Here is a 124,880-nt window from a genome sequence, read left to right as displayed (position 1 = left end):
ACGTGCTTATTTCAACAATCCAGTTTTCCAGTTTAAGTGACGCTAAATGCAGTCCGGCGACTCAGTTGGCAGCGTTTGGCAGACACACATGTCAAGATTGGGCAGCCCCTTTTTAGATGCAACAGAGTCCTCTGTAGATAATGCCACAGTGCCCTCTGTGGATAATGCCACAGTGCCCTCTGTAGGTATTGCCACAATGCCCTCTATAGATACTGCCACAGTGCCCTCTGTAGATAATGCCATAGTGCTCTCTGTAGATAATGCCACTGTGCCCTCTGTAGATAATGCCACATTGCCATTTGTAGATACTGCCACAGTGCCCTCTGTAGATAATGCAACACACCCATAGATAATGCCACAGTGTCCTCTGTAGATACTGCCACACACCCACTTGTAGATAATGCCACAGTGCCCTCCGTAGATGCTGCCACAGTGCCCTCCGTAGATGCTGCCACAGTGCCCTCCGTAGATGCTGCCACAGTGAACTCCGTAGATGCTGCCACAATGCCCCTCATAGATGCTGCCACAGTGCCCTCCGCAGATGCTGCCACAGTGTCCTCCGCAGATGCTGCCACAGTGCCCTCCGCAGACGCTGCCACAGTGCCCTCCGCAGACGCCGCCACTGCCCTCTGCAGATGCTGCTACAGTGCCCTCTGCAGACGCTGCAACAGTGCCCTCCGCAGACGCTGCCACTGCCCTCTGCAGACGCTGCTACAGTGCCCTCTGCAGACACTGCCACAGTGCCCTCTGCAGACGCTGCCACAGTGCCCTCTGCAGACGCTGCCACAGTGCCCTCTGCAGATGTTGCCACAGTGCCCTCTGCAGATAATGCCACACACACACCCCAAGTAGATAGCTCCATTGGGGCTCCCTCTAGGAGTGGAATCCCCAGAGTGTTGCCGACGCTTTGGCTGGGGATTCCTCTGCTGGACCGGAATGTGATATCAGGGGCAACCCCAGAGCCGGTGTCCCGGAGCAGAGCACTAGTATAGGCTCTGCGCCGGAACTCTAGGGAAGCCACTGACATCAGTGTCCATATATGGACAGTGATGTCAGGGGCTTGCACAGACCTGGAGTCCCGGAGCAAAGCCGCTTCTAGCACTCTACCTGAGATTCCAGCTCTGCTCCTGACATCACTGTCCATATATGGACATGGATGTCAGGGGAAACCCCAGAGCTGGAGTCCCAGGCAGAGCGCTAGTAGGCTCTTCCTGGGACTCCAGCTGTGCTCCTGACATTACTGGGACTCCTGCTCTGGGGAAGCCCCTGGCATCACTGTCGTATGGACAGCGATGTCAGATGCTTCCCCAGAGTCCCGGAGCAGAGCCTATACTAGCACTCTGCCGGGGACTCCAGCTCTGGGGAAGCCCCAGACATCGCTGTCCATACGTGTACAGCGATGACAGAAGATTCCACAGAGTTCCGGAGCAGAGCCTATACTAGCAGTCTGCCCAGGACTCTGCTCTGGGGAAGACACTGACAACACTGTCCATATGTGGATAGCGATGTCAGGGGATTCCACAGAGTTCCGGAGCAGAGCCTATACTAGCACTCTGCCCAGGACACCGCTCTGGGGAAGACCCTGACAACACTGTCCACATATGGATAGCGATGTCAAGAAATTCCACAGAGTCCCGGAGCAGAGCCGATACTAGCGCTCTGCCCGGGACTCCGCTCTGGGGAAGACCCTGACAACACTGTCCATATATGGACAGTGATGTCAGGGAATTCCACAGAGTTCCAGAGAAGAGCCTATACTAGCACTCTGCATGGGACTCCGGCTCTGGTGAAGCCCTAGACATCGCTGTCCATAAGTGGACAGCGATGTCAGAAGATTCTGCAGAGTCCCGGAGCAGAGCCTGCACTAGCAGCTCTGTGTCCTGTGGCCCGCAGATGACAGCCACAGTGGCCGCATGTGGGCCGCGTGCTTGAGATCCCTGATCTAGACATATTGTGTAAGGTTTTTCATCCTATTATATGCTGATAAGAGGATTTGAAAGGCATTTCCCTTGTCACGATTCAAAAAAGATCTCAAACAATATTTTCCTTGTGAGAAGTCCTACAGTCTACTTGCAACGACCCACCCTAGGCGACGGGGTACAACTGGGCGACAGTCCCTACTCTCAATAAGTGCACGACAGACAAACAGACAAGGGTACACAGAAGCAAGGGAAAAGGGGCAGTTGCCCACGGCAACACCGAGAGCAACAAGAGTAGTGAACGAGCCGAGTCAAACCAGGAGTGTACGAGGTACCAAACGCAGAGCAGGAGAGTAGTGAACAAGCCTAGTCAAACCAGGAGTGTACGAGGTACCAAACGCAGAGCAGGAGAGTAGTGAACAAGGCGAGTCAAACCAGGAGTGTACGAGGTACCAAACGCAGAGCAGGAGAGTAGTCAGTAAGCCAGGGTCAATATGAAGCAGGGCCAAATAGATCAAGAAGCTGCAGCAGGGCCAGGAAACCAAACGAGAAGAATCACAAGCAAAGGAGGAACAGGAAAGGCAGGTATAAATAGACAGAGGGCGGGAGCTAGCTCCGTCTGGCCAGGCTGTGATAGGCTCTCCCACTCCTAAGCCTGCCACCCTGAGTGGTGGAAGATGGAGTCAGTCTCACAGACATAGAAGCAGGTGCAGACTGATTATCTATGGGTGTTAACCCCGAAGCTGTGCCTGGCAGATCCTTTACATAACAGTTATCTAACTAATATTACAGCACTAATTGAATTACTACTACAATTATTATTAATTTAATTTAAAAAATTTAATCCTTTTGTTACTGATATTATTAGACAATAACTATTCTACCATTTCAACTATTATTAATACCACTATCATAATACTATTTTTACTATTATACAATTTTATGATGTCCCTATGCCTATACTGTTGATCCAGAAGAAGGTGAAAAACCCTGGACACTTTCAGCCAATTTGTGTCCCAGGGGGGAAATTCCTTCTTGACCCCGAGAAAAGGCGATCAGTCCTACGACCCTGGCTCAAACACCCTACTTTTATTAACATCTATCTAATTAATTATTATTCATATAATCATATTTATCTAATTACTGCTAGTATCTCATTAATATTATAATTTTATTACTAGATTGTTATCCTTTTTATGACTAATATTACTATTACACTATATCATATATACTATTGCAACTAATTATTCATATTATACTATTTCCTACTTTTATACTTTTAATATTATTTTAGCGGCAGAGAGGTTTCAGCTGGATCGTCCACATGATGTTCCTCTTTCCTCTCATATGCTGGTCCACGTACTGGCGGATGGTATTCTGCCTTATCCTGCTTCTTCTTGTGAAGTTCTTGATTTTGATGGTCTTCACTCTCTGTATCTTCTCTCTTCTTGTCTTGTTGTTTTCTTCAGTGCTTTCCTTTTCTTCTTCCAGGTATTTGCACAGTTCTCTCATCATCATTGATCTTTCTTGACGTTCTGTTTTCTCCATTGATGGTCTAGGCTGTTCTTCCTCTTGTATTAAAAATAGTTTCTGGGCTTCTAGGTTGGTCGGCATGAGACGCTAATAAAACAATAGATTAAGTTACTTGTGTATTCAGACATTCTCAGAAACCCTTCTATACGGATGTAACTTGAACAAATCTTTCATAAAGGCAGCACAATAGCCAATATTCTCACTAACTTCCATCTTGTAGAGGGGTGAAGGCAGAAGCTTGATACAATAGGCCAGTCTTCTTAGATTTTCCTCTGGTGTGACGTTCATATAAGCTGAAAAGAATACAACCAGATAATGGGATCAATCAAAAATGGACAGAAACCGTCACAAAACCAGTGTTATAAATTCACAGAGATCAATAGATGAAGGAAACAGAAGCAATTCCAGAACTTCAGACAAGTTTTTTTTCATTTAACATTTACTTTATTAAAACTTTATTTGATTATTTTGGACCACTTGGGGAGTTTTACTTTGGATTATTCCTTTTTATTATAAATCACAGCAGCCTCTGACGTTGTGCCTGTATCCTCACAGGAATTGTTAAAGAAAGTTTATTGGAAACTTGTATAACTTTTCATTATACAAGAATGACCTTTATTTCCTTAATCCATAATCGCCCCTTAATATGGATCTGAGCTTGGGGTCATCTGTTACCAGCAAAGCAGTAGAGACCAATCTGACAACATACAGTACAGAGAATGGTCAGTCATCCCAGTGTAAAGAATTATACCTGATCCAATGCTGGCTGAATGGCCGGTCCACATGGTCTCCGGTGCAGTCGTCACTCCAACTAAATGTCCTTCAAATCCTATAAAACAGTCAACATATAAGAAACCATTAAATGAAAAGGTAACCTTTATGCTGCACACTTTACTGAGTACAATGTGCTACCCAAGCCGCCAATGTTCTTCAGCTCCAAAGTGGCCCAATGAGTCAGCGCCTGGGCCCCAGTGCAAAATCTGTAACGGCCCCTGCCATGTGCCATTTATAATACTGGTGTCTCCATATGAGGCCCTAGGTGAGGTAGAAAAAGGGAACACGGCGCCGCAAATCAGATTCTGATAAATGGTAATGGAATTGGGTAAATGAAACAATTCCGCTTACCTCGGGTGATGGACACCAGACCGGTGTCGACAAAACTTAGGAAGCTGCAGCCAGGTCCACAACACAGCTAACCGAGGTTTGCTGTCGGTTTGTAGTAGTTGAGAGGTAGGAAAACGGGACCAACGGCGCTGCTTGGATCTTTGGTTGATACAAATACACAACCAACGGGATGGGTTAGGTGTATAGAGTTGTTTATTGTTGATAGCCTATCAACAATAAACAACTCTATACACCTAACCCATCCCGTTGGTTGTGTATTTGTATCAACCAAAGATCCAAGCAGCGCCGTTGGTCCCGTTTTCCTACCTCTCAACTACTACATATGAGGCCCTCAGAGGGAACATTGGACGTCCTCCGGCCCAGGGTGTGACTGCCCCCTCCACACCCGCCATAGCTAGACCCCTGATTCTCACCCAGTGGTGGAGGTGAGGTGGAGAACGGCAGCACTACTGCAACTACATAAAACTTCTAACACAACATCCATCCAAATACAAGATGTTGCAAGTGGAGAAGTCATTGAATAATAGCCGCAGCTTCACCCACAAACATTTTATCTTATCATGTCAGGTTTTAGGTAAATAATGAATATTTTGGAGAATCTGTTATTATGAAATGTTAATAACATGTATGAATATGTGTGATGAGATGAATCAGCCCTTTATATTATATTCCGGGATCTTACCTGAGTCATCCGTCTTCACTCTCAACTAAGATATAACAGACTGAAGACAACAAAATTTTTTTCTGTTTCAAATTCAAATCCAGCAATCCTATTGGCTTTTGTTTAGTGCAGTTACCATGGTGACAGAAACAGCAACATATTTAAAGGGACATGAATCTCTTTTACTGTATGTTTCTTATAATACTATATGAGACATGAAGCTGTAGAGATAATGTGTGGTGCCATGCTTATATATCTCTTTACATTTCTACGTAGAGTAATTTATGCAGGATACCTAACTAATGTGTTAGTAACGTGTCAGCTTTGTTATTTCATTCTAAATATTATTCAAACATTAGTGTCTACTATAAATTCTTTTATTTCCAAAATATTTTTTTCTGTTAATCAACTTTTTCTTGGTTACAGTCACATTATAGATTATTTGTTTTACTTTTTTATATATAGCGAGTCTTTCCCTTCTCAGTTCTTCAGCTTTACTATTTACAATATACTATCTTCTCTCTCCTTAGTATCCTACAAACATTTAGAAAAGATATTTAGAAGCATAACATTGCTTTTTTAACTGTATACTACGGCCACCTTCCAGGTCAGTACAGCCTGGGCCTGTTTATTTTACTACTAGAGAATGAACGGTAATGGTTAGCAAAAAGTAACCTGGGATTTGCTCCCCCCTCCCCCCCCCCATCCAGACCGCAATAAGTGCTTTTTTTTTCTTATATTTTTAATATATTTGATTTGTATCCTGTCGAGCGGCTACTTAAATAGGAGTGAATTTGACACGTCATGCATGCTACGGAAGAAGCCGTAAAGGACGAAACCCTGGGTCTGCTACTTCTTTTTAGACACACTTGTTTTATATTTTTTCAACTTGTGAGTATGATTAAAATCTTTCTAATTTAAAACAACTATTCTGCAGTGTTGCTTTATATACAATTGATCTCTCATAAGGTCCTATTACAGCTCTTTGGGAGTGGAGATGACAACGGCTGTTAGAGCGGTGGAGTACACGTTATAGTTGTTGCTTTATAGGTACTTTGGACTACATCTGTCTTTACCTGCTCCAGCCTGAGGTGTGTATGCTCATTATTCTTTTTTAGAATACTGCATTTTTCTATATCCAACAGCGTGCCATGCAGCAGGATACATTTTTATATATTTTTGCGGGTTTTTTTGGCAGCATGCATATGTCGCTGCATATGTCCTCACCAATACATGTACTATAGTGGCTAAGTTTTTCCATATTTTAGAAGTATTCCAGGCTTTTTAAAAATATTCATATCAGCTTGAGTAAAATTTTTAAAAAAAACTACTAAGCCAAATTCAGTAGTTTATTATGTGTGTTTAACACTTTTTATATCTACCTTGAAAAGTGTCAAGACAAGGAGAAATAGACAAGAGTACAGCGGCCAGGAGGTAGCGTAAGGAAGAGAAAAGTTTCTGACAGGCCTTTGTGCAATATTTATTACGTGAACCCTTTTGACAAATTTGCACTATTTCATTGCCTTCTAAATTAATTCATCTTACGACACTATTGATACACCTGTACCATTTTGCCCACAATTTAAATATTCATATTTTTATGTATCCCTCAAAAATTACTCTCCTCTCCTCTAAAAAGATCATGCAGCTACACATAAAAAAGTTTTTTTTTTAGTAAACATCGTATAACAGTCTATAATCCATACTTATTTTTAGTTTTAAGGGGGTTAAAGATGACTATATTTCTATATATAAAAGCAGTTTGCATTTTTTTTAATGTTCTCAATGGTTGCCATGTGGCTCTTATGGGGCCCTGGAGAGAGGGGGCCAAGCTTGTTTGGTCCCATCCCTTTTGTTACTTGTGGAGAGAACATGTACGGGGCTCGTCTCTGAAGAACTGCATTGTTAGCAAACAAGGGGGAAAATATGGAGGTGTAAACAAACACAAGCACCTTCTGCCCTGGGTGGCAATACCTGACACCATAATGGGGACCCATTTTGATCAATGGCGCCTTCTTTCCTATGTACGCCACTGGTTCTACTGAGTTGGGAGGTCATAGTATTGGTACAACTTGTGCAGCCACGCAGGGGCCCAGTAAGTAGTCTGGCCTATTGCCACCTTAGTAGGAAGCTGCTGCTTATGTCTATAGCTCACAATTACTGGTGGATTGTTAGAGACAATAATGGGGTGCTCTATGGGGCCCTCTGCTGTCTGTGTCCACCCAAAACAAAAACATTAAGGTCACTGTGTGATAAATGCCTAAAATATTTTCTGACATTTACACAAAACTGTATAAATTGTAGACAGTAACTAAATGCAGTAACTGGGGGACTTGTTTATATGTTGCATGAGTGTGATAAATTTGTGACATTGTTAGTAAATGTCTACAATTCCTGCAGAACCTTCCACATATCATGCGATTGTTATTTATGCAATTATTTCCAGCAAGTAAAGTCTATATTGGGTGGGGCAGCGTAACCCATCAAACCCCTCTCACCCAGCTCTGCCGTTACCAATACTAAAATTATTTTTCTGGTAGGGCAGGAACAGGTGCACGGTGACTATTAATGCGACAGAACATAATCGCTATGTGACAGGGATGGGATTTTACACAATGCCCCCTGTAGATAGTTCCCCACATAGAACCCACTGTAGATAATGCCACTCACACTGCCCATTAGAAAAAATAAACATTACTTACTAACTGTCCCCTTTCCCATGCTCTCCTCTAGCGATGCAGGCCTGGTGTCCTCTGACCAGTAATAACATCATAGGTAAATCGCTGAACGGCTGGGCAGGAAAATAATAGCTCCCTTACCTCGCCAGCGGTAAGAAAACTGCTAAATTGTATCCCCGTCCTAAGGAAGTGGATACAATTGAGTGCAGGGGGACTGGGTCTGGCTCCCGTTACTCCCCGATTCCACGAACAACCGGTTTGGGTGAACTGGGGACAACCAGCCGGATCCCATAACTGGCAACAGGAACACATTGCTACGGGAGACTAGATGAGGATGGTATTTTTTTTTATCCCCATTTTCCCGATTCATGCGCTGCAAACCCTAAAAGTTTCGGATTTTGCAGAATCCAAAACTTTTGGGAGAGTTTCTTTTAATGTGATACATTTTTATTCGATTTTAGTAATTTAACATGAAAAATGGATACAAATAATACTGTTATGTAGCCCTATGTAGGGCAGAAAGTGTTTCTCAGACTTGCTTGTTGTTACATAATCACCTGCTCACATTTCAGCTCCATATGTGTACCCTGGATAGCGGACAGTGCATGTGGAGACGGCATGGCTGCCTGGCCAATTAGAAGACTAAGTTTGAAATTTGAAACTGTAAAACAGAGGGTTCAGTGCAGGTTTTTCGGTTAATTCCATAGCCAGGCTTGTGTGTTCCAGGGTATTACTATTTGTATTTGACTTCCTGTTTGACCCCACATGTTTGACTCCTCTTCTGCTTTGTCCCCACTGTACCGCTCTGCTATATCTCATTTTCTCAATGTTTGCTTGTCTGACTACTCTCCTGAACTACCCACTTCTGTATTGCGTAGTATGTACAAAATAGTTCACATCTGGTACTGCATCTCTCTATACGTCTGACTTCAGTGAACTACTTCTGAACTACTTGACCATGCCAGAATTCTTATCTGCTGTACATCCTACCTGGTACATCTAAACGTAATTCCAAGTGTCTCCTTAGTGCCTGATTCCATCCTGTTATCCAGACATTCAACCACTGAACCAGCTAGAGGCATCTAAGTCCTTAGCTAGTACCTTTACCCTAACCGAAGTTGTGGTAAAGGGGAGCACTACAGCTGAAATTGTGACATCCAGTTGGTTCCTTCTCTGGGTATCACCGTAAATGTATGTACAGAGGCCATTGAGCTAGTCATCAGTATGCTGTTTGGGCAAGGAGGGGGGATTAGCTGCCTTGTGCTGTTTCTAGTGTAGGTTGTGGTTCCACTCATTTGTGGTGAGCATGTGGAGAATCAGCGTGTACAATAAGTAGTTTGCGGAGGTCATGATTAACACAAACATTACTTTTACACTTCCTTCATGTACATAGGATACCGGGGGCAAGAAATAAAGCACAATGGCAGCACATATTTTTGTAGGCCCCAATAGAGGCATCCACAGAAATCAGCTTGTGCAGAAATTCTTGACCCTCGGTGTACAGAGCTCCCAAAAGATACATGGTAAATCAGTATGCCGTGTCACTACTCTCCCCCACTCTAAAGGTTTATAGAAATATGAAAGACTGTGTGGAGAGGGAGAGACTAATATGGGAGGAAAAATTAGACTGGTTTTCTAAAACTCAACATATACTAGAAGACAGATATATTGGAAGAGAGAAAACTCTAGATGATCCCTTATGTGTGTGTAGTACAGGGGTCTCAAACTCGGCCGGGTAAGTGGGCCACATATAGAAAAAATGGGAAGTTGACGGGCCGTATTACTTTCAAATTTGATACAATACAAAACTATTGTTAATCAATTAGTTATTTTAACTACTATAACACTATATTACTATAATAATAATAATAATAATAATAATACTACATTACTATAATAATACCGCTAGGTTTAAAATTTGAGAAAATTCTCCACGTGCTTATTTCAACAATCCAGTTTTTCAGTTTAAGCGTCGCTAAATGCAGTCCGGCAGCTCAGTTGGCAGCGTTTGGTAGATGCACATGTCAAGATTGGGCAGCCCCTTTTTAGTCCTCTGTAGCTAATGTCACAGTGCCCTCTGTAGATAATGCCACAGTGCCCTCTGTAGATAATACCACAGTGCCCTCTGTAGATAATGCCATAATGCTGTCACGAAGGGTTTGTGGACCCACTGGGCCGCACCGCCTTGGCGGTAAGGCAGCTGGCCAACAGGGCGCAGGTGAATGTCTATAGTTCGTATAGGTACCTGTGGCAGCTCAGACAGCAGCGAGGCAGGCTCGGCTAGGACTAGGCAGCAGGTAGACGTCAGGCGAGGTGAAGCAGGTCAGATGTGGATACAGCACGACACGACTTTGGCACAGCACAGTGCTCGACCAGGGTGGTATGGAATGCTAGGGACAGGAACAGGTACAGGAACAGGTAACACACTAGGAGGCTGTCACATAGACAAACTAGGGAACAACAACAACGCTCAGGCATCAAAGCAAGGGGCTGGACCCCTCTTATAGTCCAGGGTACTCACGGGTCAAAGTTCGTCACAAGGTCCAGTGCGCGCGCTGCCCCTTTAAGAGCGGGCACGAGCTTGCGTCTCCTGAGTAGGAGGCTGGGGCCAGCGCTTGCCGACTCGAGGCTGCGGCTGTCAAGAGGGAACCGGAGCTGACAGCCCGCAGCCACGGACATTACAAATGCCCTCTATAGATACTGCCACAGTGCCCTCTGTAGATAATGCCACAGTGCCCTCTGTAGATAATGCCACAGTGCCCTATGTAGATAATGCCACAGTGCTCTCTGTAGATAATGCCACAGTGCTCTCTGTAGATAATGCCACAGTGCCCTCCGTAGATGCTGCCACAGTGCCCTCCGCAGATGCTGCCACATTGCCCTCCGCAGTTCTGTCACAGTGCCCTCCGCAGACGCTGCCACAGGGCCGTCCGTAGACGCTGCCATATATGGACAGTGATGTAAGGGAATTCCACAGAGTCCCGGAGCAGAGCCGATACTAGCGCTCTGCTCGGAACTCCGCTCTGGGGAGACCCTGATAACATTGTCCATATATGGACCGTGATGTCAGGGAATTCCACAGAGTCCCGGAGCAGAGCCGTTACTTGGACTAGGCAGCAGGTAGACGTCAGGCGAGGTGAAGCAGGTCAGATGTGCGATACAGCACGGCACAACTTTGGCACAGCACAGTGCTCGACCAGTATAGTATGGAATGCTGGGAAAAGGAACACACTAGGAGGCCATCACATAGACAAACTTAGGAAACATCAACAACGCTCAGGCATAGAAGCAGGGGGCTGGACCCATCTTATAGTCCAGGGTACTCACGGGTTCAAAGTTCATCAAAGGTCCGGCTGAGGTGAGTGGAAGCGAGCGATGGCGTCGCCTGAGGAGGAGGCTGGGGCCAGCGCTTGCCGACTCGTGGCTGCGGCTGTCAGGGGGGATTGGAGCTGACGGCCCGCAGCCATGTACATTACAATAACCAAGATCAGTACATATATACAGTGGCAGAACCAAGCTGAGTACATATATACTGCACCAGAACAAAGCTTAATACATATATACAACACCAGAACCAAACTCAGTACATATATACAGCACCAGAACCAAACTCAGTACATAAATACAACACCAGCACAAATACAGCTCAATTTAGTGCAACCCCTGCCGTATAGGTTTGCACTAAATTGTATACAGCTCCCAGCATAGCCCAAACAATAGTAAGGATATGCTAGGAGATGATGTTTCACACAAAAAAAAAAATCCCACCGCCCATCATCTCACTGAAGATCATACAGTGACTACACTACTGATTAGAGGCAGAATAAACATTTACATTAAGTGACTCACAGGTGACGTCATATTCTAGTTGTTCTTTTTCTCTTTTCTTCTCCATCCGGTCCAGACCTCTATGACGTCTTCTCCCGGCCACAGCCCATTTCTGCAGTTTGCAACTCAGATGTCTTCAGCTTCTCACTTTTCAAACATTTCTGCACCTCTAATCAAAGATAAAGTTCTTATGGTGCCAGACAGTGTGCTCCTAAATATAATAGCGCCATACACTGCACCTCTAATTATAATAGCACCATACACTGTGTCAAACACACACACCGTGCCCCCTGTAGATAGTGCCCCCATAGAGACCCCTGTAGATAGTGACTCGCATAGAGCCCCTGTAGTTAGTGCCCCACATACAGCCCCCTGTAGATAGTGTCCCACATATAGCCACCCCTGTAGATAGTGCCTACATATAACCACCCCTGTAGATAGTGCCCTACATAAATCCCCCCTGTATATGCCCCACATATGGCCCCCTCTGAAAATAGTGCCCCACATGTAGCCCCCCTGTAGATAGTTCCCCACATATAGCCCCCTGTAGATAGTGCTCCACATATAGCCCACCCCTGTATATAGTGTCCAACATATAGGCCACCCCTGTAGATAGTGGTGGGTTATGTGTCTCCCACTATAAATAGTGCTCCACATATAGCCCACCCCTGTATATAGTGCCTCACATATAGCTCCCCCATAGTGCTCCATATATAGCCCACCCCTGTATATAGCCCCCACTATAGATACAGCACACCCCTGTATATAATGTCCAACATATAGCCCACCCATGTAAATAGTGTCCTGCATATATCTCCCCCTATAAATAGTGCTCCACATATAGCCCACCCCTGTATATAGTGCCTCACATATAGCTCCCCCTATAGTGCTCCCCATATAGCCCGTACGTTGGCAATGCAGACCTGCTCTCTTCTGAGCAGTTCTGCTGGGGTTGAACGACGCAGTGTAGTTGAAAGGCGCCGATTGACAGGTCAAGTCTTTCTGCCCTGCCAAACAGCGCCTTTCATAGTCGCAAGCGGCGCTATTACGTCTTCGCGGCAGAGAGGCAGCAGGCCACCATTATGGACGGTGCGACCCTGGCGCCCACCCACCTTCCCTCTTAGTTTCGCCCGGGGTACATGCTCCGTCTGCCTCCCCCTAGCTACGCTCCTGAACATTGTATAGTATTGTATAGTATGTAAAGACTGCAAATATTGTATAGTATGTAAGACTGAAAACATTGTATAGTATAGAAGAATATAGTGCAGCCCCTCGCTGTCCATATACACCGCGTTCCAAATTATTACGCAAATGTTATTTTTTGCTGATTTTCCTAAATAGTCGATGCAAATGACAGTCAGTATAATCTTCAAGCCATCAACCGTTGGAGTATAATGCGAATTTTATTGAACAAATCTCCTAATGATAACAGATTTTTTTTTAGAAGTAAAAAACTCAAAATGTACTGTTTCAAATTATTATGCACAAGAGAGATCAAAACATTTTAAAGGTTGTAAATAGAAATAAAATGGTAATTTGTTGAATTTGCAGCATCAGGAGGTCATATTTACAGGAATCAAAAGATCTTTCAATCAAAAAAAACTTAACAGGCCAAGTTACATGTTAACATAGTAGATGCACATGTCAAGATTGGGCAGCCCCTTACATGTTAACATAGGACCCCTTCTTTGATATCACCTTCACAATTCTTGCATCCATTGAATTTGTGAGTATTTGGACAGTTTCTGCTTGAATATCTTTGCAGGATGTCAGAATAGCCTCCCAGAGCTTCTGTTTTGATGTGAACTGCCTAACACCCTCATAGATATTTTGCTTGAGAATGCTCCAAAGGTTCTCAATAGGGTTGAGGTCAGGGGAACATGGGGGCCACACCATGAGTTTTTCTCCTTTTATGCCCATAGCAGCCAATGACACAGAGGTATTCCTTGCAGCATGAGATGGTGCATTGTCATGCATGCAGATCATTTTGCTACGGAAGGCACGGTTCTTCTTTTTGTACCACGGAAGAAAGTGGTCAGTTATAAACTCTACGTACTTTGCAGAGGTAATTTTCACACTGTCAGAGACCCTAAAGGGGCCTACCAGCTCTCTCCCCATGATTCCAGCCCAAAACATGACTCCGCCACCTCCTTGCTGACGTCGCAGCCTTGTTGGGACATGGTGGCCATTCACCAACCATCCACAACTCCATCCATCTGGACCATCCAGGGTTGCACGGCACTCATCAGTAAACAACATGGTTTGAAATCTAGTCTTCATGTATTTCTGAGCCCACTGCAACCGTTTCTGCTTGTGAGCATTGTTTAGGGGTGGCCGAATAATAGCTTTATACACACTTGCAAACCTCTGGAGGATCCTACACCTTGAGGTTCGCGGGACTCCAGAGGCACCAGCGGCTTCAAATATCTGTTTGCTGCTTTGCAATGGCATTTTAGCAGCTGCTCTCCTAATCCTATTAATTTGTCTGGCAGAAACCTTCCTCATTATGCCTTTATCTGAACGAACCCGTCTGTGCTTCTTAATCAGCCACAAATCTTTTCACAGTACGATGATCACGCTTAAGTTTTCTTGAAATATCCAATGTTTTCATACCTTGACCAAGGTATTGCACTATTTCACGCTTTTCGGCAGCAGAGAGATCCTTTTTCTTTCCCATATTGCTTGAAACCTGTGGCCTGCTTAATAATGTGGAACGTCCTTCTTAAGTAGTTTTCCTTTGATTGGGCACACCTGGCAAACTAATTATCACAGGTGTCTGAGATTGATTACAATGATGCAAAGAGCCCTGAGACACAATACCATCCATGAGTGTAATTGAAAAACTAATAATTAAATGTTTATGACACTTAAATCCAATGTGCATAATAATTTAGAACACGGTGTACTTATGGTTTCTCAGCTTATTTAGGAGAATATAGAGAGTATGATTATCACAGTGTCCCCCAGCATGCAGAGATGGTATGGTCTTTAGCTTGTCATGTGATGCTGTGCTGAAGCATCATGGGGGTGATAGAAAAGCAGAGTGGAAGGGAAAGCTGGGAAAATCTAAGAATCAAGATGGACGCTTTTTTTAAGCAAAGACAAGGCAGCAGTCCGAAAAGTAAGTTCAGAATACATAAAAGAAGTGTAGAGTGTGGTATACAGTCAGGTGAGGAATGCAGACATGGAAAATTGTGTTTCCACTGGAGGGCTTCTTTAATGCAGCCGTATGACGGCCGTTATAAAAATGTCGGTCACGCGGCCAATTATCTCATTCGTTACTCAAAAAGAACTTATGCAGCAGTTACTGTAAATTAATAAGGGGGTTGTCCAACACCATGAAATTATTTAAAAACAGCTTATAATGGTGTAAAATAACAAAAGTAGTAATACCATATCAACCCCCTGTCGCTCGTGTGGCACTGCTTTCCCGATCCCCTGCCTGTTTCTGTTTTTCCTGCTCCAGTGATCAGTTTTACTACTTTTGTTATTTTCCACAATTATAAACAGTTTTTAAGAAATGAACTGCGGTTGGGCAACCGTTTCTCGATATTAGAAGCCTGAAAATACATTGCTCGCATCACTTTTATTTCCACACCACTCTATATCAAGCCATCATGTAATGTATAAGGCCATGCTCTCATGGTGACTTGGCACAATACTCTTGCTCCGTGAGAAAGACCCCACGCACACGGCCGTAGAATTTGTCCGTAATTGCGGGCCGTAATTACGGTCCGCAATTACGGCCCCATTCAATCTATTGACCACGGACACCTTCCCGTATATTTACGGGATGGTGTCCGGGCCGCAGAAAGCTGCTGCAAAAGATAGGACATGTCCTATCTTTTGCTTTTTACGGAACGTGCTCCCATACTTTGGATCTATTGGATCTATTACTACTACCCCTCTCTGACTTCTCTGCTAATTTACAGAGATAGAGAAGGAATACTAATTAAAGGGGTTTTCACATGCTCAGTCACCGCTCCCTTCACACAGGACTCAGGGACCCACAATCTTGTGATCGGTGGGGATCCCAGCAGTCACACTCCCAGCAATCAGACATATATCACCTCTCCTATGGGGGGGTTTTGACATGAATAAAATGCTAGGATATATATTAAAATAGAAGGAATGATATATAATAAATGTATTTAATATTATATTTAATCTTATATTTAAAATAAAAGGGATGATATATACTAGATTAATTGAATAATGAGTGAACCATAATATATAAAATGACATTATTTTAGCAGTGTATATGTATGATTAAAATGTAGTATATACATATAATAAATAAATGGTGAAAAATGAATGAAATAGATTAAATAGAACAAAACTCTCACATGCAGTAGAGGTTGGAGTATACCTCAGAGTGATGTCTCTATATACTCATTGAGACCATGTGGCTGTAAGCATGACAAATAATAGATCCAAAAGTTTTCCCGTTGCCTAAGCTTGGCAAATCTATTATGGGTGGAAACGGCAATTTGTTCAATGGGCGTAACATTGATGCATTTAAAGTCATTATTGTGAACAGCCTCACAATGTCAGGACACGCTGGGCTTTAAAACACCACTGTTAACATTGGCTCTGTGCTTATTAATCCTACTCCTTCCTCAGATGTTGGATAGTCCGCCCAACATATTGGAGGTTGCAGGGACATTGTAAAAGATATACTACAAAGTCTGACTCACAATTTAAAAACGATCTAATTGGAAAAACCTCCTGAGTGACCAGTGATTGGAATTTTTGTTCTACGAGTGAGATTGAGACAACATAGACACGGGGGTTTACTGCATTTATACGAGCCCACGATGTTGGGAAATAATTTAATTGGTCTTGTTATAGCCTGCCTATATCTGCTCGGGGCTAGTAAGTTTCTGAGGGTAGTTGACCTCCTAAATATCATCTTCGCTTTGTCAGGTAGAATGCTTTTGAGGTGTGGGTCATTAACCCCTTCCCGTCGTAGACAACTTTCAGATTTAAATTAGCATTTTTTCCTCCCCACCTTCCAAAAGCCATAACTATTATATTTTTCCGTTGATATAGTCCTATTAGGGCCAGATTTTTGCGGGATGAGTTGTAGTTTTTTGTAACGCCATTTATTGTGCCATAGAATGTAGTAGGAAATAGAAAAAAATATTTGTGGGTTAGAAAATGAAAAAAACAGCAATTCCTACATTGTTTTTTGCGCTTGGTTTTTAGGGAATTCACTGTGCAATTAAAACAACATGTTAACTTTATTCTGTGGGTCAATCTGATTATGGCAATACTAAATATATACAGTTTTTTCTATATTTTAATACTTTTACAAGTAAAAAACTAAGTGTAAAAAATTAAATTTATTTTGTGTCGCCAAATTCTGAGAGCCATTACTCTTTCATTTTTCAGTCGATTAAGTGGTATGAGGGCTTATTTTTTGTTTTTGCAGGATAAGCTGTTGTTTTTAATTATACAATTTTAGGTTGCAATCTCTAACGTTTTGATCACTTTTTATTCCATTTTTTGTGGGAGATGAGGTGACCAAAATATAGCGATTCAGGCGTTTACAATTTGTTTTTACAGCGTACACCGTGCGGGTTAAATAAAGATATATTGCAATAGTTCAGACTTCTACGGATGCGGCAACATCAATTATGTTTATTTATTTCTTTTTTTACTATTCCCTAGGGGGAAAATGGGAAAAGGTTTTTTTTACTTTTAATTTTAATTTTTTACATAAATTTTTTTTTATTTGACTAATTTGTACTTTTTTTGTTAGTCCCCCAAGGGGACTTCAACCAGCGATCCAACTTTCATTAGGCCCCCAGGCAGCCATAGCAACCATTGTAACCCCGCGATTGCATTGCGGGAGGCGCAATGAGCTGCTAGAGGAGGTCGCCCGCCTCTTTCTAACTATTAAAATGCCGCTGTCGCTATTGACCGTGGCATTTAACGAGTTAAACGAGCGGGATCCCGCTCGAGCTCGATCCCGCTCGTTACTGTGAAGTGTCAGCTGTAACATACAGCCGACACTCGCATTGTATGGAGCGGGTTCCCTCCGTGAGCCCGTTCCATACTTCCCCTACCCGGCTATGACGTAGGGATACATCAAATGTCGGGAAGGGGTTAAGTAAAATATACCAATGTTTACGTAAAATTCCCTGAATTGATTTGTGTCCAGAATTAAAAGTGGTGATAAAATTGTGTTTCGCCTTAACCCCTTAATGACCAGCCTATTTTAGACCTTAATGACCAAGCTATTTTTTACGTTTTTGAATCGTCGCATTCCAAGAGCTATAACGTTTTTATTTTAGCATCGACATAGCTGTATAAGGTCTTGTTTTTTGTGGGACAAGTTGTATTTTTTAATAGCACCATTTTGGGGGACATATTATTTATTGATTAACTTTTATTAACTTTTTTTTGGGGGGGAATAGAAAAAAATCTGAAATTTCACCACTCTTTTTTGCGTCCTAAATCTACGCCATTTACCGTGTATTATAAATAACACAATAAGTTTATTTAGCGGGTTGTTACGATTGCAACGATACCAAATTTGTATAGTTTTTGTATGTTTTACTACTTTTACACAGTAAAAACGCTTTTTTTTCAAAATTATTTGTTTTTGTGCCTCCATATTTGAAGAGCCGTAACGTTTTTATTTTTTCGCCGATGCAGTTGTATGAGGGCTTTTTTTTTGCGGGAAGACTTGTAGTTTTTATTGGTACCATTTTGGAGTAGATGCGACTTTTTGATCACTTTTTAATCAAATTTTTTTAAAGTCAGGATTCACAGAAAACAGCAATTTTTCCGTCATTTTTTATTTATTTTTTTACGACGTTCACCGTGCGGGTTAAGTAATGTAATAGATTTATAGTCGGGGTCGTTACGGACGCAGCGATACCAAATATGTGTAACTTTTTAACTGTATTTTGGTTTTTTAATAGTAAAGCAGTTTGTAAGGGGAAAATGTGGGTTTTTCATTTTTTTTTCACATTTTTTTTTAATTAACTTTATGAAACTTTTTTTTTACTTTTTTACTAGTCCCACTAGGGGACTTCACTATGCGATCCTCCGATCGCTATTATAATACACTGCAATACTTTTGTATTGCAGTGTATTATGCCTGTCCATTTAAAACGGACAGGCATCTGCTAGGTCATGCCTGCGGCATGATCTAGCAGGCATTCATTACTGGCAGACCTGGGGGCCTTTATTAGGCCCCCGGCTGCCATGGGAGACACAGACACTCGGCGATCGTATCGCCGGGTGTCGGTGGGAGAGAGAGGGAGCTCCCTCCCTCTCTCCAAAACCACTCAGATGCGGTGCTTGCTATTGAGCACCGCATCTGAGGGGTTAAACGGGTGAGATCGATACTAATATCGATCTCACCCGGCAGAGCAGGGACGCTCCCAGCCCTCAGCTGCCTCTGGCAGCTGAGAGCAGGGAGATTTGACAGCTCCCTGCTCTGTTTACTTATTCCGATGCCGCAACGTAAAAAGTCTATGGCATCGGAATAAGGCCCGTGAAATTCAGAAGGGGTGTAGTCTTGAGGTTAACCAATCAGAGACAATGTGACAATATTTGTTATTCAGTAAAAAGCATACAATAAAATACATCCCAGATACATCATTATAATTCTTCACACATCAGGTTTGCAGGTGGCCTTATTTCTTTTGGACAGAATGTTCTCGTGGAGATGGGGGGGGGAGACCTTCCTTCACGCATACTTGCCACCCTCCCTTCTCACTCCCTACAAACTTTGCATGGGAACCAAGGTCAAAGATAAAACATACGAAATCAACATTACTTGTATTAATGGAACAATGACTTTTCTATTCACTACAAAAGAACCAAGTTGGGAACTCCAGACAAGATGGCTGCTGCACGAAACTAAATAATTGAAACATTATTATAATCACTTTCACGTAATACATATCTTAGTAATTCGGCATCCTGCTTGATAATTCACAATGTAATTTCATACAGAGAATATAAGCAAATAAACCGTCCTTCACACACGCTTAGCAAAAAACGCCTGAAAATACAGAGCTGTTTTCAAGCAAAAGCAGCTCCTGATTTTCAGACGTTTTTGTAACAACTCGCGTTTTTCGCGGCGTATTTTACGGTTGTTATTGCAGCTGTTTTTCAACGGAGTCAATGAAAAACGCCTCCAAAAACATCCCAAGAAGTGACATGGACTTCTTTTTCGTGGGCGTCTTTTTACGCGCCGTATTTTGACAGTGACGCGTAAAATGAAGCCTCGTGGGAACAGAACACCGTAAATCCCATTGCAAGCAATGAGCAGCTGTTTGGAGGTGTAAGGGTGCCATTTTTTCAGGAATAGTTTGAGGCGTAAACGGCCCAAATTACGTCTGAAACCACTGTGTGTGAACATACCCTTAGGGTATGTGCACACGATAACTGCATTTATGTCTGAAATTACGGAGCTCTTTTCAGGAGAAAACAGCTCCTGAATTTCAAACGTAATTGCTCGTACTTGCGTTTTGCGGGGCGTCCATTATGGACGTAATATGGAGCTGTTCTTCATTGGATTAAATGAAAAACTGCTCCAATTATGTCCCAAGAAGTGAACTGCACTTCTTTGACGAGGCTGTTATTTTACGCGCCGCCTTTTGACAGCGACGCGTAAAATGACAGGTCGTTGGCACAGTACATCGGCAAACCCCTTTTGAAATGAATGGGCAGATGTTTGCCGACGTATTGGAGCCGTGTTTTCAGGCGTAATTCGAGGTGTAAAACTAGGAAACCGCATATGTTTTTACCACGATTTAATGTTTTCTTCGATGCGGTTGCGGTTTTTTTTTTTACCACAAACACGTCGCATCAAATTGTGGTAGAAATGCATGCAATTTTTCGGTGTGGCTCTTTGTTGAGGTTTAACCACACCGTAACAGCAATGTCTGAATACACCAGGGGTCAGCAACCACTCCAGCTGTTGGGAAACTACAACTCCCAGCATGCACTGACATCCAAAGGCTATATTATTCAAGCCAAAGGCTGTAAGGGCATGATGGGTATTGTAGTTTTACAACAGCTGGAGTGCCCAAGGTTACTGTCCCCTGGAATACACCTTTAGGCCAAGATCACACACACACAGTTTTGATGCAGTTTTTAGCTCAGTTTTTTTGAGCCAAACACTGGAGTGGACTCAAAAGAAGTGTTATTTAGACGAACGTGTAATACGTCCGTGCAACGCGCGTGATTTTCACGCGTCTCGCACAGACCTATATTAGTCAATGGGGCCGTTCAGACAGTCTGTGATTTTCACGCATATGTCCGCTGCGTGAAACGCAAGACATGTCCTATATTTGTGCCTTGTTCGTGCATTTCGACCCATTGAAGTCAATGGGTGCGTGAAAATCACGCGCAGCACACGGAAGCACTTCCGTGTGACGCGCGTGATTCGCGCAACAACAGTAAAAAGTATGATTGAAAACAGAAAAGCACCACGTGCTTTTCTGTTTACAAACATACAAACAGAGTGTCATAATGATGGCGGCTGCGTGAAAATCACAAAGCCACGCATCATACGCTGCTGACACATGGAGCTGTTAAGTAACTTTTGCGCGCAACACGCCGCATTTTTTCGCGCGTGCAAAACGCACATGCTCGTGTAAATCCAGCCGAAAGGAGATACATTAGTCTTTTCTTTATACCTTTCGTTCGTGTTTGATCCACTTCTGGCTTTGGCTAAAAAGCAACAACCAAAAACTGCACCAAAAACTGCATAAAAACTGTGTGTGTGATCCTGGCCTTATACTTTTCCCTTCTGTTGGATCCACTCCTGGCCTTGGCTCAAAAAACGGCGTTAAATACTGCAGAAAATACAGCATAAAAAACTGTATTTTTGATTCCAGCCTTAGACCAAGATCACACAAACAGTTTTGATGCCGTTTTAGTGTAGTTTTTTGCTCCATTTTTTAGCCAAATACAGGAGTGGACGCAAAATTAGTTCTGTATAGCTTTTTTTCACTTTGGATCCACTTCTGGCTTTGGCTAAAAAAAATTGAGCCAAAAACTGTGTGTGTGATCCTGGCTTTAGGCTTCACACATAGTGCATAAATTTCTCAACAAAGTAAAATGTGTGTAAATGTAAACAATGCATGGCGAATTCTAGGTGTGTCAGCGATTTTCAAGTCCGATTGCCCTATCTGTTGACTGGCGCTCAAGTCCATACATGATTCCCTTCACACTTGTATATTGCACATAGAGGCTTTCCCCGCTGTGTGACATACACACACACACACACCCCCTGAGGAAGCACTCACAGCGAAACGCGCGTTGGGGTCTCTGTGGTAGAGCGAACATTGGTTCATACAACTTATTTTGCTGCTATGGGTAAGGCTGTCTTTTGAGTGATATTTGCATGCACTGACACTTTCTCTTATTCCCCCTTCGACTAGCCGTAAATGTTTACAGGGTATTAGAGGTAATCAGTATAGAACCCCTTTGGGTCTGAAATAGATTTTGCAGTTATTCAGTATAGCCTTTCTATTTTTACATGTTATCCAGCAATTTCCATGTTTCGCTCCATAATTTTTTTGCTAGAGTCTTGTCTTTATATGTTTTTTAATACAGTGTTTGTCGTATTTGTGTAATAAAATGTTAATATTCTTATATACTTTTGGCTACATGCTCTAGTTCTTTCTTGTATGGTTTACATATGAAACTGCTGCAGCAGAAAAAGCCTCTTTGTGCAATTTATGGGTGACACGTGCATTGTACAGACAATTAAATGATCTTGCAGATCGCTGATTGGAGAACACTGCATTTTTTTTAAGCCAATACCAGGAACAGGACCGAAACAGAAGAAATATATAAAGGAAGGCCTTAAAGTGGATCCAATTCTGGGTTTAGCTTTAAAAATGCATGCAAAATCTGCATCAAATCTATACTCTGTGAACAAGGCTTTCGCTCAGTTGCACATGACCGAGTGCCACTTGGGCCGATTTTCACGGTGACCGAGTGCCACTCGGGCCGTTTTTTTCATGGCATCCGAGTGGCACCCGATAGTTTTCACGTACCTATTCACTTTAGCGGGTGAATCATTGACCTGACTCTCCAATCCGTGGAAAGATAGAACATATCCTATCAAAAAAGAATTGCAGAAAAGTCCTGCGGAAAGTGTTCTGCGGTGCGGCTTTCAAATCAGCAGCATGTCAATCTATGCTGCGTATTCTAAGCGGAGATGCTGCATGTTTGGGCTATAGACTTGAATGGAGAGCATACATTTAGCACTAAAATATGCAATTTGAGTTCTGTTGTGGTTAATACATTGTTTACAAAGCGGAAACGCTGTAAAAACTGCTGGAAGTCCGCAGCTGCACATAAGGTTTGCTACAATCAATGCTTCCCACTAAATCACAATATCTGTTTTCAAACTGTTTTTATTGGTTATAGTGAACAGAAAAGAAATAAGAGGAATACAATGTGCATAGTAATAAATCTCAGGAATAAAATATACACCTGTACATTGTAAGCAGAGTAAAGAATAATCTTACATTAAGGGAAGAAACATATCAAAATATGCATCTCATTAATAAGTAATGTTAAAATGAGGAAAAAAGGAGAAAGGTTGAGAGGAAGAAGGGAAAGTTAAGAATAAAGGTAAATAGTGGAAAAGTGGAAAAATAGTAGAAGGAGAGGGAAGGAGTGGGGGGGGGGGGGGGGTTAATGTCTCGTGTCTACTAAACCTGTGTCATTGCAATGGGTACATCACGGATACAAGCAATACATCAATACAAGTGAAATTTGAAGTGAAGTCAGAGCATGCTGTAAATAGACATAAGCATAAAACAGATTATGGCCAAGACAGATATCCCATGTTAAGAAGAAGAAGAACGTGATCTGTTAATATAAACTTGCCAAGGAGACCATATACAAGGAAATGTATCCCTGGTTCTACGTTCCCAATGGATAAGCTCCTCTAGTCTAAACATTTCTTGCACTTGGAGAACCCACTGTTCGATTGTAGAAGGGAAAGTACTCTTACAATTTAAAGGAATAAGAAGCTTCGCTGCTGCAATCAGAAAAGTGGGAAGGTCATTTCGTCTGGGTGTGTGGGAGTCATTAGGCAACCACAAAAGAATCGTTTGAGGTGAGTATGGAACAGAAGACGAACAAATAGCATTGACCTGATCAATAGCATTTACCCAATATATTTTTTTAACAAAGGACATTGCAATCAAATATGTAATAAAGATCCTTTGTCTAAAGTGCACCTCCAACAAGTCTCAGGAACTTCGGGATTGTTCATATGTAACCATTCAGGGGTCTTATGCCACCGTGAGAAAAGTTTGTATGAATTCTCTCTAATCTTAATGCATTGGGAAAAACCTTGTGAATGTTTTGAAATGGTTTTAATATCATTCTCACTAAAAGAGGTTTGGAGATTTTCTTCCCATTTACTAAGGATGCTAAGTTTTCTTTCTATCCCTAATTGTAAGAGGAATTCATATGAGGTGGCTGGCCAATGCCATCTTCTGGTGCACAGAGTTTTGTAACTGACCTTCAAACTGGGTCAGTGGATAGGAAGAGGTATAAGTAGCAATGTATTTGTCACAGACATTTTGAAAATCATGTATTTGTAGAAAACCTCTCAGCATAAGACCCATCTTCCTAAATAGTAAATTAGCTGAAACTTGCGCTTCTGAGTCAAAAAAGGAAGAGAGTTTGATATTACCTGATTGTGGAGGGCGTTTAGGATGTACCAGAAAAGGTAAGGGAGTCAGGGGTAACCGTGGATAATTTCCAGATAAGAGAGGAAGTGTTCTATTAATATCTTGCCAAACACGTATAATACCCTTCAATAAAACACTTGAGCAATTCATTAGTGGTGAGAAAGGTCTCAGATCCCATAAGAATAATTTATCCGATAATGTGAGGAGATCCCTCTCTAATTCAATATAAAGGGTATGGTTTGAATTTTGAACAAGGTCCTTCCATCTATTTAATTGATGAGCCTCATAGTACGTGTAAATATCCGGAACACCAATACCACCGGACTGAGTTTTCAGAATAAGGTGTTGATATTTCAGCCTAGATCTCTTATTGTTCCATGAGAACTTGTAAAGAAGTTTCCTAACCTTATCGAAAAAAGATGTGGGTAACCAAATGGGTAAGGTTTGCAGTAAATACAAAAATTTAGGGGCAATGTAAGTCTTGAGCAAATTTTGCATCTTAGCCAGGACAGGAAAGGGACCTTAAAGAGGCTCTGTCACCACATTATAAGTGGCCTATCTTCTACATAATGTGATCATCGCTGAAATGTAGATTACAGCAGTGTTTTTTATTTAGAAAAAAAGATCAATTTTGACCAAGTTATGACCTATTTTAGATTTATGCTAATGACTTTCTTAATGCCTAACTGGGCGTTTTTTAGCTTTTGACCAAGTGGGTGTTGTGAAGAGAAGTGTATGACGCTGACCAATCAGTGACCAATCAGCGTCATACACTTCTCTCCATTCATTTACTCAGCACATAGTGATCTTGCTAGATCACGATGTGCTGTCACTTACTCACACATTAATGTTGCTGAATTGTTACTTTGTCTTGAGAGTTAATAGATATCGCTTCCAGCCAGGACGGGATGTCTATCCACAATCCTGACACTTCGGTAACATTTGTGTGTGACTTACTCACACAATACATCGAGATCACGCTGTGCTGTCATCCACAGCGTGATCTCGCGAGATCACGCTTGCTGTCATTAAGTCCCACACAAACTGTATCACAGGATCCTGCCTTATTTTTTGTAAAAGTGTCTCCATAACAAGGACAAATAAGGAAGGTGAGAGGGGGCAGCCCTGTCATGTGCCATTAGGAATATGAAAGGTTTTAGAAAGGGTTCCATTAACTTTAATCTCAGCACTAGGGGACTCATAAAGTGAAAAAATTGCATTTATAAGCATGCTAGGCAATCCAAATTTCTTTAGTGTAGCTTCAAGATACGCCCAACTTACCCTATCAAATGCCTTCTCAGCGTCTGTACCGAGAAGGACCATGGGGATGCTACGGGATTTGGCAAATTCTAATAATTCTGCACGCTATCCTTCCCCTGTCTATTCTTAACAAATTCTGTTTGGTCATCTTTAATCAACACAGGCAACAAGGGACTGAAATATCCTTGGCCCACCACTTGATGTCTGCATTGAGGAGTGATATCGGCCAGTAACTACTGCATGAAGCAGGATCCTTTCCATCTTTTGGTAAGATAGAAATATGAGCTTCAAGGGACTGTCAGGGGAGGGTATGGCTTGAATGCAGGGAGTTACATATGGGGAGCAAGATAGACTTAACAGTCTTCTAGTACCTTTTTCCCAAAGGAATAGTAGATAATACTTTATCCATTTCAGATTCCAAGAAAGGACATAGGAGGGTTTCCACGGCATCATTATCTAATTTGGGGAGATGTATGGAATCCAGGAATGAAGTTATTAGATCTCTATCATGAATATCACTCGAATCAGAATGTGTCGATTTACTTAAATTGTAAAGGTCATGATAGAATGCCTGAAAGGCTTCGGCTATCAAATTGGTGTCTGTAACTAAGCTGCCATTTGTCGTTTTGATCTTCGAGATAAAGGTTCGTTCATGTTGCTTGCATATGAAGGCCGACATCATTCTATTACCTATATCTCCATGAGCATATTGTTTAAACTTTGAAATTTGAAGCATTTTCGCAGACTGAACATTCAAAACATCTTTCACTCTATCCCGGAGATCAGTTAATTATTTTATGGAAGAAAGAGCTCGTGTTTTTTTATGTGTACCCTCAAGGATAGAAATTTGAGAAAAAAGGGAAATAAGTGTCTTTGTCCTTTGACTTTTAACATAGGACCCCAGTGAAATGAGTTCCCCTCTGATAACAGATTTATGGGCCTCCCACAGGATGGGCTCGGGTATGGATTGAGTAGCATTATGTGCAGAATGTTGGGACAGATGGCTCTCTATGACTTGTGCATTAGAAGTGTCTGCGATAAGTGTAGTATTAAGCTTCCAACCCAAATCCTCTTTAGGAATATCTACCAATCTCATAGTCAAAGAGACAGGGATATGGTCAGATAACAATATATTCCCTATGTCTGCCGACCATACTTGAGCAGTATGTTTCTGTGAAAGAAAGATATAGTCCAGGCGATGGTATGTATTATGTCTGGGTGGAAAATATGTAAAATCTTTGTCTGTGGGTTGGAACAATCACCATATGTCTGTGAGATGTAGAGAGTGTAAAGACCTATTAAGTTTGGCCAACCTCCTAAATGCTACATGTTGTGAGCCAGTTGTATTTAACACAGGTCCGCTCCCACCACCAAAACACCTTCAGCAAAATCACGTAATAAATGTAAGGTCTGAATGATCCAAGAATCCTGATCTATATTAGGTGCATAGAGGTTGGCTATAGTATAAATGTCCTTGCCTATTTTCCCTTTAATAAACAAATATCTGCCCCTAACTTCTTTCATTTCCGCCAAAAACCTCTAGCTGGGGACAAGTATGGACTATGAAACCATAAGGAATATTCACTGGTGGGCAACAATGGAATTTTGTCACATTTAAAATGTGTTTCTTGAATAAGAATTATACTTGCCACAGTCATTTTCAGCATCCTAAGCATTTGACTACGCTTCTGTGGAACATTCAGACCCTGCACATTGTGCGAAACTATCTTACGTTCAGCCATTATGTAATTGTCAGAGAAATTATTGCAAAGTAATATATCCATTATTAACCCAGTAAGCAATAACAGGGAGAGCATTGAGAAAAAGTTTGGTAAAAACAAATGAACAATGAATCTTGTAACTAGCCAATCACCACCACAAAGGGGCAGCAGTACGTAGTGGTGGAGAGTAGAAAAAGTTACAAAAAACGTAAACAGGATTACTCCAAAATTATGTGGGAGGGAGGTCTCCAAGAGACAAATGAGGTTGACCAGAAGTGTGGCTACCCAGTTCGAGCCTAAAAATAAACAGATAAGACACATATCGTATCTAATATTTAGCAGGATTGCTAAAGGATTCAGAGAATAAGAACGTCAGTAGGAATACAATAAGAGATGTCGATAAACATATCAGGAGGTAGCAAAATGAAAATCGGTCAAAATCGTAAAGATATTGCCAAACATGACAACTGCAGAGTGAGAGTTATTCGAGGGCACAGCAGAGACATCTTGGTTTTTGTTGAAGTCTCGTTTTCCTCCCCGGAGATCTATATCTGGATACTGTGGTTCAGGCGTCTGATTCAGATAAAACAGGAAAATCATTCAGTTGAGATAGAGGTGTCCAAGTAGGGATATCCATAGGCTGTAGTCCAAGCAAACCCCAGATAGAGTGCAGATCTTCTGGTTTCCTGATAACTATATGTTTCTTCTTCCTGTTCACTGCTAATCAAAAAGGGTACTGCCACCTGAATGGATGCCGCATGCAGCAGAGGTTTTAAGATGCAACATTTTGTCAGGGTTTGAGGGAGCTAAATCTTGGATAGGTAAACCATCGTATTTAATCTGAGCAGATTCCCTGGCTGCCTTCAGGCTTGCTGCAGCATCAGTATAACACAATAAACCACATATAACATCTCTGGGAGGGTCACCAGATCATGGATTAGCCCTCAACGTTAAAGTGGATCCTTTCAATCTTGATTAGCGCTGCAGCTTCCATCCCCAATAAGGATCCAAAAATCCTCTAGGGCAGGGGTCTCAAACTCGGCCGGGTAAGTGGGCCGCATATAGAAAAAATGGGAAGTTGACGGGCCGCATTACTTTCAAATTTGATATAATACAAAATTATTGTTAATCAATTAGTTATTTGAACTACTATAACACTATATTACTAGAATAATAATACTACATTACTATAATAATAGCGCTAGGTTTAAAATTTGAGATATTTCTCCACGTGCTTATTTCAACAATCCAGCTTTCCAGTTTAGGTGTTGCTAAATGCAGTCCGGCGGCTCAGTTAGCACACATGTCAAGATTGGGCAGCCCCTTTTTAGATAGTGCCGCAGTGCCCTCTGTGGATGCTGCCGCAGTGCCCTCTGTGGATGCTGCCGCAGTGCCCTCTGTGGATGCTGCCGCAGTGCCCTCTGTAGATAATGCAACACACCCCTAGATAAGGCCACAGTGCCCTCTGTAGATAAGGCCACAGTGCCCTCTGTAGATAAGGCCACAGTGCCCTCTGTAGATAAGGCCACAGTGCCCTCTATAGATAAGGCCACAGTGCCCTCTGTAGAGGCTGCCACAGTGCCCTCTGTAGAGGCTTCCACGGTGCCCTCTGTAGAGGCTGCCACAGTGCCCTCTGTAGAGGCTGCCACAGTGCCCTCTGTAGATGCTGCCACAGTGCCCTCTGCAGATGCTTCCACAGTGATGTCAGGGGCTTGCCCAGAGCTGGAGTCCCGGAGCAGAGCCGCTTCTGGCACTCTGCCTGAGATTCCAGCTCTGCTCCTGACATCACTGTCCATATATGGACAGAGATGTCAGGGGCAACCCCAGAGCTGGAGTCCCAGGCAGAGCGCTAGTAGGCTCTTCCTGGGACTCCAGCTGTGCTCCTGACATCACTGGGACTCCTGCTCTGGGGAAGCCCCTGACATCATTGTCGATGTATGGACAGCGATGTCAGAGGCTTCCCTAGAGTCCCGGAGCAGAGCCGATAATAGCGCTCTGCCCGGGACTCCGCTCTGGGGAAGACCCTGACACACTGTCCATATATGGGCAGATATGTCAGGGAATTCCGCAGCATCCCGGAGCAGAGCCTATACTAGCGCTCTGCCCGGGACTCCGCTCTGGGGAAGACCCTGACACACTGTCCATATATGGGCAGCGATGTCAGGGAATTCCACAGAGTCCCGGAGCAGAGCCTGTACTAGCGCTCTGCCCGGGACTCCGGCTCTGGGGAAGCCCCAGACATCACTGTTCATATGTGGACAGCGATGTCAGGGAATTCCAGAGTCTCAGCAGAGCCGATACTAGAGGTTCTGTGTCCCGCGGGCCGCAGATGACAGCCCCAGGGGCCGCATGCGGCCCGCGGCCCGCGTGCTTAAGACCCCTGCTCTAGGGCTACATTGGGTAAAGCATCATGTGCAATGGATTCCGGTAAACAGCGGATCCTAACTTTTTTGTGGCGGCTACGATTTTCCTGATCCTCGGCTTGCAATAGCGCCATATTAATGTGGTCTTGCTGCACGCGGAGTGATTCATGCACTGCTGCACCAATTTTAAGTACTCCAGGATGTGCAGTTTCAAGTGCATCCACCCTGCTCGCAATATGGCGAATATCTCCTTTTATGTCTGCAAGTTCCTTAGCAATGGGGCCCAGGGCTTTATAAAGAACTCTCCTGATGAAGCCTCTAGAGATAGGAGCAATGTCAGACTCACCCCCTGCATCAGAGTGGTCCCCCATGTTTTTTTCATCACAGTCTCCCTCTGCGGCGCGATCCGGTGCCATCTTGGAAGCAGTCTTTTACGGAGGTATTTGTCAAGGTCCGCTTGATTCTTCCCAGGTTATGGTGTACCAGTCTGTTATCTGTCTTTATCCTTAGTTGTCTTCACCATTTTGAAGGCTAATTATCCCGCTATTCCTGTGGACTCGGTCAGGTCACATGAGGAGCTCTGAACTAAGCCACCTTCACTGATTGCGGTCAAGCTCCGCCCCCCCCTAAATCACAATATCTGTGCATGTGTGGTGTTATCAGATGGATGTTATATTCAATGTTTTTTTTAGACTAGCTTTACATTGCCGATATGCACACACAAGGAGGTTTGTGCAAAAAAAAGTAAATGTTCCAGCATAAAAAAGAATATATCCTCCCTTCTGTAAATCAGATAAAAATCTGTACTAATCATTTAGGAATTGGGATGAATGAGATAAAGGACTGTGTGTATATATTAATACAGAAATTTATATAATGGAAATCAGATATATTATTCCTGTAGTTCACTATTTTTAGTCCTACCCATAGAATATGCACAGCTCATTTATACACAAACAATACTCAGCATGTTGCAATGCCTCTGTTTGTTGTGCTCTTCTCCTTCCTTTTCTGCTTCCTGCTATATATTCCCAAGAGACCTTGAAGGTTAAACACATGCCATCTGTGCACTGGAACATGGGAAGCCCGTCATAAGAATTCATGCATTTCATCATTAACTTCTTCATAATAATTCCATATGAGCTATATATTATAATGTACCAGCATCTAAAAAAAAGATGGCACTAGAGCTCTGTTTTGGTGCCAAAAGTGCAACATTTGTAATCAATTGTTACCCATGTAATGCATAATTTGAAAGAATTTCTAATTTTACATGAACCACATGCATCTAGAGTCAATTCATTTGTAATTTGTGAGCAAAAATGTGTTTCTTTATGAAATGACCAATATTGCAGCGCCCATATTCCAACTGTATCATGTCACCAATCTAATTACATGCACAACTTCTAAAAGACATATCCGGAGGGAATACCCTGGCTGGCATCTGCTATGACATTTTGGTGCCAGCGTGTGTATTGTATCAGCCATAGTTGTAAGTTAGGTAATTCATAAACGTTATATTTTTTCTCATAACCACATATTGCGGCATCTGAGGAACACCTGACAAGGACCAAAGAAATGCAGACTACTGATTGAAAAACAGTGATTTAGATATTGAAATATTTGTATCTGATGAAATAAGGGAGGCCGCTACTCATATAACTTATGGGTAGCCTTGCAGATGCCTCAAAGAAGCTGATTTCTCTGCCAAGACAGAAGCCAAATATCTTGGGACAGTATGGTATGGTTATGCAAGTAAACATCAGACATTTTTTACTGCAAAGGTTATCTTAGCAAACTTGGAATAAGTCTTGCCTCATAGCTAGATGAACCATGGGATTTGCATTGAGCACATGAGAGTAGTCTAGTTCAATTTTTTTACTAGGGCCTCACAAGTCAGAACATGGTGATGCCTGACCAGGGCCGATTCTAGCTTTTCTGCTGCCTGAGGCGAAAATTGAAATGGTGCCATCCAGATCTTGATTGACATCCCAGTAGCTGTTCTACATCACTAGCAGCCTCCTCCAAAACTTGCGGATGCGCCGTTGCAATGTACGGTGCATGCGCAGTGCAGTGATGAGGCCGGGGAGAGTACACCTCGCTGCATGGTGCGTGGCCAAAGAGTACAGTGCAATGGCGCATCCAAGAACGTTGGAGGAGACTAGTAGAAATGTATAACAGCCAGGGGGATGTCAATCAAGCATGGAAAGGTGGGTTTGGAGTCAGGACTATGTGACTCTTCAAGATAACGGCACCGCCCCATGACCTTTTAATGAGTAAATTAGCATATATGCAGCATCAGAACAAAGATCAGTACATAAATACAACACCAGATCCAAGATCAGTACATAAATACAGCACCAGAACTAATATCAGTACATACATACAGCACCAGAACAAGGTTCAGTACATAAATACAGCATCAGAACCAAGCTCAGTACATAAATACAACACCAGAACAAAGCTCAATAAATATATACAACTCTAGTGTAATGACAGGGGGGTAGGGAAACAGACAGTGAGCCCTAATCTACCCACCACTCAGTCCCTGCCTACTTGCAACGACCCGCCCTAGGCGACGGGGTACAACTGGGCGGCGGTCCCTACGCTCAGTAGGTGCACGACAGACAAACAGACAAGGGGACACAAGCAAAGGGAAATGGGGCAGTTGCCCACGGCAACACCGTGAGCAACAAGAGAGGTGAACGAGCCGAGTCAAACCAGGAATGTACGCGGTACCAAACGCAGAGCAGGAGAGTAGTCAGTAAGCCGGGGTCAGTATGAAGGAAGGTCAAATAGCTAGGAGCTGCAGCAAGGCCAGGAAACCACACGAGAAGAATCACAAGCAAAGGAGGAACAGGAAAGGCAGGTATAAATAGACAGAGGGCGGGAGCTAGCTCCGTCTGGCCAGTCTGCGATAGGCTCTCCCACTCCTAAGCCTGCCATCCTGAGTGGTGGAAGATGGAGTCAGTCTCAGAGACATAGAACCAGGTGCAGACTGATTACCAATGGGCGTATACACAGAAGTTGTGCCTGGCAGATCCTTTACAGTAACCCCCTTTTATGAGGGGCCACCGAACCCTTTCTTTTTTTTTTTTAAACTTTTTTTATTCAATTTTCCATATTTTAACATACATATATAATGTCTCAACAGAATAAAAGAAAAAAGAAAAACAATTAACAATAGACAATGCATTGCAATGTTAATACCCTGAAACTAGTATATCTATGATACATATTCTTTCTTTCATTGATAAGTCCAAACTTTTTTTTTAGATTGTAGATCTATTGCAACTTTGAGGACAGGTTATACTGGAAAACCTAGCAACATTTAACACAGTAACTATGGTAGCCTACTTAATATTTTCTTAATTGTCTCCTCCCCTGTTTCCCTTGATGTCTTGTGTTCAATGTGTTCCTCATTGATCGTTTGATTTTGTAGTTTTTAATTTCCCTAATGTCCCTTTGATATCCTCGATGAGATACCATTTAGTTTGCCTGAAGCCCTCCATCGTTTTTGCTATATCCGAGTCTTGCATTTGTACTAAGAATGGCTTCCATTTTTTGAAAAATTTCTCCGTCCCCCGTTCCTTGTGCCTCAATGCCTCAGTTCTATCTGAATGTAGATACTTATGTAGTTGCTGGACTAAATGTTCCAAATTCGGGGTGTTAGTTTCCAGCCAATTTTTCAGAATGCACCTTTTGGCTATAAGTATTATTATATGTGCTAACGGCGGTATGTGTTGCAATACTCCCTCTGCTTCAGTATCTAGTAACGCTATTGAGTGAAATAATAGCAGCGTCGGGTTCAATGGAATAGTTTTACCCCATAACTTCTTGATATATGCCAATACTTCCGTCCAGTATCCCTGAGTAGCCGAACACAACCATATACCATGATATAAGTCTGTGTGCGGCTGAGCACACTTTGGGCAGGAGTGTATCCTATTTGGATTTCCATCTGTGGGCGGTATATTAAAAGCATAAATGGCTGCATGCATCAGTCTAAATTGTGTCTCCCTCCACACTTCATTAATCACATGCTTTCTCACTGTTTGCCATCCCTCCAGTAGTTGTTCATTTATATCCGGTGTTTTGAGAATACGTCTCCAATATGGAAATTGATTTTTATTTTCTAATCGTACATACATAACTTTCATTGCCCGGTACAATTCCGATAGGGACTTCCTATGTGAATCTTCTCCCACCAACGCATCGAAGGGGTTATCTATTATTTCTTTTTCTAAATTCCCCACCAGCTTCGTACAAAAAGCTTTAATTTGCAGGTATTGCAGAAAATGAGTTTGCTGGATCCCATATTCGTTCCCCAGTTCTGGTAGCGTCTTTAATCTCGGTTCCGTCGCATGCAATACATGCTCTACTGTGTCTATCCCTTTGTTTTTCCATGTCTTAAATAGACTGCTAGACATCCCTGCCTGGAACCGGATATCAGTCCATAGGGGCAAATATTTGGACAATTGAAATGAAAGGCCCTGTTTTTTCCTCACTTCCTTCCAACACAATATTGTGTCACGTAGTATGACTGAGGATTTGACCTTTTGGGGTAGGTGTCCTAGCTTAGTGTGTAGCAAGGCCCTTAGATCATATTCTTCCGCCAGAGCCGACTCCAGATCTCTATTTGAGTAGTGACTAGTTTTATGTATCCAATCTAGAACATGGCGGAAGAGGCTAGCTATGTTATACCCTCTTAAGTGCGGTATGTTCACTCCCCCTTGCCAATGATATCCCTGTAATTTTAGCAATGACACTCTGGGGCGTTTATTCATCCATATGAATTTCGTTATAGCCGAGTTAAAGGCATTTACATCTCTATGCTTCAGCAACAGAGGCAGTGTTTGCAGCGGATATAGTAATCTCGCAAAGGAAATCATTTTGACCAAATGGCATCTCCCAAACATGGGCAGTGGTAAGGCCATCCATCTTTGTAGTTCTAATTTTATTTTGCGGAAAATGGGTTCGTAATTCAGTTGGTATAGTGTTCCTGTGGTCCGCCCTATTTGTATTCCCAGATATCTTATCTGCGATTTTGCTATTTTAATTCCCAACCGTTGGAGGTTAACGTCTGCTGTGTGATTATGATGCGTTAAACCTAAAAGTTCGCTCTTAATTGTGTTAATTTTAAGTCCCGCTTGTTTTCCATATTCTTGAATCACCTCAAATACTCTAGGCAGGTGTCTGGACGGGTGGGAGAGAAATAACAGAATATCATCTGCAAAAACCGCTGTTTTGACTTCTACTTCACCCACCCGGATCCCTGAATATATCTGCCCTCGCTCCAGGACCTGTATCAGAGGCTCCAAAGCAAGATCAAACAAAAGTGGTGATAAGGGGCACCCCTGTCGCGTGCCCTTTGACAATTTAAACATGTTCGATCTAACGCCCGGAGTGCAGACTGCTGCCGTAGGATTATTGTACAGTGCTTTCAGATATACTCTAAATGCCCCTTGTATATTAAATTTATCCAGGACCATGTCTAACCACCTCCACTCGACGTTATCAAATGCTTTTTCAGCATCTAATAACACTATTGCTGCCTGATTATGTGACTCTATCTCGGCCCTTATCCCGTCCATGACTCCCAATACCTTTCTAATGTTTGTGACTGCCGATCTGCCTTTTATAAACCCCACTTGTGAAGGACCCACCAATAGTGGCATTATCTGAGCCAGTCTGGTCGCCATTATCTTCGAGATTAGCTTAAGATCCTGATTAATTAAAGATATGGGTCTATAGGAGCCCGGCAGTAACAAATCTTTTCCCTCCTTGGGCAACACTTTTATATAAGCCATGTTCGCTGCTGCAGGAATGCCTTCTCCCATTAACAATGAATTGAAGTATGCTAGTAGCGGCGGGGTTATTTGCTCTTGTAGTATTTTGTAGAATTCCGCCGGGTAGCCATCAGGTCCCGGCGCCTTTCCATTTGACAATGTCTTAATCGTCTGCTGTAGTTCTTCCTGCGTTATTGGTGCATTCAACTCCCCTAATTGTTCCTGATTAAGTGTGGGCATGGGGAGATTGGCTAAATACTGGCTATCCTGTATATCCTCAGGTCCCGCTGTGGACGTGTACAGCTGTTGGTAGAATTCTTCCAGAACAGCATTTATTTTTTTAGGCTCTGAATGAATTTGACCCCCCTGGTCCTTCATTTTAGTGATGTGCGTCTGCGGCCGAAACCCTCTAGATAACCCTGCTAGCATCTTTCCGGCTTTGTTACCGAACCTAAAAAGCTTGGCTTCATAGAGTGATCTCCCGAACCTTTCTTTGTTTTCCAACCAAGTTTCGAAATGTCTTCTGGCCTCTATCCATTTGAGTTTTTTACTTGTTATAGGGTCAGCTAGAAAGGTAGAGTATGCCGCTCTAAGTTTGTCACTGCATTCCCTAAATTTTTGCTGCGTTTGTTTTTTCCTAAACGCTGTATACGATATGAGCCTCCCTCTTAATACCGCCTTCGCCGCTTCCCAATAAAGCGCCTGTTCAGTGACATGCTCTGCATTATCTATCGAATACTCCATCCACCATCCTTTTAACTTCTGTTGGAACTCTTCCTCTTCTGCCAGGTGAGTTGGGAATCTCCACTGCGTGAACTCCCCCCTAGGGTGTTTATCTATCAGTACCAGCCTCACTGGCGCATGATCTGATATGATCATGTCAGTGATGTCTATTTGATCCACATACTGCAGTAACTGTTGGCTCAGGAATATGTAATCTATTCTGGACCAGGATTTATGGTAAGGTGAATAATAGGTGTATTCCCTATCATCTGGATGCCTATATCTCCACCCATCCGTTACTTGTATTGTTTGCGCGAATTCTGCTAAAATACCATCCGTGCCTAGTGCCGATGCTTGAGTACTTCTCTTCCTATCTTCGGTTGCACACTGTACTGAGTTGAAATCTCCTCCCACTAGCTTCATTGCACAAGTGTCCGCTAGTAATGTCGTTTGTAGGGTCTGGAAGTAGGTGCGGTTATTTGTGTTAGGTGCATAAATATTATAGACACTGATCTCTCCCAATTGCGTATCCAACAATAAATTCATCATGCGTCCCTCTGAATCTACCTCTTTTTAGCGCATCGTTGCAGCAAGATTTTTATTTATTAAAATCAGGACCCCGTTTTTTTTTTGAACTGCCGGAGAGCCGAATACCTGTCCCACCCAAAATTTTCGCATCCTGAAGAAATCTTTTTCTTCCAGGTGTGTTTCCTGGAGTAGGGCCAAATCTACCTTCATTTTACCGAGATGCCTCAGAATCATCGATCTTTTGTGTGGGGACAAAAGCCCCTTAACATTCCATGTTACTACTTTCATATAGGGTTCTTATGATATGTGTCTGTGTTTGCATGTGATGTAACTTCGTCTCTTAGGAGGAACCATTTTTCAACATTCCCTTCAATATGGCTACCTTTCCGCCTTAAACTCCAACTAAAAACAAACAATTTAAATCTTTTTGTTGCCTTCTGACAACCCCACTTCCCCCTTCTTTTATTACTTTTGACTTCACTTTTTTCTGCCATGTGATCTTCTTTCACCTACTCTTTAACCTGTCCTAAGCAGCCTATCTTCCTTCATCACATATTAGATTAACATTTATAACATATCTCCCGGGTTCACAGATATATATTTATACATCCCACCTTGACATCCTTTTTTTTTTTTTTGAAACTTCCCCTCTACTACCCCAGAGAGAGTTCCCGCCAACAAAGTATATCTGAAGCTAAACATCTGCATTACTCACTACTCCCATAAATCGGACAGTCCACCATCATCTGGCTATTTGTCAAGATTATCCATGTCTCGGTGTTTGCGTCAGTCTTTTCTCTTTTGGAGGTTGTCCTTTCTGGTGCGGTGTATCCTGCTGCGTGCCACTTCTTGCAGGGTTGTTCTCTGCCGCAGTAGGCCCTGGAGCTTTAAGTATGTCCTTGTATACTGCTTCCGCTTCCCGATGATCCGTGTAGACTTGTGGTGTGCCATTTGGCGTTGTTACTTTTAAAATCGCCGGATACTGAAGTTGAAATTTCATGCCCCGATGATGAAACGCTGTGCAAATTCTGCTAAACAATTTCCTTTTCTTCGAGACTTCCGCTGAGTAGTCTCCAAATAGCATGACTGTGACTCCATTCAATTTTACCGGTCCTCTTCTGGTCTTGTATTGACGTAGCAGCGCTTCCTTGTCAGAATAATCCAGGTAGCGAACTATGACTTGTCTTGCCCTCTGTATCTGGCCTTGTGGCTGTGTCATCTTTTGTCTGTCTGGGCCCACCCTGTGCGCTCTTTCTACTTTGCACGGGCCTTCCATATTCAACATCTTTGGGAGGTCATATTCACAGATACTTTTTAAATGCGTTGCCGGCACTGTTTCTGGTATTCCCACCACCCGGACGTTATTCCGTCGTGATCTGTTCTCTAGATCATCTATTTTGGCCAGCATCTTTTCCTTTTCTGCCACCAGCTCTTGCAGGGTGCCATATGTCTCTGCTGCTTCATCCTCCAGCATCGAGATTCGCTGTTCCACCTCGTCTAGTCGTGTACCATGTTGCATAATATCCGCCTGCATCTCTTTCAAGGAGTCTGATATGGTACTGGCTAGGGTGTCCTGTATATCAGGCGTAATGCGCTTAGCCACTTCTATGGCCAGTCTTTTGTAATCTATCTTCATCGAGGTCGAGGGTTCACCCCCCCCTTCCCCGTCCGACATTTCGTCTTCCTGTTCTGACGATGGGCGACTCACTGTCTGCCTGTCTTTTCTGGTGACCGGCGACATCACGATAAGTGCTTCACTATGAATGCCTCTGTGCCCACTTCTACGTCTATTCAAGGTAAGTCAGCGTGTTTCTCGTTGTCAAAGTCCTGTCTGTGTGTGCGTGGTCCCTTCCACACAAACCTGCGTGTCCTCTCTCCTCTGTGCTGTTCCGGGAGTTTTGGCGCCAAAATGTGTAATCCGCGGTATCCCGATAACTTTATTGCTCCCCGTGCCGTGCCCTTCTGGTTTCCGTGCCTCTCCTCAGCCTCTCCTCGGCTGATACCGTTTGGAGTATGGGGCCTTTAATGGCGTCCGTGCCGTCTCACAGCGAAGGTACCTCGGGAGTTGCTATGGCTGCAGCGATGCTGTCGGGACTCTCCCTCCACATTCAGCGTAGTCTGCCGGTGAGATGTCTGTCGTTCCCCGATCGATACACTAATTGTGCTGGCTATGTCAGTCGATTTGGATATCGTAGGTCTGGAGAGCTCTTTTTCACTCTCCTCGCATGGCAGCGCCGGAACCGGAAGTCTCCACCGAACCCTTTCTAAGTGGACCTGGTTTATTGCGGAAGCGAAGGTGGAACTTCCTGACCAATACCCCAGCATGAACATCCCGGGCAGGCACCCAAGTCCTCTCCTCAGGCCCGTATCCTCTCCAATGGACCAGGTACTGGAGGGAGCATTGGACCATCTTTCTGTCCACAATCTTGGCCACCTCGAATTCCACCCCCTCAGGGGTGAGAACGGGAACAGGAGGTTTCCTCGAGGGAGTCCAGGATGGGGAGCAGCGTTTAAGGAGGGAGGCATGAAACACGTCGTGTATACGAAAAGATGGGGGCAACTCCAGTCGGAAGGAGACAGGATTGAGGACTTCAATTACCTTATACGGCCCTATAAACCGGGGAGCAAACTTCTTGGACGGGACCTTGAGGCGCAAGTTCTTAGACAATAGCCACGCCAGATCCCCGACCACAAACAAGGGGTTAGCAGAACGTCTTCTATCAGCCTGAGTTTTTTGTATACTCTGGTACGCCTCTAGGTTCTTCTGAACCTGGGCCCAGACTGTGCACAGTTCCCGATGAACGACCTCTACCTCGGGATTGTTGGAACTACCAGGTGAAACGGAGGAGAACCGTGGATTAAACCCAAAATTACAGAAAAAGGGGGAGACCCCTGACGAGTTACTGACCCGGTTATTAAGGGAAAATTTGGTGAGGGGAATGAATGAGACCCAATCATATTGACAGTCAGAGATAAAACACCTTAAATATTGTTCTAGAGACTGATTAGTCCTCTCAGTTTGGCCATTAGTTTCAGGATGGAAGGCAGAGGAGAAGGACAGATCAATCTCCAACTTTTTACAGAAGGCTCTCCAAAATAATGAAACAAATTGTACCCCTCTGTCCGAAACAATATTGACAGGGACCCCATGGAGACACAGGATGTGTTTGACAAACAAGGTAGCTAACGTCTTAGAATTGGGTAGTTTCTTGAGGGGCACAAAGTGGCACATCTTACTGAAACGGTCTACTACCACCCACACCACCGACTTGCCTTGAGATGGAGGCAAATCGGTGATAAAATCCATGGAGATATGGGTCCAAGGTCTCTGGGGAATGGGCAAAGAACATAGTAAGCCTGCTGGTCGGGACCTGGGAGTCTTGGACCTGGCACAAACCTCACAAGCGGCGACGTAGGCCTTAACATCTTTAGGCAACCCAGGCCACCAATAGTTTCTGGCAATGAGGTGTTTGGTACCCAGGATGCCTGGATGACCAGATAGTGCGAAGTCATGATTTTCCCTAAGTACCCTTAGCCGGAATTGCAGGGGAACAAACAGCTTGTTCTCAGGAAGGTTCCCGGGAGCTGAACCTTGATGAGCCGCAATTTCAGAGACTAAATCAGAATCAATAGAAGAAACGACTATACCAGGAGGCAAAATACAAGCAAGATCTTCCTCCGAAGGAGGGCTGGCCATGAAGCTACGCGACAGGGCATCGGCCTTAATATTTTTAGACCCAGCCCTATAGGTAACCAAAAAGTTGAATCTGGTAAAAAATAGCGCCCATCGAGCTTGTCTCAGGTTTAGCCTCCGGGCAGATTCTAGGAAAACCAGATTCTTGTGGTCAGTAAGGACCGTTACCTGGTGCCTAGCCCCCTCCAGGAAGTGGCGCCACTCTTAAAATGCCCATTTAATGGCTAAGAGTTCGCGGTTGCCAATATCATAGTTACTCTCAGTGGGCAAAAACTTCCTGGAGAAGTAGGCACAGGGACGGAGATGGGTGAGGGACCTGGTACCCTGGGACAAGACAGCCCCCACTCCCACCTCGGATGCGGAAACCTCCGCGATAAATGGCTCCATTTGGTTGGGCTGGACCAGCACCGGGGCCGAGATAAAGCACTTCTTAAGGACCTCAAAAGCCTGGACAGCCTGAGGAGGCCAGTGGAGGAGATCAGCACCTTTGCGAGTGAGGTCCGTAAGAGGCTTAGCGATGACCGAGAAGTCAGCAATAAATCTCCTGTAATAATTAGCGAACCCCAAGAAACACTGTAACGCCTTCAGGGAGGCAGGTTGGACCCATTCCGCCACGGCCTGGACCTTGGCGGGGTCCATGCGGAATTCATGAGGAGTGAGGATTTGACCCAAAACACACATTTTTCGGTCTTAGCAAACAATTTGTTTTCCCGAAGGACCTGGAGCACCTTCCTGACATGCTCAATGAGGGAGGACAAGTCCTTGGAAAACACAAGTATGTCATCAAGGTACACTACAAGGAATACCCCCAGGTAATCTCTTAAAATCTAATTTATGAAATTCTGGAAGACCGCGGGGGCATTACACAACCCAAAGGGCATGACGAGGTATTCGAAATGACCTTCGGGCGTGTTAAACGCAGTCTTCCACTCATCCCCATCCTTGATGCGGATAAGGTCATACGCCCCCCGTAGATCAAACTTAGAGAACCATTGGGCCCCCTGGACTTGATTAAAGAGATCAGGAATCAAGGAAAGGGGATACTGGTTCCTTACAGTGACCTTATTCAAGTTACGGTAGTCAATGCATGGCCTAAGACCACCATCCTTCTTCCCTACGAAGAAGAAGCCAGCACCTACCGGAGAAGTAGAGGGGCGAATGTAACCCTTGGCCAGGCATTCCTGGATATACTCTCTCATGGCTTCACGTTCGGGACAAGAAAAGTTAAATATCCTACCCTTAGGGAGCTTAGCTCCTGGTACCAAATCGATAGCGCAATCGTATTCTCTATGAGGAGGTAACACTTCGGAGGCCTCCTTAGAGAAAACATCGGCGAAGTCCTGAACAAACTCAGGTAGCGTGTTCACCTCCTCAGGGGGAGAAATAGAATTAACAGAAAAACATGACGACAAGCATTCATTACCCCATTTGGTAAGCTCCCCAGTATTCCAGTCAAACGTGGGATTATGCAACTGCAACCAGGGAAGGCCTAAAACCAAATCGGACGATAATCCCTGCATCAACAGTACAGAGCACTGCTCCAAATGCATGGAGTCAACAAGGAGTTCAAAAACAGGGGTATGCTGTGTAAAATAACCATTAGCAAGAGGAGTGGAGTCGATACCCACTACCAGGACAGGTTTAAGCAAATCAATCAAAGGCATAGCTAGAGACATAGCAAATTCCACAGACATGATATTAGCAGAAGACCCTGAATCCACGAAGGCACTGCCGGTAGCAGACCTACCACCAAAAGAGACCTGAAAGGAAAGCAAGATTTTATTACGTTTCATATTTACGGGAAATACCTGTGCGCACAAGTGACCTCCCCGATGATCACTTAGGCGCGGAAGTTTTCCGGCTGCTTATTCTTACGCCTAGGACAGGTGTTCACTTGATGTTTTTCATCCCCACAATAGAAGCAGAGACCATTCTTCCTGCGGAACTCTCTACGTTGTCGGGGGTACACGGAGGCCCCGAGTTGCATAGGTACCTCCGAGTCTTCCGTGGAAGAGCGAAGCAACGGGACCTCGGGAGGCGTCATGGGGGAGTCAGAGGGGCAAACACAAAACTGTTCAAGTTGTCGTTCCCTGAGACGTCGGTCAAGTCGTACCGCTAAAGCCATAACCTGGTCTAAGGAGTCAGAACAGGGATAGCTAACTAGCAGGTCTTTCAGGGCGTTCGACAGACCCAACCTAAACTGGCACCTTAAGGCAGGGTCATTCCACCGAGAAGCTATGCACCACTTCCTAAAGTCAAAGCAATACTCCTCCACAGGTCTCTTACCCTGACGTAAGGTCACCAGCTGACTCTCGGCAAAGGCAGTCCTGTCAGTCTCGTCATAAATGAGTCCGAGAGCGGAAAAGAAACGATCAACGGAGGAAAGTTCAGGGGCGTCAGGAGCCAGGGAGAAGGCCCATTCTTGGGGCCCTTCCTGGAGCCGGGACATAATTATACCCACCCGCTGGCTCTCAGAACCTGAGGAGTGGGGCTTTAAGCGAAAGTAGAGCTTACAACTCTCCCGAAAGGAGAGAAAAGTCCTCCGGTCCCCTGAGAACCGGTCAGGCAACTTGAGGTGGGGTTCAAGAGGTGAGGTGAGGGGTACTACCATGGCAGCGTCAGGTTGGTTGACCCTCTGAGCCAGGGCCTGGACCTGTAGGGAGAGACCCTGCATTTGCTGAGCCAGGGTCTCAAGGGGGTCCATTATAGAGTGAGGGACCAGGGTAGCCTAGGTATATCGGCTTGTGATTATGTAATTACAGGGGGGGTAGGGAAACAGACAGTGAGCCCTAATCTACCCACCACTCAGTCCCTGCCTACTTGCAATGACCCGCCCTAGGCGACGGGGTACAACTGGGCGACGGTCCCTACGCTCAGTAGGTGCACGACAGACAAACAGACAAGGGGACACAAGCAAAGGGAAATGGGGCAGTTGCCCACGGCAACACCGTGAGCAACAAGAGAGGTGAACGAGCCGAGTCAAACCAGGAATGTACGCGGTACCAAACGCAGAGCAGGAGAGTAGTCAGTAAGCCGGGGTCAGTATGAAGGAAGGTCAAATAGCTAGGAGCTGCAGCAAGGCCAGGAAACCACACGAGAAGAATCACAAGCAAAGGAGGAACAGGAAAGGCAGGTATAAATAGACAGAGGGCGGGAGCTAGCTCCGTCTGGCCAGGCTGCGATAGGCTCTCCCACTCCTAAGCCTGCCATCCTGAGTGGTGGAAGATGGAGTCAGTCTCAGAGACATAGAACCAGGTGCAGACTGATTACCCATGGGCGTTTACACAGAAGTTGTGCCTGGCAGATCCTTTACATCTAGAACCAAGCTCAGTACATAAATATAACACTACAACCAAGCTCAGTACATAAATACAACACCAGATCCAAGATCAGTACATAAATACAACACCAGAACCATGATCAGTACATAAATAGAACACTAGAACCAAGCTCAGTACATATATACAGCCCCAGACCCAAGCTCAGTAAATAAAAACAGCACCAGCACAAATACAGCTTAGTACAGAGATCTTTTGCAAATTTAGTGCAACCCCTGCCATATAGGATTGTACGGAATAAAACTACAGTTCCCAGTATAGCCTGAACAATGGTAAGGATATGCTGGGAGTTGCTGTTTCACAAAAAAAATCATACCACCCATCATCTTGCTGCAGATCATACAGTGACTACAGTACTGATTAGAGGGAAAATAAACATTTGCATTGAGTGACTCACAGGTGACATCTTCTCAGATTCTAGTTGTTCTTTTTATCTTTTCTTCTCTATCCGGTCCAGACCTCTATGATGACTTCTCCCGGCCATTGACAATTTCTGCAGTTTGCCGCTCAGATGTCGTCAGTTTCTCACTTTTCAAACAATTTCGCACCTATAAACGAAGATAAAACTCTCATGGTGCCACACACTATGCCCTTAAATATAATAGTGCCATACACTTCACCTCTAATTATAATAATGCCATACAATGTGTCCCTGATTTATAATAGCACCATACACTGTGTCCCACACACACAGTGCCCCCTGTAGACAGTGCCCCACATAGAGACGCCTGTAGATAGTGCACTGCATAGATCCCCCTGTAGATAGTGGCTCTATAGAGCCACCTGTAGATAGTGCCCCACATAGATACCACCGTAGATAGTGGCCCCCATAGATCCCCCTGTAGATCGTGGCCCCTGTAAATAGTGCCCACATATAGCCCCCCGTAGATAGTGCCCCAGATATAGCCCCCTGTAGATAGAGCTACCCCTGTAGATAAAGCCACTCACACTTTTAACTGAAAAAAGAAAAACTTGACATACCTGATATCATTCCCGCGCTATCTCTTCTGAGCAGGTCTGCTGGGGCTGAACGACGCAAGCGCCACAATGTAATTGCGCCGCTTGCGTCATTAAAAGGCGATGCATGGCAGGTCAAGGCACATTCCTTCCCAGCCATTCAACGACACAAGCGGCACGATGACATCTGTAAACAACTGTAAACAGTTTTGCCGTTTAGAGGAGCTATAAAACTGACCTTCCTTTGAGCTAGTTGAGAATCTGGAGTATTACATTTGTGGGTTCGATTAAACTCTCAAAATGGGTAGAAAAGGAGAGCTTTCATGTGAAACTCGACAGTCTATTCTTGTTCTTAGAAATTAAGGCTATTCCATGCGAGAAATTGCCAAGAAACTGAAGATTTCCTACAACGGTGTGTACTACTCTCTTCAGAGGACAGCACACACAGGCTCTAACCAGAGTAGAAAGAGAAGTGGGAGGCCCCGCTGCACAACTGAGCAACAAGACAAGTACATTAGAGTCTCTAGTTTGAGAAATAGACGCCTCACAGGTCCTCAACTGGCAGCTTCGTTAAATAGTACCCGCAAAACGCCAGTGTCAACGTCTACAGTGAAGAGGCAACTCCGGGATGCTGGCCTTCAGGGCAGAGTGGCAAAGAAAAAGCCATATCTGAGACTGGCTAATAAAAGGAAAAGATTAATATGGGCAAAAGCACACAGACATTGGACAGAGGAATCGAAGTTTGAGGTGTTTGGATCACACAGAAGAACATTTGTGAGACGCAGAACAACTGAAAAGATGCTGGAAGAGTGCCTGACGCCATCTGTCAAGCACGGTGGAGGTAATGTGATGGTCTGGGGTTGCTTTGGTGCTGGTAAAGTGGGAGATTTGTACAAGGTAAAAGGGATTTTGAATAAGGAAGGCTATCACTCCATTTTGCAACGCCATGCCATACCCTGTGGACAGCGCTTGATTGGAGCCAATTTCATCCTACAACAGGACAATGACCCAAAGCACACCTCCAAATTATGCAAGAACTATTTAGGGAAGAAGCAGGCAGCTGGTATTCTATCTGTAATGGAGTGGCCAGCGCAGTCACCAGATCTCAACCCCATAGAGCTGTTGTGGGAGCAGCTTGACCGTATGGTACGCAAGAAGTGCCCATCAAGCCAATCCAACTTGTGGGAGGGGCTTCTGGAAGCATGGGGTGAAATTTCTCCCGATTACCCCAGCAAATTAACAGCTAGAATGCCAAAGGTCTGCAATGCTGTAATTGCTGCAAATGGAGCATTCTTTGACGAAAGCAAAGTTTGAAGGAGAAAATTATTATTTCAAATAAAAATCATTATTTCTAACCTTGTCAATGTCATGACTATATTTTCTAGTCATTTTGCAACTCAATTGATAAATATAAGTGTGAGTTTTCATGGAAAACACAAAATTGTCTGGGTGACCCCAAACTTTTGAACGGTAGTGTATCTTTAAATTTGTCCTCCTGAACAGTAAAATAAGCACAAGAAGAGTCCATTATGTTGCTAAACCAGAGATTGGCGCAGCCAGAGAAAAGACTGTGCAGCATATTGTCACAGGGCCCATAGATATTAGAGACTGTCATGAGAACAACAGGGGATGGACCCACTGTGTTGCCAACGGATTTGGCATAGGGCTAAACTGGGGAGTGGAGTTTAAGGCTGGGTTCACACGACCACATTAACGTCCGTAATGGACGGACGTATTTCGGCCAGCAGTCCCGGACCGAACTCAGTTGCTCAAAAAACGTCTGAAAATCAGGGGCTGTTTTCCCTTGAAAACAGCTCCGTATTTTCAGACGTTTTTGGTCACTACGTGTGCACATACCCTAAGGGTATGTGCACACGAGGGCATTACGTCCGTATTTCGGCCGCAAGTCCCGGACCGAACTCAGTGCAGGGAGCCGGGCTCCTAGCATCATAGTGATGTACGACGCTAGGAGTCCCTGCCTTTCTGCAGGACAACTGTCCCGTACTGTAATCATGTTTTCAGTACGGGACAGTAGTTCCACGGAGAGGCAGGGACTCCTAGCATCGTACATAACTATGATGCTAGGAGCCCGGCTCCCTGCACTGAGTTTGGTCCGGGACTTCCGGCCGAAATACGTCCGTCCATTACGGACGTTAATGTGGTCGTGTGAACCCAGCCTAAGGGATAGCTGTTCCCCCTTTTAACCTCCCTACGAAGGTGTGGATTTGGCCACTAGAATCCCCAGGTTGCCACCCCAGTCATTATTCACTTCTGTCATAACTGCCTCCCAGATGCTCCTTACCAACAACTAGGGGACACCTCAGTGAGGCCCACCTCATAGTTTGGGAAGCAGTGATCTAGCCAATAAAGTAGCCAAATCTTTTGTTTAAGCCAATCAAGGTGGTTCTGCTAAATAATGTGTTCCAATTCCTCCAATAACCTACATGCTAATGCTGCTACAATGAATGGGGCATGATGTTTGTTTTTGTTTTTTAAATATGCTTTATACACAATTTTTTTTGATACATAATGTGAATGGGATTTTATAACATACTGTTCACTACAATGGCTCAATACATAAAAACAAATCCTGGTTTGATATTGAATGCAAGGAGTGAAATCTACCGGTGGAAAGGGAAGGGATATTTGTTTTTACCTCTTTACTGTGCTGCTTGTATTGTCCTATTGTGCCAATACACTATAATATATTTTAACCACCCTTGCTGATAGTATGTCAGCAGATTTTAGCTAGAACACATGGATATCCCCATTCAAGTGATTGGGGTTGAGCTGCAGTACCAGACGTAGCCCATGGACAAGAGTGGGGCTGTTTCTTGAAAAAGAAAACATATTTTTTTTCTAATTCTGGATAGCTCCTAAGGATGTCATTAATTGAACATATTTACATTGGGTAAATTGCATCACAGGACCAACATGCTTTTTTATTTTAATTTTTTTAATTTTTTTACGACAGTCACATTTTTACACATAAATTGGAAAACCAAAATAACTGAGTAAGATGGTAAGTGATATATGTCTATAGCTCAGATACTAGAATATATTAGCAGCATTTATTGTGAACTGTAAAATAATTACAATCAGAACCTGCAAATGTCCGCCCCTGCATACGACAGTCTCATGTGGCTTCTACAACATTTGTTTTTTTCTTTTAAACCACGCTTTATGTCTGCCATTTTTATGGGGGTTCTTCGACATTGACTACAATTGGAAAATACATGTGCTGGACCAAGTGCAAAACTGCAATTGTAGTTTTCCATAGAAGCAGTTTTAGGAACATTTTGTCGTGGAAGTCAATGGCTCAAAATATATTAGACTGAAATTTAGATGAGTGTTCCAATAGACACTCACGCCAGGAACTTTATCCAGCATCCTAATCAGGAGATTTCATACCGATATATATCGAGAGAGGAGAAAAAAACGCACAGACACTGCTGATATGCTCAAAATACTCCTCTGGAGGTTTATTACCAAACGCCACTATAATAATATCATTCAAATGGGGTGTAGACTTGAGGTTAACCAATCAGAGGCAATGTGACAATAATTCTTATTCAGCCAATTACAGACATACGATACATTTCAGATACATCATTATAATTCTTCACACATCAGGTTTGCAGGTGGCCTTATCTCTCTTGGTAAGAATGTTCCTTAAGATGGGGGAGGCACTCGCACAAGCATATTTGCCACCCTCCCATCTCACTCCTTGTGCCTTCTCTGCAAGCTTCGTATGGGAGCCAAGGTCAAAGATAAAACATACGAAATCAACATTACTTGCGTTAAAGGAACAATGACTTTCTTATTCACTACAAAAAACCAAGATGGGAACTCCAGACAGGATGGCTGCTGCACGAAACTAAATCATTTAAACATGATTATAATCACTTTCACATAATACATATCTTAGTAATTCGGCATCCTGCTTGATAATTCATAATGTAATTTCATACCGAAAATATAAGCAAATAAACCATCCTTCACAATTTCATACAATTTCCCCTATAAAAAGAACATAGACTATGTTAACATGCATATTTTACTGGGATTTACTTTCATTGTTGCAGGTGGTGCACGATACCAATGTAACTTAGTAATAAGTAGTGGACAGATGAGAGAGTAAGATTGTAGGAACAGACTATAAAAAGTTTTGTATGTAGTCTGTTACCATGAAACATGTAGGCCGGGTTCCCACTTAGCATAAACGCTGCTGAATTTCCGCAATGGAATTCTGTGCGGAAATCCTGCAGCATTTGCAGTAGCAGCAAAGTGAATGAAATTTTAATTTAAAGCGTTTTCGTTGCTTTTCTGTTGCAGGTTTTACCTATTTAATTCAACGGGGATGCAAATCCCGCAACAGAAAGTCATGTGTTTCGACTTTTGCGGCGGATTTGCATCGATTACACCGCAAAAATCACAACTCGGGAAAAAAATAATCATACTTACCCAGAACTCTCTCCTTCCTGCAGTCCGGCCTCCTGGGATGACGTTGCCTCCCATGTGACTGCTGAAGCCAATTACAGGCTACAGCGTCACATGGCCTGCAACATCACCCAGGAAGGCTGGACTACGCGCAGACAAGAGGAATAGGGTAAGTATGAGCGTTTTTTTCTTCTCCCCAGCACTTTATTCCGCAGCGGAAATTCCGTTAGAAAAACCGCACCACAATGTGGTGCGATTTTTTTGGACAGGAGGTGCTGCGAGTTCTAGGTCGAATACGCTGCACAGTTTTTTATGCAGCGTATCCAAACCATGGGAACCCGGCCATAGGGGGAGATTCATGAAACCTGTCTAAGGCCAGAATCACACACGCAGTTGTAATGCAGTATTTGGTGCCGTTTTTGGCTCCGTTTTTTTTAGCCAAATACAGGAATGGACATAAAAGAAAGAAGATGCATCAGTCTTCTCCTTATACCTTTCCCTTCCTTTTGGATCCACTTCTGGCTTTGGCTAAAGAACTGTATCAAAACTGTGTGCGTGATCCTGGCCTAAAAGAAAAACTGTCTTTCTTGCAACCATAGCAACCAATCACAGCGCAGCACTAATTTCTTATAGTCTTCTGAAAAATAAAAACTGCGCTGTGATTGGTTGCTATGGACAACAAAGACAAAGAGTTAGTCAGTTTTCATGAATTTCCTCATATTCTGCATAGGAGCTATAGACACAAAGTGATAGATTTTCAGATTCAGACTTGTTGCTTAATTTTTCATTTTAGATGCGTTGGTACAATAAAAAATTTTTTTGTAAGGCCCTATGCACACGGCCGTAATTTTGATCTGCAATACGGACCATAATTGCGGATCCAAGTACGGACCCATTAATTCCTCTGCCCATGGACACCTTCTTTTATATTTACCGGTTGGTGTCCGGGCCATAGAAAGGCCTATTTTTTGATTTTACAGTTCGTGCTCCCATACTTTATAAGTATGGTGACTGTCCGCGGCTGGACGTAGCCGTAATTACGAAACAGGATTACGGATACGGCCGTGTGCAGGGGGCCTTGATGTAAAGATACCCTGTAATTTTCTGAATTAATCTGAAAGAATTTTAATTCATATTTTAGGGCCCTGAATGGCCCCGAGGTTACACGGTTTGTTTTACCTGACCTGAAGAGGTCTACACATTATGCCATCCAGCATAAAATACGCAGTGCACTGGAACTTGTGGTTCCGCTGATAATAATGATTTCATTCTAAAGTTGTTACCAATACTTCATGTTCCGCAAAGAATAATAATGGTACTATATCCTACAGGGTTAATTACACGTATTGATAATAATGAATTTACAAGACAGTTGATTAATTGCTGATGTGATCTCTTTGTGGCGACATTGAAAAGTAAAGTCATTATTTCACCCAGGCGTATTACTGGTTGTGATGTTGCTTTTCACGGTTTTAGTGGCCTGCTAGAAAAGCAAAACCAGATGCCACCTGTTAAAATATGTATGAGCTGCTGTGTAGCTAAAGCCTCCTTACTCTTCAACACAAAAAGATTATGTACAATTTTATCCCGTTCAGCCAGAGACAACAAAATAGTCATCAATTATTCACAGGTCAGTCAGGCTGATGTGAAAAAAAATCCTTGGCAAGGCAACTTATTCAGAGATACAAAAGCTTCAGGTCTAAATTCTTTCAGGGGATTTTAAGCAAAGATTAATCAAGGGTGTATGAAAGATGACAAGTAAAAAGATTCCGGCACAGAAGCAAGCCGAGGGCTCTTTATTCCTCCTTTCGGGTAAAGTATTTCATTTGACCAGACTGGGTGTGTATATCTGTACGGTTTGGTGACTGTGATTAAAACTTCAGGCGGCGGAGCTAAGTAGTACTCAGACAGGATTAGTTTTTGATTTGACACCTTAGTGGAAATAATCTGTTCTGATGACAGCGAGATACACCACCAACAAATGGTTTCCAATGACTCTATATCCCCTTCATAAATAAGTTTGTGAGATCTTGTACAGGGGTAAATGGGTTTATTTTTCATTGTTTTTATAATAATTTCTCATCCTATTGTTTCTTCAATTTTTGGACAACAATTATTGGCACACAAATGCAATTTTTTGTACCAAAAAAATCCTTAGTTGAAATATAAAGGTGTAAAAATTCATACATACGAGTAACCGGGGATGATTATTATTTGCATATAGTATATACAAGTGTAATATATACTCCATTCAATACTGTTTACTACTGGTCACTATTTGTTCATCACAGATATTAAAGACATTACATTGTTTTCAATGGGATTTCAATGGTTTTGTTAAACACTTTTTGTCCAGGTACGTAGCTCTGTGTTATGTAAAACTGCAGTAATTAAACATATAAACTTCAGTAAGTATAGGGCAAGTAGACATAATATTTTTGTGTATATTTGGTGGTAATAATGTGACAAAATAGAACAATCATGATAAGGTTTTGTGAATTCTGTAATTGTATTTGCTAAATTCTGTAAATTTCTATTTATGTAATTGTTTGTGAAGGGTGGAAGTATTGCTGTATATAATTATATATGCTAATTAAATTCTTACAAAAAAAGGGTTATTTTTCGTTATTTAAATAGAAATATATGTATCTATATATCTATATCTATATATCTATATGTAGATATATCTATATATATATCTATATGTGTAGATATATATATCTATATATAGATTTATATAGATTTATATGTTACAATTTACAAGTGGATTTTTGTAGATGAGCAAATCTGACCCAAGACCAATGGTTAGAAGCTATTTTTCTAAGAAGTTTTAAAATAATAAAGCAAGGATTATATGAGGGATCTATTCTAAAGATGTGTAGCCAGTTAGAGGCAGCAATCTTTGCACTGTTGTAGACACTGATCAACATTTTTGACATATAATGTAAAGTTTTTTAATTGAATTTGATAAATAAGTCAGGGGTTGTAAAAAAATAAAAAAAGAGATAAAAATAGACATTATACACCATCCACTTTTAAAGTTTTATTTCTCTTTTGAGACTATCACATTGCATTTTGAGATCTTCATTACAGCACAGAGACACATAAAGATGGACATTCTTACTACCGATCTATAGGTTGTTGTTATCATAAGGCCAATGTTCCTTGATGCTTTCTAAGTATGGCTCTATTCTAATTACACATATAATGCTCTGACAATTGATCTTCAGTTAAAAAAAAAAAAGTAGTATTACAATAATCAGACATTTTCATCGTCTAGATCCCAAACATCAAATATAAGCAGCAAATTGACCTTATGGACGATGTGTATGACAATGACAGGCAAGCACGCAGTATTATGCTTTAATCAATATAGTAACCAAAAAAGGTATCTCTCCATTAAAAAAGCAATTATTCCTGTAGCATGTATTCATCATATAGGAAATTGTAGCTAGACTATGTTGTCTTTTCTGAGAAAAAAAACTAAAGAAAAGGCTGACACATAGTTATACAGAGATGAACATAGGTATGGAAGCTGAAGGGCAGAGAGATACATATGGGAATGGCAGAAAACAAAAAAAGCAGACCATTGTATACACAATAGGATTCTATACTGTTGATGCCAACTGTATGTAGTGCAGATGGGGGTAGTTTATATTCCCCAGCCCTAGTTGTATCGATAGGAGATTTACATTAGTACTAAAGTTGCCCATACACATCAGATGACAGGGCGACTGAGGAATAGCTGCCATCTGAACAAGCATTCGGCCAGATGCTATCTTATGTGTATGGGCCAGTTCATATTTTGAACATTTATAAAATAATAAGTATTCTGCTTTAAATGAGAGTGCAGATATATAAAAAATGACTTAAGTACAATCTCAATCAAACTAAATTAAAGGGATCATCCATTTTGGTCAACCCCTTTTAAACAATAAGATCCTCAGGAAACAATCAATTTGCTTAACGGAATCAAACTTTAATATAAATCATCCTTAACCTCAGGTAACTTTGATTTAACAGTCAAGTTTTATAAATGTAAAGATACTGGGAAGACTTATAAGGGGAGTTGCATCTGATCCGAGGGTCAGGAAATAATCCCTTCTAGTGCAAGATCAAGCAGTGTTTACATCAATATGATGAATCCCACTCCAACTTTAAGGGTATGTTCACACGACCTATTTTCAGACGTAATGGAGGCGTTTTACGCCTCGAATTACGCCTGAAAAGACGGCTCCAATACGTCGGCAAACATCTGCCCATTGCCTCCAATGGGTCTTACGATGTTCTGTGCAGACGACCTGTCAAAGAAGTGCTCGTCAAAGAAGTGCAGGACACTTCTTGGGATGTTTTTGGAGCCGTTTTCTCATAGACTCTATTGAAAACAGCTCCAAAAACTGCCGTAAAAAATCCTGCGAAAAATGCGAGTTGCTCAAAAAACGTCTGAAAATCAGGAGCTGTTTTCCCTTGAAAACAGCTCCGTATGTCCAGACGTATTTTGTTAATCGTGTGAACATACCCTAAGGCTTCTTCACACGAACGTTGTATACGTCCGTGTGACGGCCTTTAAAACAACGGTTGTCACACGGACGCATGTATTTCAATGAGGCCATTTATACGTCCGTTGTTTTAATGGACCTATTTTGTCCTATTTTCTTCCATTTTCACAGATCCCTTAATAGACTCAAGTCTATGAGGGATCCAGGAGAACGGGTCTCGCACGGTACAACTCGGACGTGAAAACTGGCCATTTTTCATGTCCTTGCACTCATTCGTGTTAGTAAGCCCTTAGTTTGTTGTCTTGGGTACAGGGACTTTAGTACTCATAGAGGCTTCTATCAATGCTGTCTTAGAATCTGGAACAATCAATGACTTATGTCTCCCAGTAACATTGCTACCAATGGCTTTTTGGAGACGTTGTAGTCGGAATCTTAGCCATGCAATGGACCTGTGGCCTGCTCTACCTGCTGTCCTGTAGAACATAGTCACCTGGACAACATAGAAAATAAACTTTTAGCCCATAAAAATTTTGGCTAAGGTTTAAAAGGCTTCCATGGGCTCTTGCTATGTCTATGGTTTAAATGAAGAATAAACAAGAATAAACAATAGCCATCTTTATCTTGACGCACTCACTGCAGCGTGATATCACACAACAAAAGCTATTGACAAGTCATTGAAAAAGTCAAGTTAAGGCATCTTGCCAATGTGTATTTAATGCGTTAAAAGTCAAGATAAAGACGGCTACATCTGTAGTTATTTTCAATAACACATTTATATAGATTAAAGTACAGCACATATATAACTTTTCTTGGTCAATGCACCATTTTTCTTCTTCATTAGCACGACTTTACATAGAACCGGAAGTTGCGGTGCTGAGCTGTATTCCCCAGGAAGATGACCACTACAAAATACACAGGAGACAGACCTGCTAGATAAGTCATCTTACCTAAATATCGTGCTATTGCTAGGGAGAAATGGCAGATCAGCAGAAAAAGGTGCAGCTAGAGAGTACAAAATTTATATGAGAATATACAAAACAAAAACCCGCTACAGAAGTGCACAGTAAAGACTTTTCGTGCTATAACATTTTAACCTAGCCTTCAATAAATTACCAGAATTTTAAATTAATTATAATCTGTTTTACTAGGCCTGTGATTTCGCAAAATGTTATCAATTTACTATAAATTTGTCCGGTCTCCAAAGTGACAGAGAACATACAGCTATTACCCAATGTGTATCCAGTGGGAGGTGTCGAGTCCCCTGGCACAAATAAATAAGACATTTTATATATGATAGGTATCACAAATTACATATATTTGTTTTAGAAGATGCAAATAAATGCTAAATTTTAGAGTCTTTGTAAGCTTTCCATGAGTATATTTGAAGGGGCTTTCCCATCATCTATATTTATCGCCTATCCAAAAAATTGATGATAAATATCTGATTGATGGGGGTCTGACCACTTGGACCCCCACTGATCCCGAGAACACGCTTATCCGGCCTTCCCTGTGCGCCCCACATGAATGGAGTAGTACTGCGCATGCTCGGCCCCCGCTCCACTCATTTTTTATAGGGCTGCCAGAGATAGCACTTGGCTAAGGACGGCCAGGTGAGCGCGTTCTCAGGATCGGTGGGGGTCCCAGTGGTTGGACCCCCACCAATTAGATATTTATCACCTATCCTGTGGATAGGTGATAAATATTGATTATGGGGAAACCCCTTTAAGTACCAAAGACAAAAGTCATTATCAATTTGGATTCTGTAATAGAGAATTTATTGTAAAGTAACTTATGGTCAGCTACCTAATTCTATAATTTAAAGCTCCAGATGAAGCTCTGGTATAAAGACATACGTGATTTCCGTGACACTGTATGTGAGCCAGCTGTACAAAAAGTCCAGTCCTTCCCTTGCAGTTTACACTGAGCTCTTGAGACATTAATATTTCCCAGAGGAATAAGTGTTTCTATAGAAACATGTCAGTGGCTGATGTAGAAGTGCCCAAATGATGAAATATGCTTTAAAATGACACAAGTATTAATTAGAAGCCGGAAATCTTAACAAGAGACAAACACTTCTTCTCTCTCTAAGGTCGCTCATCTACTTTATTCTTTGGTGCTCATACATATTTCCCAGGGATGTGCTAGAATAGGAGCTGATAAGCACTAGCAGAAGTCTCTGGTGGTCTTCATATTGGAGCCGCAATGGGAATTACTCAGAACTAAGGTCAGGGCATGAACTTAGCTACTTGTATGGGTTACTTACTCTGCATTGATGGCAGTGTTCAGAAAAGAGATGTGGATGCCACCAGTGGCACAGAGGCAGTCATTCAGTGTGCCCATCCAGATTACCCTGCAGGGGAGTCGCAGACAATACATGAGGTGAGACGTGTTTGTGCATTTGATATCTAATATTGTTTTGTCTATAGATTAATTTGAGACCATTCTAAAATGAGTCTTTCTATTTATCTAAAGAGCAGAATTAACCCTTGTAAATGTTTGAAAAGTAAAGTTTTCTGGGTGCAGTTTAAACACAAGACCATCCTAATTCTGTACTGCTGCGTATTTATGTTGTCATATTCATAATTTCACATTCATAAATCCATTTTGCTGTTAGGGACATTAATATTGTTAAATATATACTAATACTCATAGAATATCATTATTCATTATTGCTTCCCTAGAGGAATTATCAAATGGCTTATTCAGTGGCCTCATTCACGTGCATTCGATACCTCTATTGGCTTGTTTTGGTAGAAGGACCTGAATAAGAAGCTAATGTTACTCAAGCCAACCATTTACATAAACATAGTTTATTTTTTACATCTGTATTTTAAATATGCAGCATTCCCCATTGGTAATAGTTTTCAGACTTAATTCTCCCTATAAAATTTAACAGCGCGAGACAATATATGTATCCATATTTAGGTCCATATTTAAAGACGCTTGTGTGAATGAGGCCTAATGGCCCCCGAACCTTAAATGTAAATTATTGCTTTTCCCCAGAGAATGGAGGTTGGTGGATGACATGGATCATGCAGGAGACGTTCTAGTATTTTTGCAGCTGTGGGTCCAGAAAATAACACCATATAAAATCATGCTCCACTTAAAGAGGTCTACATTTTTTAAGTAAATAAATCTGCTTAGTCATACAGTGTATACCAGACAGTCCCTAACTACCAGTGCTGTAGGGAATCATGCCAAATAACGGTGGCATAGGTTGGTCAAATAATAGTGAAATAAATTGCCCTATGAATATTTTTTAACAGCTGCCTAACTATAATTTCTGTACAGTGTCACTACCACCATACACTGCCAAATAATAGACTTTACAGTGCCTAAGTAACAGTGGTATTTAAATAAATACCACCATTTAGTACTCAAATAATACCAACAGACTGTAATGACGGGGTAGGGAGACAAACAGGTGAGCCCTAATCTACCCGCCACTCAGTCCCTGCCTACTTGCAACGGCTCGTTCTAGGCGACGGCGTACAACTGGGCCACGGTCCCTACTCTCACTATGTGCACGACAGACAGACAGACAAGGGTACAAAGAAGCTAAGGGAAAAGGGGCAGATGCCCACGGCAATACCGTGAGCTACAAGAGTAGTGAACGAGCCGAGTCAAACCAGGAGTGTACGAGGTACCAAATGCAGAGCAACAGAGTAGTCGGTAAAGCCAGGGTCAGTATGAAGCAGAGGACAAATAGTACACGCAGCAGCAGCAGAGCCAGGAAACCAGCAGAATCACAGGCAAAGGAGAAGCAGGAAACTAAGGTATAAATAGACAGAGGGCGGGAGCTAGCTCCGTCTGGCCAGGCTGTGATAGGCTCTCCCACTTCTCAGCCTCTCAGCCCGAGTGGTAGATGATCGAGTCACTCTATCAGACTTAGGAGCAGGTGCAGACTGAGTAACCACGGGCGTCGACACAGAAGCTGTGTCTGGCAGATCCTTTACACAGACAGTGATCAAAAAATAGCACCAGCACCATAATGTCTTATTAAATAACACCATCCAGTGCCACACATTGCCCAAATGATGATAATTTACAGAGACCTAATAGGGCTATGAATAGTCTATTTATTACTGCCATATCCTCATGGTCTAGGGCATTATGGGTTATACCCCTAGTTGTATAGAATGTTTCAAGAGTTAATATTCTATGGAGTTTTATGGTGTATGAAGGGTTAATATTTCTGGTGGTACATAGTGTTTTAACAGTTGATATTCCTAGTGGTTTAGGTGATTTAGGGTGGTGAAGTTATCACTATCCCGTTTGATCTCTGGTGGTGAAGGACAGTGAATTTTATAATTTCGTTGCTGGTCTAGGACGATGTTAATTTTCCTGCTTGTCTAATGTAGTAAATGATTAATATACCTTGTAGGGGTTAATTTGCCTGTGGTCTAATGTAGTTAACGCAGAGGCGTAGCTAGGTTCTCCTGCACCCAGGGTAAAAATTATGTTTCGGCACCCCCCCAAACTTCTTTCTTGACATCTCCTTCTCCCACACCATGTTTGCTTTATCTACTAATCAATGAGATATAATTTTTTTCCATAAAACCATTTGTACATTTTACAAGCAATATAGTTATATAAGGTAGTTAACATAACAATAAATTAAAAGAAAAACAATTAAGGAGGTCAGTGCTTGACTTAGGCTTCATTCACATCTGCGCTAGGGCTCCGTGCCGATGTTCCGTCTGAGCTTTCTGTCGGAAAAGAGCCCTGACAGACACAAACGGAAACCGCTACGCTATTGATTCTGTCAAAATGACGAAACTCTTGCACAATGGAGACAAATGGAAACCATTGACACCGGCTCTGCCACCATTGAAATCAATGATTTCCGTTTGTGTCTGTCAGGGCTTCAATCCGACGGAAAGGTCAGACGGAACTTCGGAATTGAGCCCTAGCACAGGTGTGAACGAAGCCTAACAAAGATTGTATAACTGAATCTAATGAAACTATATGGTGACATAATGAACAGCCTCCTCTTGTAGATAGTCCCAGACAGGCCCCCTCTTATAGATAGTGCCACACAGCCCCCTGTAGATATTGCCACACTCCCCATAGTAGATACTGCCCCACAGCCACCCTATAGATATTGCCACACTCCTCCCCTAGTAGATAGAGCCACACCCCCTTGTAGATAAAGCCACACAGCGCCCCCTTGTAGTTAGTGCCCCACACACCCCCTTGTATAGTGCCACACAGCAGCCCCTTGTAGATAGCAACACACAGCACTCCCTTGTAGATAGAGATACACAGCTCCCAAACAACTAAAAAAAACTTGTACTCACCTAGCCCCGTTCCTGCAATGAATAGAGCTACTTTGCAGCCTTCCCAGCAGCCTATGAAACGGGATCCTTGGGTAGGCAGGCGTGATCAATTAAAGTCATCACGCTGACCTGCGCAGGGATACTGTCCCAGCGCCTTAGTTAATGGCAGAGCAGGGAACTAGCTCCTTGCTCCGTCATAGTGTCCAATTGTATCTGTGTCCTAAAAATGCAAATACAATTTAATGTGGCAGTCGCCCGTGGCCCCGGATGCCTGATGCAGGCGATGCCACTGGGAATGAGGGTGCTTGTGCCGTGCGGCCTGTCACATTATGGGCTGGGCGGTATGGGCTCCCTCATGCCATAGGCCCTGTAGCTGCCACTATGGCTGCTATAGCAGTAGTTCTGTAGCAGTGCAATAGTGGTGTATAGTGTAGGTATATCCAGCACTCAAAATAAAAGTTATAAGGTTGAAACAAAAAATCCCGGGACCACGCTTACGCGTTTCAGACCAGTGGGTTCCTTAATCATAGCTTGTTTAAAACAAGGAGGTTAAAACAAAAAGTAAAAAAATCCCGGGACCACGCTTACGAGTTTCAGACCAGTGGGGTCCTTAATCATAGCTTGCTATGATTAAGGACCCCACTGGTCTGAAACGGGTAAGCGTGGTCCCGGGATTTTTTGTTTTAACCTCCTTGTTTTAAACATGACCTAATAAACCTTATAACTTTTATTTTGAGTGCTGGATATACCTACACTATACACCAGTATTGCATAAAAAAGAAACTGGTCATGGCTAAACCATACCCAATAGACATACCCAAAAATGCAATATACATATAGCACGGTGCCATTTCTGAAAAGGATAAACAAAACAAAAAAGAAAAAAATGCAGAAATATATCAAAGCACTCTCAGGTAAATACAAATTTATAAGAAATTATTTTTATTTAAACCTCCGAATATTTTCGGATATATAAATATATACATACAAAATGTTTTTTTTTTTAAATTCCCTGGCCAGTAAAGGATAACATGTGATCTAATACACCTTCATATATTAGTTAAGTCACTTATATGATAAATATACATATGTTCTCCCTAAGCATAGGGACAGATAATTCATTTGGAACAATCGCTAGGTTGTATTCACACTTGCGTTTTTTAACAAAATGTATTTTTTATCCTCAAGGTGGCCACCATTCCCATTTATAACAGATAGAAATATTTTTGGGGGTAAGAAAAGTATAGTGTAATTCCCGTCCTGGGAGATTGGCCATCCCATAACACATAAGCTGATTTCACGGCAGATTTTTTTTGTTGTTTTACTCTTCCCTCCTATTTCATACGACCTTAAAGGGGTTGTCCGAGATAAATTTTTATTTAAAAGTTAAACACACAATACACACATTAAATATTCCCTAATATACTTACCTGTGCAATCTTGCTTCTGTTCTCCGTTCTGGCAGCTCTTTTCTTCCGATCACCTGTCTTCTGACGTCACGTTTTCTTCCTCCTCCACTGTCGTGTCGTGTCCCGATCACATGGTCTCGCCCCAGCGAGACCTCGGATGGGACACGACACGTCACTGGAGACGTGTCGTTTCTGCGGGTGCCCGCCCAGCCTATGCAGCTTTTATTCACTGTGAGCGCGCCTATGCGTGTTCACAGTGAAAAAAGTGAAGAGGGACGGCACCTGCGGGAATGTCGGGTCTCCGGCTGTCAGTGACTGCCGGGGACCCGGAGGAGAAGATAGAAGCAGCTTTCGCTGCTTCTGTCTTCTCCGATGTCTTCTTACACAGCGTTCAATGAACGCTGTGTATAGGAATAGAGACAGCAGCAGCGGCGCTGTCTCTGTTCCTCCCGGTGATCATGTGACTGGTCACATGATCACCGGGTACCGTTAGTGGCAGACTGCTGCTGGGTCTAATCAGACCCAGCACAGCCCTATTAGTGACAATCGTCACTATGAGAGGGCTGATTTCCCCTGTAACTGGGGCTGCTGTGCAGCTCCAGTTACAGTGGAAAAGATGGTGTAAAAAAAAAGAAAAAAAATATATAATGTTCCCCAAAGGTCTTTTTTGACCTTTGAGGGACAGACAATAATAATAAAAAAATAGTAAAGTACAAAAAAAAATTAAATAATAAATACACATAAAATACTCACCCCAAAAAATACCGTTCCCCCTGTCAATCATTGTTGTAACGCTAGCGCTGACCCAATTACCCTAATATAGACATGTAATATATAGAAATATACGGTAGACAATGACGATCACAAATAAAAGGTTTATTTTAGGGTAAAACTATGTTATTACCAAAAAAAATAGCTGAAACGTAAAAAAGCTTATTTTTTGACTATTATTTTCAAACTTTATGAATGAAAATTCTAAAATGGCAAAAAGGTGTGTATAAAAACGATAAAAAAATAAACCTGCATTGTCTACTGAAAAAACGCCGCAAAAATAACGTCGTTAGCGCAACAAATAAAAAAGTTATAGCCATTTAACTAACACGTGCTAATAATGGCTAAACGGTGCCCGGTCCTGAACTAGATAAGATCTTCTGGGGTCCTGTATCTAAGCCTACATTGTTAGGCTTAGATACAGGGTCTAACAAACAGTGTCACACATGGAGCCTGTATCTAAGCCTAACACAATGTAGGCTTAGATACAGGACCCCAGATGACATTCTTTTTATTCCTGTATAAGGGTATGTTCACACGGCCTATTTACGGACGTAATTCGGGCGTATTAACCCCCGAATTACGTCCGAAATTACGGCTTGAAATCGTTGCCAAACATCTGCCCATTGAAAGCAATGGGCTGATGTTTGTCTGTTCACACGAGGCGTATATTTACACGTCGCTGTCAAAAGACGGCGCGTAAATAGACGCCCGCGCCAAAGAAGTGTCATGTCACTTCTTCAGACGTAAATGGAGCCGTTTTCCATGGACTACATGGAAAACCAGCTACAGTTACGTCCGTAATGGACGCGGCGTTCAAGCGCCTGCACATGCCGTTACGGCTGAAACGACAGGGCTGTTTTCTCCTGAAAACAGCCCCGTAATTTCGGCCGTTATGGACGCTGCCGTGTGAACATACCCTAAGATTAGTGTTTTGGGGCCCTGTATCTAAGCCTAACATGTGGTATTCTTAGATACATGGCCCATGTGTGACACTGTCTGCTTGGGTAATGTTACTAAGGCTACCTTGTGGTAGGCTTAGATACATGGTCTAACAGTATCACACATGAGCAGTGTATCTAAGCATCCCTCTTTTTTTTTTTTCTTAGTTATTATGTGTTTTTTACCGTTTGGGTCCTTGGTACTACATCAAGTTCAAGGACTACTTCAATGACACCTTTTTTATTTTTAATAAAATCGTTAACCAGTGTTATGCGTGTTATTTTATTACAATATTTTTTCTATGTCCTTCTCATTTATTTAAAAATTTATTACTAGTTCATTATTAATGGCCACTGTCTAACAGCGTCCATTAGTAAGGCTTCATGCACACTAGCGTGTGTATTTTCCGCGCGTGAAAAACTCGCGTCAATCCCATCCGTGTGTTTGCGTTAGGGCGGATTAACACGAACGTGCTATACGTCCGTGCAACCCACGTGGTATTCACGCGGGTCGCACGGACCTATGCAAGTCTATGGGGCAGTGCAGACAGTCCGTGAGTTTTACGCAGCGTGAGTCCGCTGCGTAAACTCGCGACATATTCTATATTTCTGCGTTTTTCGAGCATCACGCACCCATTGAAGTCAATAGGTGCGTGAAAATCAGGCGCATCCCATGGAAGCACTTCCGTGGGACGAGCGTGATTCGCGCAACAGCAGTAAAATAATGAATGTAAACAGAAAAGCACCACGTGCTACAAACATCCAGAGTGTCATAATGATGGCGGCTGCGCGAAAACCGCAGCCGCGCATCCGTATGAACATGACACAGAGCTGTCAAGTGCATTTTGCGCACGCAAAACGCCACCGTATTTGTGTGCGCAAAACGCACACGCTCGTTTAAATCCGCCCTTATGCATCAGTGTGCTTTTCGATTGTCATGTGTTATTCACGCACTCACAAAGCCAGCCCATTTTTACTTTCTTTTTTACAACAAATTGCTGTGTAAATCACGCACCAAACACGTGTGTGCTGTTTGTGGTTTTCACGCATGCATTGACTTCAATGTGAGTGTAGGTGCATGATAACGCACCATAGAGGACATGCAGTATGTTTCACGCAGCGGTCTCTCGCTGCGTGAAAAGTCACACATGTGTCAACGGCCCCATTGAAATAAATGGGTTGCGTGTGTTGTGCGTTTTTTCAAAGCACAGCACACAGACTTGATTCACGCTAGTGTAAATCGCGCATAAGGCCCCATTCACACCACGTCGAAACCACGCACAGCACACGCGACCCATTTATTTCAATGGGGCCGTTTTCACGCAGCGAGAGTCCGCTGCGTGAAACATACTGCATGTCCTCTATTGGTGCGTTATCATGCACCTACACTCAAGTAGATGCATGCGTGAAAACCATGCACCAAACAAGCGTGTTTGGTGCGTGATTTATGCTGCAATTTGTTGTAACAAGCATTAAAATCGAGCATTAAAACTGCCTTGCGGGAAAAAGAAGCAACATGCTCCATCTTCGGGCGTTTACGCCTCTGACCTCCCATTGACTTCAATGGGAGGCAGAGAAAGTGTATTTCGCGTTGTTTTATGCCTGCGGCGCTCAATTGCCGCGGGCGAAAAACGCCGCGGAAAGCGACGCAAAAAACGCAGCAAAGAAAGCCACAAACAATGCCGCAAAAAACAGACGCAAAAAAAAAAAAACGCCGAAAAGGCTACGATAAATGCAGCGAAAAACATCACAAATAAAGCCGCGAACAAAGATGCAAAGAACGCCACGAAAAACGACAGGGAAAACGACACGAAAGACGCAATGAAAAACGCAGAAAAAAAACCGCAAAAAAAAGACACGAAAAACTACGCAAAAAAGGCTACGATAAACGCCACGGAAAAAGCTGCGAAAAACATAGCGGAAAAAGACGCGAGAAACGCCGCAAACAGAGGCAAAAATCAACTGGGAAAACGCCACGAAAGGCGCAACGAAAAACGCAGCAAAAATAGGCGCAAACAACGACGCAAAAAAAGAAATGATAAACGACGTGAAAAAGGCTACGATAAACGCAATGGAAAACACAGCAAAAAACATCGCAAAAAAAGACGCAAACAAACAAGCAAAAAACGCCAAGATAAACGAAGCGAAAAACGCCCCGAACAAAGCGGCAAACAAATACGCAAACAGAGCACAAAAAACTCCGGGAAAAACGACGCAAAAATCAACGTGCAGGGAGAGGTAAATCTGCCGCAAACTTCAAGACGGAATTTTGAGGCAGATATTCCTCTTGCAAAAAAACTCTGTGTGAACATGGCCTTAGTGGAGAGAGACATGAGATAGAGGAGGGTGGACGAGGGTGAGGGGAGACGAGGGTTGGGGTAGACACGAAGAGGTTTATAGACCTGAAAAGAGAAAGAAAACATAAATGTGAAAAACATAATGGGGGGAGAACATTTGCTCACCATCCTTCAAGAATGTCAGCAAGGAGACAAGTCCAGTGAAGGATGTCAGCGGGGAGGAGCAAGGACAGCTCACGTGAACTCTTGGAAGGTACGTGCACGCTCATTGCAGCCTGCAATGAGCGTGCACGGGAAGAAAGTTTCATCACAAGGAAAGATCAACAAACCAGAGCTGAACTGCATGTAAACAAACTGTGCTAAATTCAAAGAAGAAATGTGCTAAGTAGAATTTTTTTTAAAAATAATGCTTTATTTAGGTTGTCTGTATAAGGGGTAATGTATGACAGAGTTTTTGAAAAAATGTTGGTATCTCGGACAACCCCTTTAAATTTTGAAGGGGATCAATAGTAGTAGGCAGTCTATTAAATAGACCCAAAGGTCTGAATATATCCCACTCGATCCTTTTTATTCAAAGACGATAAGTTTTCCAAGATTTTATAAGGTAACATGCGTTTTTACCTCTAATTTTCCGGTGAGCATCTGTGATCCATGTGCAGGAGCAGTCATTTCACGGGCGGAACGAAAAAGCCTTTCCAAAGGTAGATTCCAAGCTGTATGGTCATATATTTCTCAAGAGGCACAAGGTCCGGGAGGGCAAGAGCATATGCCGGCAGTAAGGTGAATTTCGAAATTCACCTTACTGCCGGCATATGCTCTTGCCCTCCCGGACCTTGTGCCTCTTGGTGTACGGTGTGGAACAAGTGGATACACAGAAGAAAATAAAAAATCATCTGACGTTGCGGTGGAGCCTTAAGGGTGTTGAGAAATATATGACCATACAGCTTGGAATTTACCTTTGGAAAGGCTTTTTCGTTCCGCCCGTGAAATGACTGCTCCCGCACATGGATCACAGATGCTCACCGAAAAATTAGAGGTAAAAACGCATGTTACCTTATAAAATCTTGGAAAACTTGTCGTCTTTGAATAAAAAGGATCGAGTGGGATATATTCAGACGCAAGTGTGAATACAACCTAGCGATTGTTCCAAATGAATTATCTGTCCCTATGCTTAGGGAGAACATATGTATATTTATCATATAAGTGACTTAACTAGTATATGAAGGTGTATTAGATCACATGTTATCCTTTCCTGGCCAGGGAATTAAAAAGAAAAAACATTTTGTATGTATATATTTATATATCCGAAAATATTCGGAGGTTTAAATAAAAATAATTTCTTATAAATTTGTATTTACCTGAGAGTGCTTTGATATATTTCTGGATTTTTTACTTTTTTGTTTTGTATACACCACTATTGCCTTGATTACCTGCTGTTGACACAGGACCAGTTTGGGAATATCTACGAGCACCTGCAGTACTTGGATTAATTTATACCAACTTGCATCGTTCAAACGTAATGGAAACGCAGTGGAAACGCAATGGAAACGCAGTGGATATGTGATGAGCAAACTTTTTGTAACATTTCCCCTACTTTTGTAGTTCTGTAGCAGTGCCATCTGGTCAGTAGCGGCGCTGCCGCGCCCGCCCTTCCTTTCCTCCTAGTCGCGCACGGCAGGGGCATAGCTAGGGTGGGCAGGCAGTGCATCTGCCCCGGGCGCAACTACGTTGTAGGGAAGGGGGAGCGCCGCCAAGCAGCTGTTCATGCAGTGGCGTTCTGACTGAGGTCTGTGACGGCCAGGGAGTGAACCAGTACAGTCACCTGACCTCCTCTGTGCTCTGCTGTTACACACATGGAGTAAATAACAGCCGAGGAGCAGAGGAGGAAGCTCCGCCCACAGCCCGTCCTGCAAGAAACCTGTGATCCTGTCAGCAAGGAGACATGGTGAGTGTCTATGTGTGTCTGTGTGTATATTTGTGTGTAGTGGGTATACAGTATGTGTCTCTGTGTTTATATGTGTATATGTTACAGTGTGTGTGTGTGTGTGTGTGTGTGTGTGTGTGTTTGTGTCTCTGCATGTGTTTATGTCTCTTTGTAAAAGTGTAAAAAATGTGAACTCAGCACTCCAAGGTATTATGCAAGGTATTAGCGAAAAGTAGTAATCCAAAATTAGGTATAACGTTTCGGTCTATACATTCGACCTTCTTCAGACACTACAAAATTAATATAGTTGGGGGGTGTGCCAATCTGAATCTTTGCCCCGGGTGCAGGAGAACCTAGCTACGCCTCTGGCGCACGGGGCACTTGCCATGCCAGCCCACCCCCTAGCTATGCCACTGGTTAATGGGTTAATTTCCCTGTTGGTCTAGGCTAGTGAAGGTTTTAACACTCCTGATGATCTATGGTAGTGAAGAGGTTCATTTCCCTGGTGGCTAGAATGATGAAAGTCAGTTTCCTCTACCTGTACTGCAGTGATCATAGAGATCAGTGCAGAAGATAGACAGTACCATTAGGCTGTTATTTTTCTAGTGCAAAGTCCTCACTACAATCGGGCAGATTTCTTTTGAGTGCTCAACTTGATCAATAAACTAGGGAAGGCAGCTGCTTTCTTTGTGGCTGTCTTCCCATGGGTTTGGCATCAAGCCTGGGAACAGAGGCACAAGTCCCAGGTGCCAGGCAATAAGTAGTGCACTTTAGCAGGAATGGGTGATGGGTCCTGTGCGACTGCACAGGTGGTACACCTTTAAGATTGGCTCTGCTTTTAAGGCATATGGACTGGGGTTGAGAATTTTGGAACACAGTTTTAACATTGAGAAGATATATATATCTGACCTTCTAGAAGTGTAAACCGCCATAGCGATCTGGCTATGATGTACTCAGTATATATCAATAGCAAGATTCTTATGTTCTGTAAGAGTATATATATACAGTGAAGGAAATAAGTATTTGATCCCTTGCTGATTTTGTAAGTTTGCCCACTGTCAAAGTCATGAACAGTCTAGAATTTTTAGGCTAGGTTAATTTTACCAGTGAGAGATAGATTATATATAAAAAAAAAACAGAAAATCACATTGTCAAAATAATATATATTTATTTGCATTGTGCACAGAGAAATAAGTATTTGATCCCCTACCAACCATTAAGAGTTCAGCCTCCTCCAGACCAGTTACACGCTCCAAATCAACTTGGTGCCTGCATTAAAGACAGCTGTCTTAAATGGTCACCTGTATAAAAGACTCCTGTCCACAGACTCAATTAATCAGTCTGACTCTAACCTCTGCAACATGGGCAAGACCAAAGAGCTTTCTAAGGATGTCAGGGACAAGTTCATAGACCTGCACAAGGCTGGAATGGGCTACAAAACCATAAGTAAGACTCTGGCTGAGAAGGAGACAGCTGTTGGTGCAATAGTAAGAAAATGGAAGACATACAAAATGACTGTCAATCGACATCGATCTGGGGCTCCATGCAAAATCTCACCTCGTGGGGTATCCTTGATCCTGAGGAAGGTGAGAGCTCAGCCGAAAACTACACGGGGGGAACTTGTTAATGATCTCAAGGCAGCTGGGACCACAGTCACCAAGAAGACCATTGGTAACACATTACGCCGTAATGGATTAAAATCCTGCAGTGCCCGCAAGGTCCCCCTGCTCAAGAAGGCACATGTACAGGCCCATCTGAAGTTTGCAAATGAACATCTGGATGATTCTGAGAGTGATTGGGAGAAGGTGCTGTGGTCAGATGAGACTAAAATTGAGCTCTTTGGCATTAACTCAACTCGCTGTGTTTGGAGGAAGAGAAATGCTGCCTATGAGCCAAAGAACACCGTCCCCACTGTCAATCATGGAGGTGGAAACATTAGGTTTTGGGGGTGTTTCTCTGCTAAGGGCACAGGACTACTTCACTGCATCAATGGGAGAATGAATGGAGCCATGTACCATCAAATCCTGAGTGACAACCTCCTTCCCTCCACCAGGACATTAAAAATGGCTCATGGCTGGGTCTTCCAGCACGACAATGACCCGAAACATACAGCCAAGGCAACAAAGGAGTTGCTCAAAAAGAAGCACATTAAGGTCATGGAGTGGCCTAGCCAGTCTCCAGACCTTAATCCCATCGAAAACTTATGGAGGGAGCTGAAGAAACGAGTTGCCAAGTGACAGCCTCGAAATCTTAATGATTTACAGATGATCTGCAAAGAGGAGTGGGCCAAAAGTCCATCTAACATGTGTGCAAACCTCATCATCAACTACAAAAAACGTCTGACTGCTGTGCTTGCCAACAAGGGTTTTTCCACAAAGTATTAAGTCTTGTTTGCCAAAGGGATCAAATACTTATTTCTCTGTGCACAATGCAAATAAATATATATAATTTTGACTATGTGATTTTCTTTTTTTCTTTTTTTTAAATATAATCTATCTCTCACTGGTAAAATTAACCTAGCCTAAAAATTCTAGACTGTTAATTTCTTTGACAGTGGGCAAACTTACAAAATCAGCAAGGGATCAAATACTTATTTCCTTCACTGTATATATACTAGACCTTCTCAATGAATTAGAATATCATCAAAAAGTTAATTTATTTCAGTAATTCCATTCAAAAAGTGAAAGTTATATATTTTATAGATTCATTACACACAGAGTGATCTATTTCCAGCATTTTTCTTTTTAATGTTAAAGATTATGGATAACAGTTAATGAAAACCCAAAATTTAGTGTCTCAGAAAATTTGAAATTTGGGTAAAATTTGAAGATTGTAGACTCATGGTGTCACATTCTAATCAGCTAATCAACACAAAACACCTGCAAAGGTTTCCTAAGCCTTTATATTGACTTTTCTGTTGCTCAGTGGTCCAAAGTCCTGTTTTCAAAAGAAAGTCAATTTTGCATTTAATTTGGAAATCAAGGTCCCAGAGTCTGGAGGAAGAGAGGAGAGGCATCGATCCAAGTTGCTTGTGGTCCAGTGTGAAGTTTCCACAGTCAGTGATGGTTTGGGGAGCCATGTCATCTGCTGCTGTTGGTCCACTGTGTTATATCAAGTCCAGAGTCAACGCAGCCGTCTACCAGGACATTTTTCGAGCACTTCATGCTTCCCTCTGCTGACAAGCTTTATGGAGATGAGGATTTCATTTTCCAGCAGGACTTGCCACCTGCCCATACTGCCAAAAGTACCAATACTTGATGTAATAACCACAGTATCACTGTGCTTGATTGGCCAGCAAACTCGCCTGACCTAAACCCCATAGAGAATGTGATGATGAGAGACACCAGATCCAACAATGCAGACGAGCTGCAGGCCGCTATCAAAGCAACCTGGGCTTCCATAACCCCTCAGCAGTGCCACAGGCTGATTGCCTCCATGCCACGCCGCATTGATGCTGTAATTCATGCAAAAGGAGCCCTGACCAAGTATTGAGGGCATATACTGTACATACTTTTTAGTAGGCCAACATTTCGGTATTAAAAATAATTTTTGAAATTGGGCTTATATATTATTTTCTGAGACACTAAATTTTGGGTTTTCATTAACTGTTAATCATAATCATCAACATTAAAATAATAAAATGCTGGAAATAGATCACTCTGTGTGTAATGAATCTATAGAATATGAGTTTCACTTTTTGAATTTAATTACTGAAATAAATTAACTTTTTGATGATATTCTAATTCATTGAGAAGGACTAGTGTATGTATATATATATATTATAACACTGTTTGCAAAATAAAAAAACTCCTAAAATATACCTTTATTTCTCCAAAGGATATGAGATCGCAAGGGATTCCCACAGATGTGTACATGTAGATGTGCTCTTTAGTACAGTAAAATATCTAGAGGCTGTAGTCAGAGGCGTATGCTACTTGGGGAATCTGTATTTAACATTGTACAAATGAAATTAAAATGTTCAAAATCCAATCTGTATTACTAGAAGTAGCGACATTGTGTAAAGGTGTGAATTTCCTCTAAAGAATTTATGTTCATGTGAAAAAAAATACCTGTGCTTCAACAAATGGTAGTATCTATACCCATGAAATATTAACTAGTATATTATATAACACATTTTACACTGGAAAACGGAGACCTTGGCTAATGTATACTGGCAATGTCAATACTACGTATAAGTGTACAACCTACCGTATTCTGCCTATGGTCTTTTCATACAACAATATGTGGGTGATATTACTGTTTTTCATTTCAATCTGCGTTTTTTTTTGTTTTTGTTTTTTTGGGGGTAAGTTTAAGCCCTGTACTTAAAGAGGAGCTGTCACCTCTTCTGACGTGTCTGTTTTAGTAAATAATTGTATTTCTCAAGAAATAACAATTCTGGAGCATCTTTTTCTTAGAACCCTATGTTGTGCTGGTCCTTTGTTATCCCTCCTAGAAATTTATGAATAAATTGACAATTGTGTCTTACTAGTTGAGGGTGTGTCCCTTATATCAAATCAGTGATGATAGAGTGAGACTTTGTAGGGACACACACCTTTGGCAAGGGGCATAGTAAATTTCTAGGAATGGCACAAAGTTCTAAGAAAATATGTTTCCAAATTGTTATTTCATGGGGAATACAAGTATTTAGTAAACTAGACATATAATTAGTGATCACAGGTACATTTTAAACTGATTTTCCCATAGATAACATTTGTCACGTATCCACACGATTGGGGATAAATGGAACCCCCAGTGATCACGAGAACTCGGGTCCCCGAGTCCCTTGTGTGTGAATGGAGCGGTAGTGTGCATGCGTTGCCACCGATGTACTCAGCTATCTCCGTTAGTCCCATAGACAGTGAATGGAGTGCACTACCACTCCATTCACACAGGGTACTCGGAAAACCGCCCTCTTATGATGGCTGCCGGTCCCAGCGGCCAAACCCCCCGAGATTAGACATTTATTACTTAGCCTGTGGATAGGTGATAAATGTTATTTATGGTAAAACCCCTTTAGGGAGTGCTCTAACAGACCAATGGGCTGTGGTGCCTCACTGGTTATAGGTCCTTGGGCGCTTTCCCTAATACCTGAATGGGCAGTCTGCCTCATTTTAGTGCTTTATGAGAAGTTTATATTCATATAAATAAGGTGATGTGAAATTCAGTAAGTAGGTTATAAGAATATGGTTCTTGTGAGAGACTGAACTGCTATGATTGCTGTTGATACAAGTGATTTTCCTCTAGTCAAAGCTGGCAAAATGCATTTAAAACCTACAGTATAACTAGTCACTTATACAACTTAAATATCTTCTGACTAAATACCCTAGCCTAATTTACAATGCATTCACTGTTATCCAGTGAAAGTGCATCCAATTGCTGATGACACCAGGGAAATATTTTCTGTGCAGTGTAAAGGCCGTGAAAATGAGCGCCAATCAACAAGACAGCTCGTTGATCGGCGCTCGTTTGCTCCTTTCACAAGAAGCTATGATTGGTTATGTATGGGAACAAGCGATCAGAACTCCTTAACTTCGTCCCCATGCATTTGCATCATGTCCGCAGCACATTTCCCTGTTTACACAGGAAGATGTGCTGCCGACAACGATAAAAATTATTGCGATCAGCCGATGAACGAGCCTTTTTTCAGTTTAGAAAAAGTGGAATTATCCAGCGCTGAGTCCAGTCAGAGATTTAAAAAGGAATCGATGTTCCCATCTTTATTGGGGTAAATGTATAAAATAGTGTAGAGACGCAATCCCAAAGAATAGTGAGTAGGCAGTAGTGCCCTAGCCTACGCGTTTCGAGCAGCTCCTGTGCTCTTAATCATGGCAGAGAAATGTGAGGACATTGTCCGTCCTGTCTGCTTAATAAGCGTAACTAATGAGTACGCAAAAAGACAGGTGAGAAGTTAACCCTAGTTTGTAATTATCACCTCAGGTGTGACACACCATGTATAGAAACTGCGTGTATAAGTATAATTCAAGAGGTGTATGTCATATAAAGACCGAGTGGCGACTATATCTGGGCAGTCTAATCGAATTGTACTTGAGTGTACAGTATCGTATGTTTTTAATGATCCAAATCACAGGCAAGACAGTTGTGTCCTCACAATTTCCACAAAGTATATCACAGTTGTTATAAATTCGATATACAGAAAAACCAGCACAAATTAACAATTTGGTTAAACATGTATTACATCTCCAAACAATTGTGCAAGCTTTCAACATATGCACAGTGTGAATAACGGGATGAAACAAAAAGATAATTTAAAACATAGACGGGAAAATGGTTCCCGATATATTGAAATATGAATTGATTTTCACGTATATGACCTAAGTAGCGTTGAATGCGTTTTTTCAGTTTATCGGCTTATCACTGCCTTATGCCTTATCACTGACTCATGTAAAAGGGCCTTAAAGAGGCTCTGTCACCATATTTTGCAACCCCTATCTGCTATTGCAGCAGATAGGCGCTGCAATGTAGATTACAGTAACGTTTTTATTTTTAAAAAACTAGCATTTTTGGCCAAGTTATGACCATTTTTGTAGTTATGCAAATGAGGCTTGCAAAAGTCCAAGTGGGTGTGTTTAAAAGTAAAAGTCCAAGTGGGTGTGTATTATGTGCGTACATCGGGGCGTTTTTAATACTTTTACTAGCTGGGCGTTCTGATGAGAAGTATCATCCACTTCTCTTCAGAACGCCCAGCTTCTGGCAGTGCAGACACAGAGCGTGTTCTCGAGAGATCACGCTGTGTCGTCACTCACAGGTCCTGCATCGTGTCAGACGAGCGAGGACACATCGGCACCTGAGGCTACAGTTGATTCTGCAGCAGCATCAGCGTTTGCAGGTAAGTAGCTACATCGACTTACCTGCTAACGCCGATGCTGCTGCAGAATCAACTGAAGCCTCTGGTGCCGATGTGTCCTCGCTCGTCTGACACGATGCAGGACCTGTGAGTGACGTCACAGCGTGATCTGGCAGAAGCTGGGCGTTCTGAAGAGAAGTGGATGATACTTCTCATCAGAACGCCCAGCTAGTAAAAGTATTAAAAACACCCCGATGTACGCACATAATACACGCCCACTTGGACTTTTACTTTTAAACACACCCACTTGGACTTTTGCAAGCCTCATTTGCATAACTACAAAAATGGTCATAACTTGGCCAAAAATGCTCGTTTTTTAAAAATAAAAACGTTACTGTAATCTACATTGCAGCGCCTATCTGCTGCAATAGCAGATAGGGGTTGCAAAATCTGGTGACAGAGCCTCTTTAACTCAGTGTGGTAATGTAATGCCTCTGTGACACATTAAAGCAGTTGCCAAACCCTAATGCTGCGGCGTAGCTACGGCGGAGCATGTGCCCTGGGCACAACTAGGAGGGAATGAAGGGGGGCTCTGCAGCACCGCTACTGACAAAGTGCCGCTGGTACAGGGCTCACGGCATGAGGGGGCCTGTGCTCTCTAGCTCATAATGTGCTGGGCGGCATGGGCCTCCTCATTCCCATTGGCGCTTGCACCGGGCATCTGGGGCCTCATCCTAAGGGTATGTGCACACGATAACGACCATTACGTCTGAAATTACGGAGCTGTTTTCAGGAGAAAACAGCTCCGTAATTTGAGACGTAATTGCATGTACTCGCGTTTTGCCAGGCGTCAATTACGGCCGTAATTTAGAGCTGTTCTTCATTGGAATCAATGAACAACGGCTCAAATTACGTCTCAAGAAGTGTCCTGCACTTCTTTTGACGAGCCGTCTTTTTTGCGTGTCGTCGTTTGACAGAGACGCGTAAATGATAGGTCATCGGCACAGTACGTCGGCAACCCCATTCAAATGAATGGGCAGATGTTTGCCAACGTATTGGAGCCGTATTTTCAGACGTAAATCGAGGCATTAAACGCCTCGTTTATGTCTGAAAATAGGTCGTGTGAACCCAGCCTTAGGACGTAGATACAATTGAATACAATAGCGGAGCAAGGATCCCGTCTCATAGGCTGCTGAGGAAGCTATAGAACTGCTCCGTTCGTCATGGGAACGGAGCTAGGTGGGTACAAGTTTTTTTATTTGTTTGGGGCTGTGTGTCGCTATCTACAAGGGGGGCTGTGTGGCTTTATCTACAAGAGGGTGTGTGGCATAATCTACAGGGGCAGTGTGGCACTTTCTACATGGGGGTGTGTGGCTATCTACATGGGGAGGAGGGTAGCAATATTTACACGGGGCTGTGGGGCAGTATCTACAAGGTCGAGTGACACTATCTACAAGGAGGGGCTGTGTGGTAGTATCTACAAGGGGGGTGTGTGGCACTATCTACAAGAGGAGGCTGTTCATTATGTCACCATATAGTCTCATTAGCCTCAGTTATACAATCTGTTTTAGTATAGTAGAAAAACCCAAGCACTCTATAGAAATGATGGACGTAGAAATAGATTTTCTCAAATCATTGTTTTTTTTATTCAAAGTAATTCAACTCTTTGTTATGTTGTTTTTGTCTTTTTGTCAGGCGATTTTCAAAAGACGTTTCGGCCCATCTCAGGCCTTTGTCACAATCGCTGTATAAAAGAAGGATGTCTATGTCCTGTTATGGCATCAGCTGACCCTTATAGCACCTGAATATTCCTGTTTAGGAGTGCAGTCCATCATTCTTTCTATACAATCTGTTTTAGTCAGGCACACTGACCTCTTTAATTTATTTTATTTTATTGTTACGGTAACTACCTTATATAACTATATTGCTTGTAAAATGTACAAATAGTTGAATGCTCGAGTTACATAAAAAAAATTTGAAAAAAAAAAATGTGCGGGGGAAGGAGATGTCGGGAAAGACGTTTGAGGGGCCAATCTGAATCTTTGCCTCGGGTACAGGAAAACCTAGCTACGCCTTCGTCTAATGGTCCTATTTACTTGTATGATGTTTAACCCCCTTGGGTCCTGTGATTTCTGTCCCTGGTCAGCTAGTTGTTTAGTGTCAGTCTTACGAACTATTGGTCATTTACCTCACTCCTGGCTCCAGTACTTTAACTAGCTCATAGAAACTCGGTTTCCTTCTCCACCAACAGGAATCTTTATGCATAATTAGCATATGACACGATGATCACATGTAGTTTTATATTCTTGTGCTCCTCCAATCACGTTTTAGATTATTTTTTTTAAATACAATTCTGAATATTTTTTACTTAACCCCTTCCCGACATATGACATACAGTTACGTCATAGCCAGGTAGGGGAAGTATAGAGCGTGCTCACGGAGTGAATCCGCTCCATACGATGCGGGTGTCGGCTGTTTATTACAGCCGACACTTCAGAGTAACGAGCGGCATCTCGCTCGAGCGCGATCCTGCTAATTTAACTCGTTAAATGCTGCGGTCAATAGCGACCGCAGCATTTAAATTGTTAGAAAGAGGGGGGCTACTCCCTCTAACAGCTCATCGTGCCCCCCGCAACGCAGTCGCTGGGAGGCGATGGTTGGTATGGCTGCCTCTGGCAGGGCTAAGGCCTCCTGCACACTTCCGACACGGTTTTCACGGCCGTTTTTGACGGATCTGTGTGTCCGTTTTGTCGGCCGTGTGCAATCCTGTGTGCACTCCGTGTTTCCGTTTCCGTGCGCCGAGCATGGTACTGTCCAGGGTGCTGAAAGAGTTAATGGGCTGCACTGATTGGCGGTAACTCTTTCAGCACCCTGGACAGTACCATGCTCGGCGCGCGGAAAATACAATTTTAATGTAATAAAAAATAAATAAAAATAAGTTCATACTTACATTCCTCCTGTCCGGCCTCCAGCGATGACGTTCAATCCATGTCGCCGCTGCAGCCAATCACAGGCTTTAGTGGCGGTCACGCACGTCAGGATGACGTCAGAAGGCCGGCCTCCAGGGATAACGTTTCATCCCACGTGACCGCCTCTGCAGCCAATCACAGGCTGCAGCGGCCTCTGCAGCCAATCACAGGCAGCAGCGGCCTCTGTAGCCAATCACAGGCTGCCGCGTCACAAAAGAAGGTCGGGCTGGAGGAAGAAGAGGGACTCGTCACAAAGACAACGACCGGGTAAGTATGAAATGCTTTTTATTTTATTTTTAATCAGCAGCCTCTTTTCTCTATCAGTGATTGATAGAGACAAGTGGCTGCCGATTAGTGTAATATTTCTCTAATGTTTTTCTGCCGGCCCGGCGGTTGCTAGGCAACGGCTCCATCACACACGGACGGCACACGGATGGCACACGGATGCCTTCCGTGTGCCTTCAGTTTTTTTGACGGCCCCATTGACTTGCATGGGCCTCACGGTCACGGAATCCCGGACCAAAGTAGGACATGCTCTACTTTGGATCGGAACGGAGCAACGGACCGTAAAAAAAACTGTAGTGTTCATGGCCCCATTGAAATTAATGGGTTCAGGGTGCTATCAGTGACAAAAATGGATAGCACCCTGAAGGAAAAAACTGAAGTGTGCATGAGGCCTAATAGTTGCCTGTCAGAATCACGATATACTGCAATACATTAGTATTGCAGTATATCGTGCAAGCGATCTAATGATTGCTGGTTGAAGTCCCCTAGGTGGACTAATAAAAAAAGTAAAAATTAGTTAAATAAAGTTGTTTTTTTGTGTAAAAAAAAATAAAAATATTAAAAGTTCAAAATAACCCCCTTTTCCCATTTCCCCCTAGAGCATAGTAAATAAATAAACATAATTGGTATCGCCGCGTCTGTAAAAGTCTGAACTATTAGGCTGGGTTCACACGACCTATTTTCAGATGTAATGGAGGCGTTTTACGCCTCGAATTACATCTGAAAAAACGGCTCAAATACGTTGGCAAACATCTGCCCATTCATTTCAATGGGTTTGCCGACGTACTGTGCCGCCGACCTGTAATTTTACGCGTCGCTGTCAAAAGACGGCGCATAAAATAACAGCGTCATCAAAGAAGTGCAGGACACTACTTGGGACGTAATTTGAGCCGTTTTTCATTGACTTCAATGAAGAACAGCTCAAATTACGGCCATAATTGACACCTCACAAAACGCGAGTACGAGCAATTACGTCTGAAATGCAGGAGCTGTTTTCTCCTGAAAACAGCTCCGTAATTTCAGCCGTAATTGTCATTATCGTGTGCACATACCCTTACAATATATCACTATTTAACCCGCACGGTAAACGCCGTACAAAAAAATATGTAAACGCCAGAATCATTTCACAACCATTTATAACCAACTGAAAATGGAGCAGTTTGTTAAGCCAGAATTGCTATTTTTTGGTCACCTCATCTCCCACAAAAAAATGAAATAAAAAGTGATCAAACCGTCGCATGTACAGCAAAATGGTGTTATTAAAAACTACAGCTTATCCCGCAAAAAATGAGCCCTCATACCGCTTAATCGACGGAAAAATAAAAAGTTATGGCTCTTGGAATTTGGCGACGCAAAATAAATTTTCTTTTTTACACTTAGGTTTTTACTTGTAAAAGTAGTAAAATATAGAAAAAACAATATATATTTGGTATCGCCATAATTGTATTGACCCACAGAATAAAATGAACATGTTGTTTTAATTGCACAGTGAATTTCGTAAAAACGGCGTGCAAAAAACCATGCCACACAAATATTTTTTTTCCCGTTTCCTCGTACATTATATGGCAAAATAAATGGTGCTACGAAAAACTACAACTCGTCCCACAAAAATCAAGACCTCATAGTACCATATCGATGGAAAAATAAAGACGTTATGGCTTTTGGAAGGTGGGGAGGAAAAAACTAAAATGAAAATCTGAAAAAGGGCTGCGGCGGGAAGGGGTTAAAAATATAACAAACTAGTGTAATTCATGAGGATTACTCATTTTTGTTCTGTTCTGTGTGTGAGGACCTAAGAGGAGAAATGTGTAAACACAAGAACACCAAAACCAACCAAAATAACCTAGTTTTCTTGAATAATGGTAAATAAATAAATGTTTTAATGGCTACTCTCTGAAAGGTCAGGTCTTCACTATGACTTCAGCTGTGCAAACCTAGCCAGAGGCCAGGGAGCCAGATGACTCGAATTGCATCATGTAACCATTGGATAATTTGAGTCATGCAGTCACACTCCAACAGAAGTTAAAGGGAAGGTGTCACGAAAATTTTTTTTTTTATATGTTATTGCTTTTAGTATGTCATTAAAATAACATTTTATTTATTTGTGTTTTTGTGTTGTACTTTTTTCTTTTTTTTTCTGCCTTTTACTTTTCTATGGGGGCTGCCATTTTTTTTTCATCTCTGTATGTGTCGATTAACGAGACATACAGAGATGGAATACGGCACATACATCCTCATAGAGAATGCGAACGGGAGCCGTTCCATTCATTATAGCGTACGCCGTCTGTGTGGGAACGCCGCTGTCAAAAGGAAGTGCCTGTCACTTCTTCAGACGTAAATTGAGCCGTTTTCCATGGACTCCATGGAAAAACAGCTCCAATTACGTCCGTAATGGACGCAGCGAAAGATGCCTGCACATGCCATTACGGCTGAAATTACGGTGCTGTTTTCTCCTGAAAACAGCACAGTAATTTCAGCCGTAACGGACGCTGCCGTGTGAACATACCCTTAGGCCCCATGCACATGAACGTATTTTTGCGGCCGCAATTCACAAGTAATCATTTCATTTCAATGTGCCCATGCACAGGACCGTGGTTTCCACGGTCCGTGCATTGCCCAGGAGCCTGGACCGCAAAAAGATAGGACATTTCTTATTACAGCCGCATTTTGTGGTCCAGGCTCGTTGAAATTAATGCACACGGCAATGTGCACGGCCTGTGATTTGCGGGCGGGTGACACTCCGCAGCCGACACCACTACGGTCATGTGCATGAGGCCTAAAGCAAACAAAGGGATATCACAGCATCAGATAAATAAAATAGAATGGGTGCAAGCCTCAACAGGACCTGATCCAAAGTCCCTTGGTAATTCCAGACAAAAAGAGACAAGGCAGTACGTCCAAATAAAAATAGGGAAATTAATTCATCCAAGTATGCAACGTTTCAGTCCAGCAGGACCTTCCTCAAGTGACAGGTATATAAGGACTCAGATTCCATCATCTATGCTGTGGAGTAACTACCGCGGTAGCAGCCGTAGTGGCTGTTATGGGGCCCACGGCTTGAGTGGGCCCGTGCCGCTAGCCGACACGCCGCCCCCATATGTCTGGTGGCGCCGCTAGCAGCCGTTATGGCTGCTACAGCTGTAGCGACGCTACTACGGGGCCCGCGCCACCGAGCCTCTAACATTTATGGGCTGGGTGACACGGGCCCCCTCATGCCCGAGCATGTCGCTAGCAACGGAGGGTGCCCCGTTGCTAGCGACAGCCACCCCCTCTTGCAGTAATTTTGTACCCGCGTCTATAGCACGCAGGTACAGATACATGCATTAACGCTGAATGGCCGGGCATGTCCTGACTATTCAGCGCCTTACAATAACACTGATTGGCGGGGCAAAATGACTTTCCCCGCCAATCAGCGCCTTTCAACGACGCAATTATGTCATCGCGCCGCTACCGTGCTCGAAAGGTGCTGATTGACGGGGCAAGTCATTCTGCCATGCCAATCAGCACCCTTGAACGACGCGTCATTCAGCTCCAGCAGACCTGCTCAGAAGAGAGCAGGTCTGCATTGCCACCGGACGGCGCGGGAACGGGATCATGTGAGTATATAAAGCTTTTTGTTTTTTTCTAATAAAACTGTGAGTGGCGTTATATACAGGAGGTCTATATGTAGGGATGTGGGCCACTGTATACAGCGGGGTCTATATGTGGGGCACTATCTACAGTGGGGTCTATATGTGGGCCACTATATATAGGGGGGTCTATATTTGGGGATGTGGGGCACTATATACAGGGGTGTCTATATGTGGGGATGTGTGCCACTATATACAGGGGGGGTCTATATGTGGGGCACTATCTACAGGGGGGGTCTATATGTGGGGCACTATATACAGGGAGTCTATATGTGGGGATGTGGGCCACTATATACAGGGGGGTCTATATGTGGGGATGTGGGGCACTATCTACCGGGGGGTTTATATGTGGGGCACTATATACAGGGGGTCTATATGTGGAGATGTGGGCCACTATATACAGGGGGGTCTATATGTGGAGCACTATCTACAGGGGGAGTCTATATGTGGGGCACTATATACAGGGGGGTCTATATGTGGGGCACTATCTACAGGGGGGTCTATATGTGGGGCACTATATACAGGGGGAGCTATATGTGGGACACTATATACAGGGGTAGGCTATATGTAGAGCACTATCTATAGGGGAGCTATTCGTAGGGCACTATCTATAGGGGTGGGCAATATGTGGGACACTACATACAGGGGTGAGTTACCTGTGGGGCACTAGCTACAGGGGGGCTATATGTAGGGCACTGTCTACAGAGGTGGGCTATATGTGAGAAACTATATACAGGGGGAGCTTAATGTGAGGCACTATCTACAGAGGTGGGCTATATGTGGAGCACTGTCTATAGGTGAAGCTATATGTAGGGCAGCACGGTGGCTCAGTGGTTAGCACTATTGCCTTGCAGCTCTGGAGTCCATATGTGGGCACTATCTACAAAGGGCTGTATGTGGGGCACTATCTACAGGGGTTTCTATGTAGGGCAATATCTACAGAGGCTCCATGAGGGTCACTATCTACAGAGGGCTATGGGGGCACTATCTACAGGGGGCACGGTGTGTGGGACACAGTGTATAGTACTATTATAATCAGGGACACAGTGTATGGTGCTATTATAATTAGAGGTGCATTGTATGGTACTATTATAATCAGCGACACAGTGTATGGCGCTATTGTAATTAGAGGTGCAGTGTATGGCGCTTTATTATATTTAGAGGTGTTGAGAATTTTAACTTAGTTTATAACTGCAGAAATGTTTAAAAAGTGAGAAGTAAAGACATCTGTGCGGAAAACTGCAGAAATGAGTCGTGGCCGGAAGAAATCCATCATAGAGGTCTGGACTGGAGGGACAAGAAAAATCTGAGACATCACTGGTGAGTCACTTAATGTAAATGTTTATTCTGCCTCTAATCAGCACTGTAGTCACTGTGTAGCGTCCATGGCCGCGGGCCGTCGGGTTTACTCACCTCCCGACGCCCGCAGCCATGGATCCGTGAGCGCTGGTCCCCATCTTCTTCCTAGGATACGCCAGCGCTCACTTCCGCTTCGTTCTGCTGTGTCCTGTAGGGTGCGCGCGCATGCTTGTGCCCGGCCTTAAAGGAAATCGTCATCATCATCAACTGCCACGATTTCCTGGTCTATAAGAAGGCCCCAGGCCTTTGGATCCTTGCCTGAGCGTTGTTAGTTTTCCCAGTCTGTCTTGCAAATGGTCCCTTAGTGTTTCCCGTTTCAGTTGTTACCCGTGCCTTGTTCCCTGTTCCTGTTCCCTGTGCTGCGCCTTTAGTATCTAGTCATGCCACGTCCTGTGTCATCTGCCACGTCCGGAGGAATCCGCGACATCCTGTGTCACCTGCCACGTCCAGAGGAATCCGCCACGTCCTGTGTCATCTGCCACGTCCGGAGGAATCCGCCACGTCTGGCGCAACCTGCGGCACCTGTGTCATCCGCCATGTTTGCCATTATCTGCTGCAACCATCTACATCAGTGCCAGAGCTGCGGCCACCGTCTGGACTATCTAGGTACCCTTGTGCGAGACATTGTATTTCTGGGGTTTCCTGTTGTTTGGCCAGCTGCCTCCCCGCTACGGCGGTACGGCCTAGTGGGTCCACTAACGCGCTTCGTGACACACTGTATGATCTGCAGCGAGATGATGGGTGGTATGATTTTTTTTGTTAAACAGCATCTCACAGCATATACTTACTATTGTTGGGGCCATGCTGGGAGCTGTAGTTTTACGCCGTACAAACCTACACGGCAGGGGTTGCACTAAATTGAGATGTATTTGTTCTAATGTTGTATATATGTACTGAGCTTGGTTCTGGGGTTGTATATATGTACTGATCTTGGTTCTGATGCTGTATTTAAGTACTGAGCTTTGTTTTGGTGCTGTATATATGTATGAGCTTGGTTTTGGTGCTGTATTTATGTACTGAGCTTGGTTCTGGGGATGTACAGTGAAGGAAATAAGTATTTGATCCCTTGCTGAATTTGTAAGTTTGCCCACTGTCAAAGACATGAACAGTCTAGAATATTTAGGCTAGGTTAATTTTACCAGTGAGAGATAGATTATATAAAAAAAAAATAAAAAAATCACATAGTCAAAATTATATATATTTATTTGCATTGTGCACAGAGAAATAAGTATTTGATCCCCTACCAACCATTAAGAGTTCAGCCTCCTCCAGACCAGTTACACGCTCCAAATCAACTTGGTGCCTGCATTAAAGACAGCTGTCTTACATGGTCACCTGTATAAAAGACTCCTGTCCACAGACTCAATTAATCAGTCTGACTCTAACCTCTACAACATGGGCAAGACTAAAGAGCTTTCTAAGGATGTCAGGGACAAGATCATAGACCTGCACAAGGCTGGAATGGGCTACAAAACCATAAGTAAGACGCTGGGTGAGAAGGAGACAACTGTTGGTTCAATAGTAAGAAAATGGAAAACATACAAAAAAATCGATCTGGGGCTCCATGCAAAATCTCACCTCGTGGGGTATCCTTGATCCTGAGGAAGGTGAGAGCTCAGCCGAAAACTACACGGGGGGAACTTGTTAATGATCTCAAGGCAGCTGGGACCACAGTCACCAAGAGAACCATTGGTAACACATTACGTCTTAATGGATTAAAATCCTGCAGTGCCCGCAAGGTCCCCCTGCTCAAGAAGGCACATGTACAGGCCCGTCTGAAGTTTGCAAATGAACATCTGGATGATTCTGAGAGTGATTGGGAGAAGGTGCTGTGGTCAGATGAGACTAAAATTTAGCTCTTTGGCATTAACTCAACTCGCCGTGTTTGGAGGAAGAGAAATGCTTCCTATGACCCAAAGAACAACGTCCCCACTGTCAAGCATAGAGGTGGAAACATTATGTTTTGGGGGTGTTTCTCTGCTAAGGGCACAGGACTACTTCACCGCATCAATGGGAGAATGGATGGAGCCATGTATCGTCAAATCCTGAGTGACAACCTCCTTCCCTCCACCAGGACATTAAAAATGGCTCGTGGCTGGGTCTTCCAGCACGACAATGATCCGAAACATACAGCCAAGGCAACAAAGGAGTGGCTCAAAAAGAAGCACATTAAGGTCATGGAGTGGCCTAGCCAGTCTCCAGACCTTAATCCCATCGAAAACTTATGGAGGGAGCTGAAGATCCGAGTTGCCAAGCGACAGCCTCGAAATCTTAATGATTTACAGATGATCTGCAAAGAGGAGTGGGCCAAAATTCCATCTAACATGTGTGCCAACCTCATCATCAACTACAAAAAACGTCTGACTGCTGTGTTTGCCAACAAGGGTTTTGCCACCAAGTATTAAGTCTTGTTTGCCAAAGGGATCAAATACTTATTTCTCTGTGCACAATGCAAATAAATATATATAATTGTGACAATGTGATTTTCTGTTTTTTTTTAAATATAATCTATCTCTCACTGGTAAAATTAACCTAGTCTAAAAATTCTAGACTGTTCATGTCTTTGACAGTGGGCAAACTTACAAAATCAGCAAGGGATCAAATACTTATTTCCTTCACTGTATATATGTACTGATATTGGTTCTGATGCTGTCTTTAAGTACTGATCTTTCTTCTGGTATTGTATACATGTACTGAGCTTGGTTCTAGTGCTGTATTTATGTACTGAGGTTGGTTCTAGTATTGTATATATGTACTGAGCTTGGTACTGGGGCTGTATATATGTATGAGCTTGGTTCTAGTGCTGTATTTATGTACTGAGCTTTGTTCTAGTGCTGTATATATGTCAGAGCTTGGATCTAGTGCTGTATTTATGTACTGAGCTTGGTTGTGGTACTGTATATATGTAATGAGCTCAGTTCTGGTGCTGTATTTATGTACTGATCTCAGTTCTGGTGCTGTATATATGTACTGAGCTCGGTTCTGGGGATGTACTTATGTACTGAGCTCAGTTCTGGTGCTGTATTTATGTACTGAGCTTGGTTCTGGAGATGTAATTATATAGAATATATTTCTAATAACAAAATTGTAGGGCAGATGGAATTGTTCTCAATTCATTGTATATTTCATGGGAACCTGTCTGGTAGTTTTAACCCCTTGAACTGCCACCATGTGGTAATACATGATCTGACAATATTACCAAATGTATGTTTTTTTCAGATGCAGCAAAATCTTTAAAATCCACTTTTAAAACGGCGCACACTATATTCTAATTACTCATTACTCAAAGGGTCATGGGGCGGTGCCGCTATCCTGAAGAGTCACATAGTCCTGCCTCCAAACCCAACTTTCCATGCTTGATTGACATCCCCCTGGCTGATACAACTTTCTCGGATGCGCCATTGCCTTGTGGCACTATACACGAGGGTGGCTGTGTGGCACTATACACAAGGGGGAGCTGTGTGGCACCATACACAAAGGGGAGCTGTGTGACACTATACACAAGGGTGAGCTGTGTGGCACTATACACAAGGGGGAGCTGTGTAACACTATCAACTAGGGGAGCTGTATGGCACTATTTACAAGGGGGAGGGCTGTGGCTCTATCTACAGGGGGCTGTGTGTGGTGCACTCTACAGGGGTCTGTGTGCAGCACTATCTACTAAGTGGGGGCTGTGTGGCACTATATACAAGGGAGAGGGGCTGTGTGGCACTATATACAGTGGGAGCTATATAGCGCTATATACAAGGGGGCTTTATGGCGACATCTACAGGGGGTGCTGTATGGCACTATCTACAAGGGTGAGGTGGGGGGCGCTATCTACAAGTGGGGTGTGACACTCTCTATAGGCGGGGCTGTATAGCACTGTCTACAGGGGGCTGTATGGCACATTCTACAGGGGGCACTCTCTATCAGGGGGGCTGCTTGTGGCACCTGGGGGGGCCCAGTCAAGAGTTTGCTATGGGGCCCAGTCTTTCCTAGTTATGCCCCTGCATCTATGTTATTATGTTTTTATTAATAAAACACTTATTCTTTTACAATGTACGTGGTTATATTGATGCTTTATAGACACTATTGTTCTTTAGGTCATATTTGACTTGATACTTCTCCTGGCTCTTTTGCATGGACGTTTCCTTGGCTACCTTTCACCTCTTGGGACTTGGGGTATATACCTGTCCGCATTCATTTTTCACCCTATGTGAAGTGCAGCGTTGCACTACACTTTGTGACATTTTTGATTCCCCATTATCCACACATTATGGCCTTGGTTTGGACCCTGGGTCCAATTTTCTTGGATTCCACCTTTTGTCTAGCTCTTTTCTACATCACTGATGTGGGAGAGGGTCTCCGACTGGTGGGAGTGAGTCTTTTTGTCACTTTTGTTTATTGGTGTCTTTGTTCTTCTCAGTTTCTGAGATTATTTTTTGGTTAATCCCAGCTTGCCCATTACCACTTTGTAATAAAGATGATTAGAGGGTCGGGGTGGTCTCGCCCCCCAGGTTGCTACATATGACCTAACAGAGAAATAAATATTATGCAAAACAGGAATGATAAAGTCATTATCTCAGATGGAGGACATATCTCATCCAGTTCTTCCCGAACTCTGTGGGGTGGACTCTGCCGTGGGCATGGGTAAAGACTGCTCTGATGGCTTGCTAAAAAGGAGTGCCATTCTGCCATCGTGATGGTTTAAGAGACCAACAAAGATGTGAGCGACATAGGCCTTCTGGAGACCAGAGGACAGCAGTTTTCCCTGCATGGCGTGCCTGAAGACGAAAGGGAAAGCCCCAGGTGTAGGGCATCCCGAAAACGTCTCAACGCCCGCCTTTTCTGCACTGTGAGGCAGGAGAGGTCAGGCAATATTTGCAAGGCTGTCCCTCTGAAAGACACACTGGCTCCCTCACGTAATTTCTGTGTGATAACTTCCTTCTGCATGTAGATCAGTACTCTACATATGATGTTTTGAGGATGGTTAGGATGTATCGACTTAGGGCCCAGAGACCGGACGGCTCTGTCCAGTTTAATGGACCAGTCTGCTAAACATTGCTAAATAGAAGTGGCAAAGTAGCTGGGAAATCTTGGGGTTTCTCCGACTCGGGCAACCCTCGAAATTTAAGATTATTACTCCTACTATTTTTGGCGTCACCCATCACATCCATTAAGTTTTGTAGCTGGTAGGTAAGGGAATCTAATATAACCAGATGGGAGCCAACTCTAGCGTTAAAGAGAGCACTGATGTTTTGGTGGACTGCACCCTTTTCCCCATTCTGCTGTGTATGCTGTTTAAAGTCCCTCTCAGTATGCTAAGGAGAGCCAACTGGAACAAGAGTCTAGCATTCCTATATGGGGGCTGGTTGTATATGCTTTCCTCCTGCTCTTTGTGAGGATGCTGTCGTGGCTGCCATTTTGTGTGTCAGCAATACTATCAAAAAAGGCCTCTCCTGCACTCATGCTGGAGCAACCAGCGGATGGTGGGTAGGAGATCCCCTGAGGCCCTGGACTAACCAATTCCCCTATAAGCTGAAAAGAGAGCTGAGGCATTTGCGTCAGTTAGGATGGCTGCTATGTGTAGTACATGCCTCATCTTGGGTGCCGCGGCCATATTGAGAGTTTGTAGAGCTGCTGGGGAAGCCTCCCTCATCATCCCACTAGAGCAGCCAGCGGGGAGCACACTTGGGGCCTCCTGCTCTAAGGCCCCCTGTAATTGTGAGATACTCAAGCGCCCTGCAGTAGACATAGGAGCTGAGATGCTGAAGGCCATATTTTGCCAAGGCCGCATGTATAGCGGCTGTGCTGGTGAGAAATCGCTGGATGGACTGAGCAGGAGCCAGTGTTGCCGGCATGAATGATGTAGCCACCCGACTTTACTTGCTGCCCATCTTGGAGGTGGTAAGTACCTGGAGTTGGGAAAAATGGCAGTATATTAAGCCAGGTGGAGGGAGCCAAGGTGAAACACGTCCTCATTCCTCCATAGCCAGGGCATGCAGCCTTAAAGAGGCTCTGTCACCACATTATAAGTGGCCTATCTTGTACATAATATGATCGGCGCTGTAATGTAGATTACAGCAGTGTTTTTTATTTATGAAAACGATCATTTTTGACGGAGTTATGACCTATATTAGCTTTATGCTAATGACTTTCTTAATGGACAACTAGGTGTGTTTTACTTTTTGACCAAGTGGGCATTGTGGAGAGAAGTGTATGACACTGACCAATCAGCGTCATACACTTCTCCCCATTCATTTACACAGCACATAGTAATCTAGCTAGATCACTATGTGCAGCCACACACACACACATTAACGTTACTGAAGTACCCTGAGAATTAATAGACATCACTACCAGCCAGGACGTGATGTCTATTTACAATCCTGACACTTCGGTAACGTTTGTGTGAGATTTACAGCAAGGCAAACGTAATCTTGCGAGATTATGCTGTAAACTGTCATTTAAAATGAGATTACGCTTGCCTTGCTGTAAATCTCACACAAACGTTACCGAAGTGTCAGAATTCTGAATAGACATCACGTCCTGGCTGGTAGTGATATCTATTTACTGTCAGGACACTTGAGTAACGTTAATATGTGAGTATGTGGCTGCACATAGTGATCTAGTAAGATTACTATGTGCTGTGTAAATGAATGGGGAGAAGTGCATGACGCTGATTGGTCAGCGTCATGCACTTCTCTACACAACACCCACTTGGTCAAAAAGTAAAACACGCCCAGTTGTCCATTAAGAAAGTAATTAGCATAAAGCTAAAATAGGTCATAACTCTGTCAAAAATGATCGAGGTGCAGTGTATGGCGCTTTATTATATTTAGAGGTGTTGAGAATTTTAACTTAGTTTATAACTGCAGAAATGTTTAAAAAGTGAGAAGTAAAGACATCTGTGCGGAAAACTGCAGAAATGAGTCGTGGCCGGAAGAAATCCATCATAGAGGTCTGGACTGGAGGGACAAGAAAAATCTGAGACATCACTGGTGAGTCACTTAATGTAAATGTTTATTCTGCCTCTAATCAGCACTGTAGTCACTGTGTAGCGTCCATGGCCGCGGGCCGTCGGGTTTACTCACCTCCCGACGCCCGCAGCCATGGATCCGTGAGCGCTGGTCCCCATCTTCTTCCTAGGATACGCCAGCGCTCACTTCCGCTTCGTTCTGCTGTGTCCTGTAGGGTGCGCGCGCATGCTTGTGCCCGGCCTTAAAGGAAATCGTCATCATCATCAACTGCCACGATTTCCTGGTCTATAAGAAGGCCCCAGGCCTTTGGATCCTTGCCTGAGCGTTGTTAGTTTTCCCAGTCTGTCTTGCAAATGGTCCCTTAGTGTTTCCCGTTTCAGTTGTTACCCGTGCCTTGTTCCCTGTTCCTGTTCCCTGTGCTGCGCCTTTAGTATCTAGTCATGCCACGTCCTGTGTCATCTGCCACGTCCGGAGGAATCCGCGACATCCTGTGTCACCTGCCACGTCCAGAGGAATCCGCCACGTCCTGTGTCATCTGCCACGTCCGGAGGAATCCGCCACGTCTGGCGCAACCTGCGGCACCTGTGTCATCCGCCATGTTTGCCATTATCTGCTGCAACCATCTACATCAGTGCCAGAGCTGCGGCCACCGTCTGGACTATCTAGGTACCCTTGTGCGAGACATTGTATTTCTGGGGTTTCCTGTTGTTTGGCCAGCTGCCTCCCCGCTACGGCGGTACGGCCTAGTGGGTCCACTAACGCGCTTCGTGACACACTGTATGATCTGCAGCGAGATGATGGGTGGTATGATTTTTTTTGTTAAACAGCATCTCACAGCATATACTTACTATTGTTGGGGCCATGCTGGGAGCTGTAGTTTTACGCCGTACAAACCTACACGGCAGGGGTTGCACTAAATTGAGATGTATTTGTTCTAATGTTGTATATATGTACTGAGCTTGGTTCTGGGGTTGTATATATGTACTGATCTTGGTTCTGATGCTGTATTTAAGTACTGAGCTTTGTTTTGGTGCTGTATATATGTATGAGCTTGGTTTTGGTGCTGTATTTATGTACTGAGCTTGGTTCTGGGGATGTACAGTGAAGGAAATAAGTATTTGATCCCTTGCTGAATTTGTAAGTTTGCCCACTGTCAAAGACATGAACAGTCTAGAATATTTAGGCTAGGTTAATTTTACCAGTGAGAGATAGATTATATAAAAAAAAAATAAAAAAATCACATAGTCAAAATTATATATATTTATTTGCATTGTGCACAGAGAAATAAGTATTTGATCCCCTACCAACCATTAAGAGTTCAGCCTCCTCCAGACCAGTTACACGCTCCAAATCAACTTGGTGCCTGCATTAAAGACAGCTGTCTTACATGGTCACCTGTATAAAAGACTCCTGTCCACAGACTCAATTAATCAGTCTGACTCTAACCTCTACAACATGGGCAAGACTAAAGAGCTTTCTAAGGATGTCAGGGACAAGATCATAGACCTGCACAAGGCTGGAATGGGCTACAAAACCATAAGTAAGACGCTGGGTGAGAAGGAGACAACTGTTGGTTCAATAGTAAGAAAATGGAAAACATACAAAAAAATCGATCTGGGGCTCCATGCAAAATCTCACCTCGTGGGGTATCCTTGATCCTGAGGAAGGTGAGAGCTCAGCCGAAAACTACACGGGGGGAACTTGTTAATGATCTCAAGGCAGCTGGGACCACAGTCACCAAGAGAACCATTGGTAACACATTACGTCTTAATGGATTAAAATCCTGCAGTGCCCGCAAGGTCCCCCTGCTCAAGAAGGCACATGTACAGGCCCGTCTGAAGTTTGCAAATGAACATCTGGATGATTCTGAGAGTGATTGGGAGAAGGTGCTGTGGTCAGATGAGACTAAAATTTAGCTCTTTGGCATTAACTCAACTCGCCGTGTTTGGAGGAAGAGAAATGCTTCCTATGACCCAAAGAACAACGTCCCCACTGTCAAGCATAGAGGTGGAAACATTATGTTTTGGGGGTGTTTCTCTGCTAAGGGCACAGGACTACTTCACCGCATCAATGGGAGAATGGATGGAGCCATGTATCGTCAAATCCTGAGTGACAACCTCCTTCCCTCCACCAGGACATTAAAAATGGCTCGTGGCTGGGTCTTCCAGCACGACAATGATCCGAAACATACAGCCAAGGCAACAAAGGAGTGGCTCAAAAAGAAGCACATTAAGGTCATGGAGTGGCCTAGCCAGTCTCCAGACCTTAATCCCATCGAAAACTTATGGAGGGAGCTGAAGATCCGAGTTGCCAAGCGACAGCCTCGAAATCTTAATGATTTACAGATGATCTGCAAAGAGGAGTGGGCCAAAATTCCATCTAACATGTGTGCCAACCTCATCATCAACTACAAAAAACGTCTGACTGCTGTGTTTGCCAACAAGGGTTTTGCCACCAAGTATTAAGTCTTGTTTGCCAAAGGGATCAAATACTTATTTCTCTGTGCACAATGCAAATAAATATATATAATTGTGACAATGTGATTTTCTGTTTTTTTTTAAATATAATCTATCTCTCACTGGTAAAATTAACCTAGTCTAAAAATTCTAGACTGTTCATGTCTTTGACAGTGGGCAAACTTACAAAATCAGCAAGGGATCAAATACTTATTTCCTTCACTGTATATATGTACTGATATTGGTTCTGATGCTGTCTTTAAGTACTGATCTTTCTTCTGGTATTGTATACATGTACTGAGCTTGGTTCTAGTGCTGTATTTATGTACTGAGGTTGGTTCTAGTATTGTATATATGTACTGAGCTTGGTACTGGGGCTGTATATATGTATGAGCTTGGTTCTAGTGCTGTATTTATGTACTGAGCTTTGTTCTAGTGCTGTATATATGTCAGAGCTTGGATCTAGTGCTGTATTTATGTACTGAGCTTGGTTGTGGTACTGTATATATGTAATGAGCTCAGTTCTGGTGCTGTATTTATGTACTGATCTCAGTTCTGGTGCTGTATATATGTACTGAGCTCGGTTCTGGGGATGTACTTATGTACTGAGCTCAGTTCTGGTGCTGTATTTATGTACTGAGCTTGGTTCTGGAGATGTAATTATATAGAATATATTTCTAATAACAAAATTGTAGGGCAGATGGAATTGTTCTCAATTCATTGTATATTTCATGGGAACCTGTCTGGTAGTTTTAACCCCTTGAACTGCCACCATGTGGTAATACATGATCTGACAATATTACCAAATGTATGTTTTTTTCAGATGCAGCAAAATCTTTAAAATCCACTTTTAAAACGGCGCACACTATATGCTAATTACTCATTACTCAAAGGGTCATGGGGCGGTGCCGCTATCCTGAAGAGTCACATAGTCCTGCCTCCAAACCCAACTTTCCATGCTTGATTGACATCCCCCTGGCTGATACAACTTTCTCGGATGCGCCATTGCCTTGTGGCACTATACACGAGGGTGGCTGTGTGGCACTATACACAAGGGGGAGCTGTGTGGCACCATACACAAAGGGGAGCTGTGTGACACTATACACAAGGGTGAGCTGTGTGGCACTATACACAAGGGGGAGCTGTGTAACACTATCAACTAGGGGAGCTGTATGGCACTATTTACAAGGGGGAGGGCTGTGGCTCTATCTACAGGGGGCTGTGTGTGGTGCACTCTACAGGGGTCTGTGTGCAGCACTATCTACTAAGTGGGGGCTGTGTGGCACTATATACAAGGGAGAGGGGCTGTGTGGCACTATATACAGTGGGAGCTATATAGCGCTATATACAAGGGGGCTTTATGGCGACATCTACAGGGGGTGCTGTATGGCACTATCTACAAGGGTGAGGTGGGGGGCGCTATCTACAAGTGGGGTGTGACACTCTCTATAAGCGGGGCTGTATAGCACTGTCTACAGGGGGCTGTATGGCACATTCTACAGGGGGCACTCTCTATCAGGGGGGCTGCTTGTGGCACCTGGGGGGGCCCAGTCAAGAGTTTGCTATGGGGCCCAGTCTTTCCTAGTTATGCCCCTGCATCTATGTTATTATGTTTTTATTAATAAAACACTTATTCTTTTACAATGTACGTGGTTATATTGATGCTTTATAGACACTATTGTTCTTTAGGTCATATTTGACTTGATACTTCTCCTGGCTCTTTTGCATGGACGTTTCCTTGGCTACCTTTCACCTCTTGGGACTTGGGGTATATACCTGTCCGCATTCATTTTTCACCCTATGTGAAGTGCAGCGTTGCACTACACTTTGTGACATTTTTGATTCCCCATTATCCACACATTATGGCCTTGGTTTGGACCCTGGGTCCAATTTTCTTGGATTCCACCTTTTGTCTAGCTCTTTTCTACATCACTGATGTGGGAGAGGGTCTCCGACTGGTGGGAGTGAGTCTTTTTGTCACTTTTGTTTATTGGTGTCTTTGTTCTTCTCAGTTTCTGAGATTATTTTTTGGTTAATCCCAGCTTGCCCATTACCACTTTGTAATAAAGATGATTAGAGGGTCGGGGTGGTCTCGCCCCCCAGGTTGCTACATATGACCTAACAGAGAAATAAATATTATGCAAAACAGGAATGATAAAGTCATTATCTCAGATGGAGGACATATCTCATCCAGTTCTTCCCGAACTCTGTGGGGTGGACTCTGCCGTGGGCATGGGTAAAGACTGCTCTGATGGCTTGCTAAAAAGGAGTGCCATTCTGCCATCGTGATGGTTTAAGAGACCAACAAAGATGTGAGCGACATAGGCCTTCTGGAGACCAGAGGACAGCAGTTTTCCCTGCATGGCGTGCCTGAAGACGAAAGGGAAAGCCCCAGGTGTAGGGCATCCCGAAAACGTCTCAACGCCCGCCTTTTCTGCACTGTGAGGCAGGAGAGGTCAGGCAATATTTGCAAGGCTGTCCCTCTGAAAGACACACTGGCTCCCTCACGTAATTTCTGTGTGATAACTTCCTTCTGCATGTAGATCAGTACTCTACATATGATGTTTTGAGGATGGTTAGGATGTATCGACTTAGGGCCCAGAGACCGGACGGCTCTGTCCAGTTTAATGGACCAGTCTGCTAAACATTGCTAAATAGAAGTGGCAAAGTAGCTGGGAAATCTTGGGGTTTCTCCGACTCGGGCAACCCTCGAAATTTAAGATTATTACTCCTACTATTTTTGGCGTCACCCATCACATCCATTAAGTTTTGTAGCTGGTAGGTAAGGGAATCTAATATAACCAGATGGGAGCCAACTCTAGCGTTAAAGAGAGCACTGATGTTTTGGTGGACTGCACCCTTTTCCCCATTCTGCTGTGTATGCTGTTTAAAGTCCCTCTCAGTATGCTAAGGAGAGCCAACTGGAACAAGAGTCTAGCATTCCTATATGGGGGCTGGTTGTATATGCTTTCCTCCTGCTCTTTGTGAGGATGCTGTCGTGGCTGCCATTTTGTGTGTCAGCAATACTATCAAAAAAGGCCTCTCCTGCACTCATGCTGGAGCAACCAGCGGATGGTGGGTAGGAGATCCCCTGAGGCCCTGGACTAACCAATTCCCCTATAAGCTGAAAAGAGAGCTGAGGCATTTGCGTCAGTTAGGATGGCTGCTATGTGTAGTACATGCCTCATCTTGGGTGCCGCGGCCATATTGAGAGTTTGTAGAGCTGCTGGGGAAGCCTCCCTCATCATCCCACTAGAGCAGCCAGCGGGGAGCACACTTGGGGCCTCCTGCTCTAAGGCCCCCTGTAATTGTGAGATACTCAAGCGCCCTGCAGTAGACATAGGAGCTGAGATGCTGAAGGCCATATTTTGCCAAGGCCGCATGTATAGCGGCTGTGCTGGTGAGAAATCGCTGGATGGACTGAGCAGGAGCCAGTGTTGCCGGCATGAATGATGTAGCCACCCGACTTTACTTGCTGCCCATCTTGGAGGTGGTAAGTACCTGGAGTTGGGAAAAATGGCAGTATATTAAGCCAGGTGGAGGGAGCCAAGGTGAAACACGTCCTCATTCCTCCATAGCCAGGGCATGCAGCCTTAAAGAGGCTCTGTCACCACATTATAAGTGGCCTATCTTGTACATAATATGATCGGCGCTGTAATGTAGATTACAGCAGTGTTTTTTATTTATGAAAACGATCATTTTTGACGGAGTTATGACCTATATTAGCTTTATGCTAATGACTTTCTTAATGGACAACTAGGTGTGTTTTACTTTTTGACCAAGTGGGCATTGTGGAGAGAAGTGTATGACACTGACCAATCAGCGTCATACACTTCTCCCCATTCATTTACACAGCACATAGTAATCTAGCTAGATCACTATGTGCAGCCACACACACACACATTAACGTTACTGAAGTACCCTGAGAATTAATAGACATCACTACCAGCCAGGACGTGATGTCTATTTACAATCCTGACACTTCGGTAACGTTTGTGTGAGATTTACAGCAAGGCAAACGTAATCTTGCGAGATTATGCTGTAAACTGTCATTTAAAATGAGATTACGCTTGCCTTGCTGTAAATCTCACACAAACGTTACCGAAGTGTCAGAATTCTGAATAGACATCACGTCCTGGCTGGTAGTGATATCTATTTACTGTCAGGACACTTGAGTAACGTTAATATGTGAGTATGTGGCTGCACATAGTGATCTAGTAAGATTACTATGTGCTGTGTAAATGAATGGGGAGAAGTGCATGACGCTGATTGGTCAGCGTCATGCACTTCTCTACACAACACCCACTTGGTCAAAAAGTAAAACACGCCCAGTTGTCCATTAAGAAAGTAATTAGCATAAAGCTAAAATAGGTCATAACTCTGTCAAAAATGATCGTTTTTCTAAATAAAAAAACACTGCTGTAATCTACATTACAGCGCCAATCACATTATGTACAAGATAGGCCACTTATAATGTGGTGACAGAGCCTCTTTAAATACTATTTAAGTGCAATTCTTTGCTATTAGAAATGACAATAGTAAAAATGTGAAAACACAAAAATAACACAAAACTTATTTAAATAATGTGCTAAAAAATTTATAGACAATAAAGAGGACTTCCGGACATATCTGTTGTAGAAAATACTATTTTTTCCCACGAAATGACAATTCTGGAGCATATTTTTTAAAGAACTCTGTGTTGTGCTTTTTCTCTGTTATGCCCTGCACTTCTTTGCCGAGGCAGTCAATTTACGCGTCGTCGTTTGACAGCTGTCAAACGACGACGCGTAAATGACAGGTCGTCGGCACAGTACGTCGGCAAACCCATTCAAATGAATGGGCAGATGTTTGCCAACGTATTGTAGCCCTATTTTCAGGCGTAAAATGAGGCATAATAAGCCTCGTTTACACCTGAAAATAGGTCGTGTGAACCCAGCCTTAGGCCTGATTTACACGAGCGTGTGCGTTTTGCGCGCGCAAAAAACGCTGCGTTTTGCGCGCGCAAAAGGCACTTGACAGCTCCGTGTGTCATCCGTGTATGATGCGCGGCTGCGTGATTTTCGCGCAGCCGCCATCATAGAGATGAGGCTAGTCGATGCACGTCACTGTCCAAGGTGCTGAAAGAGCTAACTGATCGGCAGTAACTCTTTCAGCACCCTCGACAGTGAGTTCCGATCACAATATACACCAACCTGTGAATCAAAAAAAGACGTTTATACTTACCATGAACTTCCTGCTTCCTCCAGTCCGGTCTCCCGGCCGTTGCCTTGGTGACGCGTCCCTCTCTTGTCATCCGGCCCCACCTCCCAGGATGACGCGGCAGTCCATGAGACCGCTGCAGCCTGTGATTGGCTGCAGCCTGTGCTTGGCCTGTGATTGGCTGCAGCTGTCACTTGGACTGAATTGTCATCCCGGGAGGTCGGACTGGAGGAAGAAGCCGGGAGTTATCGGTAAGTCAGAACCTCTTGTTTTTTTTACACGTATATGTATATTGTGATCGGAAGTCACTGTCCATGGTGCTGAACCAGTTTAACTCTTTCAGCACCGTGGACAGTGACTGTCTCCTGCCGTCGCGTACCCGAACATTTTTTGCCGGGTTCGATCAAAACGAGTTCGGCCGAACCCGGTGAAGTTCGGTGCGCTCATCTCTAATTTGACACTCCGTTTGGATGTTTGTAAACAGAAAAGCACGTGGTGCTTTTATGTTTACATTCATCCTTTTGACAGCTCTTGCGCGAATCACGCAGTTCGCACGGAAGTGCTTCCGTGCGGCATGCGTGGTTTTCACGCACCCATTGACTTCAATGGGTGCGTGATGCGCGAAAAACGCACGATTATAGAACATGTCGTGAGTTTTACGCAACGCACTCGCGCTGCGCAAAATTCACGCATCGTCTACACTGCCCCATAGACTAATATAGGTGCGTACGACACGCGTGAAAAGCACGCGCGTCGCACGCGCGTATATTACGCTCGTGTAAATGAGGCCTAAGGCTGGGTTCACACAACCTATTTTCAGGCGTAAACGATGCGTATTATGCCTCGATTTACGCCTGAAAATACGGCTCCAATACGTCAGCAAACATCTGCCCATTCATTTGAATGGGTTTGCCGACGTACTGTGCCGACGACCTGTCATTTACGCGTCGTCGTTTGACAGCTGTCAAACGACGACGCATAAAAATACAGCCTCGTCAAAAGAAGTGCAGGACACTTCTTTGGACGTTTTTGGAGCCGTTTTCTCATAGACTCCAATAAAAACAGCTCCAAAAACGGACGTAAAAAACGCCGCGAAAAACGCCGCGAAAAACGCGAGTTGCTCAAAAAACGTCTGAAAATCAGGGGCTGTTTTCCCTTGAAAACAGCTCCGTATTTTCAGACGTTTTTGGTCACTACGTGTGCACATACCCTAATGGTATGTGCACACGAGGGCATTACGTCCGTAATTGACGGACGTACTTCGGCCGCAAGTACTGGACCGAACACAGTGCAGGGAGCCGGGCTCCTAGCATCATAGTTATGTACGATGCTAGGAGTCCCTGCCTCGCTGCAGGACAACTGTCCCGTACTGTAATCATGTTTTCAGTACAGGACAGTTGTCCCGCAGCGAGGCAGGGACTCCTAGCATCGTACATAACTATGATGCTAGGAGCCCGGCTCCCTGCACTGTGTTTGGTCCAGTACTTGCGGCCGAAATACGTCCGTCAATTACGGACGTAATGCCCTCGTGTGCACATACCCTTAGGAGAAAACAGCTCTGTAATTTCAGACGTAATTGCATGTACTTGCGTTTTGTGAGGCGTCAATTACGGCCGTAATTTAGAGCTGTTCTTCATTGGAATCAATGAAAAACGGCTCAAATTACGTCTCAAGAAGTGTCCTGCACTTCTTTTGACAAGCCGTCTTTTTTACGCGTCGTCGTTTGACAGCGACGCGTAAATTACAGGTCGTCGGCACAGAACGTCGGCAAACCCATTCAAATGAATGGGCAGATGTTTGCCGACGTATTGGAGCCATATTTTCAAACGTGAATCGAGGCATAAAACGCCTCGTTTACGTCTGAAAACGTAAATTCGTAATAACCTCGAATTAACCTCGAATTACGTCCGAAAATACGGCTCCAATGCGCCGGCAAACATCTGCCCATTCATTTGAATGGGCTTTACGATGTTCTGTGCCGACGGTCATTTTTTTTACGCACCGCTGTCAAAAGACGGCACGTAAAAAAGACGCCCGCGTCAAAGAAGTGCCTGTCACTACTTGGGACGTAATTGGAGCCGTTTTCCATTGACTCCATAGAAAAACAGCCCCAATAACATCCGTAATGGACGCTGCGAAAAACGCCTGCACTTGCCTTTACGTCTGAAATTACGGAGCTGTTTTCTCCTGAAAACAGCTCCGTAATTTCAGCCGTAATGGACGCCGCCGTGTGAACATACCCTGCATGTATGTGCACACGACCTCTTTTCAGACGTAAGGGTATGTTCACACAGCTTATTTACGGACGTAATTCGGGCGTTTTACGCCTCGAATTACCTCCGAAAATGCGCCTCGATAGCGTTGACAAACATCTGCCCATTGAAAGCAATGGGCTGACGTTGGTCTGTTCACACGAGGCGTATATTTACATGCCGCTGTCAAAAGACGGCGCGTAAATAGACGCCCGCGTCAAAGAAGTGACCTGTTACTTCTTGGGGCGTAATTGGAGCCGTTATTCATTGACTCCAATGTAAAGCAGCGCCAATTACGTCCGTAATGGACGCGGCGTTGAAGCGCCTGCACATGCCGTTACGGCTGAAATGACGGGGCTGTTCTCTCCTGAAAACAGCCCCGTAATTTCGGGCGTTAAGGACGCTGTCGTGTGAACATACCCTTAAAATCAGAGGCTGTTTTCTCTGAAATCAGCTCCGGACGTAATTCGGGCGTTTTAACCCCCGAATTACGTCCGAAATTACGGCTTGAAAGCGTTGACAAACATCTGCCGAGTGAAAGCAATGGGCTGACGTTTGTCTGTTCACACGAGGCGTATATTTACGCGTCGCTGTCAAAAGACGGCGCGTAAATAGACACCCGCGCCAAAGAAGTGTCATGTCACTTCTTCAGACGTAAATGGAGCCGTTTTCCATGGACTCCATGGAAAACCAGCTCCAGTTACGTCCGTAATGGACGCGGCGTTCAAGCGCCTGCACATGCCGTTACGGCTGAAATGACGGGGCTGTTTTCTCCTGAAAACAGCCCCGTCATTTCAGCCGTTACGGACGCTGCCGTGTGAACATACCCTTAGGCTGGGTTCACATGACCTATTTTCAGACGTAAATGAGGCGTATTATGCCTCGTTTTACGTCTGAAAATAGGGCTATAATACGTCTGCAAACATCTGCTCATTCATCTGAATGGGTTTGCCGACGTACTGTGCAGACGACCTGTTATTTACGCGTCGTCGTTTGACAGCTGTCAAACGACGACGTGTAAATTGACTGCCTTGGCAAAGAAGTGCAGGACACTTTTTTGCAATGTAATTTGAGCCGTTCTTCATTGAAGTCAATGAAGAGCAGCTCAAGATTACGGGCGTCAAAGACGCCTCGCATAATGCGAGGAGGAGCTTTTACGTCTGAAACGACGGAGCTGTTTTCTCCTGAAAACAGTCTGTCTTTTCAGACGTAAAAGCAAGTTCTCGTGTGCACATACCCCAAGGCTGGGTTCACACGAGCACATTATGTCCGTAGTGGACGGACGTATTTCGGCCGCAAGTCCCGGACCGAACACACTGCAGGGAGCCGGGCTCCTAGCATAATATTTATGTACGACGCTAGGAGTGTCTGCCTCGCTGCAGGACAACTGTCCCGTACTGTAATCATGTTTTCAGTACGGGACAGTAGTTCCACGGAGAGGCAGGGACTCCTAGCGTCGTACATAACTATGATGCTAGGAGTCCCTGCCTCGCCGCAGGACAACTGTCCCGTACTGTAATCATGTTTTCAGTACGGGACAGTAGTTCCACGGAGAGGCAGGGACTCCTAGCGTCGTACATAACTATGATGCTAGGAGCCCGGCTCCCTGCAGTGTGTTCGGTCCGGGACTTGCGGCCGAAATACGTCCGTCCATTACGGACGTAACATGGTCATGTGAATGCAGCCTTCGGGTATGTTCACACGCCCAATTTACGGACGTAATTCAGGCGTTTTACGCCTCGAATTATGGCCGAAAAAACGGCTCCAAACCGTCTGCAAACATCTGCCCATTATATTTAATGGGTCTTACGATGTTCTGTGCAGACTGGCTTTTTTTTTTACGCGCCGCTGTCAAAAGACGGCACGTAAAAAGACACCCACCTCAAAGAAGTGCATGTCACTTCTTGGGACGTAATTGGAGCCGTTTTTCATTGACTCCAATGAAAACCAGCTCCAATTACACCCGTAAAAGACGCCGCGAAAAACGCGTGCTCTTTTTAAAACGTCTAAAGCGTAATATACGTGCGTGCAATGCGCGTGCTTTTCACGCGTGTCGTACGCACCTATATTACTCTATGGGGCAGTGTAGACGATGCGTGATTTTTGCGCAGTGCGCGTGCGTTGCGTAAAACTCACGACATGTTCTATAATCGTGCGTTTTTCGCGCATCACGCACCCACTGAAGTCAATTGGTGCGTGAAAACAACGCATGACACACGGACGCTCCTGCAAGGCATGCGCGAAAATCACGCATCACTTGTTATGTCCATGAAGAACAGTCTATAAAGCTGGACAAAGCAAACAAAAACCAGGAAGTGCTTGCGTTTCCACTGCGAGTGGGCAGGGCTAGTGACTGGAGACTGTGAAGGGGTCTTCCACTGTGAACATCTGCTGCCATGCCACGTGGGATGGACGTGGAGCGCCTCCTCGTCCTGGTCCAGGGACATCCAGAAATTTGGGACACTCGCTCGGAGGCGTACCACAACCGAACGGCCAAGGAGGACGCTTGGGAGGTGGTCGCAAAGGAGCTGTTCAGCCAGGAGTGGGAGAGTGGCCGAACCCGTGACCGCAGTCGGTTGGGTGAGTACCAGGCATTTTCTGGCAATGCATGTCATCCCTTTTGAAGAACTGGGGCCCTGTATGTGTCTTCTGCACATTTTCACGAGAAACTTTTGTGGAGCAGGCGCATCACCGTGTACCACGTAATTGGCAGTGCGGGGCCCCTCATTTAAGTGAGAGGTCATAGTTCTGATGGCGTGATATCTGTTTTTTAACTCCAACAGTCCAAAAGATCAAAACACGGTGGCGGAGCTGCCGTGACCAATTCCGGCGTGAAATGGGTGAAAGGGGACGCAGCGGGGATGGCGCATCTCGCAAGCGACCCTATATGTATACCCAACAGCTGATGTTCTTGAAGGACATCATGGAGATGCGCACGTAAGAGTTTCTGCCATTGCATGTGTCTAATGTGTGTTCGCCCATGTCCTGTTTGCCATCGTGTTGTTGTAGGCATTGTTATATATTCTGTTCTAAAGTAATTTTCTCATTCTAGAACCACCGACAATTTGGAGGATACCGCAGAGGAGACAGACGTGGGCGAGTCTCGGCCGGAACCTCCTGCTGCCCCTGTCCTGCCCCCTAGCCCAGAGCCGACACCCCTGGAGCCCGCCCCTGGCCAGTCTGCACGGGCCGTCGCCTCTCCGGCAGAGGAGCGCCCCATGCGTGCCCGCACTCGCCGGACCCGTGCTCAACAGGCCTCCGCAGCGGGGCAATAGATGCCCGGGTCCTGGAGTATCTAAGGCGAGCCGCTGATGAAGACGGGAACGACGCCTTTGGCCGAAGCATCGTTCCCCTCCTCCGGCTGGTCCCCATGGACCGTATGGGCCGTCTGATCGACGCTTCCAGACCGCCCCACAATCCGAACGTGTGCTTCACGGCCATTGAACAGTGGCGCAGTTCAGCCATGCCGGCCACCACGCCCCAGGTGCCGGGCCCATTCCACCCAGGCCCCCAGATGCAACGCCCACATCCGTATATGCGCCCTATGGCTCCCCACTTCCCTGGCCCAACATACCCCGGGCAACATCAGCACCACTATGCTGCCGAGGAACAACCTACACAGCTTCAGGTCCAGCATAGTGGTGCTGAAATGCAGGCCTATTCGTCCCCGGGCCACCAGTACCAACACCTTTAAGTGTGTTGGAGGCCAGAATTTGTGACGCCACAGTATTTTTTGGTGCAGGGATGCCAACTTGCCGTCCTCTTTTTTGTTGGATCTATATTATACACCATGTTGGTGTTTTTTGTTTGATGCTAAATTTTTGGGCTTTTGCAAAACCCTGTATTAAAAACTTGAATGTTGAATGGTTATATTTCGTGTTGTTTTTCATTGATACCCCTCAACACAATGTTTGGGCCACATTTCCTTGGCCTATACCCTCGCACAACTCTGGGATTTGGGTCCAATGCATACACACGTGATATGAGGTTTTATTTAATCACTCGGGGTTTGATATGGTTTGCAAGAGGTGCGGACGTTTAGGTGCTGTCATGGGCCCCGAGACAAACTATGTACACTAGCAATTGGACTTTCCAAACTTTAGCCCACACAACATCCTATCTCCAGAAAGAAGGTTGCAAACTTTCGAAAGTCCTGCTCAAACCCCCACAGATCTAAGGTCGCAGTCCGCGTCAAGACTCCTCTTGTTTTGCAAGTCCCTAACCCAAGAACAACCACGAAAAACAGAAAAACCCCAGGCCACATGTGACGTATGTAGGGAAGCCGACAAACAACAGAGAACCCTTCAAAGGTCATCACGCACACACGGTGCCGCTCCAGATCGACACTCAAAATATGCCGCCAAAGTATCCCTCACGCGAAGCCAGGATGAGAGAGATCGGCCGAGAGGAATAACCGGGACACTGAGGCTGCTGCCTGCATGTGTAAGGATATTTGCTGCATCAAAGGTAGCATCATTAATGCAGCAGAAGTTATGCAGACCGACACACAATTCGATAACACGTGTCACATTCTGCATGGACAATTGCATTGCCGTCCCAAAGACACGCCACCTGCGCGACAAAATCCCAAAGGCACATTCCACACATCGACGAGCTCGGCAGAGGCGGAGATTATGGTGCTAAACCTGCTTCTCCCAGCAAGCAGGGGTTGGGCCAGCTGGCCTATTTGTAGGCTGGCTTGCCATGAATCTCCTCTGCGTTTTTGACGCGCGTTGAAAACGCTAGTCGTGCGCGCGTTTAAAACGCACCAACGCTGTGTATACGCAGCCAAAACGCAATGCCAACGCGCGCAACACGCGGCGTTTTTTGCGCGCGCAAAACGCACACGCTCGTGTAAATGAGGCCTCATACTGTGTAGTGGCACACCCTATTGACAAGGGAAATGGTGACACACTGTCAAATTATTGAAACATTTCCAGGTAGACCAGCACAATACAGAGCTCTAAGAAAAGATTCTCCAGAATTGTCATTTTATGGGGAATACAGGTATTTACTAAAAGAGACAAATCCAGAGAGCTAACAGGAGAGATAACAGATCTTCTTGAAATTTGCATGTACTAAATAGCATGTTGCTCGACTGGGTCTTGTCATCAACGGGAGTAAATTATTCAGGTGTATAGTGTTTCGATGTTAAAGGGGTTATTCAGGTTTTTTAAAATGGAATCGCCTATTCTAAGGGTATGTTCACACGCACTATTTACGGACGTAATTCAGGCGTTTTACGCCTGGAATTATGGCCGAAAATACTGCTTGAAAGCGTCGGCAAACATCTGCCCATTCATTTGAATGGGTTTTACTATGTACTGTGCAGACGGTCATTTTTTTCAGTACGGGACCGGAATTCCACGGAGAGGCAGGGACTCCTAGCGTCGTACATAACTATGATGCTAGGAGTCCCTGCCTCGCCGCAGGACAACTGTCCCGTACTGTAATCATGTTTTCAGTACGGGACAGTAGTTCCACGGAGAGGCAGGGACTCCTAGCGTCGTACATAACTATGATGCTAGGAGCCCGGCTCCCTGCAGTGTGTTCGGTCCGGGACTTGCGGCCGAAATACGTCCGTCCATTACGGACGTAACATGGTCATGTGAATGCAGCCTTCGGGTATGTTCACACGCCCAATTTACGGACGTAATTCAGGCGTTTTACGCCTCGAATTATGGCCGAAAAAACGGCTCCAAACCGTCTGCAAACATCCGCCCATTAAATTTAATGGGTCTTACGATGTTCTGTGCAGACTGGCTTTTTTTTTTACGCGCCGCTGTCAAAAGACGGCACGTAAAAAGACACCCACCTCAAAGACGTGCATGTCACTTCTTGGGACGTAATTGGAGCCGTTTTTCATTGACTCCATAGAAAAACAGCTCCAAAAACGCGAAAAACGCCTGCACTTGCCATTACGTCTGAAATTCAGGAGCTGTTTTCGCCTGAAAACAGCTCCATAATTTCAGCCGTAACGGACGTGCACGTGTGAACATACCCTAAGGATAGGCCATCAATATTAGATCGGTGGGGGTCCAAATTGCAGTACCCCGTGCCGATCAGCTGTGTGAAGAGGCCATGGCGCTCGTACGAGCGCAGGAGCCTCCTCATTGTTTACATGGTTTGCCTACTTATTTGTATGAGTTGGACCCCCACTGATCTAATATTGATGGCCTATCTTAGGGATAGGCCATCAATTAAAAAAACCAAACGGATAACCCCTTTAGGCCGGGTTCAAGCACACACTTTTGATGCAGTTTTTGTGGCAGTTTTTGGCTCCATTTTTTTGAGCCACAGACAGAAATCTATCCAAAAGGAAGGAAAGGTATAAAGATAAGACTGATGCATCTCTTTTCTTTTGTGTCCACTCCCGTGTTTGGCTCACGAAACTGAGCCAAAAAACTGCCACAAAAACTGTGTGTGTGATCCTGGCGTTAAGGGAGTGTTCACATGTAGCACATCTAAATGGGATTGTTTCTGCAGCATGTGCATGTATTTCTGCAAACCCAATTCAGAGGAATGGGACAGTCGCAGATATTTCTACAATAAAGCTGCCACGTTTGAACATACCCTAAAGCTGAATTTACACACAGGGTTTACTTATGTTTTTAAGGCTTCGTTCACATCTGCGCTAGGGCTCCGTTCTGACAGACACAAACGGAAACCTTAGTTTTCCGTTTCCATAACGGTATTTTCACACAGCTTATTTACGGACGTAATTCTGGCGTTTTAAGCCTCGATTTACGTCCGAAAATGCGCCTCGATAGCGTTGGCAAACATCTGCCCATTCATTAGAATGGGTCTTACGATGTTCTGTGCACACGGTCATTTTTTTTACGCCCCGCTGTCAAAAGGCGGGGCGTAAAAAGGACGCCTGCGTCAAAGAAGTGCCTGTCACTTCTTCAGACGTAAATGGAGCCGTTTTCCATGGACTCCATGGAAAACCAGCTCCAGTTACGTCCGTAAGGGACGCTTCGTTCAAGCGCCTGCACATGCCGTTACGGCTGAAATGACGGGGCTGTTTTCTCCTGAAAACAGCCCTGTAATTTCAGCCGTTACGGACGCTGCCGTGTGAACATACCCTTACCATTGATTTCAATGGTGACAGATCCGGTGCCAATGGTTTTCGTTTGTCTCAGTTATGCAAGGGTTCCGTCGTTTTGATGGAATCAATACCGTAGTCAACTGCGCTAATCATTCCGTCAAAACAACGGAACCCCTGCACAACGGAGACGAACGGAAACCATTGGCACCGGATCCGCCACCATTGAAATCAATGGTGATGGAAACGGAAACCTATGGTTGTCGTTTGTGTCTGTTAGGACTCCGTTCCGACAGAAAGCTCAGACGGAATGTTGGAACGGAGCCGTAGCGCACATGTGAACGAAGCCTAACTGATTGTTTTGCTATTTTGTTCCCAAAGAGAACCCTGCGGCCAGATGTTACATTAAAATCTACAGTAAAATATTACAAAGCCTTCATACATAGCATTTTGGTTTGTGGCATTTTTGTTACATTCTCAGGGTCAGTTGTATTTTTGCAAAACACTACATGCTCTAGGTATGATTTTTTTCTGCCGTTTTCGCAGAGGCTTCTCATAGGTCTTTAAAAATGCCAGGAAAAATTCATGCACAAAATGACACTTCATAAACGCCACCAAAAACTTATGTTACATTTAAAAAATGCTGACATTGTGCCATGCATTTTTTCATGCAGTTTGAAACAACAGACACAAACCTGGTATAAAGGGGGCTATGTTTTAAAAAAATACAAATATATTTAACACAAAAAAAAAAAGATGTTCACATAATAACGGGAATCTCTCTGTTTTAAGGGAAGCCTTTTCTCCGATACCTGACAAGGCAAAAAGAAAAGAGAGCAGCAGCAGCGATGGGGTGAGAGCAGCAGATAAAGTGAAGAAACAGGTATCCAATGCTGGAGAAGACAGGGCGATGCTGTTGGGGTTCACTATGATGGGGCTCTCTGTCCTCATGTTCTTTTTACTTGGGATCGCAATTTTAAAACCATTCATGCTCAGGTGAGCAAAATGCAAATGTATTCAATTTATGAAAACAGGAGGCTGCTCATGTGAGCTGAAAGCTTGGCTTTTAGCTGTTAGGGTATGTTCACACACAAATTCAAAAACATCTGAAAATACGGAGCTGTTTCCAAGGGAAAACAGCTCCTGATTTTCAAGCGTTTTTTAAGCCACTCGCGATTTTCGCAGCGTTTTTCATGGCTGTTTTTGGAGCTGTTTTCAATAGTCTATGAAAAACAGATACAAAAACGTCCAAAGAAGTGACCTGCACTTCTTTTTCGCGGGCTTTTTAAAAAAAACGTCCCCAAGGATATGTTCACACACAAACTTAAAAACGTCTGAAAATACGGAGCTGTTTTCAAAGGAAAACAGCTCCTGATTTTCAGACATTTTTTGAGCCACTCGCGATTATCCTGGCGTTTTTACGGCCGTTTTTGGAGCTGTTTTTCAATGGAATCAATGAAAAACGCCTCCAAAAACGTCCCAAGAAGTGTCCTGCACTTCTTTTGTCGAGCGGTCATTTTACACGCCGTATTTTGACAGCGACGCGTAAAATAAAGGCTCGCGGGAACAGAACATCGTAATTCCCATTGAAAGCAATGGGCAGTTTTTTGTAGGCGCATTAGGGGCGTTTTTTCAGGCGTAATTCGAGGCGTAAAATGCCCGAATTACGTCTGAAACTACTGCTTGTGAACATATCCTTACAGTTCTGCAATGCCTTGTAATGAACTATATACAAGAAGCACCTAACAAACTTCAACACGGGTGATAACTATGTCCATCAATTATTTCCTTTAAAAATGCAACAGAACTGCAGCATGAGGGCTTATTCAGATGAACGGGATATAGGTCCGTGAAACGCGTGTGATTTTCACGCGCATCACACGGAACCTATATTAGTCTATGGGGCAGTGCAGACTGTCGGTGATTTTTGCGCAGCGTGAGTCCGCTGCGTAAAACTCACGACATGTCCGTTCTTTGTGCGTATTTCGCGCATCACGCACCCATTGAAGTCAATGGGTGCGTGAAAATCACGCGCACAACATGGAAGCACTTCCGTGGGACGCGCGTAATTCGCGCAACAGCTGTAAAACTATGAATGTAAACAGAAAAGCACCAGGTGCTTTTCTGTTTACAAACATCCAAACGGAGTGTCATAATGATGGCGGCTGCGCGAAAATCACGCAGCCGCGCATCATACGGGGCTCACACACGGAGCTGTTAAGTACCTTTTGCGCGCGCAAAACGCGCGAGCAGCTCGTGTGAATCCGGCCTTACAGAGACAAATAAACTCATGCAGTTGACCGCATGCAGTTTTCAAACGCAACAAAACCGCGTCAACGACGCACCGTGTGGCCTTACCCTAATGTACATGATGGGGTTAATTACTATTAATGTGACGCACACGGAGGTTAAATTCATCACACCACGCGCCTCACATTAATAAGTGATAGAAATTAGTTTTTATTTTATTTTTATACAGCGTACACATCATAAATGACGTAAAAAAATTGTTGTGAAGGTTATTAAGGCCACGCCAATACCGAATATGTGTATATTTTATGTATTGAGACTTATTTTAATGTTTATTGTAAAAAGGTGTATGTGTATTTTTTTTAAAATGTAATATTATTTTATGTTTTTACTTTATTTTTAAACTTTAATGTACTGGTATATATCTATATGCCAGTACATTAGCCTGTGTGCTGATAGTACACAGGGAGTTGTTAGGACATACCCAAGTATGCCCTAACAACAGGAAATATATATATATATATATATATATATATATATATATATATATATATATATATATATATATATATATATATACAGTGAAGGAAATAAGTATTTGATCCCTTGCTGATTTTGTAAGTTTGCCCACTGTCAAAGACGTGAACAGTCTAGAATTTTTAGGCTAGGTTAATTTTACCAGTGAGAGATAGATTATATTTAAAAAAAAAAGAAAATCACATTGTCAAAATTATATATATTTATTTGCATTGTGCATAGAGAAATAAGTATTTGATCCCTTTGACAAACAAGACTTAATACTTGGTGGCAAAACCCTTGTTGGCAAGCACAGCAGTCAGATGTTTTTTGTAGTTGATAATGAGGTTTGCACACATGTTAGATGGAATTTTGGCCCACTCCTCTTTGCAGATCATCTGTAAATCATTAAGATTTCGAGGCTGTCGCTTGGCAACTCGGATCTTCAGCTCCCTCCATAAGTTTTCGATGGGATTAAGGTCTGGAGACTGGCTAGGCCACTCCATGACCTTAATGTGCTTCTTTTTGAGCCACTCCTTTGTTGCCTTGGCTATATGTTTCGGGTCATTGTCGTGCTGGAAGAGACCCAGCCACGAGCAATTTTTAATGTCCTGGTGGAGGGAGGTTGTCACTCAGGATTTGACGGTACATGGCTCCATCAATTCTCCCATTGATGCGGTGAAGTAGTCCTGTGCCCTTAGCAGAGAAACACCCCCAAAACATAATGTTTCCACCTCCATGCTTGACAGTGGGGACGGTGTTCTTTGGGTCATAGGCAGCATTTCTCTTCCACCAAACACGGCGAGTAGAGTTAATGCCAAAGAGCTCAATTTTAGTCTCATCTGACCACAGCACCTTCTCCCAATCACTCTCAGAATCATCCAGATGTTCATTTGCAAACTTCAGACGGGCCTGTACATGTGCCTTCTCGAGCAGAGGGACCTTGCGGGCACTGCAGGATTTTAATCCATTACGGCGTAATGTGTTACCAATGGTTTTCTTGGTGACTGTGGTCCCAGCTGCCTTGAGATCATTAACAAGTTCCCCCCGTGTAGTTTTCGGCTGAGCTCTCACCTTCCTCAGGATCAAGGATACCCCACAAGGTGAGATTTTGCATGGAGCCCCAGATCAATGTCGATTGACAGTCATTTTGTATGTCTTCCATTTTCTTACTATTGCACCAACAGTTGTCTCCTTCTCACCCAGCGTCTTACTTATGGTTTTGTAGCCCATTCCAGCCTTGTGCAGGTCTATGATCTTGTCCCTGACATCCTTAGAAAGCTCTTTGGTCTTGCCCATGTTGTAGAGGTTAGGGCAGATACAGACAGACGTTGCGTTTTTGCGTGCGCAAACAACGCAGCATTTTGCGCGCGCAAAAACCATTTGACAGCTGCGTGTGTCATCCGTGTATGATGCGCGGCTGCGTGATTTTCGCGCAGCCGCCATCATAGAGATGAGGCTTGTCGACGCCCGTCACTGTCCAAGGTGCTGAAAGAGCTAACTGATCGGCAGTAACTCTTTCAGCACCCTCGACAGTGAATGCCGAACACAATATACAGCAACCTGTTAAAAAAAAAGAAATAGTTCGTACTTACCGAGAACTTCCCGGCCGTTGCCTTGGTGACGCGTCCTTGGTGACGCGCCTCTCTTGACATCGGGCCCCACCTCCCTGGATGACGCGGTAGTCCATGTGACCGCTGCAGCCTGTGCTTGGCCTGTGATATGCTGCAGCTGTCACTTGGACTGAATTGTCATCCCGGGAGGTCAGACTGGAGGAAGAAGCCGGGAGTTATCGGTAAGTCAGAACTTCGTTTTTTTTTACAGGTTCATGTTTATTGGGATCGGTAGTCACTGTCCATGGTGCTGAAACAGTTTAACTCTTTCAGCACCCTGGACAGTGACTATGTCCTGACGTCGCGTACCGGACATTTTTTTGCCGGGTTCGGCCAAAACGAGTTCGGCCGAACCCGGCGAAGTTCGGTTCGGTTGTCCAGGTTCGCTCATCTCAAAGACACTCCGTTTGGATGTTCGGAAACAGAAAAGCACGTGGTGCTTTTCTGTTTACATTCATCCTTTTGACAGCTGGTGCGCTGTTTCAGTCGGTTCGCACGGAAGTGCTTCCGTGCAACCTGCGTGGTTTTCACGCACCCATTGACTTCAATGGGTGCGTGATGCGCGAAATACGCAGAGTTATTGAACCAGTCGCGTTTTGTACGCAGCGAACAAACGCTGCACAAAAAGCACGGACTGTCTGTACTGCCCCATAGACTTGTATTGGTCGATGCGTGGCGCGTGAAAACCACGGGGCCCGCACGGACCGAATACACGCTCGTGTGAATCCCCCCTTAGAGTCAGACTGATTAATTGAGTCTGTGGACAGGAGTCTTTTATACAGATGACCATGTAATGCAGTTGATTTGGAGCGTGTAACTGGTCTGGAGGAGGCTGAACTCTTAATGGTTGGTAGGGGATCAAATACTTTTTTCTCTGTGCACAATACAAATAAATATATATAATTTTGACAATGTGATTTTCTTATTTTTTTTTAATATAATCTGTCTCTCACTGGTAAAATTAACCTAGCCTAAAAATTCTAGACTGTTCATGTCTTTGACAGTGGGCAAACTTACAAAATCAGCAAGGGATCAAATACTTATTTCCTTCACTGTATATATATATATATATATATATATATATATATATATATATATACATATATATATATATATATATATATACATATATATATATATATATATATATATATATATATATATATACATATATATATATATATATATATATATACACACACACACACACACTACCGTTCAAAAGTTTAGGGTCACTTAGAAATGTCCTTATTTTTGAAAGAAAAGCACAGTTTTTTTCAATGAAGATAACATTCAATTAATCAGAAATACACGCTATACATTGTTAATGTGCTAAATGACTATTCTAGCTGCAAACGTCTGGTTTTTAATGCAATATCTATATAGGTGTATAGAGGCCCATTTCCAGCAACCATCACTCCAGTGTTCTAATGGTACATTGTGTTTGCTAACTGTGTTAGAAGGCTGATGGATGATTAGAAAACACTTGAAAACCCTTGTGCAATTATGTTAGCACCGCTGTAAACAGTTTTGCTGTTTAGAGGAGCTATAAAACTGACTTTCCTTTGAGCTAGTTGAGAATCTGGAGCATTACATTTGTGGGGTCGATTAAACTCTCAAAATGGCTAGAAAAAGAGAGCTTTCATGTGAAACTCGACAGTCTATTCTTGTTCTTAGAAATTAAGGCTATTCCATGCGAGAAATTGCCAAGAAACTGAAGATTTCCTACAACGGATTGTACTACTCCCTTCAGAGGAAAGCACAAACAGGCTCTAACCAGAGTAGAAAGAGAAGTGGGAGGCCCCGCTGCACAACTGAGCAACAAGACAAGTACATTAGAGTCTCTAGTTTGTGAAATAGACGCCTCACAGGTCCTCAACTGGCAGCTTCATTAAACAGTACCCGCAAAACGCCCGTGTCAACGTCTACAGTGAAGAGGCGACTCCGGGATGCTGGCCTTCAGGGCAGAGTGGCAAAGAAAAAGCCATATCTGAGACTGGCTAATAAAAGGAAAAGATTAATATGGGCAAAAGCACACAGACATTGGACAGAGGAAGATTGGAAAAAAGTGTTATGGACAGACGAATCAAAGTTTGAGGTGTTTGGATCACACAGAAGAACATTTGTGAGACGCAGAACAACGGAAAAGATGCTGGAAGAGTGCCTGACGCCATCTGTCAAGCATGGTGGAGGTAATGTGATGGTCTAGGGTTGCTTTGGTGCTGGTAAAGTGGGAGATTTGTACAAGGTAAAAGGGATTTTGAATAAGGAAGGCTATCACTCCATTTTGCAACACCATGCCGTACCCTGTGGACGGCGCTTGATTGAAGCCAATTTCATCCTACAACAGGACAATGACCCAAAGCACACCTCCAAATTATGCAAGAACTATTTAGGGAAGAAGCAGGCAGCTGGTATTCTATCTGTAATGGAGAGGCCAGCGCAGTCACCAGATCTCAACCCCATAGAGCTGTTGTGGGAGCAGCTTGACCGTATGGTACACAAGAAGTGCCCATCAAGCCAATCCAACTTGTGGGAGGGCCTTCTGGAAGCATGGGGTGAAATTTCTCCCGATTACCTCAGCAAATTAACAGCTAGAATGCCAAAGGTCTGCAATGATGTAATTGCTGCAAATGGAGCATTCTTTGACGAAAGCAAAGTTTGAAGGAGAAAATTATTATTTCAAATAAAAATCATTATTTCTAACCTTGTCAATGTCTTGACTATATTTTCTAGTGATTTTGCAACTCATTTGATAAATATAAGTGTGAGTTTTCATGGAAAACACAAAATTGTCTGGGTGACCCCAAACTTTTGAACGGTAGTGTTTGTATATATATATATATATATATATATATATATATATATATATATATCCTTCAATGGACCCTGGGTGGGTTGTCTGCCCATGTATGGTATGTCCCTCAATCACGTCACAGGGATCCAAGGGGCATCCCCACTTTTAATTTTCCCCTGAATGCTGCAGTCAGCTTTGATCGCAGCATTCAGGGGAATAACGGCGGAGATGAGAGGTTTCTCTGATCTCTGCCGTTATAGAGCGGGGCTGCGGCTCTGTAATACAGTCATTGCCCCGCTCCTGACAAGTGCGCACAGTCAGCATGTGGTGATGCGGCCGGCGCTGCTCTAATGGGCGGCGGCGCAGGCACTAAAGACAGAACGTGGGGGTGTTTTGCAGTGCGTCCACCATGTTCTGTCTTCAGTGCCGCCGCTTATTAGTGCAGTGCTGGTCGCATCACATCATGCTGACCGCACGCACATGTCAGGACTCAGGAGCGGCACAATGGCTGTATTACACAGCCGCAGCCCCGCTCTCATACATTCATGTGTTACTATACTTAGCTGTGCGGCCGCACAGCTTAGTATCGAAATACATTAAATAGCGGTATCGAACTGTTTGGGGGTGCACGGTATCAAAACAGTATCAAAGTTTCGATGCATCGTGCATCCCTAAGGGTATGTGCACACGATAACGACCATTACGTCTGAAATTACGGAGCTGTTTTCAGGAGAAAACAGCTCCTGCATTTCAGACGTAATTGCTCGTACTCGCGTTTTGCGAGGCGTCAATTACGGGCGTAATTTGGAGCTGTTCTTCATTGGATTCAATGAAAAACGGCTCAAATTACGCCCCAAGAAGTGTCCTGCACTTCTTTGCCGAGGCAGTCATTTTACGCGTCGTCTTTTGAGAGCGACGCATAAAATTAAAGGTTGTCGGCACAGTACATCGTAAAGCCCATTGAAAGCAATGGGCAGATGTTTGCCGACGTATTGAAGCCGTCTTTTCAGGCGTAATTCGAGGCGTAAAACGCCTCGTTTACGCCTGAAAATAGGTTGTGTGAACCCAGCCTAAATAGGGAAGGGCCTCCTAGAGCTTGTTCATATGTGTGGCCATCCTGTCTCTTTTCCTTACAACATACAAAAACGCCGGAAAGAAACTGATCACAAAACTGATTCTATAGTTTCCTAGGGGGTCAGTTTTGCGTCCAGTGGCATCAGTTTTGCTCCGGCTCAGGAAAAAAAACTGGCCATACACAATTGATATATGTGAATAAGCCCTTAGAGTTAAACATGTTGGAACATGACGAATGCAGCAAGGTGTATGAGGGCTAACTAAAAGCAGAAAGATGTATCAGGACTGTCAGGTTTTGGACAGGCACAGAATTTTTGCAAAGCTAGACGTAGCCTTTAATGATGTATATCTGCCGTATGTATTAAATCCGGTGTTTAACTGTTGAATAGATGCACAATTTTGCAAGTCGTCAACATAAAATAAGTTATGACTGTAGTTCCCATGGGATAGTTCTGTACAGTATGACGGCCATGCGCTCATTGTAGGATTCACAGATGGGAACCAATGACAATCCATGCTTTCTTATTGTCTACCAGTGTCTGGAATGAAGAGGCGAACTGCACAATTATCCAAACGGATATTATGGATGACTGGATAGACTGTTCATTCACATGTGGTGTGGATTGCCATGGACAATCCAAATATCCCTGTCTTCAGATACTGGTGAACGTGTCAGGTTCTGACTATGTGGCTGTCCTGCACTACAACGAAGAAGCTGTTCAGATAAACCCCAAAGTAAGTAAAACATACAAATCTGAAGTAGCTATTATTGAAGTATATATTCATTGCCATGTTACATGTATTAGGCAAGGGTGAACCTTAGACCCCATGTTAACTTTGTTTTATCTGTTACTTATTTAGGCTTCATTCACACTGTTTTTTTTTGCCATTGTATATCAGGATTTCCAGCATTTTTGAGGGCACGAATAGCGCAGTCTACAGTGCTATTCTTGCTGTCAAAAATACTGTAAACCATATGAAAACTTGGGGGACCCCAGTGAATTTGGGTTGACTCGCCTGTTTCTGTTTGCAAATGGACCCAGCAAAAGGAAGGAAAGGTCTAAAGAAAAGACTGATGCATCTTTTTTCTTTAGTGTCCATTTCTGTGTGTTGGCTAAAACAAAAACGGAGCCAAAAACTGCCACAAATACGTAATCAAAACTACATGTGTGATCCTGGCCCGAGGCTGGAATCACACATGGAGCTTTTTAAACCAAACACGGGAGTGGATACAAAAGAAAGGTAAAGTATCAGTCCTTCCATTTACTTTTTCTTCTTTTTGGATCCACTGGCTTTGGCACAAAACAACTTCAACGAAAACGGCATGTGTGATTCCAGTCTAAACCTGTGTCAGTTGGACATGATCAGCACAGGTATTCAGCCTAGAAGTAAACTTCTACTATTCACTGACAGCAAACAGATCTTGAGGAGGGCCAGGAAATAAAACAATATTAGACGACTGCAGAACTTTTCATTAAACAATGATTAATCCTTAATTCCATAAAACAGAAGAGACCTTTTAAGTTACATGGACCTTTGTTTTCGCTTAACCCGTTAGTGACCGCCCCATAGTGTTTTTACGTCGGTCACTAACGGGCTTTATTCCGATGCAATAGCCTTTTTACGGCGCTGCATCGGAATAAGGGGTTAAAGAGCCGTGAATTTCCCATTAATATTGCTATAATGATGTTATTGATGGGAAGATGTCTGTGCTACTGATATCAAACAATAGTTTTTTCAGTCTATCAAAAGGCCTTTTTACATGGGGCAATGATGGGGTGAACAATCGCACTTACGATCATTGACCTGTGTAAAAATGGCACCGATGAGCCGACAAATGAGCAAACGCTAGTCTGTAGGCTGATCGGACCTTTTATGCAGGCATCAAAAATCATTGGTTGTTTCAACAGCACATCTCCGTGGGCAGTGGCATAATTACCACTATAGCAGCCGTAGCGGCTGCTACGGGGCCCGCGGCATGAGGGGGCCCGTGTCGCCTGCCGGCACGGGCCCCCACCATGACCGGAGGCTCCGCTAGCAGCCGCTACGGCTGCTACAGCGGGACGCCACTGAACGCTACGGCAGAGCAGGGAGGTATCTCCCCGCTCTGCCATTAAACAAAAGACATGTATCCCCTAACCACAGGATAGGGGATACATGTGTGATCGCTGGCATTGATAGGGAGAACGGGGGACTGAAAGTCCCCTGAAGTTCTCCATCACAAACCTCGGACTTCCGGGGTCTGTGTCGGCAGCTCCGTAGAAATGAATGGAGCGCCGGTCACGCTTGTGCGCATGTGTGACCAGCGCTCCATTAATTTTTATTGAGCTGCGCAGACGCCGGAAGTCAGAGGTTAGTCATGGAGAACTTGGGAGACTTTTGGCCCCCCGTTCTCCCTATCAATGCCAGCAATCACACATGTATCCCCTATCCTGTGGATAGGGGATACATGTATTTTGTCTTTTCACACTGTAGGTCGCATTTTTTTGGGTAGTTTGGGGACGCTGTATAGCGTTCCCTACAGGGGGGGGGGCTGTATGGCATTCCCTACAGGGGGGACTGTATGGCGTTCCCTACAGGGGGGGCTGTATGGCGTTCCCTACAGGGGGGGCTGTATGGCGCTCCCTACAGGGGGGCTGTATGGCGTTCCCTGCAGGGGGGCTGTATGGCGTTCCCTACAGGGGGGGGGCTGTATGGCATTCCCTACAGGGGGGGCTGTATGGCGTTCCCTACAGACCCCCCTGTAGGGAATGCTATACAGACCCCCTGTAGATAACGCCATACAGACCCCCTGTATGGCGTTATCTACAGAGGGGGCTGTATGGCGTTATCTACAGAGGGGGCTGTATGGCGTTATCTACAGGGGGGCTGTATGGCGTTATCTACAAGGGGGCTGTATGGCGTTATCTACAAGGGAGCTGTATGGCGTTATCTACAGGGGGGCTGTATGGCGCTATCCACAGGGGGGCTGTATGGCGTTCTCTACAGGGGGGCTGTATGGCGCTATCCACAGGGGGGCTGTATGGCGTTATCTACAGGGGGGACTGTATGGCGTTATCTACAGAGGGGGCCGTATGGCGTTATCTACAAAGGGGGCTGTATGGCGTTATCTACAGAGGGGGCTGTATGGCGTTATCTACAGAGGGGGCTGTATGGCGTTATCTACAGAGGGGGCTGTATGGCGTTATCTACAGGGGGGCTGTATGGCGTTATCTACAAGGGGGCTGTATGCCGTTATCTACAAGGGAGCTGTATGGCGTTATCTACAGGGGGGCTGTATGGCGCTATCCACAGGGGGGCTGTATGGCGTTCTCTACAGGGGGGCTGTATGGCGCTATCCACAGGGGGGCTGTATGGCGTTATCTACAGGGGGGACTGTATGGCGTTATCTACAGAGGGGGCCGTATGGCATTATCTACAAAGGGGGCTGTATGGCGTTATCTACAGAGGGGGCTGTATGGCGTTATCTACAGAGGGGGCTGTATGGCGTTATCTACAGGGGGGCTGTATGGCGTTATCTACAGGGGGGCTGTATGGCGTTATCTACAGGGGGGCCTGTAAAAAAGGCACTATCTACAAGGGGGGGTTGTGTGACACCCAGGGGAGGAGGGGCCCCAGTCAAAAGTTTGCTATGGGGCCCAGTCTTTCCTAGTTACGCCCCTGTCCGTGGGGATGCAGGGAATAACGAAACTGTATGTGCTCGAATACTCACACTGACGATGGGTCCATCACATACTTTATCGATGATTGCTTCATGTAAATGGAGATAAACGAGAGCCGATTAACTTGCTACATTGTCGATTGGCACTCAAAATTAGGTTAACAACAGGGTGAAAGAAAAATGAGTCCATTTAACTAGGATTACAATTTGTCAAGGTTGGTTAGGGTTTGACTAGCATGACCTGGCCACCACGTTCTATTAAAGGGGCATTGCGGTTTCAGCAAATAAAAAATCTTTTTTTAAACTGAAAAGTTATCACATTTTCCAATATACTTACTATATAAATTCCGCATGGTTTTCAAGATTTCTGCTTGCGGTCATTCAATACATTAATTTAATTTTGAATTCATTTTAAATTCATTTTAATTTTACTCCCAGGGTAAAAAATACTGCACTGGTCATGTAATGGATACACAGGTTTACGGCTTGTTACAAGACAGAGATCTGATAACATACTGTTACTGTAATCCATCCTGTACCTATGTATCCATCAAATGACCTGGACAGATTTTTATAAACAATGTAAACTAAGAAGGTTCCTATTGATCGAGAGCAAGCAGAGATCGTAAAAACCATCAAAAAATGTATACCGAAGGTATATTAATAAATTGTATATCTTTTCATTATACAAAGGATGAGATTTATTTGCTTAACCCCTTAACGACCGCCCACCGTCTTTTGACGGCAGGCAGTGCAGGTGATTTGTCTACTGCGACGTCTTTTGGCGTCGCTGTAGAAAAGGCAGATGAGAGCTCATCCTCTAAGAAGGAGCTGTAACTTACAGCCCCTGATCTTAGAGCAGTCTGCTGAACAAAGCTTGGATAGGAAAACATTCCAACTCCAAGGCTGGGTTCACACGACCTATTTTCAGACGTAAACGAGGCGTATTATGCCTCGTTTTACATCTGAAAATACGGCTCCAATACGTCGGCAAACATCTGCCCATTCATTTGAATGGGTTTGCCGACGTACTGTGCCGACAACCTGTCATTTACGCGTCGTCGTTTGACAGCTGTCAAACGACGACGCGTAAAATGACTGCCTCGTCAAAGAAGTGCAGGACACTTCTTTGAAACGTAATTTGAGCCGTTTTTCATTGAATTCAATGAAGAACAGCTCAAGATTACGGGCGTCAATGACGCCTCGCAAAATGCGAGGAGGAGCATTTACGTCTGAAACGAGGCAGCTGTTTTCTCCTGAAAACAGTCTGTAATTTGAGACGTAAAAGCCAGTTATCGTGTGCACATACCCTAACTGTTTAACCCTTTGATGAACGCGGTTCGTGTCCGCGGCATGATCAAAATGGACTCCTCTCTTTGATCGTGTCACCGGCAACCTGGTGACTCGAACGAAGACCCGGAAATCCGTCTGCAGTCAGCCCTGGGGACCTACAAAGTACCCCAGGGCTGTCTGTTCAGTTTGCCTGCTGTTAGGGCACGATATGTGTTTCCCTAACAGCAGCCTGTGTCACAGTGACACAGAAGATCATGCAAATAAAGTTATAATTAAAGTTAACCCTTAATGGGATTTAAAAAAAATATGTAACCAAAAAAATAAATTAAAATAATGTCCACATTTTTTTTTTGCATAAAATACATTTTATTGCCCACACATTACATAAAAACAAAAAACCTACACATATTAGGTATCTACATGACCGTAATAACCTGAAGAATTCATTTGACAGGTTATTTAGTGTGAAACATGAATGAGATACAAAATATACAAAAAAACAATGTCTAAATCGCTTTTTCCTGTATTCACGCTTTAAAAATAAATATAATTTACACAGTGCTTTTTTCAAACCGCGCAGAAAAAAAATACAATTTCTCCTGCATTAAACAAGGCCTCATACAGCCACATCAATGAAAAATTAAAAAGTTATAGCTTCAGAAAGGCAGAGAGGCAAAAACTGAAAAATGGATCTGGTCAGAGGCTCTGTCACCACATTATAAGTGCCCTGTCTCCTATATACGGAGATCGGCGCTATAATGTAGGTGACAGTAATGCTTTTTATTTAGAAAAACTATCTATTTTAAACCACTTTATGAGCGATTTTTAGCTTTATGCTAATGAGTTTCTTAATGCCCAAGTGGGTGTGTTTTACTTTAGACCAAGTGGGCGTTGTACAGAGGAGTGTATGACGCTGACCAATCAGTGACCAATCAGCGTCATAAACTTCTCTCCATTCATTTACACTGCACTAGTGATATAGTTATATCGCTATGTGCAGCCACATGCACAAACACTAACATTACTGCAGTGTCCTGACAATGAATATACATCACTACCAGCCAGGACGGGATGTGTATTCAGAATCCTGACACTTCTGAATCTTTTCTGTGAGATTCCAGCAAGGCAAGCGTAATCTCGTTTGAAATGACAGGTTACATCGTAATCTCGCGACAGTTTTACACGGACAGGCATAATACACAGCAATACAGAAGTATTGCAGTGTATTATAAATCTGATTGAATAATCGCATAGTGAAGTACCCTAGTGGGACTAGTAAAAATGTTAAAAAAAAGTTTAATAAAAAGTGAAAAAATCGCAACAACCCACTGAATAAAGGTATTGTGTTATTTATACCACACGGTAAACGGCGTAGATTTAGGACGCAAAAAAGTGTGTCAGGTTTTTTTCTACCCCCTCCCCCAAAATAAAAGTTAATCAAAGTTAATCAAGAAATAATATGTACCTCAAAATGGTGCTATTAAAAAATACAACTTGTCCCGCAAAACACAAGACATTATATGGCTATGTCGACGCAAAAATAAAAAAGTTATAGCTCTTGGAATGCGATGATGGAAAAACGTAAAAAATGGCTTGGTCATTAAGGTTTAAAATAGGCTGGTCATTAAGGGGTTAAGGGATTTAAAAGGAATACCTGTTTACTTTTACGTTTATGGTTTTTAGTTTCTGGTCTTTTTTGCTGCCTAGTTTTTATTTCATTGGTTGTCATACGTAACCGAAATGTTTCTTTATACAGTGCTTTTATGTCCCTAAGTGCCAACGAGACAAAATCGATTTGCTGGATGGGGTGCTTGATGTGAAACAATATTTTGAGCACAAGAACGACACTCCATTTGCGTGTTTCCATCAACCTGACAGCAAACCAGAAGATGTCATATTGATTAAAAAATATGACCGGACTGTGGTCTTTCACTGCTTGTTGTGGCCAACATTAATGCTTATTGGAGGAGCTTCCATAGTTGGAATGGTTAAATTAACACAGCATCTATCCTTAATGTGTACGGTGTATTGCAATTCAACAAGAGAAGAACCCGGAAGCATGACGCCGCGGGCAGACTCTCAGCAGAGCAGAACTAGAAAAGATGATAAAACTTTAAGGTGGAGATCAAATTCTCATACTACAAACACAATATAATTATCAGTGGACAAGATTACCCCACGAGGAGTCGTATACAGCAGAATTGTAGCAGATCATGTTATATCATATAAATTGTGAATATAAAGAACATTTTTCTAGCTGTAAATTTATTTTTCTAGGATGTAATAGTATTGTGAATAAGTTTTTATTATTTAAGATGTTTACAATAAACATAATGAGCCATGCGTTACCTGTTTTGTCATATGAATTACTTTCTGACAACATACTTTAAAGTGGAACTCCACCTTGATATCTTTAATTATTATATTAGATTCCTGAATAATTAAATAATCCTACTAGGCTTTGTTCACACAGAGGATTGTTCCTGAGGAAAAATCCAACGTAGATTTGGCCAAGATTCCGTGGCCGACCCTCAGATTTCCACCGTGGTTTTGCAATAAGAACTGACGCATTTCTACACGAACATTAGCCCCATTTGAAGTGGCTACATGATGAAGTTTGTGGGTCGGAATACGCCACAGAACACGCATCAAGAAGTAATAGGTCGAACAATGGGGCAGTTTCCTATTAAAAACTATGGGAGGCTTTTTACTAGCAGAAGTCACGCAGATTCCAACGTGGAAAACGTGTTGGAATCAGCGTGAGTACTCCGCCATCTTAACATACCCTTACAGGTAGGATCAATTTTGGTAAAAAAAACTGAGCGGACAAAAACTGCATAAACATAACCTCGGTAAGTCTTTTTTTGACTGTGCAGCACACTACTGGTACGTGTGAATATAGTTTTAGACCTCATTCACGTGGATGAAGTCTGTACAGTGGCACACAATGCTCCGTGTTTCGCCACATCGGGTGCTGCTTTTACGGAGCTTTTTACCCCTAGAAGCAACGCTCCATGTGTGGCTGCACCCTTAAAAAACAGTTCTCGAAATATTGCAGTCATTTCATTATCATCACAGGCAGGATTACAATGTAAGGTAACACCTTTATTATAACGCTGGAGGTAAAACAGGATCACAAGCTACTGACAATAATTGATGGTCAGGGCTCAACTCCTCCCTGAGTTCTGCACAGTGACTCCTGCACAGGTTACAGAGCATGCCTAGAGCGGACCATATTATATATGACCACATTAGATAAATCTCACGTGTAAGGCCACATTAGGCCACGTTCCCACGGGTCGGATACACTGCGTAAAAACTGTGCAGCGTGTCCGACCTGGAGCCGGCATTCCGTCCAAAAAAATCACAACACGTTGTGATGCGGTTTTTCAAACTAAATTTCTGCTGCGGAAGAAAGAGCTCATACTTACCCCCTCCGTCTTCTCTACGCATAATCCGTCCTCCTACGAGGATGTTGCAGGCCATGTGACGCTGCAGCCTGTGATTGGCTACAGAAGTCACATGGGAAGAAACGTCATCCCAGGGGGCTGGATTGTAGGAAGAAGGAGGGCATTCTGGGTAATTATGTTTTGTTTTTTTTCTTTTCTGGAGCTGCGATTTTTGCGGCATAATCGCTACGATTACACCGCAAATGTCGCAACACTTGGCCGTGTGCTTGAGACCCCTGCCTTAGGGTATATTCACATGTTGCAGTTGAGGTGCAGTTAAAAATTACATTTAAAAAAATGCATCTGAAAAACTGCATTTTTTTATTTGTAAGTTGGTACGTTTTTCAATGTGGCTGCATTTTTAACCACAACCGCATCGAAAAACGTACTTAATTACTGTACAATTGCATGTGATATTTCAGATGTGGTTTTTAACCACACCTCAACTACATGTGAATATACCATTTCTAAGCTAAGATTTATACAGCGTAAACTTAAACCATAAAGATGCACCAAATTTATACACAAAATTTATGAATGGGGAAGAGGGGGAGGTAGACCACCTCCAGCTCACCGTTTAGTTCTGTCTAAGTACAGACAACGCCCGGATTCCCGCGCGGCCAGCGGTAAACAACAGCAAGAAAAGACAGGACCAAAATCCAGCGCTGGGTGTGCGTTAAAAAGGAACTCCTGTTCCAATTTTATTGGTATAACAAAGGTAAAAATAATAGAACTATATAGAGTAGTTCTGTGGCAGAGTACAGGAATGAATGTTGGGTGAAGGATAGCAGTAAGCCCTGTTCAAATGTGCCTACGCGTTTCTGACACGTTGTTATACCAATAAAATTGGAACAGGAGTTCCTTTTTAACGCACACCCAGCGCTGGATTTTGGTCCTGTCTTTTCTTCCTGCACCAAATTTATAACAGTAGCGCACGCTTGTATGATTAATTTGGCGCATCTTGAAGACACTTTTCCCTTTCTTATACCAACTCTTCATTGGCAGTTTTCGTTCAGTGCGCCTTGGCGCATTTTAAACCATGCCCCTTTTTAAGATATTTTTAAAAGTATCTAGTGAGGTGTAAACATCTGTATTTAAACTAGTCTAAAATTAAACGCTCCAAACATACGGACATTTTTTTTTACATACTCTAGACGCAGACACAGTAGTAAATCAGCCCCACTGTAAAAAATAATAGCCGGGCAATTCTCTAACATTTTTTGTAAAAAGCCTTAAAACTTCAGGTATCCTGTGATATGTAACCTGAGGTAGACATACACTATATGGACAAAAGTATTGGGACACCTACACGTTACACCTACACCTGTATGACATCCTATTCTAAACCCATAGGCATTAATATGGAGTTGGTCCCACTTTGCATCTACAACAGCTTCCACTGTTCTGGGAAGGCTTCCTACAAGATTTTGGAGAGTGTCTGTGGGAATTTCTGTCCATTCACCCAGAATTGCATTTGTGACGTCAGACACTAATGTTAGATGAGAGGGCCTGGATCGCAAACTCCGTTCTAGTACATCCCAAAGGTGTTCGATGGGGTTGAGGGCAGGGATCTGTGCAGCCAAGTCAAATTCTTCCACACCATACTCACCCAACCATGCCTGTGGACCTTGCTTTGTGCACTGGGGCACAGTCATTCTGGAATAGAAAAGGGCCTTCCCCAAACTATTCCCATAAAGTTGGAAGTATACAATTGTCCAAAATGTCTTGGTATGCTGGAGCATTAAGATTTCCCTTCAGTGGAACTAAGGGGCCTAGACCAATACCGGAAAACAACCCCATAGCATTATCCCTCCTCCACCAAACTTTACAGTTGGCACAATACAGTCAGGCAGGTAACGTTCTCATGGCATTCACCAAACCCAGACTCGTCCATCAGACTGCCAGATAGAAAAGTGTGATTCGTCACACCACAGAACACGTTTCCACTGCTCCAGAGTCCAGTGGCGGCGTGCTTTACACCACTCCATCCGACGCTTGGCAATGCAGCTGCACAGCCCTGGACACCGATGCCATGAAGTTCCCAGCGCGCACTTTTTGTGATAATGGTAATGCCAGAGGAGGCTTGAAACTCTGCAGTTATTGTGTCAGCATAGTATCTGTCACTTCATGGCTGAGTCGCTGTGGTTCCTAAATGCTTCCACTTTGCTGTAATACCACCCACAGTTGATCGTGGAATATCTAGAGGGGAAGAAATTTTACAAATTGACTTAATGCAAAGGTGACATTTTATTACAATAACACGCTCGAATTCCGTGATCTCTTTAGAACCACCCATTCTATTACAAATGTTTGTAAAGGCGACGGCATGGCTTCATGTTTGATTTTATACACCTGTGGCAATGAGACTGAATGAAATATCTAAATTCAATGTTTAAGAGGCGTCCCAATAATTTTGTCCATATAGTGTATCTTTTAGCCTCAGTAGACACAAGCAAATGTCTTTACTAGACGACTATTAACCCCTTCCCGACATGCGCCGTACATGTACGGCGCTGTCGGGAGGTGCTTCCCGCAAAGCGCCATACATGTACGGCACAGTGATTGTGCGGGCTCAGAAGCAGAGCCGGCACCATCACCGCGGGGTGACAGCTGTATTATACAGCTGGCACCCTCCTGTAACTGCCAGGACCGGAGCTACTCTCCGATCCGGCAGATTAACCCCTCAGATGCTGCGCTCAATAGAGCGCAGCATCTGATAGGTTTTCACCCTACCGGCAACCCAGTGATGCAATCGCTGGGTTGCTGTGGCAATCGGACGCCAGAAAATGGCGTCCGAGTCTGCCTTGTACGGGAGCCGATGAAGACCCGCCTGCGGCGTGTCCTCATAGGCTTGCTGTCAGTGAATAACTGACAGCGCTAATACACTGCACTTCGTA

General features: G+C 43.7%; 1 protein-coding gene across 1 annotated transcript; it reads left to right on the top strand.

Moving 5' to 3' along the window:
- The first annotated feature begins 50,969 nt into the window (after nt 1-50,969).
- Nucleotides 50,970-120,805, top strand: KCNMB3 (potassium calcium-activated channel subfamily M regulatory beta subunit 3). The gene is made up of 4 exons (XM_075864048.1): nt 50,970-51,058; nt 106,128-106,326; nt 114,117-114,315; nt 120,291-120,805. The coding sequence occupies exons 1-4, from the start codon at nt 50,998-51,000 to the stop codon at nt 120,687-120,689; spliced, it is 858 nt and encodes a 285-aa protein (XP_075720163.1). The 5' UTR covers nt 50,970-50,997; the 3' UTR covers nt 120,690-120,805.
- The last annotated feature ends 4,075 nt before the right edge of the window (nt 120,806-124,880 follow it).

This window comes from Rhinoderma darwinii, chromosome 4 (assembly GCF_050947455.1).
Source record: "Rhinoderma darwinii isolate aRhiDar2 chromosome 4, aRhiDar2.hap1, whole genome shotgun sequence".
NCBI classification, from domain to species: Eukaryota; Metazoa; Chordata; class Amphibia; order Anura; family Rhinodermatidae; genus Rhinoderma; species Rhinoderma darwinii.
The sequence above is the reverse complement of the archived record's forward strand: the minus strand, read 5'-3'. Positions and strand labels throughout refer to the sequence as shown.

Coding starts and splice junctions, on each gene's coding strand:
- KCNMB3 (XM_075864048.1), top strand. CDS start 50,998: ATGACAAGTAAAAAGATTCCGGCACAGAAGCAAGCCGAGGGCTCTTTA. Junction 51,059..106,127: donor CTCTTTATTCCTCCTTTCGG/GTAAAGTATTTC, acceptor TTTTAAGGGAAG/CCTTTTCTCCGATACCTGAC. Junction 106,327..114,116: donor TTAAAACCATTCATGCTCAG/GTGAGCAAAATG, acceptor ATTGTCTACCAG/TGTCTGGAATGAAGAGGCGA.